The sequence below is a fragment of the Crocuta crocuta genome, unplaced genomic scaffold (genome assembly GCF_008692635.1).
Source record: "Crocuta crocuta isolate KB4526 unplaced genomic scaffold, BGI_CrCroc_1.0 scaffold28, whole genome shotgun sequence".
Taxonomy (NCBI): Eukaryota; Metazoa; Chordata; class Mammalia; order Carnivora; family Hyaenidae; genus Crocuta; species Crocuta crocuta.
The window spans coordinates 8,741,003-8,862,934 of NW_027533256.1; the positions used below are offsets into that span (position 1 = coordinate 8,741,003).

Below are 121,932 nucleotides of genomic sequence, written 5' to 3' on the forward strand. Positions count from 1 at the left end.
TTAGCTCTGGAGGCAGCAATCAGTGCCAGCAGGCACAAGCGTTGCCTCCCCCAAGAGGTCACTGGAACTCTGCTGCTCCCATAAGTGTGCCAGCCCAGACATCCGAGGCTGGCCCCAACATGCCCCCATTCTAACTGGCAATCCAGCTTGGACAGTCACTAAGAGACCCACACACTTTTCCATTTTGTAGCTCCAGTAATGCTCAGACCCTGAAGTGCTGTTGACCCTTTGTTGCAAATGACTTGAATGTTGCACTTTGTTTTCTGCTTCATACAAGCAGAAATGAGCACTCTAGCACTAGGATACTGTGCTGTGGGGATGTAGTTTCCTGGAGAATAAAATACTGCTAACACATGCATTTCTGTTGGGCCTGTGAAGTACTTTTTATGCATAGGGCTTTTAAAAGGATTGGTACTGCATTGCCAACATCTTCACGGTGATCCTGAGCAGAAAGGATACTGGAAGAGAATTTGAGAGGTGCTCTATGGGGTATAATTAATCCAAATCCACTCTCTTCGTACTCTGGTTTCTCTTCGGATCGCAGAAATCTTTCGCCTTTTACAAATCCGCTCTCTTCATATCTGAGGCAGAACTTTAAGAAGCATCACCGGTGAGGAAGACACGATCTTTAGCATGAAAAGACTTTGTCGTTTCTTTAGGGTTATTATCCAAGCCTGGCTGTGTGGTGGACTCAGTTTCCCCAGTTCCGCTCCCCCTTCCCCACACTTTTCAGAAGACAAGTCCAAGACAATACTTGACTTATAGGCGGGGAACAATATTTGCTATTGAATATCTGCTCTAAATGTGCTGTAGCTATCTGCTGACAGATTAAAGCAAAATTCTAGTCCTACTTTGTTAAGTATTTTCTTTTCTTTTTCAAAATCAAGAATGGATATCAAATTTCATCAGAATTTTTCTTCTGCATCTATTGAACTATCTATAGGATTTTCTTTAATCCATGAGTGTGATGAATTATATTCACTGGTTTTTACAATGTTAAACCAATATAGTATCCCTAGAATAAGCCCAACATGATCATGACATATTATCCTTTGTATATTGCCAGGAAAAATGTGAAGGGCCCTGAAATGAATCAAACGGGTTCCTTGACATTCTCAAAGGAAAACTAGAAATTTTCTGATTTTAGGCTTTCTGATTTTATGGGAACCATACTTTGTATAATTGATATTTTATAACTCTGTAAATTGTACATAATTAACCGTCATGCAAATGATTCTTACCCATAGACATGCAAGTTAATTCTGCTCAGTGGAGGAATAATTGATCCTTCTTCCTATCCACTATAGTAAAAGCCAATTTGTCATCTATTTGTAAATTTCAGCATTCATGTGTGGTTTTTGAGTTTTCCTGCGAAACAGCTTATGGGCGCCCTCATTAATTGATGAGTTAAATAAAATCTTTCACTTGTGTATATTTAATATTAAATGAGAGGAATAAATACATTTTCTTCAAAAATTATCTTCTAACAGTTTATTTCTAGATCCAATTTGTTACTGCTTTAAGATACATGCATTTATGCTCATAAGTGAAATTGACCTGTCATGTCTGACAGTTCCTTTTTTGGGGTTTTGGTATGGCTGTTATGCTAACCTAATTCTTTTCTCCCATATAATTATATAAGATCGGAATAATTTCTAATTCATTATCTTGGAAAGCTTGCCAGTGAAGCCACCTAGGCATTAACTTTTTATTGTGGAATGTTTTTAATTATGAATTTGATTCCTTGAAATTTTAGACCTATTACAGTTTTCCATTTGGATGGTTTTGGTTTTAATACTGCGCTAGGAATATGTTCATTTCATATTTATTGGCATAACCTTATTCATAATATTCTCTCATTTTATTTTTTCAGTTTTTAAAAATTGAGCTATATAGCTGACATAAAACAGTACATTTGTTTCAAATATACAACATAATGATTCTATATTTATATATAATGCAGAACGATCACCACAATAAGGTCAGCTAATGTCCATCATCACACATGGTTCCAAAAAATTTTTTTTGGTTGTGACTAGGACTTTTAAGATCTACTCTTCTAGCAATTTCCAAGTATGTAACTTAACATTATTAACTCATCACCATGCTGCACACTACACCCCCATGACTTATAACTCAAAGTTTGTACTTTTTGACCCCCTTACATATTTTGCCTATTCCCTGAACCACCCTCTAACAGCCAGTAATCTGTTGTCTATGTCTGTGAGCTTGGTTTTTTTGGCTTGTTTAAATCCCACATGTAAATGAGATCATATGGTATTTATCTTTCCCTGTCTGACTTATTTCACTTAGCATAATGCCCTGAAGGTCCCTTCATGTTGTCACTAATAGCAAGATTTCACTTTTTGTGGCTGTATAGTATTGGGGTGTGTGTGTGTGTGTGTGTGTGTGTGTGTGTGTATCATTCATCCCCTGATGAACATGTAGGGTGCTTTCATATCTTGGCTATCACAAATAATTATTTCTTTTTTATATACGTATTAAGGCTACAAATTCCCCTTTAAATACTGCTTTAGCTGTTTCATAAAAGTCATTATCAGTTTGAAAGTTATTTTAATATTTACTATGATTATTCTTTTGTTCTATTATTTGAAAATACATTTTTTTCTTAAATAGTTTATTGTCAAGGTGGTTTCCGTACAACACCCAGTGCTCATCCCAACAAGTGCCCTCCTCCATGCCCATCACCCCCCTTCCCCTCTCCCCCACTCCCATCAGGCCTCAATTTGTTCTCAGCACTCAAGAGTCTCTCATGGTTTGCCTCCCTCCCTCTCCAATTCATTTCTTAAGTTTCAGGTATATGGGGTTTTCCAGTTATCATTTTGTTACTTTCTAGCATAATTGCATTTGGTTTAGAAAATGCATATGATTTCAATATGGATATTGGAAGAAATTGGAACTTAATGTTCCAGGGTATGGTCATTTATGGTGGGAACATATTATATGTGTCACAGGGCTTGAAAAAAAATCTATATTCTGCAGTGTTCTATATATATGTTCTTTGGTCAGCTGGTTACTTCACGTCCTTCCATAATCCCACTGACTTTTTTCCTTTCCTTTTTTTTTTTTTTGGCTTAAATACCAGAAATCTATTTTTTTCACAATTCTTATTGTTTTAGAGGCTAAAAGTCCAAGAACAAGGTACTAGTAGGGTTGATTTCTTCTGAGGCCTCTTTCTTAGGCTTTTGGAGGGCTATCTTCTCTCTGGAGTGTAAATGATTTTTGTCCACTTGTTCTATTAATTACTAAGAGAGATTGGTTAAAATTCCCAACTATTATTTGTACCCTTTATAATTTTCATGTTTTATATACATGTTTTGTTTTATATATGCTTTATATTTTTAAGGTCCTGTTATTAGGTGTATGCAAATTTAGAATGTTCAGTATACTTCCAGTGAACCTTGCTAGTAATAACTTTTGCCTGGATTCCATGTTGTCTAAAAGCAGCATACTACACCAACTTTCTTTTGGCTAGTGTTTGCATCCTTTTTTTACACCCTTTTATATTCAACCACTTTGCATCCTTGTGTTTTAGATTTGTCTCTTGATATTTTTCATTTACCTTAAGCATTTGACCCACTTCTCACTTATTGTAATAACTGATATCTTTGGGCTTCAAGCTATTTTCTTATGTGGTTTTTATTTGCACCATCCTCTAGGTTCCTTTCCTTTTCTCCCACCTCCTTTCCTTCCTTCCTTCTTCTCTCCCTCCCTCCTTCCTTCCTTTCTTTTTTTCTGTTTTGCCCATTGTTACTTTCTCTTAGTTTGGAGATTATATACTGTTTTCCTATTCTTTTAGTAGCTATAATAGAAATTATAGAAAGCATTTTAAAGTTACCAAAATCTAACATTAACTTGTAAATGTACCCTTCTTGTGAATAATGCAATGACATTAGAACACATTAAAATTTATTTACATCACTTCTGAACAACATGGTAGTGTTATAATGTATTTTAATTAATTGTGTGTATTCTAAATCCAACAAAATATTTAACCCATTCTCTGCTCTTATTCCATCATTGAGATTTTTTTTTAATTTTAGAGAGACAGAGAGAGAGAGAGCACATGAATGGAGGAGAGGGGCAGAGAGAGAGAGAAAGAATCTTAATAAGGGTCTATGGTCAATGCAGAGCTTGATGCAGGACTTGATTTTATGACCCTGGAATCATGACCTGAGCCAAAATTAAGAATCAGACGCCCAACCAACTGAGCCACCCAGGTGCTCTTAATTTCTTTTAGGAAATTCTGCTTGAGGCCAACTCTCAGTTTTGTTGCATCTGGAAATGTCTTTATGTCATTTTCATTCCCGTAAGATTTAGAAACCAAAATCTGGGCACTAGTGATGCTCATTTTTACTGGTTGGTCACTGTTTCCAGGCCATTCAAGTTGACAGAGCATTTCTCTATCATCTCTATCAGCAATTATCTATTTATCTACCTATCTGTCTGTCTATCATCTATCTATCTATCATCTATCTATCTATGTGCCAATCATCTAAATACTTTCTTAGTTCATATTGTCATTTCTAAGTGTGAACTATAGGGTTTTTACTTAACTTCTGTATTATGCCTGTATCTTTTTTCTTTCACATTGAGAGTCCTCATTCACAAGGACACAAAGGATGAATGAATTCAGATATTCTATAATTACTCATTTGCTTTACCCAATATTGCAATAGTCTCAAGATAGCAATTCAAAACTACTCCACCAATTATTACCAAAAACACTTCAACATTTTTTGCCTATACTATATCTACACTATTCTATTCTTTCCCATTTTTAAAAGATTAAAATCTATCTTGTTAATTATATAGCCATTTGCACACTATAATTTCTCCCTTTTAACTCTTTTATATTTTAAAAAGCATATATCCATACATTTATAAGCATTAAATATATATAAAGTATTACATATATAATTAAAATACATACATAATGTCATTAAGTCAATGACTAAGTATTTTGGTGATTTATTATTTTTTTAAAATGTTTTAGTGTTTATTTATTTTTTAGAGAGAGAGACACACACAGAGTGCAAGTGGGGGACAGAGAGAGAGGGAGACACAGAGTCTGAAGCAGGCTCCAGGCTCTGAGCTGTCAGCACAGAGCATAACACAGGGCTCAAGCCCACGACCCATGAGATCATGACCTGAGCTGAAGTCGGAAACTTAACTGACTGAGCCACCCAGATGCTCCTATTTTGGTGATTTAAAGTGTATTCTTTAGTAGATTCCCCAGGAAAATTCTTGGAAACAATTTTTCTCCCATGTTGACATCAACATGCACCTTTTATAAATCAAGACATAGTTTTTCCTTGAAAATCTTAAATATATTATTCTATCTTTCCTGTCATAAAATGTTATTGTCAAAAAGACTGATAGTAATCTAATTTTATTTTCCTCGTATTCTTTGGCACAGATGCCCAAAGGCATCTTTTTTTCCTTCACTAATTTTCAAACCACTAATTTTACGAAAACATTTCTTGGTATTGGTCAAGCTCATTTGATATTCTCAGGTATATACTGTGGTATTCAAGTATGCATTTTGAAATGATTTTTACTTCAGGAATATTTTCTTAAATTATAGTTTATTGTGTTGCCCTGTATCCTTTCTTTGGTTTTCTTCTTTAAAAGTTCCAGGGGCGCCTGGGTGGCTCAGTCCTTTAAGAGTCCAACTTCAGCTCAGGTCATTATCTCAGGGTTCGTGAGTCTGAGCCCTGCATTGAGCTCTGTGCTGACAACTCAGAGCCTGGAGCCTGCTTCAGATTCTGTGTCACCCTCTCTCTGCCCCTCCCCCGCTCATGCTTGCTCTCTGTCTCTCACAAAAATAAACATTAAAAAAAAATAAAAGTTCTATTATCTATATGGTAGTCTTCTTTGCCTGTCATTGATAACTCATGCCCTCAAGCTGTTTCCTTCCTTCACTTTGTTTTGAAAATGTTCCTCCTTGGAAACCTATTTCTCTCAAGGCATCAGTTATTGTGTGTGTGCTCTAATTTAGTCTTCATTTTTTTCCATTTTTGTTTCTAATTCTCGATTTGTCATACCACTTTGAATTTTTCTCATTCTGATTTTTGTTATTTGTGTGTCCTATATAATTTTCCTAATGTCTTTAAGCTCATTGGGTTAATATTAGGTTATAGTTTTGATCTGTTTTTTGACTGTGTCTTTCTGGTATATCTTCATTGTCTTTAGGTAAGTCCTCTAGCATTGTTTTTCCCCTTATATTAACTTGTACAGTATTTAATCATGACACTTTCCTATTGCTCATTTTCATGTGAATTTAATTTTCCTGAACTTTAAGGTGATTTGTTCATATAGCTCTGCTAAATTCTTTGAGCTCACCTTCTGAAGTTTTCTGCCCCTGTTCCCTTCATTCACTTTTATATAGACCTTCTCTTATTTTCATTTCCATTATCCCTGTTTGGCTAAAAGTTTATTCTACAGTTTCTCCTCAATGTGGGACTCAGTTCTGGAAAGGAGTCTTAGCTGATTAGCTCTTATGGTAGATAAAAGCTAGATTGTTCCAACTCCTTTAGGTTTTACCAACTGCTCCTCACACCTACTCACTTTTGAAGCAGACAATCACCCAATTTCAGCTACTGTCCTCAAATTAGCTCACCACACTTTCCACTAAATATCTGATGGGTATTTTGGCTGTTTTAGCGTCCATCTGTTTGTAAATGAAATGGATTCTTCACTACAGAGTTTGAGAAGTAACTGCTGAAGGAGAGAGGAATATTAGGAGACTTCATAAAAGAGGTGGCTTTTAGGCTGGGCCATGAAGGCAGTCAAGATAGGAATGAAAACACTGACATTCCCTGTGGGGAAATAGGTTCTACTTACATAAGTGGGTTAGAGAAAAGCTTAGGATGGGAAGGTGCCACCAGGAGCGAAGGCACCCAAGGTTAGCTAGCGAGATATTGTAATGGGATCATGAGTTACTTGTTGTATCACTTGCAGGAAATTGCTTTCCATTTGACACCAATATACTATTGTACTTTGATCACAAACACCACTTGTCCCCCAGACCCTTTGCTTCCTACACACACAAGTTAATGATTACCCTTTGATTACTTTCTCCACATTCATATGTGCAAGATCTTGCTTTCTTCACGTGCACCACGTGGGTAATATCTTGTAAGCTCAAAAAATATGGAGACGAAACCCCTGTTTGGGACTCTTGTCTCCTCCTGAACACTAGCCTCTCTCGTATTCATTTCTGTATCCACTCTCTTGATGGACAAGAGAGTACTCCAGACTCATAGTCTGCTGCAGTTCCCCAGGACTCTTCCCTTGGCCTCCATCTCACTTTCTTTGGGGGAGCCATTCCCATGCCTTCAAGCATCATCTTCAAGGCAAACATCCCTCCAGATCTAGGCCTTCATCCCAGGCTTGTAGAGCCACTAGGTGGTTCCATAAGGATAATAAATTCAACACTGTACAAACTAAGCATATGGATTTCTCCAAAACTTTGGTCACTGCTCCCACATGTTGTTTTTATTTTCACTTCAAAATATTTTGTAATTTCTCTTGAGATTTTTTTTCTTTGACCCATATGTTATTTAGAAGTACATTGTTGGGGTGCCTGCACAGCCTAGCTGGTTAAGCGTCTGTCTCTTGATTTCAGCTCAGGTCATGATCTCACAATTTGTGGGATCAAACCCTGCTCTATGCTGACAGCATGGAGCCTGCTTGGCTCCATGGGAGAATTCTCTCTCTCTCTCTCTCTCTGCCCTTCCACACTCATGCCCTCTCTCTCTCTTAAAATAAATACATAAAAGAAGAAGTACATTGTTCAATTTTCAAGTATTTTGGAGATTTTGAAATATCTTTATGTTACTGATTTCTAGTTAATTCCATAAATATACCTATAAAGTTCCTTTCATGTGAATTATATTGAGGCTTATTTTATGAATCAAAATATAATCACTCTTGGTGAACGTCCCACATGCACTTGAAAAAAAATGTGTATTCTACTGTATTTTGGTGCAGTGTTATACAAATACCAGTGAGGTCAAACTGGTTTATAACATTATTCAAATCTTTTATATTCTTACTCATTTGTCTATTTATTCTATCAAAGAGAGGAATGGTAGAATCTCCAAATACAATTGCAGACTCATCTATCTTTTCAGTTTTATCACTTCTATTAGTTTTTGCTTCATAAATGCTGATGCCCTGGATTTGAAATGCTACCTTTAGTATATAATAAATTCACAAATATATGAATCTATTGAGTCTCTTTCTTGACTGTGTTGTTCCACTGATCCATGTGTGTATCCCTGAGTCAGAATCACATTGTGTTAACTGTGACTTTAGATGATATGTTGATTGTTACTAAGGCAAATGCTTTCTCTTCCCCAAAATTAACTCTTCTTTTTCAAAAATATCTTCATCCTTTTCATGTATTTACTGTTCATTGAGAATCAGAGCATCCACTGGTCAAGTTCTTGGTAAATTAAATCTTACGTATTTTATACATTTTACATATCCTTGTTGCTCAGAGGTATTTTTCCTATGGAAGATATAGAACAGAGGGTGGCACATTTTTCATTTAAAGGGCCAGACGGTAATAATTTTTGGGCTTTACGGGCCATAGGATCTCTGCCACTACTAACTTGGTCATTGTCACTATAGCACAAAAGCAGCCATAGACAATACGTAAACAAATGGGCATAAAATTTTATTTACAAAAACAGGCAACATGTCAGATTTGGCCTGCAAGCCACAATCTGATGACCCCTGGTGTAGAAAAAGAATAATTTTTACACAGTTATCTTGTATCGAGACTTCATAATGATTTTTTCTGATACTGTATTTTAGTTGAGTCTTTTTATTTCTATGTGAGCAAATATACAAACAAAAGATAATTTTGTTCTAACTTTTCAGTATTCATATATCACTTATGCCTTGTTGTAGTCTTTCTGTATTGGCTAGATAACTCTAGAGCAACACTATAGTGCTACAGGAGTTACTGATTTTCTGATGGGAAGGCTCTATTTTTCCACCTCCCAATATGATGTGGCCATTAGTTTCTAAAAAATCTTCTTTCACACAGTCATGTTTCAGATATGATAGTTACATTAGGCATGTTTTAAGATCCCTTCTAATTCAAATTGTTACATGATGAGGTCATTACTTACAGCTTTTTGATTATAGCTGTAGACAAATTGAGTACTCCATTGACCTATCCATCAATCCCACTGAAAACCACTAACCTGTTTTTACTTAATGGATACTTTCCAAATCTTCTGGTTCTATTACTTAAACCACAAGGCAACATATAAGAAAATTAATTCTTCCCAGGTAGTAAGAGAAAATATGTAGGAAATGAAACTTTTTTGTTTTAAAGTGTTTTCATTTAATATTTTTCAGTAAGAATAAATCACTGAAATGACCTCTGAGTAGTAAATGTAAAGTTAATTGAAAATTCCATCATGTTCTAGAGAGTTTAGGGGTGAAAAGCCCAAGGAAAAAAAATTGCCAAGACTTTATATGAGAATAAAACCTACAATGTTTATTTCTAAAATGCTTTGGTCCAACATGTAAGTCCATCAAGCACATGCAACTTTAAAAATATGTATTTAAAGTTGAAAGTTAGTAAATGCATATATGCTTTTATTTAAATATTTTAAACGTTCCTCTACACATTCATACACTCACAAAGGTGTCAATGGGAGTTTTGTATTCATAGGTCTAGGCAAAGATTGATTTATCATTGGTAGGAAAATTAGTAGTTCAATCAGTTAAACATTTTCAATTTGGATTCACTTTCCAAAAATGAAATAAAACAAGTGCAATCAGTATTTCCATATTTACTTATTTAATTTCCCTGAAAAACTAAAAATTAGTCCAGCTATAAAAATATGAGACACACAGCAAAGAAGAAATACGTTTACCATCAAGAATTGTGGCACTTTTCTTTATAAGAACATTGCAAGGCCTAGATAATAAAAATACTTCTGGCAATACATAGTAAGTCTTTTCATTTAAGTAACACCATAGAATCCTTCTTAGGAATACTGTTGTACATTATATCTATTATTTTACAATAACAGAAAATAAAATGAGGGATACAAATATTAAAGGCCAATCATCAGAAAGAAATTAATGTTTAGCATAGATTATTATTTATATGAACAAAGTAAATAGGTAGATTCATCAATTTGATTTAATATAAAATATATTTCTGGCATATAATTATTTTAAAATGAAATTTACTAAGATAATTCAGCAAATTCAAGTATTCATTCAGCCAAGGGAACAAACTAAGCCTCTTAAAAATTCAAGATTTACAGATTAATATTAGAAATTTTCTCAATATAATACATGGAATATTCTGATCTCCGTTGAATTACACTGTACAAAGACATGTATCATTTGCTTATAATCAGGTAAAACTGGTCACTAAGATTCCTTGACCAAAATATCACCCTAATTATATGAGGCAAAGTCCTATAATAATATGGATGTAATAATGGCCACATCTTTTCAAAAAGAGAACATGGAAGTTTTCATTTTCACAACTGTGAGTTTGGTTTCCCAAAATCTGGTTCCCAAAGCCAACTTCTAAATGTTAAAGCAGAGGTGGGGCAGTAATGGAAAGAAATGATTTAATGGAACTCCAAAAAAAAAAAAAAAAAACTGTCATCGATCTTAGTTTAAGCAATAGATCTGGCATAAGAGATACACAGAATTATGTAATAATGCTTATATCAAAGGTTATTGGTTAGCTAAAGGGCAAAGAGTATGAGGCAAGTAAGATATAATATGTACTTTTAACAAAGAAGACTGAGTAATATGTTAAGTGTTAGGGTGGGATAGGAAAGAACTCAAGCTGGGCAAAAATTTCCTCTTGGACTTTCTATATAAACATCTATTTTAGTTTTGGATGGTTCACCAGCGTGCTCATGTGATGGAGTAGAGGAACTCTGCCCACCCATGAAATACTTCCCAGACCAACAGGTCCTTGTGCAGCTGCTCTAGAAAGGCAGCTTGTCCTCTGAGGTCCCTGGGCCACCTCTCCCCACCAAGAGTGTGGAACTATAGGAAAATGGAATCCAGATTGTTTAAAAAGTTAATCCACCCTCATTAGCGAACTGAGTTATTCAAATACCAGCTAAAAGTACATACTTCAGCTAAAAGACACGGGTAAGTATCTGTCTTGAAAATGCCTCCAAGAGGTCATGATGTGATCTTGCCTTTACTGGCCATATGTTCTCCCAGAAGAGGGGCTTTATAAGGTCCTGGAAATCCTCAGCTCCCTTTAGCTGACTGTCCAAATAAAATCTTAAGGAATATAGTTTAAGTCCTTTATTGGGCTCTGTAATCCCTTCAACCAATTAGGCTGCAATTGCTTTATGCAACTTTTGTTTCATTGGAAAATGTGGGGAGATATTTTTATATTATATAAGTAAGATTAATGGGTAAACACTGTTCACTGCAAACCAAATGATGCTGCCTTCAGAGAGTTGTCAGCAAGCAAGTCAAATGATACACCAAGAAAGCACCCCGTACGCCTGAGCAAAGCCCTTCAGGACAGCTGGAACGCGTTCTTTATGAGGAAACTCCAAGCCACTTGGTAATTTCAAGTGTGAAGCAACAGAAGTCTTTCTTAATCGAAAGTCAGAAGCTTCTGAAGAACTTCAAGCACAACTTTATAACAAAAGCAATACTGCTCCTATATACATAAATATGAAAAACAACAGAATGTTAAGTCATTGAATACCAATATCCACTTTCAGAGAACACAGTTGTAATTTTCCACCATAAAGGAAAAGAGCAAACATTTAACCAAGAACTTCTTTACATATATATATACTTAAATATCAGGAAGAAAAATGATCATAGTATAGTGCCTGGTCTAGAATTAGTTAACTCAAGGCTTCACTGAACGCAAGGGAAGTTGATCCTTTATCTCAGTCTCCTTAGAATGACCTGGATAAATCATGCTTAAAAAATTTTTTTGGGTACAGCCTCAGGTCTCTCAGGCAACCTTAGTTCAAATAAAATGCTTCATGTATCATTCATCATTGGCCTAAAAACAGGTCAACCTAAAGATTCAGGTATACCTGTTTGTTCTCATTATCCATGCTTTTTCTAGATTCTCATTCTCAATGATTAATAACTAATCTGTAACACAAATGCTATCTTTTTATGACATACCAATGACTTTGATAATTTAGTGACAAGTAAATATCCCCAAACTGCTATCCAGTAACTTGCAAATCACTTTAGATATGTTACTTAAATAGAATGGCATTATGGACAAATCATGAGTTTGGCCATCAGGAGACTTCTGTTTCCTTCTTGGCTCCACCATGTGCTATATGACTGACCTCACAGAACAAACTTCATTACTCTGAATGTGAAGTACTTACTTCACCAGTAATATCAGAGAAAAGTTAATGTCTACCTCCAACAGTGAGAATTCAATGCCATCACGTAAGTAAAAGAGATTTACAAATTGTAACATGTTAAACGTGTTAATCGTTATATTCTCTTTTCTTTTCATTAGAATTTAGGTAGTGAGAGCTTACCTTCGTTTGAACCATGCCATAACGCTGTTCTCTCATTTGGGCCACTATATTCTTGATGTTGAACTGCAACAGGATGACAGTGATTTTGTATTATTCACATGGGGGAAAATACAAACCCACAGATTGCCAAATGAGTACTCCATAGTTCTTTCCAGTAAAAGAAAGATGTCAAGATACAACCAGAAAGGTCTCATTTTCAACTATAAGAAAAGGCACTGTTTTTAAACGAGCCTAATGGATAAAGAAGACTTTAGTTTAAAAGGGTTTCCAGGAAAAAGCAGGAAGCAGTCATTTATAATAAGAAATGTGCTCCAAAAGAAATAACAACAAATTTGCCCCTGTGTCTACTTTTCTGTTCTCCAATGGGAAATCTTAAAACAGGACTATAATTCTGGAAAAGTCTGAGCATAGACTACTTTTTCTGGCCCCATTAGTAACACAGCTGTTTCTCATCTAAAGAGCCCTCTCAACTCAAATGGAGACCCTAACAACAGCTGGCCCAAAACCAGATTCTGCACCTGTGCTTGGAGACCAGCCTACCCAGTGTGGCTGCTGAGCTGGTGCAGGTCTACAAGGGGCTGTTGCTAGTCTGCAATGAGATGAGTCCAGAAACTGGCAGCAAGTGTTTAGAAACTCGTATGGCAATCTGACAGTGGTGCAGCATCACGGAGCATCACCAGTGGAACAGGATATAGGCCAGCTCAAGTGTTGCTGAACTTGTCTGGAGAGTCACAAGTGGTTGCAAGCTGAGGACCAGTCATGTCCAGCAAGACCACATAGACACATGAAATTTTAAGGTTTGTTAACTATAACCCCAAAATATATAAAATCAGAGAAAATGTAACCATTCCTTGATTTTTATAGCTTTTCATTTTTATCATAATTTAAAATTTTAATTGAGCCTTTAAAATTTTTTATCTTGAAATAACTATAGATGTACAGTAAGTTGCAAAAATATGTACATGGAGATCTTATGTATCCGAAGCCTGATTTCCCCCAATTATGTCATCCTACATAATTATCGTAGAGTATCACAACCAGGAAGTTAACATTGGTATGATCCATGGATGACATTTTGATCATTATTCAGATTTTGCCAGTTTTACATGCAATCGCTTGTGAATTTGGGTATGCATGTGTGTGTGATTTTGTGCAATGTTATCACAGGTAAGACTCAGGTAACTGCAACCACAATCCATATATAATACTGCTCCACCACAAAACTTTCTCATGTTATCCATTAGAACTACTCACCCAACCCAGTCCCTAACCCTTCTGTTATCCATCTCTACTGTTTTGTTATTTCAAAAGGATTGTATGAATGGAATCATGTGATATATAACTTTTTGAGGCTTTTTTTCATTCATTATAATTGCCTTGAGATCCATCTAAATTGTTGTGTATAGTAAAACCTGGGTTTGAGAGAGTAATTCATTCCAGAAACATGCTTCCAACTCAAAAGCACTTGTATATCAAAGTGAATTTCCCCATAATAAAATGAAAAATTATTACAGTGCTGTATTATCACATAAAATAATAAAGGAAATACAAAATAAAAAGAAAAATAAACAAATTAACTTGCACTTACCTTTGAAAACATTTGTGGCTGGTGTAAGGAGACAAGAAAGAGGAGGATTATTGTGTAGGATGATTTTCACTATCAGTAATGGATGGTGACTACAGTATAGTATTAATAAACTCTTGTCATATACTATATTTAATGTAACTGGCAGTAACACAGCAGAGAAAAGGGTCTATATCTGCAGGCAGCCTGACTTAAAATGAAGCAAAGCATTCCTAAGCTTACTCTTGTATGGAAAAGCAAAGGACTTTCACTTTAAGTGACAAAAAATACACTAGTGCCAGTTGTGGGTACCTTCCAACATTCTGATAAATCAGATTTCTGTCAAACATTGCAGCCTGAGACCAAGCATCTGAGCAGGGGAGATAATCACCCACAATCCCATAGAGAGAGAGAGAGAGAGAGAGGGGAACAACTGGCTCAGTTGTGAGCATGTAGCATTCAGTGTCACATATTATTCTTATTGGAAGATATCGCTTGTTTATTAAGTTAAAATTAATTAGAAATGTTTGCTTATCTTGCAGAACACTTGCAGAACAAGTTACTTGCAATCCAAGGTTTTACTGTACATAAACAGTTCACTCCTTTTTATTGCTTAGTAGTATTCCATTAAAAAATAAATGGAATGGATATATACCAGTTTGTTTAATCATCAACTTACTGAAAGACATCTAGGTTGATTCCAGTTTTGGGCTATTATGAATAAATCTGCTATGAACAGTTACATGTAGGCTTTTGTATAACTGTTACATTTTCATCTCTCTGGGATAAACACCCAAGAGTCCTACTGCTGATGTTACATGGTAAGTTTAATTCAGTTTTGCTTTTGTTTGTTTTAAAGAAAGTGTAGAACTATTTTTTAGAATGGGTATACTATTTTACATTCCCACAAGCAACAAATAATTAACCCAGTATCTTCAACTCTTCACCAGCATTTGGAGGTATCACTATTTTTTAATATTAGTCTTTCTGATACATGTCTAGTGATATTTCATCATAGTTTTAATTTTATTTCCCTAAAAGCTAATGAAGCCCAACATATTTTTACATGCTAATTTGTCATCTTTTTGTCCTCTTTGGTGAAATGTTTGTTCGTGCCTTTTACCCATTTTCTAACCCATTTTTTGTTTTTTTTGTTCTTTATTTACTATTAAAGTTTTGAGGATGCTTTATATATTCTAAATGTAAGACCTTTGTTGGATGTGGAATTTGCAAACAGTTTCTCTAAGTCTGTAGCTTAACATTCTCTTCAAAGGGTCTTTCACAAAATGAATTATTTTAATTTACTTTGCCCTTAAGAATGTTTGTTCTCACCACCTGTATTCAACCCAATACTTAAAGTTCTAGGTAGCTCAATAAGGCCATAGAAAGAAATAAAAGGCATACAGACTGGAAAAGAAGAGATAAATGTATCCTTATTTGCAACTACAATGATTGTCTATGTAGAAAATCCCAAGGAATCTAAAAACAGAACAAAATAGAAGAAAAAAAAACCTCTTAGAAATAGTGAGTTCAATAAAATCAGAGCATACAAGATCAACACACAAAAATCAATCACATTTCTATATACAAACTATGAACATGTAGAAGCTTATCATAAAAACACAATACCATTTACAGTTACTCCAAAGATAATGAAATAGGATAAATCTAATAAATCACATATAGGATCTATACACTGAAAATGACAAAATGCTGATGAAAGAAATCAAAGAAGACCTAAATAAATGGGGAGGCATATTGTGTTCATGGATTGAAGGATTCGATAGCAAAGATGTCAGTTCTTTCCAAATTGATCTACAGATTTAAAGCAATTCCTATCAAAACCCCTGTAAGCTTTTTTTGTAGATATAGACAAGCTAGTTCTAAAATTTATATAGGAAAGCACAGACCCTATAAAAGTTAAAACAATTTTGAAAAAGAACAAAGGAATCACTCTATCTTATTTTATAGCTACAGGAATAGTATGATATTGGCAAGAGAATAGAGAGCTGGATCATTGGAACAGAATACAGAACCAGAAATAGGCCCATACAAACATGTCCAATGGTTTTGACAAAGGTACAGAAGCAATTTGGTGGAGGAAGAATAGCTTTTTCAACAAATAGTCCTAGAATATTGGACATCTATAGGTGAAAAGAAAGGAAAGGAAAGGAAAGGAAAGGAAAGGAAAGGAAAGGAAAGGAAAGGAAAGGAAAGGAAAGGAAGGAAAGGAAAAGATAAGAAAAGAAAAAAGAAAAGAGAAGAAAAGAAAAGAAGAAAGGAAGAAAGGAAGGAAGGAAGAAAAGAAGGAAGGAAGAAAACTTAAGTAAACCTTGACTTAAATCTCACATTTATACAAACTTAACTCAAGATGGATTATGGACTTTAGGGTGCCTGGGTGGCTCAGTTGGTTGAGCATGCAGCTCTTGGTTTAGGCTAAGGTCATGGTCTCACGGTTCATAAGTTTGAACCCAGTGTAGGGCTCCACACTGAAAGTGCAGAGCCTGCTTGGGATTCTCTCTCTCTCTCCCTCTCTCTTGAGGGCCCTTTCCCACCTCAAAATAAATAAACTTTACAAAAATGGATTATGGACTTAAATATAAAACATAAAACACAGAACATTTAGAAAACAGTATAGAAAAAATTATTTAGGACCTAGGCTAGGTGACGAGTTCTTAGACTTGAAACCAAAAGCATGATTCATAAGAAGAAATATTGACATGAAATCTTATTGAATTTAAAAACTGTTGCTTCTTTGAAAACCTGCTTTATAATTTAGAAGATTAAGATTAGGCAAATTATGGAAATGAATTTATATTATTTGTATTAATTTACTGATGGCAAAACAAGTGTCACTGGATTGTCTTGTCAAAAAAAGACACAGCTTTCTGAATGTAGTTGTAGCTGTTAACCAAATGATGATCATGGAAGTGACTGCAAAGAAATGAAGGCAAAAAGAGTTCATGTTCATTTTACTTGGAACTATAATTCCTTATGTATGGAATCTTACAGCCATTATTGACTGTGAGTTGCTAAAAGCACTCTTGTTTTAAATGCAAAGATGTACTGGCTAACAAAGTAAAGGAACTATTAAAATTTACTTGCCATTTACATAAAAAAAGAAATAAGTTTGAAGACAAAAGAATTATTTAAAAGAATATTAAATTTGGGGCACCTGGGTGACTCACTCAGTTAGGCGGCTGACTTCAGCTCAGGTCATGAACTCACAATCTGAGTTCAAGCCCAGGATCAGGCTCTGTGCTGACAGCCCAGAGCCTGGAGATTACTTTGGATTCTGCATCTCCTTCTCTCTCTGCCTCTCCCCGGCTTGTGCTCCATTTCTCTCTCAAAATTAAATAAATGTTTAAAAAGTGAAATATTAAAAAAATAAAAGAATATTAAATTAAAAAGTCAACAGAAGCTGATGTTCATTATTTTTCACATGTAACATAATGCTCTGCAGACTTAGAAAATAGCACTTTGAATTGCTAAGGCTAAAAACCCACATACTATTGCCAGGACAATGGTCAAAAAGTACTCAAGATGTTTACATGGAAATTTGGGGTAAATATGTGGAATAAAAGACAGAGTACTATTTTCTTTTCTTTTTCCTTTCACACTGTATAACCCCTTTCAATGCTCATGTCCCACCAGTGAAGAGGCTGGACAACAGTTCAGGGCTGCACACTCCTCTGGCACAGGTACACTATAGAAGCCCACAGAAAGTTTTATTTCCTGACGACATTCCAGCTTGACAAATTCACGGGCTGGCTAATGATATGAAGTGGTAACAGCTTTTTTATTTTATTTCTATTCTATTCTATTCTATTCTATTCTATTCTATTCTATTCTATTCTATTCTTTCTATTTTATTTTATTTTATGTTAAGTAAGCTTCATGCTTAGCATGGAGTCCAGTGCAGGGCTTGAACTCACCACCCCGGGATCAAGACCTGAGCTGAGATCAAGAGTTGGATGCTCAACCAACTGAGCCACCCACGCACCTCTGAAGTGGTACCAACTTCTGAAGCAAATACAAGTATCACAGTATTTTCCATTGCAACTTAATGAATAAAGAGATACTGGAACCAGTGATTCTTCCAGGATATGTGTTCTTTGAATGTGATGTGACAAGAAGGAAGAGTTCTTCCTTTTTGCTCTTTGATTACTGACAAACTAGCTCAATGTGATTTGAAGCTTGAGTTTTGTGTAGGGTCATGTTCTGGTAGCAGAGCCACAATACAAGAAAGCAGTCTGAAGTATTCAGATCAAGGAATTTGTACCAGGAGATAAATCACACTGCTTCAGCAAGAGAGTCTTGTTACAAACAAACAAACAAACAAAGCCAATTCTGGCAGATAAACTTGACAATGTGCATAGGGGTGTAGTAAGAGTTTTTAATTATGTAAAGGCCAATGTGCTAAATTTTGGATTATTCACTTCATTGTGTGAAAATATGGTAACCGGTAATGAACTACCAATACTGCACCCTAATGATGGTGAGAGGGGAAAGGTCCATCGAGACTGTTCAAACTACGGAGCAGTCTCTGTTTCTGCAAGATAAGAGCTAGTGTGTGCCCAACGTTTTAAGAATTTTGAAGCGGGCATGATTAAAAGTGAAAATGGCTATAAAAATAACAAATAAAAAGAAAGAAATGGTTACATATTCTCAGATTTTCATAACCTTTAGAGTTATAATTGAGCAACTAATCTTGAAACGTCATCTTACTATAGATAACAACCCCTCCCTCTGGACCCCCCCAGACTGGTGCTGGTCCGAGACCACACTCTGAGGAGGTTTTGTGGACAAAATTTCTGAAAAGAGTGGAAAGGGAATCAGTAGGAACATCTGACATTTCCAGGTTCTATGGAAAGCCAGTAAGGAAACGATGGATATATTTTCTTTTTTTGAATTACTCCATCAAATTTAGCGTCCTTAATTGTAAAATGGACCATTATTTATGCACCACTAAGAAAAACACTGTCAATTAAAGCAACAGATGACTTATTATAAAACACACTCCACAAGGTGGGAGAAAACAGTGCTCCTTAGGAACATAAAATATAATATTTATAGCTTTAATCGTTTCTACAAGGAATAAGGACAAATATAAACAAATTATTTAAGAAGCTATGATGGGGAATATATAAAAGAAAATTATGCTAACATTTTCTGCTAAAAGGCTCAAACAACATTAGTTATGGGAATGGGCAATATCAGACTTATACTGTGAAAATTTCCAGCAGTTTTGAGCACACTGCGGGGACTCTCTAGTTTATATTCATTCTCTGAGTTTGCTTTGGAAAACCGTTCTCTTCTTACTCTCAGTCTTATGGCCTACAAATTCCTGACTGGCCTAAATAGCCCAGCATCTCCCACAGTGATTACGTCAGGGAAGGGGCTACAACTCAGAAACGGTAAAATGCTGGGAGATACTGGTTCAAGTTTCTGACAAAAAGTAATTTCCTGTGTCCTCCAAGAGCTGCTGGGAAAGACCATTTTCCCACCCTCCCACATAATAGAACCTGAGGATAATGAGTTCTGAAACCAAAAGAGCCATTCTACTGCCACAGGACAGAGTCTAGCACTGGCAGGGTTTAACTACAGAAGGCCCAAGAGAGCAGAGACTTGATTTTTGCGACGATACCCTAACTGCAGAATTTGCCTAGCAGGGCAAATGCCTGGTCACCCGTTTTCTCAGGACTGAGGTGTGGCTTTTCGCATTCCTTGTGCCCCTGGTAAGGGCCGCTCTTGCCCCAGTGCCTGCTAATAAACGGATGTCTTCCCCTTCGCACTCCTGCAGGGCAGGAAAACAGTTCAGTGAGTCAGTCTTTCTGGCCACAAATCTAAGATCATATTCCCTAATCAGTTTAATCAACAGTAACAATAATAGTATAATCAATAAGTGTCTAATTCTTGTGTCTATCTCTCAGCTGGTTCCAAATTTAGGAGGAAAGCAATGAATTGTGAATGCCTGATCAAATACAGCAATATTATTATCATTATTTTATGTATGAAAACACTGGGTTTTGGAGAGGGTGAGCAATTTGCACAGTCACCAAAACCTGAAGTATAAGGCAAAACTGGCAGTCAAAGCTGGAGACCTCTCATTAAAACTCTGGAGTCTACATTTTTTCCGGTGTGCTTATGTGCACGTAATTTCTGTTCATTAAAAACAGGCATACTTCATCAACATTCTTTAACAGGATTTTAAAAGCTGTACATGTGGGTAGAGGGAAAGCAAAGGGACATGAACCCGCAATCGCTGTGCACCTACTGTGTTCCCAACAAGGGTCCACGCCACTTGTTTGTATTATGTATTTTAACCATCACAACCCCCTCCCAGAACCTGCACCGCTTGATTGAGAAGCAGGTGCCTAAAGTTCATGTGCTTCCTCTTGAAACTTTCTCTTGAAGGCCAAATCTTCAGGTCCTAGGAGGCTGTCAAAAGTAGAGGGCTTACTAACAGCATCAAGTTATCTGTTGAATTTTACTTACTGGAAAGTTCTTTTCGATGGCACAGAACACAACATCCACACACAGGAACACCCCCGTCCGACCCACGCCAGCACTGCAGTGAACAAGGACAGGTCCTGTAAGGTGGCTCTTCCTCACATAACGCACGTACTTTATGAAGCCATCTACAGGGGCAGGAGTGCCATGGTCTGGCCAGTTGATGAACTGTAAGTGTTTTATAAAGTGACTAGTTCCTGTCTGTTGAGAGAGGAGACAGGGAGGAGAGAGGAGGGGAAGAGAGAGATTTATCTTTTTGTGTTAAGGATCTCAACTCAATTTCCAATACAATAATTATGATAATAATAATAATAATAATAATAATAATAATAATAATAATAGNGGGGTACCTGGGTGGCTCCACTGGTTGAGTGCCTGACTCTTGATCTCTTGATTTCATATCAGGTCATGATCTCACGATTCTTGAATTTGGGCCCCACCTCAGGCTCCCTGCTTGCAATGTGGAGTCTGCTTGAAATTCTCTCTGCCCCTCCCCCACTTTGCATGAGCACACTCTCTCTTTCTCTCAAAATAAATAGATAAAACTTAAAAAAAAAATTAAGCACTGATGATGTGCCAGGTACTATCTGGAGACTTCACACGTACTCTCTCATTTAATCCTCACATCAACTCTGGGAGGTAGGCATGGTTTTATTCCCATTTTACAGGTGAAACAGTAAGGATCAGGGTCATTGAGAGGTGTATGCTAGGTCAGAAGTCTCACATGTCTAGAGCTCGGACTATAATGTAGGCCTCCTGAATTCAAACCTACCGTCTTTCTTCTGGACCATGTTGCTGCAGAGAAACCAAGAATCCCAAACACTTCAGAGTGAAAGATGAGCTAACACATTAAGAAAAGCATTCTATCTTAGCTTAAAGATTATGATACAAAATTTTATTAAAACAGGTAGGTGCTGCCAAGTTGCTTGACCAGGGGCACACCGACCTCTTCTGGTGATGAGGACAGTGTAGGCGGTGACCAGGTAAGTGGGCTGTGCCCCCACTCTCGTGCTGAGCCCCCTTGAAGCACAGTCATGAAACTCTTCTCAGCTAAGAAAGAACTTCGAGTTGGCCCATTACCCCTTCCTAAAGGATGGCACTTTCCCAGTGTGAAGCCCTCATTTTACTGCTCTGGGCACCCCTGCAAGGAAATTTGGAATGAGTTTCTCACTCCTCCCTTGCTTTTCCCTAATGCAGCGCTTTCTTCATTGGTATGTGAAATTGAATGATGAAAATGATACTGAAAATCTTGTGAAGGCACCAAAGTGAGGATAGCTTTACCACATATTTCAGGGGTTAAATCTCTCCTGCCACTGTTGACCCCTAAGAATCTGCACAAAGGTGGACTTCACCACTTTTCTGATCGAATCAATCACTTAGAAACCTGGATGCAGATTCTTTAAGCACGAACCCCACGGTTCTGGACCCTGTGGGCCTCAGCTCAAAGGTCACGACTGCTTTGCCGAGCCTCCACAGGTAGACTCAAGCATTTGAGTTCTTGCAGACTAATCATTCCTCTGTGCCCTTCACCTGCCTGTACTCTCTAAGCATACTGTCTTCCTCCCGAGGTAACATGTACCTCACACATCATTTGGAACTTCCTTCCCCACTAGACTGTTAAGTGCTCTAAGAGCTGATGTGTGTGCGTGTGTGTATGTGTATGTGTGTGTGTGTGTGTGTGTGTGTTTTCTGTCTCCAGCACCTGGCACAATGCCTGGTGTTAATGCAGGAGGGAATCCACAAGTATCAGGGGAGTGAGGGTTGAAGCGAATCCCCTCAACCTTAGCGCACAGACCAAGCACAGCGCCTAGCACACGGCTAGCAAGTTATCCATCAGCGTCAGCCATCATTCTTGGCCTCCCTGGTCACACCTATGCTCCAACCCTCCTCACTTTTCAGTTCCATCTTTCCCTCTCACCCTACTCCTGTATTTCATCAACTTCTCCCTTTGCACTCAGGTGCCCCATCCGAGAGTAAATTTTTTGAAACCCTCATCATTTCCCTAAATGCTTTGTCCACTTCCTTCCTTGCCTCCCACAACCCTTCTCCCATTCCCCACACCCCACAGAGCATGGAGGTCATGCCACATGCTCCTTGCTGCCCACTCCTGTTTGTGTAAATACCCCTCTTCCTTTGGAGTTTCATACCTCTTAGCTTCACCTTCTCATTGCAATTACCTAGTGGCTTTAGCCTCTAGTCAATCGACTGCGTTCACCAAAGATCCTGACCTCTCTTTGCCACAGGCTCTGACATCATCCAGGGCAAATCCAGGGTCTCAACAGCCCAACAGACACTCTAACCTCATAGCATTTGTATTTCTCCCTTGTAAAGGAGACCACTTGTTTCTTCTGGTCCTCACAGTGATGGTCACCCCTTGAACTTACCATCACCTATAATGACCAGTATCAAAGATCTTCCCTCCAACTACAGTGTGATCAAATGGAGCTTTCCTGTCCTTTCTGCCCTCCATTTACTCCTAGTTGACCAGCCCCAGATTCCATTTGTCTCCCTAAGTTTAGACATCATGGTTGATTATCTGAATCATTCTCTCACCAAACTGTTAACTCCTTTCATCCTTTGAATTTTACCACACATAGTGGACAACCTCTCTCCCTGGGTCAGCCCCTTAACCTGTGTTCAGGAATCCCATAGTTAGGCTGCTGGGAAGGAAATAATCACATAGATGCATATTTTATTGTTACCACAAATTTATTGGTTCCAGTATGTATCACCTACCTGCTAATCAAATCCACATATAGCAATGATCCTACAAACCATTCCTTTTGTAGTTTTTATTATATTAAAGCAAGAAATCTCTGAGTTATTCTAGATCAACACTTCCCACTAGAACTTTCTACAAGGATGCAAATATTCTAAATCTGTGCATCCCAGTATGATAGCCATTAGTAACAAGTGACTAAACATTAGAAATGCAGCTGCTGCAAGTGAAACATTGAATTTGTTGTTTCATATAATTTCAAATAATTTAAATTTAAGCTTAAATGGTCACATGTGGCTACTGTAGAGGGCAGCTTAATTTTTGACCATTCCTTCTGTCACTTATAAGTCACAAGTCCTAAGTCACATATAAGTCTGCCAATTTTGTATGAAAAACACTAAATTCTCTGGTTTCCACTGGTTTCCATCTCAATGCCAACTGCCCTGCTTGAGATTATGATACCTTCTGACTAAAATTCTTCAATGTCTCCCAATTATCTTCGTAAAAATGCTTGTGCTTCTTAGCCAAACTCCAAGATACTTCATGTTCTGACTGGTCCCTGCTTACATCTAGAGCCTCATCTCACCTCTCACTTTCTCCTGAGTTAAAATTTTACATTCCCCAAACACTTAACTACTTATTTCTCCATACACACCCCATGCTATTTTATATCTCCATCACCTACTTCTTATTTCTAACTTTCTTATTGGGTAGTTCTCAATCCAGACATATCCTCCTCCAGTACACCTTCCCCTGAACCCTAAGTAAAGCTAAGTATGTCCCTTCCAGGCCCCCAAAGTATTCCATACAGATCTCAGTATTACCACAGACCACAGTAACCATTCCCAAATCTCCACTACTTGGTAAGGTAGTGATAGTGCCTGGCACAGTGGTTCACAATGTACCTGAAAGACTCAATACATATGTCACACTAGGCAGAAGCAGCCAAAGTGCATCCCAGGATCAGGCAACTTCCAATACTGACGCTCCCTGCCCCATCTCCCCGCTTAGGTTTTTCATCTCTCTGCAGAGTTTGGTTAAGCAAAAGCAGACATGGTGGTATCTTGGTTTCTAGTACCAAGGAGAAGTAAAACCAAGTTACTCAAAAAAGTACCCACAGTCTGTAACACAGCCTAATCCTTACTTCTTATCCTGATATGGGGCTTATCTAATGAAATATATGTCTAATACTGATTTTTTAAAAACTTACAGACTTCCTCACAACTTGAAATATTCGGATGATGAAATATTGAAGTATCTGGTAGTTCTCCAGGAAGATACGACAGTTTTTCAATTCCAAAGGCTTCTTCATAGAAACGGGCCAGTAATGGTGGCATTTGACAACTCCACCTTCTATCTCTCTGGTTATCATGACAATAACATTAGAGTTATTTTCTAAGACCATTTGCCAAAAGTCATCTGTGGTACTTGGCAGTGGTCCTTGAGCAGCAATATAAAAATACTCTTCTCCAGAATTGATTATTCTAATATAACTAGCATTGATGTAGTCTTTGTTTTCTCCAAGAGGAACACGTGTTGAATCATCTATCATAAAAACAGAAATATCTGGTAGATAAAGGAAAAGTAGGAGACACAATTCACCCTGGATTCATGAAAGTATTTCATACTGGTAAATTCATTCATCTCTTTGACCAGTAGAGAAGATGGCATAGAGTGTCATTTCAAGAGTTATCGGAGCCCGTGAATTTAAATTCTTCCCTTCCCCAGGTCATATTGGCATCACCTACAAAATATACAATGAGGTGTGTTTTTTGTTTTCATCTGTTTCTACAAAACAGAGAAGGTTGCCATTGGTATCTAGATACTTTGAGAGATTTCTGTTACATATGGCACAGATTATGATTAGGCCAAGGGAGTTACATAACATTACCCAACTCCCTTGAACTGAACACGGCAAAGAAGGAGCTCTCTGAGGGAGCAAGGGAATGCCATTCTCTATAAATCCAGAGAATCTGGTCTCACCAATAGGCCCTCCCTACTACTCAGAGTCCTGTGGGCCACTCATCTGGCAAAGAAGGTATGACTGAGATAACTAAACAGGGCCTTACACAATTTCTGACAGAACCCTTCTCAAATTCCAACAGAGCAAACATAAACCTCCCCTTGTAAATATGAATAAATAGGAAAAACAATTGCTAGATATATGAAGACGGTCAGTACTTCACAAAAGGAGACAATTTTTAAAAATCATAGCAAATGTTTTCCTTTCTATAAGAAGGAAAAATACTTTAAAAACTCTGATTTTTATTTAAAATGAAATATAACATTATTTTATTATTTAAAAAGAATAACCTATATTTAGTGATGTTACATTATTAAATTATCAAGTAACAAAAGCATTATAGTAAGATCTTCTTCATATATGAACATATATACAAATACATCATATTACTTTATGTAAACACATAATAATTAATAATAATAATAATAAATCTGGCAAGTATTTACCAAAATACTAGGAGTGGCTATTTTATTATCTAATTTTTTATGGTGAATATATACTACTTTATAGTAGAAGAGTATTTATTTTTAAAAGGGAGATTAAATGTGTGAAAATTAAACAATCTAAACTAATAAACACTTGCTTTCAGATAAAAACCACAATTTCTCAATTAAAACCTGTAAAGTGAGAAGCAAATAGAAAAACAAATTAGTGATTTAGAGAACTGGCTTAAAGATTTTTCCCCCAAACTCAGAAAAAAAGATGAAAACAATGATAATAATGAGTAAAATATTAGGGAGTACAGAGCATATAAAGAAAATACATAAAAGGAAGTTCAGAAGCAAAACTATGGAATACACAGTAGTAAAGAAATAGCTCAAGTGATCACAGGAGAAATATTCCCCTGAGAGATGAGATAGTTGTAGAATTTAGGGCTAACATGCGCCCCAGGCCCAAGCAGCATGTATGTACCCTACATGCATCACCTCATCTGGACCTCAGAACAATCCTTTGAATGAGGTATAATATGCGTGCTTTTCAGACGAGACACTTTTACTCAAAGGGGCTAAGTAATTTGTTCCATGGCATGCAGCAATTCTTCTAGATTCCACAGTCCACAAGTAAGTCCATGATCTGCTGGCCCTCAAGGAAGACTCAAGTTTGCAGATGGAAAGACCACATCAAATGCCAGACAACATTACTGAAGACAGCCACTAAGACCTCAAGACTAGCGGAGCGTAAGGTCACAGAGATAGGAAGCAAAGCTTTGCTGCTGGATCACTAGAGGTCTTAGTGAGCTGTGCCACTCCCGTTTCCAGTCCTCAATTCCCGAATCCTGGCTGCGGCAGAAAAAGCAACATATACCGGATGCTAATTTGCAGCACATATGACCTCCGAGAGAACACTGCCCTGGCCAGCCCTTGCAGGTACTGCCACCTAGCAGGTACCGTAAACTGAGTCTTCAAAAAGCCATTCCACTGTTCTATCAAGCCAGTCGCTGTAGGAGGATGAGGAATATGTCTAAGACCAGTGAATTCCATGAACACGAGCCCATTGCCACAAATCATTTGCCTCAAGGTGAGCTCCTTGGTCAGAGGCAATGCTGTGCAGACTACCATGATGTTAGCTAAGGCATTCTGTGGGTCCATGGAGGGTAGATTTGGCAGAAGTACTGCATGCAGGGAAGGCAAATCCATATACAATGTCTATTCTGCAAAAACAAACAAACAAAAAAAGGCACTGAAAAAAGCACTGCTCCTTCTGTGATAGAAGTAGCTTAATGTAATCAACCTGTTGTCAGGTATCTGGCTTAACACCCTGGGAAACAGTGCCATATTGGGGCCTCACTGTTCATCTCTGCGCTGGCAGACTGGGCACTCAGTACCGGCCACAGCAAGGTCGACCTTGGTGATGAGAAGTTCATGTTGCTGAGCCTATTCGTAACTTCTATTCTTGCTAGCACAGCCACTTTGTTGATGAATCCACTGTCTAATGCAAGGATGGCTGGGAACGTGACTGGCATGCACAGAACGAGTCATCCTATCCACCTGATTATTAAAATCCTCTCAGTCACCCTTCAATGAACATTCACATACAACACAAATATCTTCATGAGTTTTGCCCATCCTGAGAGGTCTAGCCACATACCTCTTCCTCAGAATTCCTTGTAACCAATTTTCTAATCATGTTCCTTCCAAGTCCCTGACCATCCAGCTAAGCCATTGACACAGCTCCTGAATTGGTACAGATTTGTACCTCTGGCCATTGTTCCTTCTAAGCAAAATGGACAACCAAGAATACTGCTCAAAGTTCTACCGACTGGGAAGATTGCTCTTCGCCACTGTCCTTCAGTGATGTCCCCTCAAAAAAGGTTGTAGTGTTCCTGCTGCCTACTTCTAGGTGGTACCTGCATATTGTGCAGAACCATCTGTAAACAACATCTCAGTTTTCTCCTCCTCAGTCAGCTAACCACAGGGAACTCCTCAGGAGGCCACAGATGCAGGCTGGAAGACAGGAGGTAAAGGAAAGAGGATCATGGACATTTTGGTCCCTTCATCTAACTTACACGTGCCTTCAAGGCCTCCTCAAACCCAACCTTGTATCTACCCCTTCCATTTGATGATGGAATGCTGCTTTGCATGCTCTACTTTCTGGTTTGACGGCTTATAGTTACGTGTCCTGTCTCTACTAATACCCCATCACAGGCAAAAACTGCTCCTTAAGAGGTGAGTGGTTATACACAGAGATTGGCAGGGCTTTTCTAAAAGCCTGAGCTCTGATTCAGCTGTAGGGGTCCACCAAAGGCTCCAAACAGTATCCCTAGCTGCCACTGACATTCCATCTACTGGATCATATGGCCCAAAGGGCAGAGCAACATGCACAGCAGCCTGGACTTGAAGAGCTTGCTCTTGTTCTGGGCCCTACTCAAAACCCATCTTAGTAAATGATCCAGGGTAGCACCCATAAATGAGGAATATTGCTGGAGACCGGCTCCGGGGTCCAGGGGTCCCTGAAGGATGGACGGTGGTCGGCGAGGGAGGGATGAGAGAGCCGTGAGATTCTTTCTGGTCACCAGGCAGGCATCTCTGCTCTGACTGGGGCTCCACTTTATTGCCTCCAAAGTCCAAAGAGGCTCATTAGGCATTCTACCTCTTTGGGCTGTCAGAGAGGCCAGATGCAACATATTGCATATTGCACCCCTCTCCTTAGAAGGGAATGTTTTTATATTCTCCATACCACTAGATCTCTAGAAATTTCAATGAGGTAGAATTTTCATTGGATTCATTTTCCACCCTGTGACACACAAATGCTTCATTGGTAAGTCTGGAGTGGCTAATTGCTACTTCTTATTCCCTAGATTCTATCGGCATAACGTCAGTGTGATGTCTTAAGTAAGGGAAAGGTAATCAAGATCCCTGGGAACTATGACATAGCGCTGGAGAATTCATCTATTCCTGAGTTAGAGCAGTGGATGTGTATTGCTGGCCATGCCAGCTGAAAGCAAACTGCTTCTGGTGGTCTTTACTAACAGGTATGGAGAAAAAGTATTTGCCAGATCAATAGGTATACAGTAGGTACCAGGGGATGTATTCATTTTCCAAAGCGATCAAATCACACCTGGTACAATGGTTGCAGTTACAGTCACCACTTGCTTAAGCTTATAATAATCCACTGTCATTCCCCAAGATCCACTTGTTTTCTGTGCAGGTCATATAAGTAAGATGAATGGGGATGTTGTGGGAATCACCACCCCTGTACCTTTTAAATTCTTAATGGTGGTATTAATCTCTCTGTATTCTCTCAGGAATGCAGTATTGCTTTTAGCTTACTGTTTTCTAGACAGAAACAGATATACAGGCTTCCCCTTGGCCTTTTCCACCATAACTGGCCTCACTCCACAGGTCAGAGAAGCAGTGCAAGGATTAGGCCAGATGCTGAGCATGTCTATTCCAATTATGCGCTCCAGAACTGCAGAAATAACTACAGTGGTTCGGAACCCAGTGAACCCATTAGGAAAGGGACCCAAGCTTAAACTTCATTGCTTATCTGTCCTCCTTAAGCACTACTCTTCCTGGTGAGCCAGGGTGACACTTTTGGTCTTCTGGAATTAGTGTCAGATTAGTGCCAGTGTCAGTAGTATTGGCAAAGAAGACTCTTCAGCATTTAGGGGTTTGATGTGCCCATCTCTACCAGGACCTTCCCATATGTTTTCATTCAAATTTTCAGAATCCCATTCTTTCTCAAATTCTATGCTCTCACTGTAATGGCAAACACCCTGCAAAGTATGGAATTCAAATTGAAAAGTCAGTCACCCATTTATAGGATGAGACTCTGGGTTTGATTTTCAACAGTCTCAGCTTCTTGGCTATAGAAGATAAGGGTTTCTTTCAGGGGAAACATGAATACTTTTAGGTTATTTATGTGATGCTTGAGATGGAAATTCAAATCCCTAAGATCATCCTTTTTCCCCCTACTTTGCCCAGCACAATTAGAAACAACCAGCCAATTTCACTATATTTGTTAGTTGACAAAAATGTTCTCAGGTATAAAATACACAGTCATCCAGACCTTGCTTCTTGTAAGTATTTGTAAAGGAATAGCCAATGGTGAGATTTTATTTGTCTCTATTACCATTATTACGCCATGGATTATCTCTGCTCTCTTTACCACTACAAATAGAGTCATTAGTGCCTTTAAATTTTATCAGAGGAGGAAACCAATTCATAAAACTCATCCTTAAGATTCTGTTCCTCTAGAATCATTCTTGGTACCAAAATTTTTATTAGTCAGTGTTCTCCAGAGAAACAGAATTGATAGGCTATATATACATACATATGTGTGTATATATATATATATATATATACACATACAGCAGAAAGATTTATTTTAAGGAACTAGCTCACACAACTGTGCAGCCAGTCTGAAATTTGCAGGGCAGGCTGTCAAGCTGGAGATCCAAAGAAGAACTGATGTTACAGTCTTGAGTCCAGAGGCAATCTGGAGGCAAAATGGCTTCTTCCTTGGGGAACTTCAATCATTTTTTTTTTCTTAAGGCTTTCAACTGATTGGACGAAGTTCATCCATATTAGAGAGGGTGGTCTGAATTACTGAAATTCCACTGATCTAAGTGTTAATTACATCTAAAAATACTTTTACACCAACATCTAGACTTGTGTTTGGACAAATATCTGGGTAGTGTGGCCTAGCCAAGTTGACATATAAGATTATGCATCACACAAGCTAAAAATTTTTAATAGATGACTAGTGGAGGACGGTCTTCTTGAAACTTAAATTAGTTTCCAGAATACCAAGTGAAAGAAAGCAAGAACTAAATCTAGAGAGAGAGGGGGAAGTACGTGCAAAATTACCAAGAGGCAAAAGTAAAGAAGTAATTAGGGAAAAGTTGAAAGCCTTAGAAGAAAGATCCAAGAGACCAACCCTACAGATCACAGGAGCTCCAGAAGAAGAAAAACAGAGTAGAGATAGGAGGAGCAATTACTAAATAACTGAAGAAACTCTCCTAGAGCTAAAGACTGAGTCTACAGATTAAAAAGTTCTATGAATTCTAAGACCAATGAAATGAGACATACATGACAACATTTCTGAATTCCAACAAAAAATTAAAGTGCCATAAGGTTCTTGAATGAAAAAATATGTTTCTTACAGAATAAAGTCAGGGCACCTGGGTGACTCAGTCAGTTAAGCATCCAACTTCAGCTCAGGTCATGATCTCACCATTCATGAGTTCCAACCCTGTGTCAGGCTCTGTGCTGACAGCTCAGAGCCTGGAGCCTGCTTCAGATTCTGTGTCTCCCTCCCCCTCTGTCCCTCCCCCACTCATGCTCTGTCTCTCTCTGTCTCTCTCTCAAAAATAAATATTAACAAATTTTAGAATAAGGTCACATTACCATTGTATTTCTCACCTGAAACACTGGAAGCTAGAGGACAATAAAGTAACACTCAGAAAAACTTAGAAAAAAGAATGAATCCCACAATTCTAAAATCAACAAAGATATTCATTATCAGGGTAAAAATAAAAAAGGAGAGAGAGCTGCAGACAGGCAGAGTTTGAGACAACTATATCTGCTACATAGCCTATCTGTAACCAAATAACTAATGAATCAGAACAGAGAACTCAAATTAAGGGAAGATGGAGAGAAAGGGAAGCAGAAGCAAGCAACAAGCTTTGCAAAATAGTTTTATTTCTATATAAAGAATGGCTGAGAATCTGTCATTTAGGTGCTAAAAAAATGATTCTTGAAATAGAAAATAACATAGAGAACAAGAAAATCTTTAAGTCGTCTGGAAAAGAATTAATACAGAGAAGCACACTGCATGGTGGATAAACCTAGGTTTGAAACCCAGAGCTGCCTCCTATTTGCAATGCGACTGTGGGGAAGGTAATGAATTTATTTCAGGCTTTCTTTAAAGTAAAGATACTAAGAGTACCAACATCATCGGGTTGTGGTGAGGATTAAATGAATTACCATCTGAGAAGGACTTACAACAGCACTGAGTACATTCAACAACAACAACAACAACTACTACTGCTACTACTACTATATTACTATTAGTGGTTGTGGTAACAGAAACATACAGTGACTTCATTAAAGTATTGAGTATTGATGCTTATTGAATCTCTCCTTTAAAGACCTTGTATTTTTCTACCTATATATTTTAAGGGTAAATGGTACAAAGTATAAAAAATGTGATTATCTTTTGCATTTCTCATTAGCCATCTTTTTAAAGCATATTGAGGTATAATTGTCATACATGGACACCCATGAACCAACACTAAAGGAGGGATAACACCTCCATCGCTGCTAAAATGTTCTCATGCCCTTTCATAATCTATTCTGCCTGCTTCCCTCCTGCCCTCATGGCAACCACTGATAAACTTTATGAATTAGTTTGAATTTTCTAGAATTTTATGTAAATGAAGCGACACAGTGTATCAGTCTGTTCAGGCTGCCGTAACAAAATACCACAGACTCGGGGGCTTACACAAAACATTCATTACCACATTTGTGAAGGCTAGAAGTTTAAGATCCAGGTGTCAGATCCAAATCCAGGGCTTTCCCTTGAGCTTGAAGAGGCTCACCGTTTGCCATGTCTTCATGTGGCCTCATGTGGCCTCTGTCATACATATATCCCTGGCCTTTTGAGTGTCCTAATTCCTCTTCTTACAAAATACCAGTCAGACTGGATTAGGGTATACCTGAAGGCCCTGTTTTTATTTTAATTACCTCTTTAAAGGCACTACCTCCAAGAACAATCCAGAGGTATGCAGCAAAACAGTTTACTATTTTGTATAGCTGAGTGGTACCCACTGAATGGGCATACCATATTTGTTTATCCACTCTGTTATTGATGGACACTAAGTTGTTTTCATATTTTTGCTTTTGCAAATAAAACTGGAATGAATATTTATTTACATGTCCTTATGCAGATACATGCTTCAATTTTTTGTAGGAATAGAAACGCTGAGTCATGTAGTAGATTCATGCTTAACTTTATAAGAAACTGTTAAACTCGCTTCCATCGTACCGAGTGTAAAATGTATCTTATTATAGTTTTAATTTGCATATTCTTTCTGACTAATGATATGAACATCTTTTCACATATTTGTCATCCATACATCTTTTTTTGAAGTCACCATGTAAATCTTTTGCTCACCTATTGTTGGGTTATTTGTCCTCTTATCAAGTCATAGAAATTCTTTACATATTATTTTTTTTAATTAATAAATTTTTTTAATGTTTATTTATTTTTGAGAGAGAGGGAATGAGAGCAGGCAGTGGAGGGGAAGAGAGAGAGGGAGGCACAGAACTGGAAGCCCGCTTCAGGCTCTGAGCTGTCAGCACAGAGCCCGATGCAAGGCTCAAACTCATGGACTACAAGATCATGACCCAAACCAAAGTCAGACGCTTAACTCACTGAGCCACTCAGGCACCCCAATTTCTTTACATATTCTTAACATAAGCCTTTTGTCAGACAAATGTTTTGAATGTGTTTTCTCCCAGTCTGTTGCTTGCCTTTTCATTTTCCTAACAGTACATTGAAAAACTATCTTTTTAATCAAAGAAGTATAATTTGGTTTTTTCTTTTGTGGTTTGGGGTTTTTGTGTCCTATTAAGAAAAACTCTGCCAAACCCAAGGACACTAAATTTTTCCCAAGTAGTCTTCTGAAGTTTTATGGTTTTAATTCATATTAGGCTTATGATCTATTTTGAGTTAATTTTTATCTCAGGTATGACATAAGGGTATAGTTCATTTTTAAATATAAGAATATGCAACTGTCCAGAACCACTAGTTGAAATCACCCTCTCCTCATTGCTTGCATCCTTAAATTCAGATATTATCTGCTCTGAGCTTCCTTGCATAACTATAGACAGCACTCCATGACATATATGTAAACGTGCTCTGTAAGTGGAAAAGTAATAGAAATCTAAGTCACTATCATTATTAGTTAGTTCTGAGTAGATCCTGATCCAAAAATAAGTGGCAGAAAAAGTATTAGGCCAGCAGTCAGAGAACATGAGGTATGGCCCCACTCCTTTATTAGCCTTCAAAACACGTTTTAACTTCAGAGCTTACTCCCTCTTCTGTGAAGCATAGAAATGGTGATATCCAATGGTCTACCTCAGGAGGATTCCATGAAGATTATATAAGATATATACATAACATATATTATGCATTTTAAAATGCTTTGCAAATTGTAAAGTGCTATAAAAATGCAAGATATTTTCTTTATACGTAAAAATCTCTGGACAACCTAGTAAGACCCATTCCTGCCTTGCACAGTAGTATAGGGTCATAAATATGACTGTGCAAGCACTACAACTTTGCAAAAGATCTTAATAATCAACAGGACAAATTATGACTGTTCTATAACCTCTTCCAGGACACTGTTTCTTCTTAACTCTACTCAGTGTTACTACTTTTTCCTCTTTTGCTTCAATTCATCTTTGTTGACCAAGCAACTTTTGACAACCCATTTTTATAAAATGATATGTGGGCTTATCACAAAAAAATAAAGAGGCAATACAACTATAATATGCTTTGCTATCTGTGCATGAGCTGAATAACAGACACACAGTGACCAACTGAAGCCATATTTTAAAAGAAGTAAAAGAAAAAAATAAGTGACATGAATAGTCACTGATCATGATGCACATTTGTTATTTACATAGTAATCTGCAGACGAGCTAGAAGTGAGGCTTATACTTTATGCGATTACTAATAGCTAATATATTGTGATTACTGAAATTTGAATTGTGTTGTTGGGGGAATAGTGTTCTTAACTGAACACACTAACTAAAATCTGTACATACTGGAGCTATGCAAAGTGAGGACTGCATAAACTTGCAGTGTGTCCAGGTATGTGAATCTCCCAGCTAGTCTTCTCAGCGTTTGGAGAGAGGAAGAAATTAATTATTCCCCTGGCTTTCTTGATGTGATTCTTTTTGAATCTTCTATGTTACCTCAAGAAGTGTGTGGTGAAGAAATCAAAAAACCCCTTGAGGAACCTGGGTGGCCAAGAAAGGTGGTCAGGCCTGGGGTACCAATAGTGACAGATGTCTCAGGCTACTAGACTTCATATTTTGGATAGTTCATGGCCTGAGAAGTAGCTTATGAATAAGAAGAAGGTTGAAAGACTTCTGTAAGTAACCCTATGTTAGTTGCTGAAAGAAGTACCTGAACTAGAACACTTGAACTTGACCATATTCTAGCATATTCAAGAATATGTCCAGGCCACCCACTGCTAGCTACTGGAGCTCTTCATCATGGTCACAGGTCAAAATGCCTCATATTGAAAGCCACACAACCCACTTTTTATCTTTTCCCAAGCATAAACAGGAAAATAAAACCATTTTTAGCTTACATGGAAGAATATCTCGATATCTGTTTTTGTCTCTGTTGCGTAGGTCATTCCCCGAGTTGAACTCACCAGGTAGGTTCTTATAATCTAAAGTCTTTAAAAGGTAAAAAATATAAGTCACGCATTTACTACAACAAAATGTAAAAGAAAAAAAAATCTGCCTTTGCTTAGTGTTCATGCCTCTATATGGCATGACCCAATGTTAAATGTGTTGTATGATAAGTGAAGTCAAAATCCCATTAAAAAATACTATAGAAGGGGGACCTTGGTGGCTCAGTTGGTTAAGCGTCCAACTTCAGTTCAGGTCATGATCTCGCAGTTCGTGGGTTCGAGCCTGCGTCGGGCTCTGTGCTGACAGCTCAGAGCCTGGAGCCTGCTTTGGATTCTGTGTCTCCCTCTCTCTGTCCCTCCCCCACTTGTGCTCTGTCTCCCACTCTCAAAAATAAACATTAAAAAAAATCTCAAATTTGAGATATCGCTTGATAAGAAAATGCTAGTCTCTCTAAAGATATTTTTTCCCTTAAACTTCAATATTTTTCCTTCTTCATAAAAAAAAAAGCAAATACAGGACATTTCCTTCTTAGGACCTACTCATAAATCTATCATTTTATAAACAAACAAACAAATGAACAAATATAACTGTAAAAAATATATGTAAATAGATAAACCAAAAAATATAAACAGACTCATAATTTACTCCTTGGCTCGTGAAGGAATTACAGCTAGGATATCAATTAAGGAATTCTTCCTTTCAAAAAAATTTCATTATCAATGGTTAATTCAGGAAACACTGACTGAACACTTAGTACGTACTCAGCACTTTTCTAGACACTGGAATGCAAAGATGAACCTGAAAATGGCCCCATCCTTAAGGAGCTATGAGAGTAGTCAGATGGACACCTATGAAATCAATGTACAGAGATGCTAGTATAATGGAAACACCAATTACTGCCATTAAAGTTAGTCATATGAAAGTGTGTGTGTGTGTGTGGAAGGAAACGAGAGCAGAGGTGGGCAGGTATCACTCCAGTTAGAAGGACAGGAATAAAAGCACAGGGGCATACATCTCCTCTTGGGGAAACAGTAAATAGTATGAGAACTAGAGCACAGAGAACATGATCTAGTCCAGAAGGTAAACTAAAACTACCCAGGAAGGCCTTGTTTCATACACAAAAGAGGCAGAGATGTATCCAGTCCTATTCTATTAGAATATTTGTGGATAAAGCCACACTTTATTTGTGGATAAAGTGAGGCTATACTTTTCAAAAGCTCTTCAGTAACTCTTGGGTAGCCAACTTGGCACCACCAATCTTTAAATAAGCTCTGGCAACTACTGGCGTGGCTCATGAGAAGCTAGTGAAGGTGTTACGCAGTAAGATGATATGATCAGATTTTTACACTTTTAATTTTTATGCAAACAAATCCTAAAATTAACTTGGGAAAAAAATATCTGTAGGAAGAACTAGAACAGTTCTGTAAAAGAAGAGTAATGAGGAAAGTAATGTTAGTCTTAACAAACAGTAAAAGATCCCATACAGCTACACTAATTAAGAGAGTTTGGTAACTGCATATGAATAAACAAATCAATGGAAGAAGTCCTAGAATACATTAACATTTATGTATCACTTCAGTATGTAATAAAAGTGGCCTTTTACATCACTGAAGAGAAGTTTCAAGAGATCTCGGGACAACAGGATAGCTATATAATGTGGGGTCCCTAACAAATACCTTACAAAAAAGTAAAATCTAGTTGGATCAAGGATTTATACATTTTTTAAAAATTATACATGTTAAAAGATAGTCAGTCAGTTAGGTGTCCGACTTCAGCTCAGGTCATGATCTTGTGGTCTGTAGGTTCAAGCCCCGCTTTGGGCTCTCTGCTCACAGCTCAGAACCTGGAGCCTGCTTCAGATTCTGTGTCTCCTTCTCTCCCTGCCCCTCTTCCCCTTGCTCTCTCTCTCTCTTTCCTGCTCTCTATCTCTCAAAAAATAAATACATATTTAAAAATTAAAAGAAAAAAAACAAACGAAAACCAAAGAAAGATACACTTGTGATGGAGTCTTTCATTAAAAAAAAAAAAAAAAAGGATACGCATACATATGTACAGGCATATGAAGAGGGCTAATTGCTGTTCATAATAGCCTAGAACAATCTAAATGGGCATCGTAGGGGAATACTTAAAGAAAAGAGGGTCTTTGGATCTATACAATTAACTATCCTATGCAACTCTTAAAAAGAATGAGAGTTTTAAAAAAAGAGTGAGATAGAACTATATGTACTGATAATATATTTGGAAATTATTTCATAGGTGAAACTTTTTTTTTAAGAAGGAAAGGGTAATCATGAATAAAGTACATGCTAATGCTTTTCTGGATGCTTATATGACAAACTTAATAGTGGAAAGGGAGCCTAGGAAGTCAAGAGAGAAAAAGAAAGAGACTTTATCCATTTTATAACCTTTTATGCTATTTAACATTTTTTTTTACTATACACACCTATTACTTTAAAAACAAACTTAATATTTAAAAACAAAAACAAAGTACTCAATCTAAAACACAAAGAATAAAACGGAAAAGAAAAAACCCTCTAGTAGTAATGTGGAAAATCACATGTGCACTTTTGTTAAAGCCAAAATATTTACCATAAATTCCTGGAGGATTTCATATTCTGCTACTTTTTTCTCAAGCACTTTAAAACAATCCTTGATGGTTGATCGCTCATGAAAGCTGAACAGTAATGGCCGAACGTGAGCTAACTGAGCTAGCTCCCTTTCAGAAACAATTTGTATACCTAAGAAAAAGAAAAATTCACATTTGTAAGTCATTTGTATGTATGTGAAGGGAGATTTTCTTTCTGTTGTTGCTTTCTCATAAGTAAAGGCACAGCCACCTATGGATTACTGGAAATTTGTTTTTCCAGAAATGAAGAATCTATTACTTTGAAAGAAAGTATCCTTGGTTCAGAAAAATCATGATTATGCACTTTGAAATTACACAAAATCTACTATTCTTGGAAAATACTGTTAAGTGCTATATAAATAAAGGATGCTATAGACTGAGAAGTGTTCTGTTTAACAATGTGAATTGAGTATAGGTATTGACAATCGAATGACTATAGTGGACACTGTTGTTGACACTGATTCTACCCTGATGGTTAGTTAAAGCCATAGGTGATCATTCCACAATGATTCCCTTGCCAGTGAATAATTCAGCAATATGTAGTGATTTGAGCCAATGGGAAGCAAGAACTTTATTCAGGGCTTATGGGCAAGGAAGAGAAGCAAGCCTCTCTCCCATCTCCATCCCCTGCCCAGATGTAAATACAGAACTATAAGACCCCAATTTTTATAAGCAGCCCTACTGTGACATGAAAGGAAAGAGCTGAAAACAGCAAATATGAAAAATACATACATAAGGAACCTACGGTCTTAATGACATCACTGAGCAACAGATCAAATTGAACTTGGAACACTACCTACCTCTGCGTTTCCGTTATGGGAGAAAACCTACTTTTTTATTGTTAACATCATTTTGAATCCGGTTTCTTTTTATTGCAGCCTGGTCCGAGAATTCCAATCAAGGCAAACAGGTCAGGCTTCAGCTACAATAATGGCAATCATCACAGGAAGGGATTTGTGCAGAAGGGCAGTTCTTATCTAGCTATTTGGTGCTGACATCATTGGACAGGTTTGAAGAACAGACGCTTCCCCCCAACATGGTCCAAAAATAACACTGCAGAATGGTCTGCCACAAAAAGGGCTAGCTTTGCCATAAGGAGGAATCTGAGGGAGCAGGACATCGCTGCTCTAACCACTAGCTCCCGGATGACACTACTTTAGCAATCATGGAGAATTAGTAAGGTCAGCACCACAACTGTTGGTGCCTGTGGTGTGCTGCTTTAGTTACGGTGAGACATTGGGAATACCATGAGTGTTCAGGTGTGTACTAGCAACTTGAGTGCTTCTCCACAGACTTAAGTCTTGGCTAAGTGCATACGATTGGTCAAACCCACGTAACTGCCAGGGTTTCTGGGAATTGTAGTTTTTAGTTTTCTTGCCTGGGCCATACGGAAAAACATGTTAGGAGGAGGATGTGATCGATGCTGAGTAAGCCACACAGCAATTCATCCACACCCTGTGAGCTTTCTGTTCCTTTTCCCCAACCCTTCTGCACATTTGTAATTATCTTCTCAGGCAAAATGCAGTCCTTGAAGTGTAGTTTATAATGGAAGATGACTAATCAAATCAAGTCAAATGGAATGAGAATCAATAAGAATTTATTTGTGCTCAAACTGCAAAATCAGAGATGCAGAACTATATGTGTTAGTGAGCAAAATGGAAATGAAATACAAGATGAAGAAAAAAAATGAGTAATGCAATATGGTATGCAAAAAATTTTAATCCATTCTGAATGGAACATAACCTATATTATAGATCTATTACCTGTAGGAAGAAGTAATAGAATATAAATTATTATAAATGATTTTAAAAATGAGGTTTTCAAAAACAGAATGGCCTCTTTTTAAATGTTTATTTACTCATTTTGAGAGACAGAGACATGAGCGGGGAGGGACAGAGAGAGGAGGAGAGAGAGAATCTCAAGCAGGCTCAGCTGTTCTCAGCACAGAGCCAGATGTGGGGCTCAATCTCACAAACTGTGAAATCATGACCTGAGCCAAAATCAAGAGTCCAATACTTAGCCACCCAGGCACCCCCAAAAAACAGAATGGCCTCTTATATTAAGTTCCTAGAGTAGTCAAATTCACAGGCAGAGAGAGAGGGAGACACAGAATCTGAAGCAGACTCCAGGCTCTGAGTTGTCAGCCCCATCACCCAATGCGAAGCTTGAACTCATGAACCGCGAGATCATGCCCTGAGCCAAAGTTGGACGCTTAACTGACTGAGCCACTCAGGTGCCCCACTTACAACCTATTTCTTAAATGCAAGGCCAAAGTTTCCCAAAAGCATCCAAGAAACCTTTACTTGAATTTACAGGCAGGTCAAGTGTCTGAAACATAACTGGCAAAAGAGATAGATTTATCCTTAGACCAATCAGGTTCGCATCCTGAGTTGAAAGCAATTTCTCAGCCTGCCTTGCCACAGCTCAATGGAAAAGAGATGAAATAAATGAATGCTGAAAAATCAGCCACAGTGCCACAGATCACTAGTGCCACCATACAACGTTTGCAGCAACTTCAACCCAAGTGCACACACAAGGGTGCAAAAAAACCTTTGTGCAAAATTCAAGGCACGCTTCCAATTCTTCCCTAGCTGTCCCCTACTGGTGCTGGCAAAACTCCCCTATATCTCAGTTCTGATACCTCCCCACCATGTCTTACCCTACAGCCAGAGGGGAGGTTACACCTCTGGGGGACAGAGGCTTAGATGAAGAAAGCATCAGAAAAGAGGCCAGATTTACATTTGTCTCTTTAAAAAAATTTTTAATGTTTATTTATTTCTGAGAGAGAGACAGACAGAGCACAATTGAGGGTCAGGAAGAGAGAAAGGGAGACACAGAACCTGAAGCAGGCTCCAGGCTCTGAGCTGACACAGAGCCCAACACAGGGCTTGAACCCACAAACTATAAGGTCATAACCTGAGCTGAAGTCAGACTATTAAGCAATGGAGTCACCCAGGTGCCCTGCCACATTTACATTTGTATCAACATCACCTGGGAAGTGCCTTGAAGTTCTGGATTCAACCCAACAAATGCTGAATCATAACCTTAAATAAAAATTAAATTTAAAAAAAGAATGAGGTAAAAATAAGTTTATAGACCTAAGAAAATAAAGGTCAAAACTACATGATTACAGGGGCACCCAGGTGGCTCAGTCGGTTGAGCATTCGACTCTTGATCTCGGCTCAGGTCATGATCTCACGGTTTGTGAGTTCGAGCCCTATGAGGGGCTCTGCCACTTGGGACTGTCTCTCCCTCTCTCTCTCTCAAAATAAATAAACTTTAAAAGGTACATGATTTTATAGAATTAATAATTAAACAACACACTATAAGAAACAAAGTAGACAGTTGATAATGAACTTACTCACAGGACAGAGACATGTGTATGTAAATTAAAGAAGAAGAGACAAAAGAAATCAAAAGATAGCACATGTATGGACATCATCAAAAGTTCAGGAAAAAACTTAAGATAACAATGAGGAACTCAAGAAATCTTCCCTTGTGGTTCAAGCTCAGAGAGGGAAGCAACAGCTTCTGTGAGCAAGGTATGATCCCCATCCAGTTCCTTTCCCCTATCTTCCCTAAGGGTCAGAAGCAGAAGAAGTTGGGAAAAGGGCAGCAAACTCTATTATCCACAAAGCACAAGTTAAGACACAATAACATTGGGAATTGGGAGAGAAGGAAAGCATTCTATGCTCAGACCATAACATGTTCTCTACCCCTAAAGAAAAGACAGGTAACTGAGAAGGCACCAGATCCAGAAGACAGGTAACCAGAAGGCACCCCTAAGAACCAGGGACACTGCACTTGTCTACAACTAATGCTGAGCAAAGACAACAGGGAATGCACTTCCACCCTCAACTAGGTTAGCAAGTAACAGAAGTACAAATAAGAGTACTCTGTTGCTACAAAATGAACAAGGTCATGGACAGAAACCTCTGAGGTTCAAGTGCAATGGGGAGATCTAAGGCAGAGGGTAGGCATTGAAATAAACCCTCTGGCATTTTCCATTCTAAGCACAAGGTAGTCATACAGGAATTTGAAGCTGGTGATGCACTAGGAGTAACCATGGCAACATCAAAACTCAAACCCTGCTCAATTCCTGACTAAGTTGACTCAACTCACCAGACTGAAGGCCTACAAAAAGAAGAGGTATGCCTATTCCTATTTACCTCAGTCTCTAGAACACAAGATATCCAGATTTCAACAAAGAAATTAAACGCACACAAAGAAGCAAGTAAAAGAAAAAAATAAAACTGTCAAGAAATAAAACAATCAAAGGGACAAGGCAGAGATAGGACATAAATGTTAAAACGATCAGACAATGAGTTATAAATAAGTAAGATTGAAGTTAAAGGCTTCAGTGGAAAAATTTACAACGTGCATAAACAAATGGGGAATTTCATCAGAGATATGGAAACCATAAAAAAATCAAGCAGAAATTCTAAAAACGAAAATTACAATAATAGAAATAAAGAATGCTGGGGCACCTGGGTGGCTTAGTCGGTTAAGCGTCCGACTTTCGCTTAGGTCATGATCTTGCGGTTCGTGGGTTTGAGCCCCACGTCGGACTCTGTGCTGACTGCCAGCTCAGAGCCTGGAGCCTATTTCAGAGTCTGTATATCCCTCTCTCTCTGACCCTTCCCTGCTCACGCTGTCTCTCTCTCTCTCTCCTAGAAATAAATAAAAATATATATAAAAAAAAGAATGCTATCAGTGGGTTTATCTATAGGCTTGATACATACAAGAATCAGCAACCTTAAAAATAGGTCAATAGGCATTACTCAAACTGAAAGAGAAAAAAGAGTTAGTGAAGCCACAGAAGACAGCATCCAAGAGCTACAGCCCATGGATATCACACAGATTAATATTCCTATAATTAGAAACCCAAAATAGAACAGAGAGTGGGAGTGGAATTGGGCAGAAGAAATATTTGAAATGGCAGTTGTTGGGAATTTTCCAAAATGAGTGAAACACAACAAGCCTCAGATACAAAAGCTCATCATCACACAATAAGTCTTACGACACCCGGAATTCTACAACCAACATAAATGTCTTTCAGAACAAATGAAGGAGAAATAAACACTTTTACAGACAAATACTGAGAGTTCATTAGCAGCACACCTGCACTGTAAGAAATGTTCAAGGGATATTTTCAGGCAGAAGGAATATACTACAGAATAGAAAGCCGACTCTACACAAATGAAGAATTCTAAAAATTCCTCATGAAAGTAGCTAAGTATAAAATTCTTTTTTCCCTTAATTTTCCTGGACAGTAGCTGGCTATCTAAAACAAAAGCAGTGAATACGTATTTTTCATAATTATTGTTACATAAAATTAAAACACCTGACAACAACTGTACAAAAGATCATGAGGAGAAATTAGGAAGACACTAGGAAAGTCCTTATGCCACAGGTAAAGTGCTTTAATGTTATTTGAAGATAGAAAACACAGACTGTGAGAAATTAAAGATGTATATATATTATAAATCTTAGGGCAACCAAGAGAACATTTTTAAAGAGGTATAACTAAAAAGCAATTGGGAAAATAAAATGCTATTACAAAATAATCCAAGAGAAATCTGCAAAAAAAAAAAAAAAAAGATGAAGAATAGAAAGAATAAATAGAAAACAATTAGCAAGATGGTAGAGTTAAAAGATGGTAGATAGATGGGGGGCCCCTGGGTGGCTCAGTTGGCTAAGCATCCAATTTTGGCTCAGGGCATGATCCCACTGTTTGTGAGTTTGAGCCCCGCATGGGGCTCTGTGCTGATAGCTCAGAGCCTGAAGCCTGCTTCAGATTCTGTGTCTCCCTCTCTCGATGCCCATCCCCCATTCATGTTCTGTCTCTTTCTTGAAAATAAACATTAAAAACATTTTTTAAAAAGACTGTAGATTTAAATGCAAACAGTGTAAACATACCAATTAAATAACAGAAATCAGGAGACTGGGTGAAAAAGGAATACCCAACCATACAATGCCCATAAGAAACCACTTTAAGTACAAAAATGTTGGCAAGTTAAAAGTAAAGGGATAGAGGGGCCCCTGGGTGGCTCAGTCAGTTGAGTGTCTGATTTTGGCTCAGGTCATGTTCCCGCAGTTCATGGGTTCGAGCCCCGCGTCGGGCTCTGTGCTCACTGCTAGTTCAGAGCCTGGAGCTTGCTTCAGATTCTGTGTCTCCCTCTCTATCTGACCCTCCCTTGCTCATGCTGTGTCTCTCTCTCTCTCAGAAATAAATAAAACATTTTTTAAAAAGTAAAGAGATAGAAAAATACATATGATGGAAACACTAATCAAAGGAAAGTGGACTGGCTGTATTAGTAGCAGAGAATATCAACAACAAAGTAGACTTCAGACCAAGAACATTACCAGGGCTAAAAAGTCATTACTGGGGGAAAGAAGGATGAATAAGAGGAGCAAAGAGAGTTTTTAGAGCAGTGTAACTATTCTGTTTGATGCTAAAATGCTGAAAACATGTCTTTACACATCTGCCCTAACTCATAGAATGTATACCACCACCAGTGAACTCGAATCTTAATTATGGATTCAGAGTGATAATACGTCAATGAAGATTCATCTGTCACAAATGCACCACGCTGGTGAGGAATACTGATAGTGGGGGAGGCTATGCATATGGAAAGGCAGCGAGGACATGGGAAATCTCTGTACCTTCTGCTCAATTTTGCTATGAACTTAAAACTGCTCTAAAAATTAAAACAAAATTTTAAAGAGATAATTACTAGTGATAAAGAGGTCAAATCACAGAGAAGACAGAACAATGCTAAATGTTTGTGCGCCTAACAGAATTTCAAAAAAATGAAAAGCTGATAGTGCAAAAACAAAGAAAGAAAATTCACAAATATAACTGAAGACTTCAAAACTCTTCATTCAGGAATCAACGGAACACGTACACAGAAATTCAGCAAGGACAGAAAAGAACTAAACGACAACTTGATCTAACTGGCCTATATAAAACACTCTATCCAACAACATTGTAAAAATTCTTCTCAAGTGTACATGGTACCTTTACCAGATAGACCATATTCTAGGTCAAAAATCAAACCTTAACAAATTAAAAAGAATTAATATAAATTATGCCCTTGGGCCATAATGAGATTAAGTACAAGTCAATAACATATCTGGAAATTTTTCAAATATTAAAAAAGTTAAAAGCATATTTTTAAATAACCCATGGGTCAAAGAAGAAGTGACAACAGAAATTAGAGAACACTTTAAAAAAACAGACTTTAGAACAGATCTATGTTTACCAAAAAAAATTAGTAGGTAGTACAGAGAGTTCCCATATATCCTCTGCTATAGTTTCCTCTATTATTAACAATTAAATTAGGACAGTATATTTGTTAGATTTTGGGGTGCCTGGGTGGTTAATCAGTTAAGTGTCTGACTCTTGATTTCACCTTAGGTCCTGATCTCATGCTTCATGAGTTTGAGCCCCACGTCAAGCTCTATGCAAAAGCACAGAACCTGCTTCAAATTGTATCTCTCCCTCTCTTTCTCCCTCTGTGTGCATGCATACTCTCTCTCTCTCTGTCTCAAAATTTTAAAAAAGAATTTAATTAACCAATATAAATATATTATTATTAATATGTTAACTGAAGTCAATAGTTCATTCAGAGTTCCTTAGTTTTCCTTCATATCCTTCTACTGTTCCAGGATCCCATCCCGGAGTCCACAGGACATTTAGTTCTCATGTCTCCTTAGGCTCCTCTTAGCTGGAATGCTTTCTCAGACTTTCCAAGCATTTGATGTCTTTGGTAGTTTGAGGAGTAAGTATCAGATATATTCTAGGATGCCCCTCTATTGGAATTTGTCTGATGTTTTTCTCATAATTAGCTTAGGGTTTCAGTGTGGGGGAAGATCAGCGAGGTAAAGTGCCATATTCATCACAACATATCATGGGGACCTGCTGACCACATGACTGGTGTTGACCTTGTTCACCTGCTGCAGCTGTGTATCATGTTTCTTTACTACAGAGTTCCTCTTTTTACCCTCCTTTCCATACGGTACTCTTTAGAAGAAAACCACTATGTACAACACACACGAAAGGGATGGGGTGTTATGCTCCATCTACTCTAGAGTGGAATCTCAACATAATTTATTTGGAATTCTTTTACACGGGAGGTTTGTTTGTTCTCCCCATTTATTTATATGTTCAATTATTTGTTTGCATTCGTTATAATATAACTAATCTAATGCTCCATTGTATTGGTGCTCAAACTGTTTGAGCTGTAGTGGATGGGAATGAAAAAGCATTCTGAATTGAATAAATAAAAACACATCAAGAATTTGGGGATATTGCTAAAGCAGTATTCACAGGGAAATCTGTTGTATTCAATGCTTATGTTAGGTCAGAAGAAATAACTCTTACCAAGGAAGAAGTCAATAAAATAGAAAACAATAGGAGAAATAATAACTGAAACTAAAAAAGCCAGTTCATGGAAAAGATCAATAAAAAGACAAATACCATATGGTTTTCCTTTTACGTGGAATTTGAGAAACAAAATGGAAAAAAAAGAGATAAAATAACAGAACCTTAAGTAGAAAGCACAAACTGGTGGTTGCCAGGGTGGAGGTGGGTGGAAGGATGGGTGAAATAGATAAAGGGGCTTAAGGGGTACAAACTTCCAGTTACCAAAAAAATAAATTATGAAGATGAAAAGTATAGCATAAGGAATATAGTCCAAACATTGTTTGGTGACAGATGATGACTATACTTATTGTGGTGAGCACTGAGTAATGTACAGAATTGTTGAATCACTATCATACATCTGACACTAATATAACACTGTGCTAATTGTACTTCAATTAAAATAATAAAAATAAATAAAATTACACTGAATTTTAAAAAATTGAATATCTCTAACCAAACTGATCACAAAATAAAGAGAAAAAACACACTTCACCAAATCAAGAATAAAAGAGAGGGTATCAATTCAGATATTACAGACATTACAAAGTTAATAAGTCAATATTATAAACAATTCTAATTCCATAAATTAGACAACTTATATGGATGAGACAGCTGCCAAAGCTCATTAAAGAAGAGAAAGATGATCCAATAGTCCTTTATCAATTAAAACATTCAATATTGTTATAGGATCAATTATGTCTCTCTGCCCCAGAATTTTATATGTTTAAGTCCTAACCTCTCACAATTCAGAATACGACTGTATTTGAAGATAAGATCTTTAAAGAGGTAATTAGGTTAATGAGATTTTGGGGCGCCTGGGTGGCTTAGTCGGTTAAGCGTCCGACTTTCGCTTAGGTCATGATCTCGCGGTTTGTGGGTTCGAGCCCCGCGTCGGGCTCTGTGCTGACTGCCAGCTCGGAGCCGGGAGCCTATTTCAGAGTCTGTATCTCTTTCTCTCTCTGACCCTCCCCTGCTCACGCTGTCTCTCTCTCTCTTTCCTAGAAATAAATAAAAATATTTAAAAAAAAAGTTAATGAGATTTTTAGGGTGCACCCTCAAATATGACTAGTGTCCTTATGGAAAAAAAAAATAGTGCCCAGATACTGTACAGGGAGAAGACAGCCATCTGCAAGTCAAGAAAAGAGGGCTCAGAAAAAATCAAAACTGCCAACACCTTGATCTTGGACATCTAGCCTCCAGAACTGTGAGAAAATACATTTCTGTTATGTTAGCCACTCAGTCACTAGTAATTTGTTATGAAAGCCCTAGAAAATGAATACAAATATGTATTTTAAAACCCTACAAACAAACACATTCCAAGACCAGATGGTTTCACTGAATTCTACCAAACATTTAAGAGAGCAATAATAATTTTGTGCAAACTCTTCCAGAATATAAAATAGGAGGGAATACATCCAAACTAATTTTATGAGGGCAGCTTTACTCTGATACTCAAACCAGAAAAGGGCACTCCAAAAAAGAAAACCACATATCAGTATCTATTATGAATGTAAACACAAAAACCTCAACCAAATACCAGCAAATTCAACCAAGCCACATATAAAAAGGAAAAAATCACAAAGTTGGGCTTATCCCAGGAATACAAGCCAAATTCAACGTTTGAAAATCAACCCTATCAATAGGTAATAAGTCACCGTATTAACAGACAAAAGAAGAAAAACTATGTGATCATCTCCGTAGATAAAGAAAAAGCATTGAAAAAAAATTCAGCATGCACTCATGATGACAACTCTTAGGAAACTAAAATTGGAAAGAACTTCCTTAATACGATAAAAGAGATCCACAAAAGTCCTAACTAACATTATACCTAATGATGAAAAACAGCATGTTTTCCCTCTAAAATGGCGCACGCTCTCTCTACTCTTATTCAACGTTGCACCAGAGGTCCCAGCTAGTGCAATAAGAAAAAGAAATGAAAAGGGGTGCCTGGGTGGCTCAGTCGGTTAAGCGTCTGACTTCAGCTCAGGTCATGATCTCACAGTTCATGGGTTCAAGCTCCATGTCGGGCTCTGTGCTGACAGCTAGCTCAGAGCCTGGAGCCTGTTTCAGATTCTGTATCTCCCTCACTCTCTGACCCTCCCTTGCTCATGCTGTCTCTCTCTCTCAGAAATAAATAAAAAACATTTAAAAGAAAAAGAAATGAAAAGCATATACATTAGAAAGGATGAAAAATAAAACTGTGTCTATTCGGGGCACCTGAGTGGCTTAGTCGGTTAAGCGTCTGACTTTCGCTTAGGTCATGATCTCACGGTTCGTGGGTTCGAGCTCTGCGTCAGGCTCTGTGCTGACTGCCAGCTCAGAGCCTGGAGCCTGTTTCAGTCTGTGACTCCCTCTCTCTCTGACCCTCCCCTGCTCACACTGTCTCTCTCTCTCCTAGAAATAAATTTTAAAAAACATTTAAAAAAATAACTGTGTCTATTCAAAAATAACATGAGTGCCTACATAGGCAAATCCCAAAAACAATATACAAAAACACTCCTAGAATTAAGAGTGCATTTAATAAGGTAAAAGGATATAAAAGGCAATATAAAAAAATCAATCATATTTCTATATACCAGCAGTGAACTATGGAAGGTAAAATATTTAATAATAGCACCAAAACATATAAGATACTGAGATAAAAATCAAACAAAATATGTACAAGATCTGTGTGTTTAAAACTGTAACACACTAACTAATGATGAAAGAAATCAAAGCAGACCTAAACGAGTGAGAAACACTTCCAGCAGAGAACACAACAAGGATCCCATTGAGTTGGAAGTTGAGAATGCCACCAGGCCATTTTTGGCTCCTCATTGCTACCAAATTGACAGAAAAAGAGGGGTTACTATAGTGCTTGATATGACTAATTCTAATTATCAAGGGGGAAATTGGGTTCCTACTAAACAGTAGAGGTAAGAAGGAGTATGTCTAGAGTGTAGGTGATCTCCTAGAGAGCCTTTACAGTGATTAAAGTGAAAGGAAAATGATAACAATTAAATTTAGACATGATTGCCACTAGCTTCAACATTTCAGGGATGAAGGTTTGTGTCACCCTACCAGACAAGGAACCACAACCAACTGAGGTGCTTGCTGGGGTCAAAGAGAACATCAGGTGAGTAGAAGAAAGCAGTTCTACCAGATACAACCTTGTGACCAGTTGCACAAATGAGGACATAATACTATAAGTAAATCTTCCTTTTTCAGCATAAATGTCTGATACAATATATCAAGTATTCATTTACATTCAAACATGTAAATTAACCACAAATTTTTGTTTTCTTTTATAGGGTATTGAAGGTGAGTGTTAATCAGCTCAACAAGGAAGACATCACTCAAAGACAAAAGGGGAGTGGTACCTAGGTGGCTCAGTCAGTTAAAGGTCCAACTTTGGCTCAGGTCATGATCTTGTGGTCTTGTGAGTTCAAGCCCTGCACCAGGCTCTGTGCTGACAGCTCAGAGCCTGGAGCCTGCTTCAGATTCTGTGTCTCCCTCTCTCCCTGCCTCTCCCCCGCTCACGCTCAGTCTCTCTCTCTCTCTTTCTCTCTCTCAAAAGTAAATAAACATTAAAAAGAGAAAAAAGGGGAGATTTTTATATTCTCTTTTGAGGATGGGGTAAGAATGTGTTTTCAGTCACACATAGGATTACTGTATCATCACAGATGGACACATAATGTTTTCATTTGGAGATTAGGTATAGTTTAAAGAGATGTGTGTGGGTGCCAAGTTGACAAAAGACGGACTCTGGTTATTTTGCAATATGTCAATATGGCTAGGCTGAACTACTTCTCCCAGAATTCTACTTCCCAAATGTTTCCAATTGAGATGATGACAAGTGTGATTCTTATGTGAGACTTTGGAAGGCAAACTTGAAACAATCTCCATTTTGCAGCTTACACACACTACAGCTCATCTCCCGACACACCTCATTCTTTCCATAGAGGGAAAAACTTGATATCACAAAAATGACAATACTTTCCCAATGAATACCATGCCACTCAAATCTGAATTTCAAAGTGTACATGGGGATATATGTATCCCGATATTTACAGGAGCAAAATCAACAACAGCCAAATTATGGAAAGCGCCCAAATGTTCATCAACTGATGAATGGATAAAGAAGATGTGGTTTATATACACAATGGAATATTATTCAGCCACAAAAAAGAATGAAATCTTGCCATTTGCAATAACATGGATGGAGCTAGAGAGTATGATGCTAAGCAAAGTATGTCAGTCAGACAAATACCATATGACTTCACCCATATGTGGAATTTAAAATACAAAGCAGATGAACATGGGGTGGGAAGAGAGGCAAACGAAGAAACAGACTCTTAACTATGGAGAACAAACTGAGGGTTGATGGAAGGAGATGGGCAGAGAGTGAGTTAAATAGGTGGTGAGCACTGGGTATTGTATGTAAGTGATGAATCATTAAATTCTACAACTGAAACTAACACTACACTGTATGTTTACTAACTGGAATTTAAATAAAAACTTGGAGAAAGAACAAAAAGGGTTTTGTGGGAACGAACAAAATAATTTAAAATACTGTATGTAGCAACAGCCCAACTAGCCTACAAATTTTTTTTATTAATGTACTATTGACATACAATATCTATTCCTTTAAGCTGTAGAGTGATTTGTTATCTTTATACATTATGAGATAATCCCCACAATAAGTCTAGTTTACCACCTGTCACCAAAGTCATTACAATATTATTGACTACACTCCCTATGCTTTATATTACACCCCCAGGACTTACTTATTTCATTACTGGAAGTTTGTACCTCTTACTCCCCTTTACATTTGGTTTTCAAAAATTAAGGGAAGGATTTGCCTTTCTAGATAGCACTTAGAGCTGCTGTCACATTTTTAAATTTCTTTAATTTATTTAAAAAATAAATTTCATTGTAAATTGTTGCTTCACTGTGGCTTGATTTTCACTTCCCTGATTAAAAATTAGGTTGAGCGCCTTTTTCAGATTTCCTCTTCTGCGAAGAGCCTAGTGACACCTGTCTGGTCCCTGTGGGATGCTACAAGTGATAGATTCAGGGGCTTGAACAACAATTTGTTGTTGTTTCTTTCTCACAATACTGGAAGTTAAAAGTCTGAGCTCAGAGTGCCAGCTAGTTGAATTCTCTGTGAATGCCCTCTTTCCGGTTTAGAGATGGCTACTTTCTTCCTGCATCCCGTTATAGAAAGAGAGCTCTAGTTCCTCAATCCTTTCTAAAGGCACCAATCCCATCATGGGGCTCCACCCCCATAACCTCAGTTATGAGTTCAGTTACCTTCCCAAGGCCCCATCTCCGAATGCCATCACATTGGAGATTCCACATAAATTTGGGGGGCTATGGGGTGGGTAAAAAAAAATAGTCCATAGCAGGGGCGCCTGGACGCTCCGTCGGTTAAGCGTCCAACTTCGGCTCAGGTCATGATCTCACGGTTTGTGGGTTCGAGCCCCGCATCAGGCTCTGTGCTGACAGCTCAGAGCCTGGAGCCTGCTTTGGATTCTGTATCTCCTTCTCTCTCTGAACCTCCCCTGCTCACACTGTCTCTTCTGCCCAGTTTTTCTAGCCTTTTACTTATTAATTTGTAGTTCTTTATGTTTTCTGGCCTTAATCCTTTATTAGTACAGACCTCAGTCTCAGTAACAGAACCCAGGAGAGACCTAGCCCTAAAGTGAAAATGAAAAGGAGGGGAAAAGAAGGGGACTGGGGAAGAAAAAGCAGCATCTGTCTGCCGTCCCTGGGGAACCGGCCTTGCTTCTGAGAGCCGGGCCATGCCACTCTCCTATTGAGCAGAAATGAATGTCATATAGCATTGATATTACTTGTCACTGCAAGACTGTAATAAAGCAAAACAAAATCATCTAATCATCATGTCCAAACACAGACAGAACTCAAAAGAATGACCCTTGATGTAGCAACTGCAAGTTTCCTGTTGCTCCATCGCTCTGAATCTCAGATGTCAAAACCACCTGCTTGGTTAGAAACTGATCTTAGATCATAGGAGTCCTGCTGTTGCTGCAGCAGTAGCTGTATGAATAAAGCTTGCCTTCTTTTATCCAACCCGATCTAAGAATTGTCCCAAGATTCAGTTGCATGGATGCTTATCATATTACTTTATATTATAATAATATTTAATATTTATATTAAACAATAATATTTAATATTTATATTAAACAATAATATTTAATATAAAAGAACTACCGTAAATGACCAACAAGAAGAGACTGACTATACAGATAATTGTGCACTCATACAATGGAGTATCATTGCGCTTCCAAAAAATGTTGGGTAACTATGTGTTTACTAAAAAGACTTGTTTACAGAGGGATGTGATCATTTTTCTTTTAAAACTGTATTTGTATTAAAAATTCTGCTTCTACCTAAAATGCAGAAAGCTGGTAAGAGCATCACCCATTCACTAACCACATATAAAAGTTGAAAATCACAAAATAAAAACATTTGAATCCATTGGAGACAGACTCCTCCAAAGAGAGACTGGTCATCACCACGAGATCACTTGCAGCAGCTAATCCATGTGAGAAAGAGATGCCAGACCCCATACAAATACGAAAGAAGTAGTCAGATAAAACACTTAATATACTGCTGAAGGCTGAATGTGGCCTCGCGTGACAATTTAGAATTCTGGGAAGCCACAGATAAAAGAGAAAACTCTCTTGCAGAGGCCTCCAATAGGTGCTCATAAAAAAATAAATAAATAAAAAGATAGAAACAGAGTAGGAAATGGAAGGACTCTTTCCCTCAGTGGTACAAGCCCGGAGGAAAAGAGTTGCTACCACTATGGAAAATGTATAAAGCCCTTACTTCTTCCCCATTGAAGAAAAGTCTTCAATTGCAGGAGGAACAGCAGCAAACTCCATTGTGCACAGGTGAAAAGCCGATGCAGTTAGAACAGGCAAAAGAAAAACACTCCTGGAGGAAGGGCAGGAAACAGTCTGAAGCTCAGGATCCTATACCAATGCTGTTACAAGTCTCCTACCACTAAGCAAGGAACAGGAAACCTCCTCCCACCGTAAACCTGACAAAAATATAAAGCAGGGGTGCCTGGGTGGCTTAGTCGGTTAAGCGTCTGACTTTCGCTTGGGTCATGATCTCGTGGTTCGTGGGTTCGAGCCCCGCATCGGGCTCTGTGCTGACTGCCAGCTCAGAGCCTGGAGCCTGTTTCAGTCTGTGACTCCCTCTCTCTCTGACCCTCCCCTGCTCATGCTGTCTCTCTCTCTCTCCTAGAAATAAATTTTAAAAAAACATTAAAAAATATATATATATATAAAGCAGAGTTTGAATGCCATAATGAGAAGAGGCAGCATCACTGACAAAGTCCCTCCCGTGACAACCAGGGACAGAGCGCTTGCCTCAGGCTGAGACTGGACTATGACCACAAAGAACTACTCTGCCCTCCTGTGCAGACCAGCTGGCACCAGGCTACTACCTAGAGCGAGGCATGAGTGTGGGGAAGAGCCCTTCTGAAGCACAGGTACACAGGGAAGGCCTAAAGCTAACGATGGAACAGGAAGGAGAAGGGGACCTCTCACATTGCAGTTCCCACGCTAAGTACAATTCAAATCTTGAGAAATTTTGAGTTAATAGTTCACGGTAGGTAACGACAGCAACACAAAACTAAAATCCAGTTCATGTCCCAAACACACTAAATCAAAAGCCTATGCTAATGGCCTACCAGGGGAACAGGCATGACTACTTCCAGGCATAAATTCCATTTACCTCAATCGCTACTTTTCTACACCCACCATCAACACTCTGTCAAAATTTACAAGACATACAAGAAGCAGAAGCAATGATAAAATCACTGTCAAAAAAACAAGGCAATCGATAGAAAAAAAAAAAACTTAGAAATGACCCATGTGTTAGAATCATAAGAGAGGGAATTCTAAATAACTATGATTAATATATTAAAGCTCTATGGAAAAGGTAGACAAAATACATGAGCAGATAGGGAATTTGAACAGAGAAGGAAACTGAGATAAAGTCAAATGAAAGTTTTACCAATAAAAAACTTTGTAAGAAAGCTAAAGAATGTTTTCAAATGGGGTCCTTAGTAGTAGACTAACGCAGCTGAGGAAGGAGTCAATTAACCTGAAGATGAGTTGATAAACTTTACCTTAACTGAAACACAAACACAAAGAGGAAAAATAGGAGGAAAGAAGGTACAAAGCATATTTGTACAGCCCCTTTGGAAAACAGTTTGTCAGTTATATACACTTATGACTTAGAAATCCCAATCATAGATACATTTACTTTAAAGAAATGAAAATGTAGGTTTTACACAAAACCAGTATGTAAAAGTTTGTAGTGTTTTTTATCCATAATTGTTAAAATGTGGAAACACCCAAATGTACCTCAACTGGTGAATGGATAAACAAACTGGTGTAGCCATATAATGAAATACTATTCAGGAAAAAAATAAATGCTAATAAAAGCAATGGTCCACCTGAGTATCAACAGCATTACAAAAAAAAAAAACAACAAACCCTCCACTTTAAAGGCAACATATTAATGATTCTATTTATTCAACACTTTGGAAAAGAAAACTAACAAGAACAGAAAACAGTACAAGAGAAATTTAAAGGGTGAAGGAAACGCACTATACGTTGTTGGCAGTGGTCGACCTTTGTCTAACGTCACAGAACTATATGCTAATTTTCTTATAAACTATTTTTGTGTCAGATCTGTATTTTAATAATTTACATAAGTGTGAGAAGGCCTTCACACTTAGATTTGACATTTTCCAAATTTAAAAGTCATTAGAGAAGATGATTCTGGAACTTGATCTAAGGTTGAAATGGGTGACCTCTATAATCCTCTCTAGCTCCAAGGTTTTTGAGGTATGGGATTTCCCGACCTCACACACAGAAATTTATATATGTATAAATTTATATATTTTATATTTATAATTTTTATAAATTTATATATAAATCTATATATGTTCATGGCTATATTCATGTTTACATTACATACAAATGCAAATACATATACACAAAACTTGTGACTATTTTCAGTATTATGATTAATTTTTTATACATACTTGTATTTTATTTTTTCCTTACAACATACAATTATGTATAATGCAAAAAAGTTGCTATTTTACTTACAAAGTATATATACTGTGCAACAAATTAAAATTTTAAAAATGAGCAAGCAGGTCATGTGCAAGTCTATACAAATCTATAATTCCTAGTATAAGAAAATATAAATAGGGGCTCCTAGGTGGCTCAGTCGGTTAAGCATCCGACTTCAACTCAAGTCATGATCTTGCTGTTTGTGAGTTTGAGCCCCGCATCGGGTTCCGTGCTGACAGTTCTGAGACTGGAGCCTATTTCAGATTCTGTGTCTCCCTCTCTCCCTCTGCCCCTCCCCAGCTCGTGTTCTGTATCTCTCTGTCTCAAAAATAAACAAAAAAAATTTTAAAGAAAATATAGAGAGTTCATTTTATTAAATTGATATGTTTGGTTTGCAGGCATAATTCATTCCGCAAACATGCTTGTAATCCAAAGCACTCATATATCAGAATTTCAAGAACCATTAGCTCCGTTGTGAGCATGTGACATTCGGCATCACACATTACTTGTATTGCAAAACATTGCTCGCTTACCAAGTTAAAATTTATTAGAAATATTTGTCCATCTTGCTGAGGACTCGCAGAACAAGTTATTTGCAATCCAAGATTTTACTGTAAATTAAAATATTTAAGGAAAGGGAGAGATTTGCTCTTATGAAGGTGAGGTGTGGAGCATTTTCTTCACTCTTAACAATATCCAGGAAATCATGCTTTCTACATATAAGAAAGTTTTTCCTAGCTCTTTTCCACATTTATATTAGAAATTTCTTTGTTCATACCTCTGAAATATAGCCTCTTCAAGAATGTGATAATAAAAGTAGGATGAAATCATACCATGGATCTGATGAGGGACAGTCTGGGATGGCCCTGCAAGTTCTTCATCCTCACTGCTCCACTTGTCTTTTAGAAAGGAGCCACTGGTGGCCGATATGCTGGGGTCACTCTCACTAGAAAAGAAATACATATAGCTGTTCATGGTTTCAAAGAGTGTATACATTTTTTAAAGAATCTCTGATAATCTATTCAGTTGACATTCATCTTGATTTGGGTTTAGCCATGTACTTCTGCTGTCAGCACCCAGAACTGGCCCACTTCAAAGAGATCACTCTGTAGCCCCAATGTCTGATCACAAACTCCATCTCTTCCCACACTTATCTGCCTTGCAAACTAGCCATCTTGGATCAATCTACCCATGCCCCTTCTTTCCTCCTTTACCCAGGCTGTGGGAGAAAAGTACTGAAGGCACTGAGGTTTCTAATATCAGCAGAGAGCCAGGTAGAAAATACTGTTATATATGTTCCTGTTGAGTCTCCTCTACTTTTCTTCCATGACAGCTAATTCAGAACCACCACCCTCATTAGCCCCTATCTTCACCTCTGCCTTAGTAAAAACGTAGCCCCTTCTGGAAAATGCAACCCAGAAAGCAAGAATTCATTCAACTTAATCTCTTTTAAAATTTGTACTTATGGGGTCACCTGGGTGGTCACTCAGTTAAGTGTCTGACTTTGGCTCAGGTCATGGTCTTGTGGTTCATAAGTTCAAGCCCCACATAAAAACTCTGCACTACCAGCACAAAGCCTGCTTCTGATCCTCTGTGTCCCTCTCTCTGCCCCTCCCCTGCACTCTCTCTCTCCCTCTCAAAAAATAAACATTCAAAAAAATAAAATGGATACTTAGATACATCAACATGTTTCATTATTCTTTACTTTCTCCCTGATCAAAATTAATCCCTCCACATACAACCCCACACCTTCTGTTTCCTAAGTCTTTTCTTCAAAAATCCTAATTTCATATATATATATGAATATATATATAGTAACATATATATAGTTATATATAATTATTGTCTTCCTATGTACAAATTCTGCCATAACATAAGAATACTCAATTCTCCCTGATCTTAAAATAGAATCTCTCTTCGTCCACAGCTAATATCATCCTCAATAGGGAAAACTTGATAGCTTTACCCATAAGGTCAGGAACATGACAGGGATGTCCATTCTCGCCACTGTTACTCAACATATTGTTGGAAGTCTTAGCTTCAGCAATCAGGTAACAAAAAGAAATAAAAGGCATCCAAATCAGCAAGAAAGAAGTCAAATTTTCATTCTTCACAAATGACATGATACTCTATGTGGAAAACTCAGAAGACTCCACTAAAAAGCTGCTAAAGCTGATATATGAATTTGTAAGGACACAAGTCTAAACCAAACTGATTCCATAACAGGCTTTAAGTTTCCCCTCTAAACTAGAAGGCCTAAGTTTCAGTTTCCCCGAAACTATCAGGCAGTTACACATTGCCCAAGGCTGAAGAAACTGCCCACCACATCACTCCACCACACTACCTTGGTAACGCCCAATCAAGAAAGGCCAGCAACTATAGATAAAACTCTGTTACCTAATGTTAAAGCGCCGAACAAGACCCTAGGCTTGCTCTGTAATTGGTTAAATTTAAAAGTACTCTAAATGTTGTAATTGGGTCTCGCCAAAAGTAACATATACTCTAGACAATGTGTATGGTTAAACCCGCTGTCAATGATATTGTATAATTATGATTGGATCACTGTTTCCATGCCACAACTTCTGTAACTCCCCCGTCACAAACCCCATAAAAACCCTACTCTGTCTTTGTTTGGGGCTCACAGCACGGATCCACTGCACTGGTAAAGTCTGTGAGCCTGAGCTCGAGCCCGTAATAAAGCCCTTTGCCTTTGCGTGCGTGACTCGGTTTCCCCGGTGGTCTCTGGTCGTTGAGGATACTGCAATCTGGGTATAACATTTGGTGCATTGGCTGGGAATCCTCCTCCTCAGTGGGGGAATCCTCCTCCCCAGAACCCCTGGGACCCCGACACGCTGGGCCTGATCGCCGGCTGGTGAGTGCACGCGTCTCCTTGTTCTTCTATGTCTAAGTCTTTTTGTATGACTACTGTTTGGTCTGTTCGGTGCTTGGTCTCTAAGGGCCTCAAAGGAGCCAGGTGGACGCGCTGCGAAAGCTCAAGGCCGTGGGATCCAAGAGACATCTTGGACCCACAGGAAGGAGAGACTGCGGACAGGGGTTTTCACGGCACTACAGCTGGAATTTGGGCAGGGGTACCCCGCGGACAGGGGTTTCCGTGGCAGTGTAGCTGGAATTCAGGCAGAGGTCCCCCGTGGTCAGAAATTCCCGTGGCAGTGAAGCTGGAATTCAATAGATCCTGTTGGTGGCAGCAATAGGATCTCATTTGTCTTCTCGGTCGTACTTTCGTTTTCTTCTCAATCACTTGTGTCCGGTCTGTTTGTTTACGTGCAGTTCCCATTGTGACCTTGACTGATGAGGACGCTTAAGGAAAGTTTTTTCTCTCTCTTCTTTTCCCTTCATCTTTCTATGGGACTTTGGGGTCGCCACCCCACATATTTTTCTTTTTCTTTGGAAAGTGTGCAAAGAACATCATCTCACTTTCGTTCTCTCCTCCGCTGGCCAGGAGGACTAATTCTTATATCTGTCTTAATTTGTTCTCTGTGATACTTTATCTTGTTTGGACTAATGTCATGGGACAATCCACTTCAAAACCTCTAGATTTAGTCCTGCTTCACTTCAAGGAAGTTAGGATTCGAGCTCACAATCTGTCAGTGATTGTCAGGAAGGGTCCATTCTAAAGTTACTGCAGCACAGAATGGCCCACTTTCAATGTGAGATGGCCACCGGACATCATGGTTTGGGCCAATCTGGTTGATAACCCACCCCCTTGGATTAAAAATTTCTTGCCTCCACAGAAACCTGACGTCCTGGTGGTAGCTGAAAAGCACCCACCCTCCCGGGCTTCAGAGCCACCGAAAAAGAAACTAAACTTTCTGCTCTGCTCTACCCTATCTTACAGGGCAGAACGGAGGAAAAATTAACTTCTCCCCCTCCTCAGGCAATCTCCTCCACAGGACCCAGCAGGAGGGGCAAAGGCGCCACCCAAACCATCAGCGCCCTCTGCCCCAGCGGCCCTGGGATCAACAAAAAATGGGCCCTGCCCAAGGGACTCAAAGCCGCCATGGAATGACACCTGAGGGACCGGACTCTACTGTCCTGCCCCTGAGGGCCACGGGCCCCCCTAATGATCAGGGCAACCAGCCCCACCATTAATGGCCCTTCACCACAAATAATCTGTACAATTAGAGTTCTCAAAATGCTCCATTCTCAGAGAATCCCCGCACCCTTATTAACCTAATAGGAACTGTTCTGTTTACTCATCAGCCCACCTAGGATGATTGCCAGTAATTGTTGCAGGTTCTGTTCACTACTGAGAAGTGTAAAAAAAAATCCAGTCAGAAGCCACGAAATTAGTTCCTGGACCCACTGGAGTTCCCACTACTGACCAGGCTCAGACTGACCCTGGGTTTCTCGTGGCACGGCCAGATTGGAACTACAACTCGGCTAAAGGTAGGGAGAGTCTCTTAGTCTACCGCCAGACTCTATTGACAGGTCTCAAGGCTGCGGCTCACAAGCCTACAATGTCAGTCAGGGACCAAAGGAAAGCCCTGCAGCATTCCTTGAGAGAATAATAAAGGCATTCTGCCAGTACACTCCTGTGGATCCAGAGGCCCCAGCAAATTCAGCTGCTGTGGCCATGACTTTTATTAATCAGTCCACTCCCAACATTTGGAGAAAACTTCAGAAACTAGAATGTCTAGAAAAAAAGAGTCTCCAAGATCTCGTGGTCATGGCAGAGAGGGTATACAGCAACAGGGAAAGCGCAGAGGACAAGCAGGTAAAAGCTGAAAGGAGATAAAACCAGGGTCTAGCCAAGATCCTACTCGCTGCAACTGTGGAACCGGAGGACCGAAAAAGATGCTTCAGGCAGTTGGCTTCAGGGAAAGAAGGTAAGGAGAACTCCCAGCGGCTCGAGGGGCGCCCCCACTTAAGCAAAAATCAATGCGCCTACTACAAAGAAAAAGAACATTGGGCCAAAGAATGCCCCCAAAATAAATCTAAAACTCCCATTCTAGTAATGGGAGATGACAGTGACTAGAGGAAACAGGGTTTGGCACCCCTCCCCAAACCCAAGGTAACCCTAGAAGTAAAAGGGAAATCCACCGAGTTCCTAATGGACACTGGGCTCAACATTCTAAGGAGCGCGCAGTAGTGACGTCAGGGCGTGAGGGCCGACGGCCACGGCCCCAAGCCAGCCGCCCGCACCCCAGTGGCTCCCACATCCCCGGAGCCATACGCCCAGCCCGGGAGCGTCCCCGCCCAACCCGTGGCCTCCGCACAGCACACTCACCCATCGCCGACCACCACGCACTTGATGGTCTGCCTGAAACGCCGCTGACACCAGATGCGGAATTTAACCTTGGGTCCAGCAGCTTGTTAAGCTCCTCATCATTGCGGATGGCTAGCTCCGGGATCTCCAGGGTAAAGTAATGGCCCTTAATAAAGAAGAACGCCTACCAAGGGGCTGAGGAACCACCGCCCGCCGAGCACTCCCAACCAAACATGAGACTGCCCAGATAGTGGCCAAAAAAATTCCTAAAAGACATCTTCATAGGTATGGCTTTCCTCAAATGATAGGGTCAGACAACGGACCTGCATTTGTGTCCAAAGTAAGCCAGAATTTAGCCACGGCCCTGGGGATTAATTTGAAATTACATTGTGCACACAGACCCCAGAGTTCAGAACAGATAAAAAAAATAAATAAATAGAACTCTAAAAGAGACCTTAATTAAATTGACCTTGGAGACTGGTGGAGACTGGGTAGCTCTCCTCCCCTTTGCACTCTATAGAGTGTGCAACTCCCCCTACCAGATGGGGTTAACTCCTTTTGAAAACATGTCTGGCCTGAATTGTGTGCCCTCTATCTAAACAGAATACATGATTAAGGGTAAAAGAAAGTAATTTTGTCCTAGAAAAATGGTTTTTTTTTTTTTTTACAAATAGTTTATTGTCAAANAGGAAAATCTTTGAAAAGATATTCTATATGTGCTCAGGATAAACTAAGATTGAGATAAATGGAATTTAAAAAGTACACTGGTATAAAGTTAAAACTCTGCTTTTCTCTCTGGTCAAAACACAAAGTTTCCTTGGATTGTAAATCTGCTCTTGATAAGACAATGTAAACAAAGATTTTCTCCTTTTGCTGCCAAGAAAACCAAAGCTTTAGGTTTCATCTTTATCAGGTCTTTAATTGCATAGTTAAAACTTCTCAATGTTAAAGGAGCTAGGTTTTTCTACATTAGCCTTTAAGATCTTTTATTGTCACTTTGGTTTGATAAAAAAAGAGGTTTTAAGATTTTTAATAATCTGTAATCCTATTTAGGATACACTTTATAACTTCCTAAGGTTTTAACAAACTTCCCAGGATTTAAATAATAAAAAAGGGTCTTTTGGCCAATTAGGCCCTTCTATTTAAGATGCTCAGTTACTTGGAAAAACACTATGCACAACAGTAAACCTTAGGTTGTATTGCATGGGTAAATGCTTTAACTGCCCAAATATATATGTAAATCCTAAAGTTTTAATGTTTTGTTATAGAGTTATTATATGTCACAAAAATAACTGAATTTCTATGTCAATTGCATCATACTGAACTCTTGTCAAATCTTTAACAATGTCCATCTGAGATTTTATCATTTAAATAGATTGCTTGCCTTCATGCAAGAATGTCTGGGGGCAATACAACCCATAATACTTAGGTTGCAGTATTGCCACCCTAAAGATTGGGACCCGACCGAAGACCCATGATTGGGCCTTCAAATACACAAGGGAAGGGAAAAATGAAGAGCCAAAAATTAAGTCCTCCATTAAGAGCAACCTCGGGCTGCACGTAGCCCCAATCCCAGTTCCAGGAAAAGCCTCAGACTTTTCAAGGCTAAAGCCATCCTCCGACCGCCCTCAGTTCAGCTAATCAAAAAGTAATAAAGATACGACTAACCCAAGATTGGGTCAGTTACAAGACAGAGGGGGGAAATGTAAGGACACAAGTCTAAACCAGACTGACTCCATAACAGGCTTTAAGTTTCCCCTCTAAACTAGAAGGCCTAAGTTTCAGTTTCCCCGAAACTATCAGGCAGTTACACATTGCCCAAGGCTGAAGAAACTGCCCACCACATCACTCCACACACTACCTTGGCAACGCCCAATCAAGAAAGGCCAGCAACTATAGATAAAACTCTGTTACCTAATGTTAAAGTTAACCCATTAGGCACCAAACAAGACCCTAGGCTCGCTCTGTAATTGGTTAAATTTAAAAGTACTCTAAATGTTGTAATTGGGTCTCGCCAAAAGTAACATATACTCTAGACAATGTGTATGGTTAAACCCGCTGTCAATGATATTGTATAATTATGATTGGATCACTGTTTCCATGCCACAACTTCTGTAACTCCCCGGTCACAAACCCTATAAAAACCCTACTCTGCCTTTGTTCGGGGCTCACAGCATGGATCCACTGCGCTGGTAAAGTCTGTGAGCCCGAGCTCGAGCCCGTAATAAAGCCCTTTGCCTTTGCATGCATGACTCGGTCTCCCCGGTGGTCTCTGGTCATTGAGGATACTGCAATCTGGGTATAACAAATTCAGCAAAGTCGCAGGATATAAAATCAACATTCAGAAATCAGTTGCATTTCTATACACCAATAATGGAGCAGCAGAAAGAGAAATCAAGGAATTCATCCTATTTACAATTGCACCGAAATCCATAAAATACCTAGGAATGAACCTAACCAAAGCAGTAAAAGAGCTATATGCTGAAAACTATAGAAAGCTCATGAAAGAAACTGAAGATGACACAAAGAAATGTAAAAACATTCCATGCTCATGGATTGGACGAACAAATATTGTTAAAATGCCAATACTACACATTCAATGCAATCCCTATCAAAATTACACTAGCATTCTTCTCAGAGCTACAACAATTCTAAAATGTGTATGGAACCAGAAAAAACCCCAAATAGCTAAAGTAATGTTGAAAAAGAAAACCAAAGCTGGAGGCATCACAATTCCAGACTTAAAACTGGAATCTTCAAACTTACAAAGCTGTAATCATCGAGAGAGTATGGTACTGGCACAGAAACAGACACACAGATCAATGGAACAGAATAGAGAACCCAGAAATGGACCCACAAACATATGGCCAAATCATCTCTGAAAAAGCAGGAAAGAATAGCCAATGGAAAAGAGTCTCTTCAGCAAATGGTGTTGGGAAATTGGACAGCAACATGAGGAAGAATGAACTTGGACCACTTTCTTACACCATACACAAAAATAAACTCATAATGGATGAAAGACCTAAACGTAAGACAGGAAAGCATCAAAATCCTAGAAGAGAAAACAGGCAACAACCTCTCTGATCTTGGCCACAGCAATTTACTACTAGACATGTCTTGAGAGGCAAGGGAAACAATAGCAAAAATGAACTATTGGGACCTCATCAAAATAAAAAAGCTTCCACACAGCAAAGGAAACAGTCAACAAAACTAAAAGGCAGCCAACAGAATGGGAGAAGATATTTGCAAATGACATATCGGATAAAGGGTTAGTATCCAAAATCTATAAAGAACTTATCAAACTCAACACTCATGGGGTGCCTGGGTGGCTCAGTCAGTTAAGCATCCAAATTTGGCTGAGGTCATGATCTCATGGTTCATGAGTTCAGACCCCACATCGGGCTCTGTGCTGACAACTCAGAGCCTGGAGCTTACTTCAGATTCTGTGTCTCCCTCTTTCTTCCCCTTCCCTGCTCATGCTCTTTCTCTGTCTCTCAAAACTAAATAATTAAAAAAATTTTTAAGTTAAAAAATTAAAAAAAAACAACAACCTCAACACCCAAAAACAAATAATCCAGTGAAGAAATGGGCAGAAAATATGAACAGACACTTTCCCAGAGAAGACATCCAGATGGCTAAGAGACACATGAAAAGATGCTCAACATCATTCGTCATCGGGGAAACACAAATCAAAACAATGATGAGATACCACCTCACACCAGTCAGAATTCCTAAAATTAACAACTCAGGAAATAATAGATGTTGATGAGGATGTGGAGGAAGGGGAACACTTTTGTACTGTTGGTGGGAATGCAAACTGGTGCAGCCACTCTGAAAACCAATATGAATGTTCTTCAAAATTTTAAAAACAGAGCTACCCTATGACCCAGCAATTGCACTACTAGGTATTTATCCATAGGATACCAAAACACAGACTCAAAGGTGCACGTACACCCCCGTGTTTAAAACAGCACTATCAACAACAACCAAATCATGGAATGAGCCCAAATGTCCACTGACTGACAAATGGATAAAGAAAATATTACACACACACACACACACACACACACACACACACACACACACTGGAATATTACTCAGCAATCAAAAAGAATGAAATCTTGCCACCTGTAATGACCTGGATGCAGGTGCAGTGTGTTTGTTATGTTAAGCAAAATAAACCATCCAGGGAAAGACAAATACAAAGTAATTCCACTCATATTGTAGAATTTAAGAAGCAAAACAGATGAACATATTGGATGGGGGAAAAAGAGGGAAACATATCCTAAGTGTATCATTATGAAAGAAAACAAACTGAGGGTTGATGGAGGGAAGTGGGTGGGGGATGGGCTAAACAGATGATGGGTATTAAAGAGGGCACTTGTCATTATATGTATGTTGTATGTTGACGTCTTTTTGAGCACTGTGTGTTATATGTAAGTGATGAATCACTGAAGTCTACTGCTAAAAACAATATCACACTATTTAAATAAAAATTGGAAAAAAATAGAAACCCTTTTCAACCTCCTATCTCAAACAGATTTTTCTAATACTAGCCATACCCATTTTCTGTTCCTTTCCAACATCTCACTACTTACTCTATTTACTTGTGCTTTCATTCATAACCCCATTTAACAAAAGCCTCCTAATTTGACTCCTTGCTCTAATCTCTGATGTTTAGAGACAACTGTTCCTAAATTCAAATTTAATTATGCCTACCCATCACCTTCAAGATAAACCCAGGCTCCTTACATAAGTTTAAGACACTGGCAATCTGGCCCTGGCCAATTTGTTCATTATCATCCTAATCTCCTAAGGTTAACCTTAACAACGACAACAAAAAAAATGCCTCTTTTTTTGCTTCTGGGAGTGATTTCAAGTTTCTTACTCTTTCTCCTTCTCATCTTTTTTAAGGATTACTATAAATATCTAATTGCTCCCCATTTCTTGCCAGCTATCATCCACTTGGTGACCAGCACTCCTCTTTCTAGATAGATAGACAGACAGACAGACATATTCATGGATACAGCAAAAAAAGTCCCTGTACTTTCTTCTCATTCCAACAAATGGACTGAAATACACAGTCATTGGTCTCACATATATCAACTTCCTTCACATGCTGGCCTACATTGTGTTTCGCTGGACTGCTTACCTTCTCAAGCTTCCTGGCATTCCAATTCACATGTACCTACAACTCTTGACACATAACATTTTTCACCATTAATAAGATATTTTCACAACTTCTTACCTTTGCTCAAACCTCTTCCCCCTGCTTGAAATTTTCTTTACTCTCTTTTCTTTTTTTAAAAAAAATTTTTTAACTTTTATTTATTTTTGAGAGACAGAGACAGAGCACAAGTTGGGGAGGGGCAGAGAGAGAGGGAAACACAGGATCTGAAGCAGGCTCCAGGCTCTGAGCTGTCAGCACAGAGCCCGATGCAGGGCTTGAACCCACAAACTGTGAGATCATGACCTCAGTTGAAGTCAGACACTTAACTGACTGATGCACCCAGGTGCCCCATCTTCCCTTCCTTTTCATCTACTAGATTTCTACTTATTTAAGGTCATATCTTTACTTCAAAGAAGCTGGTGAAGCCCCCTGTATGGGGGGCTTATTTTTCTCTGTCTTTTATATTCATAATCCTTGGACTTTGACTCTATAGTAATATTTACTACATTGTATTTAAATTTGTCTTTTACATATCTGTTTCTTTAATTAAACTATAAACTAGGGGCACCTGAGTGGCTCAGTCGGTTAAGCCTTTGACTTTGGCTCAGGTCATGATCTCACGGTTTGTGAGCTCCAGCCCCACATCAGGCTCTGTGCTGACAGCTCAGAGCCTAGAGCCTGCTTTGGATTCTGTGTCTCCCTCTCTCTCTGCCCCTCCCCTGCTCATGCTCTGTATCTCTCTCAAAAATAAATAAACATTAAAAACAATTTTTAAAAACCTATAAAGGGCAAGAGCTGTGTAATATTTTGCAGTTGTATACAGTGCTTAGTATATAATCAGTTATCTAAATTAGTATATACTATTAGATTATAATAATATCTCAGCATGCCTTTTGAATTATTATTTGTTCACCTAATGCACTTTTGAAAGTTGTATATAGAAGTTATATATTGTACACATTATTATGCAGTGCTATTCCACTAATATTACTTATAAATCTCTAAGGAAATATGGCTCAATAAAATGTTCTTATTTGACATGATTTTGCATATAACACCTAAATTTGACAGTTTATAAGGGTAAATGCTATTGTTTCTTTTGTTTTTCTAATGGAAATTTACTTTTCTCTTGGTCCCTTAAATTCTTTCATCTATAGAACCAAAATTTCACTGTGCTAACAATTCTATTGTTTCCAGCACATTATTTTCTTCTGAAACCAAATATCATTTCTTGTAAAACTTAGTCATATACTGAGCTTTACCTCACCTCAAGTACACTGTCCTCTCCAGAGTTCCAAACACCATGACTATGGAACTGTACAATTGTTGAGATGACAGAGAAGTTACATTCTTTGGGGATATCTTTTTCTTCTGTTAATACTATATTTATGAGATCATAAATACATCCTATCTCTAGCCAAATCAGGTTGTACTTACTACAAAGAGCTGTATCTTGAAAAACTAACCAAACACTTGAAGGCCATTATTCACTGTCTCCACTGAGAGAGCTAGTTATGAATATGAATAAATAGAGAGCTAAGTAAGCATATTATACCTTTCTGTAGCATCTTTTAAAATATCCTCATAATCATTTTGGAAACTCTTAAGAGAGAGTTTTAGCTTCTCTGAGCTATCTTCCTTTGTCAAAGCCTACAGGAATAAGAAAGGAAAGAAAATTATGGCTATGATTTTAGGAATTTATAGTTTAAAAGAAATATGATTTCTCTAGCTTCTTTTTAAAAAATGTTTTAATGTTTATTATTTTGGGGGGGGAGAGAGAGAGAGAGAGAGCGCATTGGAGGGGCAGAGAGAGAGGGAAACAGAATCTGAAGTAGGCTCCACACTATCAGTGCAAAGCCCAGCATGGGGCTCAGACTCACAAACCATGAGATTATGACTGAGCCGAAGTCAGACACTCAACCAACTGAGCCACCCAGGTGCCCCTGATTTCTATAGTTTCTTAGGAAGAGTAATAAGGTCTTTAATAACATAATTAAAACCACAATCACCATCAGTTTGATTTCTATTCCTACAAAATCACTTGAAATGTATTTCTCCCTATTAAATATTATCCAACTGTCAAAACAGAGTATAAAGTACTATGTACACACAATTTTTATTGAATCATCCGTTATTTTACAAAAGTTAATAAAAATAAGCTTCATTTGTGATTAAAAAAAAAAAAAGACTATCATCGAATTCAGTAATTAATTCTAAGTATGTCTCTGCCATGAGATTTTGTTCTGCCCCATAGACTTTTGTCCACTTTGTTGCATTCATAGGGTCCTGTATAGTTTTAAAAAAATGAGAGTAATTAGAGGGGGAAAATCACATTAAAATAAAAATTCAGTGATCAATATTTTAGTCTTCAATTTTGTTTCAATTAATCCATTCATTTGACAATTATTTTCTGAGGACCCAGTATGCACAGATACTGCTCTAAGTGCTATGGATAAAACAATGAACAAGAAAGTTGTGTGTTCCACCCTTGCATGAGTATATTCTCATGGGGGGAAAGAAAATACACAAGCAAACATATACAAATTACAACTGGCGGTGGTGATATGTAACTGCCATGTACCTAAAAGGCAAAAGTAAGGGCTGAGCAAAGAAGACAGGGAAGCATCGTGAGCAAAAGAAACAGCAGATCCGAAGTCCAGGCAGAGCTTTCTGGGCTCTGCCTAACTGACCACCCTCATCTCATGCCTACTTCTCATGCAGCATCTGAGGCCACAGCCTATATACCATGTCTTTTCACCTCTTCTGAAGTATCTTGGATGACTCTGATTTTGTAAAACTTATTAATCTTTCCCCACTTGTGTGTGTGTGTGTGTGTGTGTGTGTGTTGCTTACTCCATGAAACTTTGTAGACCTGGAATACCTCTTATGGGTATATATACAGCCATCATTTCAGAACGTGGTCTCAAATACAATCAATTTTGGAAACAAGCATGTTAATTGCAAGATGTAAATAATTACCCAAAGTTCTTCTTATCAAGCATATTCATTTGGCTTGAACAAGTCAAAACAGGTAACTTATTAGGTTTTTAATCTAATATGAATAAGGATTACTTGAAATGCAAGGTTAACTCATATTTTAGCAGTAGTTTTCTAAATATATTAAGTTCTGGTGGATTAGCTAATTGCCATTTTGAATAATATATAAAACATAAAAAGTCTTTCCTTGTGGTGACACAAGTATAGCACAACGTACAGAGGTGTTGAATCACTGTGTTGGAGACCAGAAACTGATGTAATATTGTGTGTCAACTATACTCAAATGAAAATAGGTAGATAAATAAATAAAAATTAAAGTAAAAAATAAAAGTCTTTCCCTACGTGAGTAAGAAAAATATCAACTCTCAAATACTTTTCCAAAACTATTTAACATTTGCTTTTAATATTTGGGGACTCAATTCACCTAGAAACAATTTTAGTGTAAAGGGTACCTCACCCACTCTGCTCAACCACAAACAAGAATCTTGCATTCAAATGGACATTCACAAGATCCAGTAAGCCACACCTGCTACCAGATGAGCTTTGCAGAAGAATAAGGTGGAAACCACAGCATGTGAGCAGGACAGCCTTAGGCTTGCCCTCATTAGGAGTCCTAACAGCATTGTACTGTAAGCTCGGGTGTGAAGAAATGAGACCACATGGGTGGGTACCTATGTCCCCCTCCTTAGAAACCTCAAGCTGCACAGGAACCTGTATCTCTTGTAATAATGCATGAACCTAACCTTGGACTCACTGCAAAGGGATTCCCACATTCACCCCATTTGTACTCTTAACAAGACATTTATTGTCCTAGTCATAATCCTTCCAGTCCGGAGGTCATTTTTATCATAGCCAATGCCACCTGGTAATACAGCTGACACTCTGCTTCTACCAAGTATCCAGAGAAACAGGGTGCTATTAGGCTAACACAAGATCATTTTCTCATCATGATGAAGAAAACGTTCTGTTCATCTTTACTCACAGGCAATAATACCATTTTATTTTTCCTGTTGGAATAACCAATGGTACCAGCACTACTAATTGAGCACACCATTCTAGAAATCTACAATGTCACCTGTCACATAAAAAGTTCTCTTACATGTATATGTCTTTTCTAGAATTTCTATGCAGTTTCACTGGTCTTATTCACCACTTTCTATACTATTTTCACATTTCCTTAATTCCTACAGTGCTATGATAGGCCTTGACACTTTGCAAGGCTAGTGGCCCCTCCACCACATATATACTCTTGCTCCCTTTCCTAATACTGTCTTGCCTATTCTTGACCTTCTGTTTTCCCCAAAGTTTTGTAATCAGTTAATCAAATCTCACATATAGACTAACAAAACAAAACTTTGGAAATTTTACTGAAATTAAGTTAAATTCATTTTGTAGTTTAAATTAGGGATGTTTTCTTTATTATATTAACTCCACTTATCCATTAATAATGTAGAGCTATACATCAAAATATTTTTAAATATTCTCAAGAAAGGCAATTCATACCATTCTTAAACTGACTCATATACTTTATAGCTGGTACCATTGTAAACATAACGGTATAATCTATTATGGTAGTTAATTTATATTTTGTATTTGGTATATATTTGCTAACTACTGAATAATAAAGAGAAAACCACATGTTTTTATATACTGTAATTTTATATTTATTCTATTAAAAACATTTTACATTTCCATTATGATTTCTTCTTTGACCCACAAGGTATGAGTACGTCTTTAAATTCCAGATGCGTGTTTTATCTATTTGTGGTTGATTTCTAAGTGAATTTCTTTATGTCAGAGACTACAGTCAGCACTATAAATTTAAATATATAGTATTATTTGAAATTTGTTGAAATATATTTTTATTTTGTACATGGAAAATTTTTATAAATGGTCCATGTATACTTGAAAAGAATATGGGTTCTCTAACTTCTGGATGCAAGGTCTATATATATGCTCATTATATATATCTTGTTAAATTTTTTTGTAAGTTTCTACTCTTTACTATTATCTATTAAAAATAAAAGATATTTTTTAAAAGGTCCACTCTCATAGTGAATTTATCAATTCCTACTTGTAATTCTGTCCAATACTGATTTACATACTCTGGTGCTTATTATATAGTGACCTCTAAAGTCTAATGTTTTTTGCTTTTATTTGTCTGATATTACTATAGCTACATTAGCTCTCTGTTATTAGTGTTGTTCTGTTTATCTTCTTCCAACAAGACATGTTTTAAAAGCCATTTTCTTAGCACTTGCTCACTGAGAAAAAAATGACATCACCTGAGTGATAATTCCTACCGTAATTTAAACCTGAGCCATATTTCAAGTCACACTTCAAAATCAACTTGATTACATTTATCCAAGAAGCAAACTGTTTTAGATGGCTGCAATTCAAATTAAAGGCTCACTTAGGGCTCTAGTATGTCTTTGATCGAATGAAACGTGATTTGGCCAGCAACGCCAAGAAGGTACAAGGAGAAATATAATAAATTACCAAGATGTCAGGTCTTTTTGGAGATTGCTCACTGAATCAAATATGTGTCAAATTAAAGAAAGGGCTAGATACTTTTTTATGAGGAGCCTAAGTTAGGTTTTTTGCACTGCGTATGCCAAGGACATATGAGGACAAAGTGAAAGCAGTGATACTAGGAGACAGAAGCCTGGTTTCTAGTCTTTTCTCCGTGGTTGAAGAGCTGTATGATCACAGACAAATCATTTCAGCTCCCTAGGACTTAAGTTCTTCATGTCTGTAATGAGTGTTGGAATAAAAGTGATTTGACCTAGCCTCAAAATCTAACGATCTACCAGTCTATGAGTCTAGATAATTCCTACAGACAGCATCATAACTCAAGGGACACCAAGTGGTTGTAACATCAAATTAATTCATGAAATGTTAAAAGCAAATTCTGGTAAAATTGGCTGGTTTTCCCAACATACACTAAAAACCATCCAGAAATGTTCTCTAAGATACTCTTTTCTAAAATGAAACTTTTAAAGCATATCAAAACTTTATCCTAGATAGGTCAAGCCATAAAATATAGGAGCAAAAAAAAAAAAACCCCAATAAAATGTATTTAGTTCTAGAAGGGAGTCAGTATGATTATAAAAAGGATCTACTCGGGAGATTCTATGAAGGTGCTCATTTTGAAATTATCTGTCCTTCAAGCAGAAAATCATTCTGATCAGAGAGAAGTATCAACAGTGGAACTGAGAGCCCAGCAGTACACTAAGAATTAGAGACTGCCAGCCAGATATGTGACCATGGGTGGCCCTGATGCAGCCACCTTACGTGTCACAGAGGAAGGCACAGATTCGCCCACAAGAGAACAACCAAACCATTGCACTGTTCTTTCCAAGCAGCAGTATGACTGTCAGCCCTTGGGTTCGGATGGCAGCCAAACTGGAAAGTGAAGAAAGCAGTGTCTGTTCTTGGCACTTATTTTTATCTCTAATAATGCTGGAACTTACAGAATGTGAGTTTGAGGACAGCAACATGATGGAAATCCCAAAGTTCCAGTAGATAAAAGAAAAAGACGCAAACCACCCACACGATGACAAAGTATTTCACTTTTTGTGCTTTAATCCTGGCAGTTATCTCCACAAGGAAGGAGACACATGCCAAGGTGAGAGTTTTTGCCCCAGATTTTCCCCAATCCTCTACCTTTCCACAGTTTGGAGACACCATACCATGTCTCCATCAATTAAAAATTCATCATCGATATACCTAAAACTGCCTCAAATTTTATGTGAAATTTATTTTGTATCTCTATCAGTAGCACAGAATGAAATAGATGCCCAAATAAGTAAACTTTCCAGAATAATATCAAAAGGTTTTCTTTTCTCATTAGACTTACAAAGAGTTCCACTCTTTCAAATAGCTGTTTTGTTTATCTTCAACATCAGAGTAAAACAGAATGAGAATTATTATGCTGAGAACAAAATAGACACCTATTCCTTACAGAGCTTACTCAGGTATTAGGTATTAGTCACAATCGATTAGCAGAGATTCCCTCCTCTAGTTTTACCTCACGAGTCACTGATCTAGATGTCCTTTTCTGACTTGATGAAGGCAAACTCTCCCAGGAAATCTTGTCTTTCATATCAGAGTCCGTTCCCTCCATATCTTTTCCTGAACAAAGAGAAGGGAAGAATGCATCAAATGCAAAGGGCTACATGGAGAAAGGGTGTGCCTTAATGAGAAAAGGCAAGCTACATATGGGGGATTTGCATCTACTTTCCTGTCGTAGAGTTATCTCATCTTTGTCTCCTATGTTAATCACTTTTCTCCCTGTGTTAAAAAAATAACAGAGTAAACATGATCCTTCTTCTAGGATCATTCTCAGGACGTTAATTTTTGAACAGTCCTTTTGTTCCTACTTCCGTATTATTTAAGAAAGTGCTCTTCAGATAGATCCTAAATATACACAACGCACAGAATATATGCGCTAGGTATTACAGAATATAATTCGTTTTGCAAGGTCTACTTCTGGGATAAAGAGCAGTGTGTTCCATACATCTCACTTTGACTTCTTGAATTATTAGTCATAAATAAATGAGCAAAATGTTAATGTATATAGAAAATCATTTCAGGCTTTATTGAAGAATATAATATTAATCCTCCCTAGGAAACTCATTGCTGGTTTTACTATAGGAGCATTGCTAATTACTCTGTTATTTTCACTGCACAGAGTATTTCAGATAGAAACCAGTGGAAATATTTTTCTCTGATCTTAGAACTAAGCTTTCAGAGTACTGTCCCCCATATCATGGCAGCCTTAAATATTATGATTTAGAAATGTTGTGACATGGCATATTACAAAGTCGGTAGTGTAAAAAATACTAAAAAATATAGTAAACAAATACTTTGGAAACTAAAAGTGCATTTGTGAATATGTTAAAAAATCAAATAGGAATTGTGAACTATTAGAACACATGAGTTGATTTTATATATATATATAAAGAGACATCGATGAAAAAACAACATATCAAAACTAATGTGAAAGTTAGCTAAAGTAGCGTTTAAAGGGAAAATGTAAAATTTCAAATGCATTTATGACAAAAACAGAAAAACTGACAAAAGTGAGGTTTATATTCAATCATAAAGGCTAAGAAAAACTGAGGAAATCTCCAAAAAAGTAGAAAGTAAGATATCATCAAGAAATACAACAAAGAGAAAATAATTGAAAATAGAACAATCAACAAAATCAAAGACTTGGGAAAAAAAGACTTAAAATTATGCAAACTTCTTTCACTACTCAATTTAATTCACATTAAGAAGGAAAAAGAGCACAGCCACAGACCCAACTATCACTTTTTTTAATTAATTAATTAATTAATTTTAGTGTTTATTTTTGAGAGAGACAGAGTGTGAGCTGGGTAGAGGCAGAGAGAGAGGGAGACAGAATCCAAAGCAGCCTCCAGGCTCTGAGCTGTCAGCAGAGCCAGAGTTGGGACTTGAACCCACAAACTGCAAGATCATGACTTGAGCTAAAGTTAGGTGCTTAACTGACTGAGCCACCCAGATGCCCCCCAACTATCACTTTTAGAAGTAAATATCTTTAGGGGTGTTTGGATGGCTCAGTCAGTTAAGTGGTTAAGAGTCAACTCTTGATTTCTGCTCAGGTCATGATCTTGCAGTTCCTGGATGGAGCCTGGCATGGACTCTGTCCTGACAGACAGCATGGAGCCTGCTTGGGATCCTCTCTCTCCTTTGCTCTCTACCCCTTCCCTGCTCACAAGCATATTCTCTCTCTCTCTCTCTTTCTCAGAATAAATAAATGAACTTTAAAAAACTTAAAAAGGCAAATTTGATGAAATGGAAACTTTTATAAACCATTAAAATCTACTGAAGAATATGTAGAAAGCATGAATAATATAGTAGCCGTTTAAAAAATTAAATAAATAAAATTTCATCCCCAGGAGGTAAAAGGCATCTGGACCCAAAGAGGCTTCCAGATGAAATTTTATCAAACATTCAATGAACAAAATATCTTTTTAATTATTTTAGAGAATTTTTTAATGTAAAGTTACCTAATTTATACTAAAAGGTTAGCAAGATTCTCACATAAAAACAAAATATGTAAAATACAAGTAAGAAAGATTATAAGGCAAATTCAAAAATGGACATAGATGTAAAAATCCTAAGTAAAATATTACTAAAAGGTGCAATGAAAGAAATGTGTAGATTTAAGTTAGATTTATCAAAAGAATTCAAAGTAAGTTCAGTATCATACAAATCTAGCAATGTAAACAGTATATAACAAATGTTAACTGAAAGACAGAAATTATACTATCATTTGAACATATAAAGAAAAATCATTTGAAAAATTCAGTAGTCTTTCAAGGGAGAAATAGAAGGAAACTTCTTTAACTGATAGAAAAAGTTATCTATTCAAAATATTGAGCCAACATTATACTTAATGGTAAAACTTTAGACATATTCTCATTGTTCAAGGAAAACATAAAAATGCCTGCTACCACTACTCTTATTTAACATTGAATAATATATGAGGCCCAAGCAATAAAACAAAAGAAGAACAAAAAAAACCCTTAAGGATTGGAAACAAAGCAAGTAAATCATATATATAAATACTGTAATTGTCTTACACAGAAAGTTAAAGAGACTATAGTCAAACACTAGAAAATAATAAGAACGTTTGATAGGATAGTTGATGATAAATTAGAAACATTCCATAAACCAACAATAATGAACTAGACATTGCAACAAAAGAAAATGTATCATTCACAATAGAAATAAAAATATAAGGTAACTAGAAATAACCAAAAATATATAGTAAAAATTGCAAAATCTTACTGAAGTGTAAAAAAATAGAATTACTAAAGAACCCATATTCTTACAGGAGAAAACTCAGTATCAGAATAATGGTAAGTATCCTCTAAATTAATTCACAGATTCAATGCAAACCCAATCAAAATTCAAGCAGGGTGTGTGTGTGTGTGTGTGTGTGTGTGCTGCATGTGTAGAGAAATTAGAGAATACAAGTCTAAGAACAGCAAAGACAACTTGGACAAGGAGAACAGATGGGGGGCATTTGCCCTATCAGATATCAATACTCATTACAAGCTAAAGTAATCAACTGTGTGAATTAATATAAGAATAGAAAAGTAGATGAAGAAAAGAGAAGAGGGATTCAAAAACAGACACAGGCACATGAGAGCCTTTGCCATTTGATAGTGGTGACATTGCCAGTTAGTAGGGAAAACACTAAAATAAATGAGGTTGGGGAACTGGCTTTCCCACCAGAAAAAAAAAAAAGATTATATCTCTATCTCAGAGAATGATACGACCAAAGATCAAAATATACAAGAAAAAATAAGAGGTGATTTTTATGATCTCAGCGTAGGAACAGATTTTTGAATTGCAAAAACACAACTTATAGAAGAAAATAATGATATGGGGCGCCTGGGTGGCTTAGTCGGTTAAGCGTCCGACTTTCACTTAGGTCATGATCTCGAGGTTCGTGGGTTCGAGCCCCGCGTCGGGCTCTGTGCTGACTGCCAGCTCAGAGCCTGGAGCCTGTTTCAGAGTCTGTATCTTCCTCTCTCTCTGACCCTCCCCTGCTCACACTGTCTCTCTCTCTCTCTCTCTCTCTCCTAGAAATAAATAAAAATATTAAAAAAAAGAAGAATAAGAAAATAATGATAAATTTGAATATTCAATTAAAAGATTCTGTCAACAGGGGCCTACCTAGCTGGCTCAGTCAGAAGAGCATCTGACTCTTGACCTCAAGGCTGTGTATTTAAGCCCCATCTTAGGTGTAGACATTACTTAAACATGAAATCTTAAAAAAAATAAACACAGGGCAGTTGGGTGGCTCAGTTGGTTAAACGACCCACTTCAGCTCAGGTCATGATCTCACCGCTCGTGGGTTTGAGCCCAGCTTCAGGCTCTGTGCTGATAGCTCAGAGCCTGGAGCCTATTTCAGACTCCTGGGTCTCCCTCTCTCTCTGCCCCTCCCCCACTCACACTCTATCTCTATCAAAAATGAACAAATGTTAAAAACATTTTTAATTAAAAAAGAAAAAAGAAAAAGAAAATATGCTATCAACAAAGCTTTAAAAATGCATTCACCAGGAAGAAGTGATACAAAGAATATATATCTAGGATACATACAGAATTCTCCCAATTCAATAGGAAGACAAGCCAATAGAAAGCAATGAGTAAAGTATATGAAATCAGCTGATACTCTTAGTTGGAAGTAACAACAACCAACTATTGCTGATTTGAGAATAAATAAAATTTATTTATGTCCTCTGGACAGCTCCTCTAACCACCAAAAAAGCTGAGCAAAAAGATACGGGACCCCTGCATGCTGAGCATGCACATTTAACACTCCTGATGCTGACTGCTAAAACTGCACCATATCCTCCCATAATCCTTGGCCTTAAATGTCACTGCCACTATTGCTTCACACCAAGATTCAAAGAACAGGGCATTCTGTAAACTTAAAAAGGAGCTTCATATGCGAGGGAGGCAAAAACACACACACACACACACACACACACACACACCACACACCAAGCTCACAGAAGAAGAAACTTATAGGTCATAAATGTATAAAAAATATCCAATGTCACCTAATAAAGAAATGAAAATTAAAATAACCTACCCTTGACTTTCACATCTGCCTATGATGAATTTACCATTGCAGGACTTAATGACAACCAGGAAATACAACAAAATACACGAAACAACAATTTTCAGACATTGCACAACAGATTATGATCTCAGAGAGAGGGAAAACAAATAAGGTGAGCCTTATGATTACCCCAGATTAAGACCTCAAGGAGTTTCCAGGCCACAACTCAGGGAGAGAAACAAAAGACAACTCTCACTGAGTTCTAGATAAAGATCTTGATCAAGGTTCAGTCAGAGAGCCTGCGGCAGGTAGAATTTGCAGCTGAATTTGTGGGGCAGACTATCAAAAGAGGAGGGACCTGTACAGAACAACAGAAGTCTGAATGTCTGCAAAGAAATCCTCTCATGTCTTTTACAAAATATGGATCTGCTTATATGTAGGAGAACAATCCCTGACATCCAGGAAAATCTTTGGAAAATAAGGCCAGACAATTCCTAGAGATTAGTAAGGGCTAGGAATGGTTTGTGTTCTTATAAACCAGAATGAGGAGATCTTACTATACACGGGGCCCTAGGGAGAGTTCCCAGAATAGACACCTCTCAGTAGCAAAACTAAATAATCCCCAGAATAAAGGCTACCTTGGACCACCTTTAAAAAGCTTAACAGCAAGCCTCAAAAAGAATCAAGCTCAATTTGAACTTCAAGTGTTATCACTGCAAGGCAGAAAATACCATTTTTTAAAGGAATATAAAAAAAAATTTTGGCACCCCAAAATCATATAATTTGCAATATCCAGCATCTAGTCAATAATTAACAGTCATATGCAGAAGCAGGAAAATATGTCCTATGACCAGAAAAGTCACTCAATAGAAATATACTTAGAAATAACAGAAGATGAAATTTGTATACAAGAAAATTTAACAAGCTATTATAAATTTTATAAAGGTCTTCAAGGAAATAAAACACAGTGAGTAGAGAAATAGAAACTGTAAAAATGAGACCTAAATGGAACTTCCAGAGATGAAATACACAATATATGAACTGGATAGGACTGACAGCAAATAAGACAATAGAAAAAAGATTTTAAAAATGAAAGAAAGAAAATATCAGTGTATGTCAACATATAGCAATAGAAATTATCCAAAATGAAGCACAGAGTGGGGGAAAAAGATACTAAACAGAAATTCAGCAAACTTTAAAAGAAAAAAGAGGGAAAGAGATACTATAGTCATAAAATAGTTAGAGTGGTTAGATTAATATTAGACAAAGTAGACTTCAAAAAAGATAGCATTACCAAGGATAAGGAGGACATTACATAAGGATAAAGAGGTTAATTTATTAGAAAAATCACAATTCAAAATATGGATTCAACTAATAGCAAATTACATGAAATAAAAATTAACAGAATTGAAAGGAGAAAGGCATATATCCATAAAACTTTCAGCAATCAACACAACAGGAAAAAAATATCAGTAAAGACATGGAAGACTTACTTGAAACACTATAATTCACATTGTCCTAATTCACCTAAAAACGACAAAATAAACATTGAATTGTGCACAGAACATTTTCAAAGGTCAAACACTGGGCCACAAAACAATTCTCAATGAATTTACAAGCTATGAAATCATATAGAGTTTATCATACAGATTATAAAATATATCCTATAAATATTGTCAGATCACAATGGAATTAAGTCAGAAGTCAATAATAATAAGATATATGAGAAATCTCCAAATATCTGGAAACTAACCAACAATTTTTTTTCAACCTGTGAATCAAAAAAAGGTCACAAAAGAATCTAGAAAGCAACTTAAACCTCACAAAGGTAGATAAAACCTCACATTGAAGTTTTAAGGATGAAGCCAAAGTAACGTTTTATAGAAGTGTACAGCATTGGATACTTGTTATGAGGAAAAGTAGAAAGGCCTGAAATCCAATTAACTAAACTACCTCAAGAAATTAAAAACGAAGAGAAAATTAAATTCAAAGAAGCAGAAGAGTGGAACTGGCAATAAAAACACAAATCAATGAAGGAGAAAAACAGAAAAATGCAACCAGCATCTGGCTCATTAAAAATATCACTAAAATTGGTGAATTCTCAGAGGAATGAAAAAATAAAAGAGAGAAGAAACAAACTAACAGTCTCAGGAATGAAAGGGAGGACCCCACCATATTTTCTATAAAAATGTAAAGTGTGTTAAAGGAATAATATGAATAATTTTGTCAGTGAGTTTGACAACTTACATAAAATGAACAAATAATTTGAAAGACAAGAGTGTACCATAATTCATCCAAGAAGAATTACAGGATATGAGTAACTCTATATTTATTAAAGAAATTGAATTCATAATTTAAAATCCTTCCCTCAAAATAAATACCACGTTCAAATACCTTCCCTGGCAAATTCTACAGAACATTTAAGGAAAAACACCAGTTCACCATGAAAGTGAAGAGGACACATTTGCCACCTCATTTTATGAGGTAAACACTACTATATCAGTCTACTAGAGCTGCCACAACAAAATGCCACAGACTGAGTGGTCAAACAACAGTAGTTTATTTTCTCAAAGTTCTGGAGACTGGAAGTCCAAGATCCAGTGGGTCTGGTTTCTCCTGAGGCATCTCTCCTTGACCATCTTCTTGCTGTCTCCTCACATGGCCTTTTTCTGTGCATGCATATCCATGGTATCTCTTCCTCTTCCTACAAGGACATCTGCCCTATTGAATTAGGCACACCCCTCCTTATGGTATTATTTAACCTTAATGACCTCTTTAAAGGTCCCATCTCCAAATGTAATCACACTGGGAATTATGGGAGAACACAGTTCAGTTTCTAACAACTATCTTGATACCAATATCAAAGATATTAGAAGAGAACTACTGATCAACATCTCTCTCATAAACAGAGATGCAAAATTCCTTAACAAAATTTGCCATATCAAATCCAGAAATACATAAAACGATAGTCTTATTGTGATCATGTGGAGTTCATCCAAGAACGTAAAGTGGGTTAACACTTGAAGAATAATCAGTGTAATTTACTATATAACAATACTTAAAATGAAGAAAAGTATATATTCGTTTCAATAGATGCAGAAAAAATGCTAACAAAATTCAATTCCTATTTACTGAAAAACCCTCAATAGGCTTAATCAAAGGAGTACCTCTCAACCTGATAAAGGATATCTACAAAAACAAAACAAAACAAAACAAAAAAACCTATGGCTAACAACATTCTTAAGAGTGAAAGACTGAAATCTTTCCCCTTTAGATTAGGAACAAGTGAAAGCTCTTAGCTTTCTGCTCTTAGCACATCTTTTTCAACAACATATTAGAAGTATTAGCCAGTGCTGTTAGGCAAGAAAAAGAAGACAAAAAGATTGCTACAGAAAATGTACAAAACTCTTATTCAAAGATTATATAATCATCTATATAGAAAGATGAGGAATCTATTTTTTAAAAAAGCTATTAGATGGGGCGTCTGGCNTATTAAAAATAAAAAAAAGCTATTAGAAATTCTAAATAAATTTAGCAAGATTGTTCCTCCGTCAAGTTCCTCCTAATCCTCCTATAAGGGGGAGAAGAAGGGCAGAAATGGTGGGGGAAAGGGAGAGAAGCAAACCATGAGAGACTCTTGAATGCTGACAAAAACTGAGGACTGATGGATGTGGGGGGAGGGGGGATAGGCATGGAGGAGGACACTTGTGGGGATGAGCACTGAGTGTTATGTGGAAACTAATTTGACAATAAACTATTAAAAAAAAATAAAAAAATAAAAATAAAAATTGAGAACATGGCTATAAAAAAAAATTTAGCAAGATTGTGAGACATGCAGTCAGAATACAAAATCAGGTGTATTTCTATACATTAGCAAGGAACAATCAAAAATTAAAATTAAATAATTTAAGAAATCTGAAATACTTAAAAATAAACTTAAAACATGATTAAGACCTGTACACTGAAAACTACAATGTATTGCTAAAAGAAATTAAAGAATACCTGGATAAATGGAGAACTACATGTTACCCTTGGGTTGGAATACTTGACATTGTTAAGATGTCAAATCCCCCCAGTGATCTAGAGATTCGATGACATCTCAATCAAAATCCCACCAGGAGTTTTTTGTAAAAACTGATAAGATAATTCTAAAATGTATATGGCATGCAATGGGCCTTAAGAATAGCAACAATTTTGGGGGCACCTAGGTGGCTCAGTCGGTTAGGCATCCACCTCTTGGTTTCGACTCAGGTCATGATCTCATGGTTTGCAGGTTCGAGTCCTGCATCGGGCTCTCGGCTGGTAGCACGGAACCTGCTTGGGATTCTCTCACTCCCCCCTCCCTTTGCCCCTCCACCATTCTAACTGTTTCTGTCTCTCTCAAAATAAAAATAAACTTTAAAAAAATGCTTTAAGAATAGCAAAAATTTTGAAAAAGAACACTATTGAAAGACACCACTTGATTTCTAGACTTATTACAGAGCTGTAATAATTAAGATACTATGACACTAGAATAATAACAGATGTATAAATCAATGGAACCAAATAAAAAAGTCCAGATATAATTCAACACATATATATTCAGTGATTTTTGACAAAGATGCTTGGGTAATTTAATGGAAAAGGGACAGATGTTTCAAAAAGTAATTCTGAAATAACATGGAAAGAAAAAGAAACTCAATCCTTCTGTTATGTCATCTAAAAAAAGAAACAAAATAAATCAGAGATCTAAATCTAAAAACTAAACTATAAAATGTTAGAAATAAACAGGAGAAAAATGTGATTTACAATTATGCAAATGTCTTAGTACACAAAAACATAAAATAAGGATAAAAGAAAAACTGATAAATTGGATTTCGTCAAAATTCACTGTGCAATAATTTCTCAGAAGGTTTCTCTTGGTTTTATACAATCAGTAAACTTCCAAGTGTCATATATCATACCTTAACTTCACCTCTCTGATCCCAGTTCACTTACGTGGTTCATGATTTTGCTCAAGTTCCTTAATCTATCTATGCTTCAGGCTCATCATCTATAGAATAAAATAGGAACAGTGCCTGTGTCATAAGGATGTTATAATGATGGAGGGAGTTAAGATGGCAGAAAAGTAGGGGGACTAGGATTTTCCTCCTCCCTCACAAACAGTTGTATTGAGGTCAGATCACTTGGAACATCCAAGAAATCAATCTGCAGAGTGGTAGAAGGATCTACAGGTGGAGGGAAACAGCTGGCAGGATCGAGGTGTGTGTATGTGAACTGGGGGACATAAAATAGGGTAGTCACGAAGGAGAGGGAATCCTTTCTGGGGAGAGACAAAGGGGAGAGAAAGAGAGAGAAGTTGTAGAAGTGCAGCATCAAGTTAGCACAAGAGGAAAACCTCTCTGGACCACGGACCGGGGGGTGAGAAAGACAGAGAGCGCCAGTTTCTTTTTTGCAAATAGCCTTAGGAGCTAAAACTTGGGAGGTTCGCAAGTGCACAACTTTCTCCGGAGTGAAGCCAAGAGCCTTGGCACGCGCTCCTGGGGAGGAGTAAGCAGGCCCCGGATGCACAGCCTGGTGTAGCAATCTCAGAGGTGCACTAAAAGAGAACAGTCCCCTTCCAAGAGGACTCTGGGAAGAGGGTTTATTGCTTACCCAAGGACAAAAGAACCTGCAGGTGCCAGCCAAAGGCCTTGTATCAGCAGGGTGGAGAGGCTCCACTCTGGAACAGGGGAGAGGAGGCACACCAAAATGGGTCCTTTAATACTTTGGGTTTTGAATCCCAGCTGAGCACCTAGAAGGCACGTAGAACCAAGGAGCAGGGCAAGTTGACCGTCCTTGCTATGCTGTGAGGACTGCCTGAACAGCGTGGGTTGACATACCTGGTCACAGGAGGAGAGATTGGGGTCTTACCACTTTTCCCCCAACACCAACACGATGGGACAGCACAGCGGTGCCCAGTGGAGGTGGGACCCACTTATACCAAATCCTGCCCCTCTGCCTGACAACTGCTTATTGACTGGAGTAAGACTGACTGACCTACTGCAGCCCCTTTTCCTTCCGAGCAGCACAGCCGCTGGCCCCAGGCACCAACAGTCAACTGTTTTCTCTTTTCTTTTCTCTTTTTGTTTTTCTTTTCTCTTCTCTTTTCTTTCTTTTCTTTTCTTTTTCTTTCTTCCCTCTTCTTTTTTTGTTTTGGAATCAGGATCAGAGTCTTTGATTTGTTTTTGATCAATTCTTATTACATATATATATCTTATATTACATTATTTTATATACACACATATATATACACATATGTATACGTATATATGTATACATACATACATATATACATATATATACATATATATATAATTAGCTTGACGAGGCATTTTTTAGTCTATTCTTTTTCCACCTTTTCTCTCTTCTTCTTTACTTTCTTTTCTCTTTCTCTGGATTTAGCCTTATAGTTTTTTGATTCTCTGGTTTTCTTTTCTTCCCTTTAATTTTCCTCTTTTTATGGGATCAGGTTTCCCTCCCCCTTTCCTTTTTATTGCAGAGTTATTTCAACAAAAAATCAAAACACATCTAGTTGAAGGTTCAAACACTACACCACTATAAGCGAGGAGGAGCTCTGCAGAGGACTGACCAGGGGTATAGAACAGCCAAAACCCAACAACAGAGTACACACAACATATACCAAAAAAACTTCCCTAAGTGCCAGGCCCTAGACAGTGTATGACCCCTTTTTAATACAGCAGTACTCTCAGGTGCAGGACACAAGCTTTGAAAACATGCAAAAGACAGAAACTTAGTCAAAATGATAAAATGGAAGAATTCTCCCCACAGACATAGAATTGCTCAAAACAGATATAAACAATATATCTGAATGTACAACAGTCATAAGACTAATAGCTGAGCTTGAAAAAAAAAAAAATAGAAGACACCAAAGAAACTCTTGCTGCAGAGAACCACGACCTAAGAACTAGTCAGGATGCATTTTAAAAATGCTATAACAGAGGTGCAAAATAAATTAGATACAGTGATAGAGAGAAGAGGTGAAATAGAAGATAAGATTATGGAAAATAATGAAGCTGAAAAAAAGTGGGAAAGGAAATTACTGGATCATAAGAAGAGAATTAGAGAATTAAGTGATTCCATGAAATGAAACAATATCCATATTATAGGAGTCCCACAAGAAGAAGGGTGAGAGAAAGGGCAGAAGGTTAATTTGAACAAATTTTTTCTGAGAACTTCCCTAATCTGAGGAAGGAAACAGGCATCCAAGTCCAAGAGGAACAGAGAACTTCCTTCAAAATCAACAATAATGGGTCAAAACCATGACATATCATAGTGAAACTGGCAAAATACAAAGATAAAGAGGGAATTCTGAAAGCAGCTAGAGACAAATGGTCCTTAACCTACAAGGACAAATATATAAGGTTAGTAGCCGACCTGTCCACTTGGCAGGCCAGAAGGGAATGGCAGGAAATATTCAATGTCCTGAATGAAAAAATACGCAGCCAAGAATGCTTTATTCAGCAGGGCTATCATTCACAATAGAAGGAGCGATAACAACTTTCCCAGACAAAAAACAAAGGAGTTTGTGATCACTATATCAGCCCTGCAAGGGGTCGCAAGGGGTACTCTGTGAGTAGAAAGCAGCAAAGATTACAAAGGACCAAGGACATCACAACAAACACGAAATCTGCAGATAACACAATGGCGCTAAATCCATACCTTTCAATAATCACTCTGAATATAAATAAACTAAATGTCCAAATCAAAAGATACAAGGTATCAGAATGGATTAAAAAACAAGATCTATCTATATACTGTCTGCAAGAGACTCATTTTAGACAAGTGGACACCTGCAAATTGGAAGTGAGGGAATGGAGAAGCATCTATCATGCTAATGGACATCAAAAGAAAGCCAGAGTAGCCATACTTATATCAGACAAATTAGCTTAAAACAAAGACTGTTACAAGAGATGAAGAAGGACATAATATCATAATTAGGGGTCTATATATCAAGAAGAGCTAACAATTGTAAATATTTATGTCCCAACATGAAAGCACCCAAATATATCAATCAATTAATCATAAACATAAGCAAACTTATTGATAATAAATTATCTGTTAGGGTACTTTACCCATCTAATTGTTACATGGATGAACTATATTTTGTGTAATTTTTAAAATTTATTTACTTTGAAAGAGAGTGTGAGCAGGAGAGGGAGAGAGAGAGGGCGAGAAAATCCCAAGCAGGCTCCATACTCAGCACGGAGCCCAACACAGGGCTTGATCTCACAAACTGTGAGATTGTGACCTGAGCCAAAATCAAGAGTCAGATGCTTAACTGAATGAGCCACCCAGGCACCCTTCACTTTATTTATATTTATTTGTATTTCCATGTGGTCATTTTTCAGATTTTTTGGTTTCGTGGGTTTTAGTGTTATTATGTGTGGGTTTTTTTTTTTTTTTTTTACCTAAAACAAGTTCACTACCTTGCTTTACATTACCTACTTGACCAAATTCAGCATTGAATGAATACATCAACCCACTTTCCCTGTACCTTGCACCCAAGCAGAAAGTCACAAGGCAAAGTGAATTCATTAAAAATTCGTGATCACTTTGGCAGACACAAATAATTGTCCCAATATATCACTGTCCTAGAGTTTTAGCTGAACATGTGGTCACCTAGGATAAGGAACATATTAGTAGCCTTCCTTGTACTTAAGAATGGTTATGTGACTAATTTCTGGCCAATGGGATAGAAGTAAAAATATCCTATGACAGTTTCCTGGAATGTTCCTTAAAAGACAGTTTGGGGGCGCCTGGGTGGCTTAGTCGGTTAAGCGTCCGACTTTCGCTTAGGTCATGATCTCGCGGTTCGTGGGTTCGGGCCCCGCGTCGGGCTCTGTGCTGACTGCCAGCTCAGAGCCTGGAGCCTGTTTCAGTCTGTGACTCCCTCTCTCTCTGACCCTCCCCTGCTCACGCTGTCTCTCTCTCTCTCTCCTAGAAATAAAAAAAAAAAAAAAAGACAGTTTGGATGTCCCCTTTACTCCTTGGCTTCTGCTTCTATCATACTGTTCAGAATTACAGATATGATGGCTACAGCCTCATCTGGACCATGAAGATACAGGCAACACCCTAAGTAAGGGTGGTTAAGTGGAAAGCTGGAAGCAGCCTGGGTCCTAAAACTTCTTCAGGGGATAAGTAAGATGCTGTTTAAAGGCACAAAGTTGCAGTAGTAGTAAATAAGCTATAGGGATATAATGCACAGTGTAATGAATATAGACAACAATATTGTACCATAATGATCAAACTTGTTAAGAGACCAGAACTTAACTATTCTAATGACTAAAAAGAAAGAGTAATTCTATAATGATGGAAGTGTTAAATCTGCCTATAATAGCAATTCTATTATAATATATGTGCATCAAATTTACATGTTGTACACATTAAATTGACATGATATTTTATGTCAAATATGTTTCTTTTTAGAAAACTCCTTGGAGTAGTGCCAAATCCTGGTCCTGGGCTGTCTATCTCAGACCTTTATATGAGAGATAAATTACCTTACAGCTCTTTAAAGCCGTAAGTGTTTCAGTTTTTCTACTATTCACAACTGTATCTAATCCTGGTATTCAACAGGTCTGCCTAGTAGATTTGGGAGATTGACTTACTTTCTTATTCATCTCAAAAGTTGTTTCAAATCTTTCCTATTCTCCTAAACCCCTAACATCTCCATATCTCCCCCTCACTCCCAGCAGTGATCAACTTGCACTTAACAGACAAAATAAATCCATCTGTTGGAATTCTCTTGCATTCTTGCTGCATAACACACCAATCCTCCACCTCTGCACATCTGACATTTTCCTAGGGTGGTAGGTAACACAGGAGCCATACCTTCCATTTAAGCATTGGATCCCTATCCCTACTCTGCTTTTCCTCTTTCTTGACAATTCAACTTCTCCCTCTTACACAGATCTCACTCAGGTTTGAGAAGACACTCCTCATCCTCCAGATGCTAGCCCAGTTCTATCTCTTCATAGAAACATTTCTTGAAAGAGATGTCGCAACTATTCACTGCTTTCATCTCTTAACCTCCCACCCACTCTTTACCTCACTCCAATCTGGATTCTGGCCCTAACATGACAATAAAACGGTCTCTCCAAAGTTACCAGTGGCCTCAGTGTCACTAAACCCAACTGTTTATTTTTAATTCCTTATTTTGCTTTATCTCTCAGAAGCATATCACACTGGTGATCTTCACCTCCATATGTAAACAGTCTCATCTTGGCTTCCATGGGACACTAATCCTGGTTTTTCTCTTATCATCCCATCACACATTCTCTATCACTTTTGCCAGATTTTCTTCTTCTATCTAGATATTAAATGCTGCAATTCTAAAAACACTTCTCTTCTCAAAAGGTATAATATCTCCCTGAGTGATCTCATCCATACCCAAGTCTTCAACAATATTTGTACACAAATGAGCCACAAACGTTTATCCCTGGCACAGGCATGGCAACTACCCCACGCAGAGAAACCTTCTTACCACATAGCTCCACTTGGACGGTGTCTCACAATCATTTCAACTGTAATACAACCTATTTCAAATTCATAATTTCCCTGATATCCCCCACACAATAACCATCACTACCAATAACTGATCCTTTTCCACTGTTCTTTCCTCAGCAAGAGGTAATGACAACCAATGTGCAGCTATAACATCAGAGAATTTACTAATTTTTTTATGTATATCTCTCACTTATCACATTGTCCAAGGAGCCACCATTTGTCTTGATGACTACCAAAGTCTCTTAATAAGCCTCTCTATTTCCACTCTTACTATCCATCCAACATATTCTCAAAATTGAAGCTAGAGAAATAACAGACAAGAGAAAAAAGACAGATAAGAATTCCAGATATTGGCATTAACAGATACTTTAAAAGTCATATATTTAAGTATAAAAAACAAATCAAACCTTTTACAAAGGAACTGGACAAAAGACTTCTGTCATTGAAAAGGAACTCAATAGAAAAACAACTACTGAAACATGTAACAGCTGAAACTAAGACATCATTGGTGAGTTTAACAGAAGAATACATAAGCTAAACAGAAAATTAGTTAACTGGAAAAAACGTTGTAAGAAATATGAGTGACAAAAAATGGAAAATACCATAAGAGAAGGGAAGAAACACAGGATACAGTAAGAAAGCCAAACATAGGTAAAATTGGAATCTCAGAAGGAGTGGAGATGATACAGAAATAACAAGTGGGCAGATAAAGACAGAATTTTCCCCCAAAAAGAAGACAAATTACCTTTAAAGAAACAACAGTGAGACTTTAATTGACTTCTCAAAAGCAACAGTGTAAAGCAGAAGACACTGTTGAAATAAAGCAACTGCCAAACTGGATTCTATGCCCACAGAAAATATCCTACAAATACAAAGGTGAAAATATATATTTGAAGAGATATCAAAACTGAGAGACTTCATGAGCAGTGATCCACACTTACAGAAATAGTAAAGGATATTTTCAAACAGAAAGGAAAAAACTCACATGAAAGGTCATAGATGTTAAAAGGCAAATAGAAAAACAAAAATGGTAAATACATGAGCCAAGCTAATTAAATACTGACAGCCTAAAGTAACAACAATAACAACATATATATGAAATTAAAACTATATATAGTTTTATACACAGACACACACACACACACCAGGAAAGTTGGAAGAATTTGGTGAAGAAAATGTGGAGTTAAAAGGTACTAAAATTTGCAGTATCTGCAAGAAAGGTAAAAGAGGTAACATCACTATAGGAAATATTATTTACAACTTTTTGCGAACAAAACTTACAAGTTAGAAAATAAATGTCTTCAAAGACACAAATTCCTCTTTAAAGTTTTGGATATGGGCATTTTACTAGACTATGGTCCCTCTGTTCCACTGTTTGTGTTTTCAATAGAATGCTCTTTATTTCAGTTTTATTTGAGGTGTCCTTATGATAAATCCAGAAGATTCATTCTCAACTGGAATGAGCCCACAAAGGTGGGCTCCTTCCTCAGCATTTCACATCCAAAAGGTTACACTGTCCATCTTTCCCTTGGTTAATTTGGGTTAATAATGGTTAATTTTGACCACTCATTTAACTACAGCTTTTCTCCTATAAAATGTTTTTATTTTACTCTATCTTGCAATTAATGCACAACCTATAGGGACACAGTTTCCAACCACACATACATCCTGCTCTTCATCAAAATTTTCACCTTGTTTTACATCCATTGTTGCTTTTTGTCTGATTCGGTCTTTTATAATGGGTACAAAATAATAATTTTCCAACCCTAGCCCTACCCTCACTTACTTTTATTGTGATACAAAACATATAACAAAAAATGTACCATCGTAACGGTTCTTAAGTTTACAGCTCACTAGTGTTGACCATATGCATATCATTACGAAGCAGATCTCCAGAACTTTTTATCTTGCAAATATGAAACTTAATACCCATTAAACAACAACTCCACTTTTCCCACTCCATCCCAGCTCCTGGGAACCACTATGCTACTTTCTGTGTCTATTAATTTGACCATTCACAATACTTCATACAAGTAGAATCGAACAGTACTTGTCCTTTTGTGACTGGCCTATTTTACTTAGCATAATACCCTCAAGATTCATCCATGTTGTACCATGTGACAGGATTTTCTGCCTTTTTAAGGTTGAATGTTATTACATTGTATGAATATATCACATATCGTTTATCCATTCACCCGTTAATTCCCAGTTCTATCAGATATAACTGACATGCAGCATTGTATATGTGTGAGGTGTACAGTACAATGATCTGACTTATATATGCCCAGAAATGATTACCAAATCAGTTTAGTTACCATTCAGCATCTCATACAGATCCTCTTAACAACTTTCACATATAACATACAGCACTGTTAACCAGACAGACACCAAGTTGTATATGACATCCCTAGCACTCTTACCTTATACGTGTAAGTTTTACCTTTAGACTATCTCCATCCAATTCTCCCCCTCAACCCACTGCCTCCACTCCTGGTGACCACAAATCTGATCTCTTTTTGTATGACTTTGTGTTCCTTTTCATATTTTCAAATTCCACCATAAGTGAGACCATACAGTATTTGTCTCTCTCTCTCTGTTTTATTTCACTTAGCATAATGCCCTCAGGGGTCATCCACATAACTGCAAATAGAGGGTTTTCTTTCTTTGTTATGGCTGAATAATATTTCTGTGTGTGTGTAGAGTTCCATTTTTTACATGTGAGTATTTAATTTTCCCAGTACCATTTATTGAAGAGACTATCTTTTTTTCATTGAATATTATTCTTAGCTTCCATGTCAAATAGAAGTTGACCATATATGTGTGAGTTTATTTCTGGGCTCTCAGTTCTGTTTCATTGGTCTATGTATCTGTTTTTATGTCAGTACCATACTGTTTTGATCACTATAGCTTTATAATATAGCTTGAAATGCGAAGTGTGATGGCCTTTTGTGGTACTGTATAAATTTTAGAATTGTTTTTTCTACTTCTGTATGAAATTCCATTGGAATATCAGTAGGGATTGCACTGAATCTGTAAACAACTTTGGGTAGTATGCACAGTTTTAACAATTTTGATTCTTCCAGTCCATGAACATGGTATAACTTTCCATTCATTTTTGTCTCCTTCCTTTTCTTTCATCAATGTAAAGACACAAATTTTAAACACAAACAGAATAAGAAATAGAAAATCCAAATAAAGAAGTTGAATTTGGGTCAAAAAATCTTGGAAAAGACATGCAAACAATCTCTAGGCTCTATGACTTCGCTTATACCAAAGATTTCAGAATTAAACAATATCAGTTCTACACAAAGTATTTCAGAAAATAAAAAAGACAGAATACTTCTCAAAAACATTTGATGACACCAGACTTCTCCTGCTATCAAAAACAGACAAGAATGTTAAAGGAAAACACCAATATCTCTCATGAACATATTGTTAAAAAATAAACCTTTCAATACTTGCTGCTGATTCAATTAAATATCCATATTCAAACATTTCAGAAGGATCACAGATCTAAATTTGAGAAGTTAAACAATAAGCTTTTAGAAGAAAATATAAGAAAATATCTTCACGACCTTCAGAAAGTGATTGTTTCTAAAACAAACACCAGTGATGAAGGAAAACATTGAAAAACCAGACTTGCTTAAAATTAAAAATTTCTGTTCACTAAATGATACTATTAAGAAAATAAAAGTCTGGCTCAGTCAGAAGAGCATACAACTCTTAATCTTGGGGTTATAAGTTTGAGCTTAACATAAGATGTAGAAAGAACTTAAAAAAAAAGAAAGTAAAAGGCAGATGACGGAGTGGGAAAAGATATTTGCAATACATATAGTCTATAATAAACTCATTTAAATGATACATAAAGAACTTGTACAAATGGGGGCATATGGGTGGCTCAGTCAATTAAGCATCCAACACTTGATTTTGGCTCGGGTCATGATCTCATGGTTTGTGAGTTCAAGCCCTGCATCAAGCTCTGTGCTGCTTGGGATTCTCTCTTTCTCCCTCTCTCTCTCTGTCCATCCCCAGCATGCACGCACACACACACACGTGCTCTAGCTCTCTCAAAATAAATAAACATTAAACACACACACACACACACACACACACACTTCAGGGCACCTGGATGGCTCAGTCGGTTAAGTGTCAGACTCTGGCTCAGGTCATGATCTCCCAGTTCGTGGGTTCGAGCCCTATATTGGGCTCTGTGCTGACAGCTACCTCAGAGCCTGGGGCCTCTTTCAGACTCTGTGTCTCCTTCTCTGTCTAACCCTTCCCTACTCACACTGTATCTCACTCTCTCTCTCTCTCTCAGAAAATAACATTAACTTAAAAAAAAAAAAAGAACTTCTACAAATGAATAAGAAGAGAATCAGACTACTTAATAGAAAAATGGGAAAGTGAACAGTTAACACAGATAAAAGAATAGATAAGGGAGGATATCCATGTGGCCAATATTCATGAAAAAGTACTTAACTTCACTAATCAACAGGGAAAATAAAAATTAAAATCAAAATGTAATGTCACTACACAGACAGCCACTAGGTTGACAAAATGAAAAACACAAATTATACAAATAAGTTTTGATGAGGACGTGGAGCAACTGAAACTTTCAAACACTGCTGTTGGATTAACCACTTTGGAAAATTGGTAGGCACCAGCTACTACACCTTAACAGATGCATACTTTATGAACCAGCAATTTCATTCCTATGTATATATCCCCAACATAAATAAGTATATATATTCACCAAAAGACATTTACAGGGATATTCATAGCAGTACCATTTGTAACAAAGACTACTAACCCTGTGTTTATTTAAAATAGAATGAATAAACTGTAGTATATCCATTGAATAGAATATTACTCAGCAATAAGAATGAACAAGTCACAACTACATACAGTAACATGCTTGAACCTCACAAATAAAACACTAAGTAAATGAAGTTAGACTCAAAAAAGTACATAAAATGTGATTCCATTTACATAAAGTTCAAAAGCAAGCAAAATTAAACTACGGTATTAGAAGTAAGGGCAGTAGTTATCCTTTGAGAAAGGGACTCAAAAGATAGACTAGGATTCTGGTAACATCTTGCTTCTTGGTTTGAGCATTCATTACACAATGTGCAGTTTCTTTGTGAACATTCATTGAGCTTGTACACATATGAGTACTTTACCATATGTATATAAACTAAACTATATTGGGATAGTATTTTATTGTATTTCAATAAAAATACAAGGAAAAAAGATAAGCTAGAAGCTGGGAGAGGATCTTTGACTTATGTTTTAAAGATAAGCTTATTAGCTATAAAATACAGAACATATGAATTTTTTTTAAAAAGCAAAGAAAAAGAACAGAAAATTCATATGAAATGGAAATAGCCTAATAAATAGAAAAGATGACAACCTCGCCAGCATTCAGGAAAATGTACATTAAAATACTGTGTTATCACTTTAACTCATCAGTTGGAAAAAATTATTAAAATGGATAAAATTCACTATTAATGAGGGTTTAGGGAAATAGACTAAAGGGAAAGTAAATTGAAATAGTATCAATCCCCTTACATGTACATAAAATTTAATCAGAAATCCTTCCTCTATATATCTCTCATAAAGAAATAGAAATACACATGTAAATATTGATCAAAGAACAAGGATGTTTGCTGTAGTATTGTTTGGGGCAATAAAAATTGGGGGAAAAAACAAAATGTCCTTCAGTTATGGGACAATTAATAAGTTAAGACATTCACAAAATGGAAATCGAATAGACTATCTTAAATTTCCCTGATTTCTATCCCACTGTACTTTCAAAGGCTTTCACACTTGATAAAGCTCTACTGAGTCAGAAGTTTGTGAGGTATAGCACAATAAATTATAAGTAATAATTAAATAACTAAAATTGCAGGTCAAATGTTTATATCAGAAGTTAAGTTATGAATTTTGGGGTGCTTGGGTGGCTCAGTCGGTTAAGCGTCCAACTTCGGTTCAGGTCATGATCTCACGATTCTTGGGTTCGAGCCCTGCGTCAGGCTCTGTGCTGACAGCCAGCTCAGAGCCTGAAGGCTGTTTCAGATTCCGTGTCTCCTTCTCTCTCTGACCCTCCCCTGCTCACACTGTCTCTCTCTCAGAAATAAATAAAACATTTTTAAAAAAAGAAGTTAAGTTATGAATTTAATAATATTTTGTTAACAGCTGCCTGACAGAAAAGGTTGTGGTTTCGATGCCCTGCAGAACATTAATCTGTTTTATTTCTAATTCAGCAAACTTATTTTGAAATGCCTAATAGACAATACAGACCCTATTCCTCAAAATGGTCTTTCAACCGGCGCTACTCCCTGATTATTTAATGAGTGGAATAAATTACTTGAGACAGCTTTTATTCTATATTTGTGAAGATTTGCCTCTAATACCATGTAGCTAAATGAAGTGACACTTGAATGCAGAGTGATTTTTCAAGCATATATGATTTTAACCTTTAGAAAAAAAGGGATTGTGTCTCCTTGTCTACAAGGCTTTTGAGAATTCTGTCAAATCTGAAGCTTTCAAAATTTGATCTGAATAAATGAAAAACCTTCAAGTTTACTAGACTTTGTACTTTTTAAATAACCTACCTTCTTTTTTTTGTCTACGAAGGTAAAAGCATAACTTTAATACACATTACAATGTCATACAGAGATATTAAAATTGTGTCTCTGCCATGCGTCCTTACAGAGCGCAATTCTAGTAGTTTCACATTGAAATGTGTATTGTGTGCCGTATATTGTACTGTAGAGGTATATAACACTGAGAGGTCAAGTCTATTCACAAAATTGTTCCAGGACCTTACTAACCTACCTTCTTTAAAGGAATGCAGGGCTCTGTTAAGAATTTTTTTAAACTAGGGGCGCCTGGGTGGCTTAGTCGGTTAAGCGTCCGACTTTCGCTAGGTCATGATCTCGCGGTTCGTGGGTTCGAGCCCCGCGTCGGGCTCTGTGCTGACTGCCAGCTCAGAGCCTGGAGCCTGTTTCAGTCTGTGACTCCCTTTCTCTCTGACCCTCCCCTGCTCACTCTGTCTTCTCTCTCTCTCTCCTAGAAATAAATAAAACATTAAAAAAAAATTTAAAAAAAAAAGAATTTTTTTAAACTAAAAAACCTGCTAGATTTACTGACCTACTTTTTGTGCCTATAACAGACAGCTTCCTCTCTACTAATTTATATACATACTGGCATTTATTGTTACAATAGCATCTCACTGTCTAGTTAGATTTTATATTTAATAGTCTAGCAGTCTCCCAAGAGATTCCCTTATATGATTCTATTCAAACTTACATAGGCTTGTATCAGACAGTCATGATTTCATAACTGAAAACCACAGGCCATTAACAAGTTCAGCCAGAGTCTCCCTCTGTAATCTCGGATTCCACGCGGGCACTCTGGAGCACCACAGAATGCGCCCTTTCGTAACAGCTCTCGGCACATTTGCACACTGGTATAACATCTACTGTTATGTTCTCTTCCCAGGGTTAACATCCTACTTCCTTATTCCAATCCCTCCAATTCCTTTCTTGCCCTACACTGGAAATAAATGTGGTAACACTTACTTCATGTCTGAGAAATCCTTTACTGTAGCTTCCAGTGAGATAATTTGATAAGCTAATATGATGCTTTCCTTTTTTTTTAAGTTTATTTATTTATTTTGAGGGAGAGAGAGAGAGAGAGAGAGGCAGTGACAGAGGGAAAGAGAGACTCCCAAGCAGGCTCCATCAGCATGGAGCCCAACTTGGGGCTCGATCCCATGAACCAAACTGTGAGATTATGACCTGAGCCAAAGTCAAGAGTCGGATGCTTAACCACCTGAACTACCCAAGTGTCCCCCTATTATGTTATTCTGACTCTAATGCACAACCTGGGACCTGTTTTATCCACTCTTGTTGGAAGCTTTTGGGATTTTCCCGTGTTTAGAAATTTTACAATAATGTTCCTCTATGTGGTGTCTCTTTTTCCTTTTGTTTTGCTAGAACTGGAACTCACTCTCATATCTAGAAACTCATGTCCTTCAGTCTGGGAATTTTTCTTTAGTAAGTAGCTCCTTAAATATTTTTTTTCTGAATTCCTACTAATTACATGCAGGCTCTCGGATTCATCTCTAATTTTATCTTTTCTATCTTTTTATCCTATTTTCTGAAAGATATATCCAATTTTATACTCACCTCTGGTATTTATTTCTGTTAACAGTTGCTAAATTTCTAACAATTCTTTTTGTTTATTGATTGGTCTTTGTTTTGAGGATCCTGTTCATGTTTCTTGGTGCAGTATTGCTTCTTAGCTCTCTGGGCATATTAATTACAGTATTTACTTATTTGTTTTCTACCTGCATTGTCTCTGAATTCATTCTTTTCCCACTTGTTTATTTTACTTGACAGCTTTCCTTAGATATCTATCTCGTGACCTTTGGCCATTCGTTCATGCATAACACTAAGATACTAAGAAGGTGATTAGGAGCTGTGTGTGTGTGTGTATGTGTGTGTGTGTGTGTGTGTGTCTTTGACTAGTAGTAAGTAGTCCTTGTTATATGAAAATTCGAAGAGAGAGGGAGACACACATACATTGTCCTTTAATTGAGAACTTCCCAAAGTCTGTAGACCTTTTCGCAGAAAAGCCAATTTCCCCAGAGATAAATCCTCTGACTTCCTAGGGTGTGTAAAACTGGCTGCTAGCATTGTTGAGAGTTGAGTGGAGGAAAAAAGGACAGTTGATGGGAAGGAAGGAGGGAGAGTCTTAACCTTGTGCTAGGCACAAACTTTCTACTACTTCTCCATTTTCAGTCTAACACCCCACTCCCCTCCCGGTCCAGCCAACCTCCAAACCAAACAACTCCTCCACCTCCACCTCTACAGAGCAAGCCTTCCTGTCCTTAGTCAAGGTAAGAAAAGAACAGCTATCTTGTGTCTAGAAAATCTAGTACTACAGACTTTCAATAATTTTCCTGTTTCACTCAGTACCTTCAATTCTTGAATACTTCTTAGTTCTAATGCAAAAATGTAGCTATTTCTTATTGGCAGCTTCTCCGACCCCATTCCTTTCTGGCAGTTGGGTTTCTTTTCCTCTGCTCTGCTAAAGGCATCGCCCATCTGCTTTCCATCTTCCAAGTCTATTCTCCAGAATAGATCACATACATAGTCACAAATCAGTCTTCAACAGGTATAAAAAGATTGAGAGCATACCATGCATATTTTCAGATGCACTATGAAATTTGAAGTCAATCACAGGATAAAATTTGGAAAGCTCTCAAATACATGGAAGTTAAGAACGCCCTATTAAAAAATGAAGATTAACCAGAAAATTAAAGAAGAAATTTTTAAAAAACACATGGAAACCAATGAAAATGAAAACACAACAGTCCAAACCCTTTAAGATGCAGCAAAGGCGGTCCTAAGAAGAAAGTATATTGCAATCCAGACTTATCTCAACAAGTAAGAAAGTCCTACCTTACACCCAAACAAGCTAGGAATAAAACCAAATAAAGCTGAAAGCCAGCAGAAAAAGAGATATAATAAAGATTAGAGAAGAAATAAACAATATAGAAACAAAAAAAAGCAGTAGAGCAGATCAACAAAACTAAGAGCTGGTTCTTTGAAAGAATAAACAAAACTGATAAACTAGCCAGACTCGTCAGAAAGAAAAGAGAAAGGACNAACAGCACTATGAAATTTGAAGTCAATCACAGGATAAAATTTGGAAAGCCCTCAAATACATGGAAGTTAAGAACGCCCTATTAAAAAATGAAGATTAACCAGAAAATTAAAGAAGAAATTTTTAAAAAACACATGGAAACCAATGAAAATGAAAACACAACAGTCCAAACCCTTTAAGATGCAGCAAAGGCGGTCCTAAGAAGAAAGTATATTGCAATCCAGACTTATCTCAACAAGTAAGAAAGTCCTACCTTACACCCAAACAAGCTAGGAATAAAACCAAATAAAGCTGAAAGCCAGCAGAAAAAGAGATATAATAAAGATTAGAGAAGAAATAAACAATATAGAAACAAAAAAAAGCAGTAGAGCAGATCAACAAAACTAAGAGCTGGTTCTTTGAAAGAATAAACAAAACTGATAAACTAGCCAGACTCGTCAGAAAGAAAAGAGAAAGGACTCAAATAGATGAAATCACATTTTTTATCACAACCACCACCACAGAAATACAAACAATAATAATAAGTTTTTCCAAAACTGAAAAAGGAAAAGTGGAACATTTGAACAGATCCATAACCATCAAAGAAATTGAATTAGTAATTAAAAATCTCCCAACAAGGGGCACCTGGGTGGTTGAGTTGGGTTAAGTGTCCGACTCTTGGTTTCAGCTCAGTTCATGATTTCATGGTTCATTGGTTCAGGCCCCATGCTGGGCTCTGTGCTGACAGAGCAGACCTTACTTGGGATTCTTTTGAGATTCTCTCTCTCCCTCTCTCTCCGCCCTACTCACACTCTCTTTCTCAAAACAAATAAACTTAAAAAATAATCCCCCAACAAACAAGAGTCCTGGGCCAGATGGTTTCCCAGAAGAATTCTACCAGACATTTAAGGAAGAGTTAATACCTATTCTTTTCAAACTGTTGAAAGAAAAGAAAGAAAGAAAGAAAGAAAGAAAGAAAGAAAGAAAGAAAGAAAGAAAGAAAGAAAGAAAGAAAGAAAGAAAGAAAGAAAGAAATGGAACAAAAGTTTCCAAACTCATCCTATGAGGCCAGCATTACGTTGATTCCAAAAACAGACGAAGACCCCACTAAAAAGGAGAATTAAAGGCCAGTATCCCTGATGAAACTGGATGTAAAAATTCTCAGCAAGATACTAGTAAATTGATTTCAATAGTACACTAAAAGAATTATTTTCCATGATCAAGTGGAATTTATTCCTGGGCTGCAGGGCTGGTTCAATATTCACAAATCAATCAATGTGATACACTACATTGACAAAAGAAAGGACAAGAACCATATGATCCTGTCAATAGATGCAGAAAAATATTTGACAAAATATAGCATCCATTCTTTATAAAAACCTTCAACAAAGTAGGATAGATGGAACATACCTCAACATCATAAAGGCCATATACAGGGGCGCCTGGGTGGCTTAGTCGGTTAAGCGTCCGACTTTCACTTAGGTCATGATCTTGCGGTTTGTGGGTTCGAGCCCCGCGTCGGGCTCTGTGCTGACTGCCAGCTTGGAGCCTGGAGCCTGTTTCAGTCTGTGACTCCCTCTCTCTCTGACCCTCCCCTGCTCACGCTGTCTCTCTCTCTCTCCTAGAAATAAATAAAAATAAAATAAAATAAAATAAAAAGACCAACAACTAATATCATCCTCAGTGGGGAAAAATTGAAAGCCTTCCCTCTACGGTCAGTAACAAGACAAGGATCCCAGTCTTACCATTACTATTTAACATAGCACTGGAAGTCTTAGCCTCAGTAGTCAGACAACAAAAAGTAATAAAGGGCATACAAATCAGCAAGGAAGAAGTCAAATTTTCAGTATTTGCAGATAACATGATATTCTATGTAGAGAACCTGAAAGAATCCACAAGAAAAATTGCTAGAACTGATACATGAATTCAGCAAAGTCGTAGGATATAAAATCAACATGCAGAAATCTGTTGTATTTCTATAACAAGCAGCAGAAAAAGAAATCAAGGAATCAGTCCCATTTACAACTGCACCAGAAACAATAAGAACTGAAGAGGACACACAGAAATGGAAAAGCATTCCACGCTCACAGATTGGAAGAACAAACAATGTGAAAACATCTATAATATCCCTGCAGCCAACTAAGCCGACTGTGCCTTTTCCCCATGGGGCCCAGTGTGCAATGGCTGCGCACAGCAGCTTCCTTGGTAGTGTATGCAGCCTGTTGATTGTACGGGTTGCCCTAAGGGACCTTGGAGACAGCTTTTTCTGGTGGACATTGAGGTTTGGCCTCGTGCTTTCTCCAATCTAGACTCCAGACAGGCATGAGGGGTGCCTTTGGAAAGCCCCAGGGCACAGTGGCCAGGGTCCACGTTGGCCAGGTCATCATGTCCATCTGTACCAAATTGCAGAACAAGGAGCATGTGATTGAGGCCCTGCGTAGGGCTAAGTTCAAGTTCCCTGGCCACCAGAAAATCCACATTTCCAAGAAGTGGGGCTTTACTAAATTTAATGCTGACGAGTTTGAAGACATGGTGGCTGAAAAGTGGCTCATCCCAGATGGCTGTGGGGTCAAATACATCCCTAATCGTGGCCCCTTGGACAAATGGCGGGCTCTGCACTCATGAGAGCCTCAGCAGTGCCCTCCCCATTCGTGCCCACCAATAAATCCTGCTTCCTGTAAAAAAAAAAACAAAAAAAAACAAAAAAAAAAACCACATCTATAATATCCAAAGCAATCTACATGTTTAATGCAATCCCTATCAAAATACCACCAGTATTCTTCACAGAGCTAGATCAAATAATCTTAAAATTTGTATGAAACCACAAAAGACCCCTAATAGCCAAGGCAATCCTGAAAGAGAAAAGCAAAGCCAGAGGCATCACGATTCCACACTTCAAGCTGTATTACAAAGCTGTAGTCATCAGGAGAGTATGGTACTGGCATAAAAACAGACACATAGATCAATGGAACAGAATAGAGAACCCAGAAACCTATGGGCAACCCAGAATGGACCCACAAACCTATGAGCAACTAATTTTCAACAAAGCAGGAAAGAATATCCAAAGGAAAAAAGACTGTCTCTTCAACAAATGATGTTGGGAAAACTGGACCGCGATATGCAGAAAAATGAAAACAGATCACTTATTTACACCATATACAAAAATAAATTCAAACTGGGTGAAAGACCTAACCATGAGACAGGAAACCATAAAAATATGAGAGGAGAACACAGCCAGCAACGTCTTTGACTTTGCCATAGCAACTTTCTACTAGACATGTCTCCAGAGGCAAAAGGAACAAAAGCAAAAATGAACTACTGGGACTTCATCAAGGTAAAAAGCTTCTGCACAGTGAAGGAAACAGTCAATAAAATTAAAAGGCAGCCTATGGAAAAGGAGAAGATATTTGCAAATAACATATCTAAAAAAGGGTTAATATCCAAACTCTAAAAAGAACTCATTAAACTCAACATCGAAAAAATACACCCAGTTAAGAAATGAAGACATGAATAGACACTCTTCTAAAAATGACATCCAGATGGCTAATAGACACATGAAAAGATGTTCAACATCACTCATTATAAGGGAAATACAAATCAAAACCACAATAAGACACCACCTCACACCCATCAGAATGGCTAAAATTAGTAACACAAGAAACAACAGGTATTGGCAAGGAGGCAGAGAAAGGGGAACACTCTTGCACTGCTGGTGGGAATGCAAACTGGTGCAGCCACTCTGGAAAACTGTATGGAGGTTCCTCAAAAGACTAAAAATAGGACTACCCTACGATCCAACAATTGTGCTATTAGGTATTTACCCAAACAATACAAAATACATATTCAAAGGGGTACATGCTTCCCAATGTTCACAGCAGCATTATCAACAATAGCCAAACTATGGAGAGGGTCCAAGTGTCCATTGACTGATGAATGGATAAAGAAGATGTGGTATATACAAACAGTGGAACATTACTCAGCCACCAGAAAGAATGAAATCTTGCCATTTGTAAGGACATGGATGGAGCTAGAATATATTACACTAAGCAAAATTAGTCAATCAGAGAAAGTCAAATATATGATTTCACTCATATGTGGAATTTAAGAAACAAAACAGATGGACATATATATGGGAAGAGGGGGGAAGAGAAGAGAGGAAAACAAGCCACCACAAGAGACTCTTAATGATAGAGAATAAACTGAGAGTTAATGGAGGGAAGTGGGTGGAAGATGAGCTAGATGCGTGATGGGTATTAAGGAAGGCACTTGTGATGGAAGTGATGAATCACTGAATTCTATTTCTGAAACCGATATTGTACTTTATATTAACTAACTAAAATTTAAACAAATAAAATTTTAAAAAATAAAATAACTTGGTTCTTGCTCTCTTACTGTGGACTTTATTTTTTTTTTTTTTACTTTTTAAACTTTACTTTTTTATTTTGAGTGAGAGAGAGCAGGAGAGGCAGAGAGAGGGAGAGAGAGAGAGAGAGAGAGAACCCCAAGCAGGCTCCACACAGGGCTCAAACTCACACACCAAGAGATCATGACCTGAGCCAAAACCAATAGTTGGATGCTTAACTCACTGAGTCACCTGGATGTCCATTACTGTGGGCTTTAAATCCATCTTTATGTTTAACTTTTCAATTTTGCAAAGCATACTCTTTCCTTGAGAAAAGAGAGCATTCACTAGGTGGCAATAAAGAACAAAACTATAAGTTACCATATATATTTAGAATCTAAAAAGTTCTGCTGATAAAATATATCAATTGCTACTTTCACTGTAAGTTCTTGTAAGAAAACCCACGCAGTTTGGTCACGTGCATAGTAATTGTAAAGGTCTTAGGTAAATGGGCGCCTCAAGTATCTTTTTGTGTGCTGTTTTTGTCCTTGTCACAAAACCTAAAATAAAGAAACGGGGTGTTCAGGACATAAAATAGGAAAGAAACTGATTCAAAATTATATTTTAAAAGACCTCAGTAAAATTTATAATCTGATCAGATTATTTAGTAGAAAGTCAGAAGATAATTGATAGAACTGTTAGTGCATAGTTATCTCAAAAAGGAAAAATCACGCAGATTTTTAAACAATCAAGGCACACAAAATGAAATAAATAATCCTCGACAGTAATCCTAGAAATGGAAGAGGAAAGGAAACTCAAGATATCATTTCATAACAACTAAATTACCTTTCTTCCTGCTGTGATAACATCAAATATGGTGATTTTACAGTAGAACTGGTATAATCCTGTAATATGATCAACCTTTTCCAGAAAATAATTTGGCAATAGATAATAAAAGCAGTACAAAATTCTTGGGATGCCTGGGTGGCTCAATCGGTTGAGCATCTGACTCTTGATTTCAACTCACGTCATGATCTCACGGCTTCATGAGTTCGAGCCCCACGTCGGGCTCTGCACTATCAGTACACAGCCTGCTAGGGATTCTCTCTCACCCTCTCTCTCTGTCCCTCCCCACTTGCACTGTCTCTCTCAACAAAAAGCAATAAAATATTCAGACCCATTAGCTCAAGGAGCCCAATCCTGGGACTTTATCCTAAGGAAGGAATTCAACCAAAGAATAAAACCTATAAATACTAACATGTTGTCAACAGTAATATCCATGATGGAAGAAAAGAAACTGGAAACAACATATCACTTGGATAAGTAATATCACAATGAGAAGGAAAGCTGCCTCCGCGTCTTTCAGAACGTAGACAGGACCAGAAGGACTTCTGGAGTCAGAGGTGCAACAGCAGAGAAGCAGCCCAGCAGGGACAGCCCGATGTAGGCAAGGGAGTAGCACTGGTGACAAGGAGGACAGTCTAGGAAAGGGACGAGCAGCAGAGCCGAACATGGAAAGAGTGACGAAAGAAATGGTGAAAAATGACGGCAGGCTGCTAAATGTCTGAGACAAGACAATGACAACATGGACCACCTGAGACAGAGGCATCTCATTTAACCACTGTGTTAGTCTTATGTGCCAAAAGCCTTCCCTGTGTTTCTGTGCTTGTTTGTACTTCCCAAATTCTCTGCGATCAATCTATATATTTACTATTATATATGATTATACATTACATACGGTGTATATTTAACATATTATTTACAGAATTAGAAAATGTTCTGTGGAAAGAGTAAAATAAAACAACAAGAATCTATTCCTTGCTACTCTGAGTGTGACAGCTTGTTAGAAATGCAGAGCCTTGTGCTCGCTTCGGCAGCACATATACTAAAATTGGAACGATACGGAGAAGATCAGCATGGCTGCTGTGCAAGGATGACACGCAAACTCATGAAGCATTCCATATTTTTTGACAATAAATTATATTTAAAAAAAAAAGAAACACAGAGTCTTGGACTTCTGGTTCAGGAGGAGACTGTCCAGGTTCACCAGGACAGACCTGGTGAGTCAGAATCTGCAGGTTACCGAACCCACAGTGGTTCCCACATGTATTTATAGTCTGAGAAGCACTGCTCTGGCCCCTTCTGTTCGACATCCCCCAAAGAGTGCAAGGCATGAGAACCTACCAGACTGTGCTGTGGCCTTCCTAGGTGAAGACATGTTGTCCCCATGCCCGGATTAGATGGGTAAAAGGCTTCTGCAGGTACTGAGCCTTGTGCCTTGAGAGTCAGGCAGAAGTTCTGATTAGTATCCTGGGGCCAGCACACAATTGTTGTTCACCTGGTCAAACACACAATGCAAAGGAGTTTCTATTAGATTATTACTGATATTTATTCAGTCAACGTCACTCAATGACTTAATTCTTTGAATGCCACATTTATGCTAAAGTAGGTGTTGGAGATTCAATATTGAATGGATAAGAATTAACTACAGAGCCTGTCTTCAAGTAGTTCATGTTCAATCTATAAAAAGTCCTCAGATAGAATAAGCATGTTTTCTTTTCTAATCTTTGCCTGTAAAAGAAAGAACTGTAAAATCATGTTTAATTACTCCCTCTGGTTAAAACCTAGAGTACATTTTGTTTGGCAACTTCTCCATTAGCTACCTGCAAATGATATGGGATTACTGTAACCTGAATCTAAAAGTTAATGTTTTGAAACATACATATTTCTTTTTTTTAATGTTTATTTCTGAGAGAGAGGAGGGGGGAGGGGCATAAAGAGAGGGAGACACCAAAACCTAAGCAGGCTTCAAGTTCTGAGCTGTCAGCACAGAGCCCAGTGCGGGGCTCAAACTCACAACCTGCGAGAACATGACCTGAGCCGAAGCTGGACGCTTAACCAACTGAGCCACCCAGGCACCCCCGAAGCATACATATTTTAGAATTCTGAGATATAGAATGTTAAGAAAGATTATTTAAAACATGTATATAAGGCAAAAAGGTAGGCGACATGTCCTTTTAATATTATGAGGTTAATATTTAATAGGTCCTTCCAAGGATCATTCAATTATGTAGAGAATTGTAACTACAACCCATTGTTTAAATCCTAGACTTAGTATAATTACATGTTAACCTATAGATTTTTCTACAACATCAGAGACAACATCAGAGATTATCATCTATTGCCCTGTCAGACATTAAACTAAGCTTTCTAATCTAACCTAGAGTTCTCATTCTAATATTCATTCCAAATGCCTATAAAAATATCATCAAATCTTCTCTGAACTCCTTTCATCGTCTTCCTGGTTCCTTCCTCAATCAATACATTGAATAAAATCTCTAATATAGTCATTTCAAATTTTAATGCATCACACTTTTAATTTTTTTTAATGCTATTTTGATGAAGGGAAAAAAATCTCTTCTTTTTACAAGAACAGCAGTGGCCTCATGACTGGTACTGCAGTAATGGACTTGAGTGGTGAGCCTTCCCTGGAAGCAGACTTGAGAAGTTAATGACCTCACTGGTAACTAAGAACCACTGAGAATAATGCCCAAGCTTCTGCCTCTGAAATACATGACTGAAAATATTTAAAATGATACAATCTTAAGACAAATAAAATGAATTTTCTTTAGAAATTCTCAATTTCAAGATGCTCCTTGGTAATTGGAGATACTCTTAATTAAATGTCAGGGTTTAGGGGCTCCTGGGTGGCTTAGTCGGTTAAGCGTCCGACTTTCACTTCGGTCATGATCTCGCGGTTCATGGGTTCAAGCCCCGCGTCGGGCTCTGTGCTGACGCCAGTTCAGAGCCTGGAGCCTGTTTCAGAGTCTGTGTCTCCCCCTCTCTCTGACCCTTCCCTGCTCATGCTGTCTCTCTCTCTCTCGCCTAGAAATAAATAAAACATTAAAAAAGTTTAAAATAAATAAATAAATAAATGTCAGGGTTTAAATATGCTATATGCTGCATTCCATCAGATGAAACATCTGAATGGTCCCGCACTCCAACAGCTCATGGTCTTTGTATGAATACACTCCCCACACACCTAGGATCTCTCTAATGCACAGGCGAATAGACTAAAATCCATATTAATCCATACCAACAGTCACCTGTTTCAAATCTTTCATGTAAGTCAGTACTGCTCCCAGAGCAAACAACTCCGATCAGAAACACATACCCATTTCTAGTGTTTATTGGTGCAGTGAGTTTGAGACAGCCCTATAGAAATATAAAAATCAAACTGGAAGAATTTCTCTTCTCTTACACTTGGTCTAGTATGTCTTAGGACAAATAGACAAAAGAATATCTTCATTAAGCTGATTAACATTTAATTCAGTTTGTGAGTTGCAGCTGCTATAGTAAATCAGCAATAGCATGAGATTATAAAATTCAGCATGTGTGTCATTAAAGCCTAGATGGTCTATAAAGCATGTAAAAGTAAATTATATAATAAAAAACAGAATCTTCATTTATTATAATGCAAAAGAAAACTTTTAAGGGAATATAGTGAAAGCTTTTACCATATTATCTACCTCTTCCAATGCTTGATTAAGTAATACCCCATCAGGGCTTCCCCTATAATTTCTGTTTTTTATAATGATTTCTACACTCATCTCCCCAAGTTGAACCATAAACACCTTGAAGGCAGGAGTTTTAACTTTTTCATTTTTGTATCTTCAGTGACCAGCACATTCTAGACATTTTAGCACATTCTAAATGTTTGATGGGTTAACTAATTATTTAATTCCATGAAAAATCTGTATGCATCACTGGGCAATCTGCATAACCATGTCAAGAACCCTAGGAAGTCACAGAGGTCAGATCCCTAAATTAAAAGTTTTCCTCCCAACTCCTAAAGAAGATTGCTATAAGGTAGAAAATCAAGGAATTAACCCTGAGAAGGGGGAAAATATTAAAAATCTGTTACCTGCTTTGGGATACAGCACTGAGGATAGACAAATAAAGCTCCAATATGGCATAAAGTGGTCCCATGTGACCATAAGAGGAAGAAAACACAAGAATTTGGTTCCCCCAAGAAACTAATGCAGGACATTTTTCTTCAGGAGTTAGAGCGATAGAGAAGAACCAACGAATATTGTACGTATTCTCAATGCTTAGTTAAGGTGCGATTGTCAGTCTGTCTCAAATACTCTCAAAACCAAAGCAGATGCCAGCGAAGACCATTCTGCATATTGGACTTTATGTTGGAAGCAAGATGCCAAAATATAGTTTGAAATGACATGCTCAGCACCTTGTCCTAGCAATTCTAACCTCTAGGGCTGAGTACTTCCAATTCTTTTGAAAATTCTACTCTGAGACCTGTGTTGGCCTGGAAGGAAGAAAATGAAAGAAACCCAAATGCCTGTACTGAGTAACTACTACCCGACCTGAAGTCACCTTAGGAATAAGAGTTCTTTCCTGTGAAATCTATATATCTGGTGACCAAATTCTCAGGGCAAGCTTCTGGAACTATTATTATTTAACATGTTTTATGCCACTTAAGAACTGCTTTTAGTTTAGTATATTTTTTTAAAAGAATAGTGTTTTGCTTTTTCCAATTAAACAGATCACCAATATTCACGTAGAAAGTGAAGTTGCCATTAGGAAATCTCACTTTTGGCTTATTAGTTACTTTCTGCAATATGTGTGTGTGAGGGTTGGGGGGTAGGAAGCAGGGAGGGATGAGGTGCTGAAGCACAATCTCAAAGGCTATTTGCAGTTCTGGCCAGCACAACGAGGCGAAAAAGAAACAAATGTATTCAAATACAGAAGGAAAAAACAAAGCTGTCTTTATTCCCAAGATTAAGATAGGTGTGCATAATTATACTTCAACAAAACTGATTTTTTAAAGCCATAAAAAGATAAATAATCTACTTCAGTAAGTGTAAAATAAAACGCAGAGGTCATTGTGTAAAAATTATTTAAAAAATCAAGCTATTAATGGAAGTTTAAACATTAAAGAGCTGTTAGCCACCGATTATAGAAATGAGAGAACTGTTACCCCTTCACGGGTCCTTTTACCATCTTGTTTGTATTATAAAGCACTGGAATTCACTTGCTCAGTCACTTGCAACTCAGGGACTGACATAGTTACCATGAGCCACACTCTGAGCAAATACTTTTTCAATTATTAGAATGGCATTAGTAAAAATAACGACTTACTAAATACATTTGAAAATGACTTCTTTACCTAGATGCTTCTGCTATTTAGGTATCAAGATAAACAGTCTTCTATTATTTGTTTCACCCACGACATAACTTGCTTTGGCATCTTCCCTCAACCCTCCTGAACATCAGGTCCATCTGTCTGTCCATCGGTCTGTTCCTCCTTTTTATCTTCCCTCTTCCCTTCCTCTTGCTCTTTGGGAAATATACCAGTAATTACATGAGTGTGCCTGGCTATTCCAAAGTATATAATTCCTGTACCTTTAATCAATAGACTTTGGCTTGTGTATCTCAAGGAACTATTTATTTATAGGGTACAGCTAAGCCTTTCCATAACTGAGATTATGTCAAGCACAAACATATATGCATTACATACGTGTGCAGACAAGAGTTGATATAGCAGGCCTTAGGCTGCTACACTTAGAAAAACCTACCTGCAAGGCTGGCTCGTGGTTTTCATCTGGGAACTTGCCAGGCAAAATTTTCCCTAAATGATAAGAGTGACTCACTGTGCCTGCTGTATGTGCTGTAACTATGTGGTGTAAATAATTATGTGGTGTACGCTGACCATCTGCTTGCTTTCTGGACATCTGGAATCTCAGTGACCACCATCAGTCACACAAATACTGTGTGCCTTCATGACTGACCCCCCAGAAAACCCTCAATTCCTAGCCTCAGGTGAGCATCCTGGGTAGACAACACTTACCACAAGGTATCACAATTTGTTGCTGGGGGAATTAAATACATTCTGTGTGACCTCGCTAAGTGTGGACTCTGGAAAGCTTGCACTTGGTTTTCTCCTGCAAAGAACTGAATGTTCATGTCCTTCCAAAGTTCATATATTGAAACCCTAATCCCAAGGGGATGGTATTTGGAGGTGGAGTCTTTGGGAGGTAATTAGGTCATGAAAGTGGAGACCTCATGAATCGGATTAGGGACCTTATAGGAAGCAGAGAGCTCTCTTTCCACCAGTGAGGACACAACAGGAAGACGGCAGTCTGCAACCTGGAAGAAAGTCCTCATCAAAACCCAACCATTCTGGCACCCTGAGCTTGGACTTTTAGTGCCCAAAACTGTGAGAAAGAAATGTTTGTTGTTTAAGCTACTCAGTTTATGGTATTTTGTTGCAGCAGCCTGAAGTTACTCTCACAAAAATTGGTACTGAGAAGTGGGGATGCTGCTGTAACGAATACTTGATGCAGGAGCACTTTGGAACCAGGTAAGAATAGAGGCCAGAAGAGGTTCAAGGTGCACGCTAGACAAAACCCAGACTGCCATGAAAGGACATTTAAAGGCAATTCTAGTGAGAGCTCAGGAAGAAAAGAAGAGTGCTACAAAATTTCCATTTTCTTAGAGGATACATAAGTAACCACAAACAGAATTTTGGTAGAAATATGGATGGTATAGGTGATTCTAATGAGGTCTCAAACTAAAATGAGGAGCATGTCACTGCACAATGTTAAAGGGTTGAGGGGACAAGGTGGACAACATATATGAACAGTTAGAGAATTTAAGTAGAGTGACAAAGTACTTTAAATAATCAAATGGAAATGCTAGAAATAGAAAATGATATCAGAGATAAAGGATTTCTTAGGTAGATCTATTACAAGACTGAACACAGCTGAAGAGAAAAACTGTTAAGCTTGAAGACAGTTAAATAGAAATGATCCAAAATGAAACAAGCAGATGAGTGAAAATCGGAAGATCACTCAAAAGTTGTGGGTCATTATTGAATGTCCTAATTTCTGTATAAGTGGAGTCACCAAAAGAGAAAATACTTAGAAATTTCTGTGATTAATAGATGACAAGAAATCACAAATCAAAGAAATGTTCAGAACCTGAATTGGGGGGCAGGGGGGATGTATGGATTACAAACATCATAGTCCAAATGCTGACAAAGATATTGTAGAAATCTGGGAGGTACCTAGAAAAAACTGACAGAATTCAGTGTCAGCATGTTTGCACTAAAAGGTGTTAAGAGAAGTTCTTCGAGAAGAAAAAGTAGGACAGATGTGGAAATTTGAAGTTACACACACACACACACACACACACACACAAAGTAGAAAATACCAAAAATAGTAAAAATACCAGAAATGGTAAGAATACCAAAAATGGTAAAAATATGAAGGATTTTTTAATCTCTTTAAAAGATCACTGTGACTACTGGTTTAGCTTTGACAAGCAAAGAGCTAGGAAGTCATCACTCTCATCTTCACAAGAAAAACGATGAAAGTAAAAATCAATGAGTTTTCTTAGATCCACCAGAGAACTGAGGTGACAGAGCAAATTGCCACCCCAAATCCAGAGAGGTAGGCAGACACAGAGAAGTACTGCTGATATCAGCTTACCTCCAACAGAAGGTATCAGAGCCAGTGGGGAGTAGGAAGAATTAAGCAGTAAGTTTTACAAAGCACTGTAGGCTGAGCGTAGACTACCTTGAAAGTGAAAAACCCCTGAGGTGAAGGAGGTAAAAAGGTACAGACTTCCAATTATAAAATAAACAAGCCCTGGAGATGTCACATACAGCAGGTGACTAGGGTCAATATTACTGTACTGTATATTTGAAAGTTGCTCAGAGCATATGTCTTGAAAGTTCTTCCCACAAGAAAAAAATTATAATTGTATGATGATGGGTGTTATTTAGTCTTGTTGTGCTGACTTCTCTATATATACAAATATCGAATCATTATGTTGTTTGCCTGAAATTAATATAATGTTCCATGCCAATTATATCAATTCTTTAAAAAATGGGCAAAGGACTGACATTTGTACAAAGGAGGTAAAGAAATTGACAACAAGCACTTGAAAATATCCCAACATGATTAGGTAACAGGAAAATGCAAAATAAAATTGCAGTAAGGTACCACTAAACTCCCCCAACTAGAAATCCCAAAATTACAGAGGCTAAAAATTGGAAGCGTTGACAATGATTTGGAAAAATTACAAGTGTTGGCAATGATTTGGACAAATTATATATTCTCACGTATAGTGGGAGAATGTAAAATGATACAAATGCTTATAAGTAAAGTGTGGCAGTTTTTTTTTACATTAAACACGTACTTACCACATAAGCAGCATATTCACTCTTAGATATTTACTAAGAGAAATTTATTAAGTGAAATGAAAAGTTACACGCACATAAAGACTTGTTCACCATTGTTCATAGCAATGCTTTTCATAATAATTCCACCCCTAAAACAGTCCAAATGTCCCTCACTGGATGATGTATAATCATAGAATGGAATGAAATACTGTTCCAAAATAAAAAGGGGTGGAGTGGAAAAAAAAAAACAAACCCTGAGGGTCCAGACTTGGAAGAGTCCCAATACTTTTATGAATTTTAGCTCTAAGAACTCCACCAGGTTCCCATGAGAAAAAAAAAAATTTTTAATTGCCCTTGTGTTTTAAATGGGGGAGGGAAGAACAACATAACCATTTTGCATTGTCCCTAAAGCATTCTCCCTATAATAAAGGCCTGCACTCCAAGGAAGAGTGCTTGACTAGAGCTTTATCTGACCTGGAAGAAGTGCAATTGGCAACTCTAGCTTCCTCTAGCCATCTCTCTTATGTAAAGAGATAAGAAAAGATAGTAATAAACAATTCACAAAATCAATCCCAAGGACTCAGGCCCACAAAAAATACAAGATCTAATCCTAAAATTACGCAATACTTTCCTCCTCAAAACCCTACCATATCAACTAGGCTTCAGCATGTTAGCATACGTTAGCGGTGGATTATAATTGAAAAAGTTGCAAGTTGCAAGTCACAAACTCCATGTAAGGAGGAGTTCTTAGGAAGACCTAAAGACAACAGAGCTATGGAAAGATTTTTTTAAAAAGAAAGAAAGAATAAAAAAGAAAGAAAGTAGAAGAAACTGTGACCTCTGACACCCACCGTTATAGGAAACATTAGATAGAACCCAGCTTCCAGCCAGATTGACAGAAAAGCTCACTCTAAAAGCCTAAGGACATCAGTTCCTATTACTCAAATACTATGTCTGACTTTCAAGAAAAATTACAAAACATTCTAAACAGTCAAAAGAAAAACCTTACCATCTAAGGAGACAAAGCAAGTATCAGAACTAGATTCCAATATGACACATATATCAGGTAGGGATTTAAAATAACTAAGAGCTCTAGCAAAAACAAAAAAGTAAATAATATGTTAGGAACATATGGGTCATGTACACAAACAGATGGAAACTGTAAAAAGAAATAAATAAAAAGGAAATGATCAAAGGCAAACACTGTAACATAAATGAAGAATGCTTTTGATGAACTCATTAGTAGATTGGACATGGCTGCAGAAAGAATCATTGAGCCTGAAGACATGTCAACAGAAACTTCACAAACTAAAAAGAAAGAGAAAAAAGAAGGGGGAGTGGAGGACAGAAAAATATATAAGAACTACTGGACAATTTTAAACAGTGTAACATATGTGTAATGGGAATACCAGAAGGAGCATAAAGGGAGGGAGGGAGGGAAAAAGAGAGGGAGGGAAGAAAGTGGGGAAGGAAGGAACAGAAATATCTGAAGTAAAATTAATCAAGAACTTCCCCAAATTAATAACAGACATGAGACCACAGAACCAAGATGCTCAGAAAACACCAAAGCACATTATATTCAAACTGAAGAAAACCAAAGACAAAAAGAAAATCTTGAAAGAAGTGAGAAGGGGGGAAAATATATCTACAGAGAAACAAAGACAAGATTTACCTGAGATTTTTTTGTAAGAACCACACAAACAGGACCATAGAGCACTTTGGGGTACTTTAAATGATGAAAGAAAAAAAAAAGCAATTTAGAATTCTGTATACAGTGAAATTATCCTTCCAATGTGAAGGAGAAATAAAAACTTTCTCAAACCAACAGAAACTGGGGGACTCTGCCCCTAGCAGACCTCCTTGCAGGAAATTTTAATGCAGTTCTTCAGAGAAAAGGAAAAGGTCAGAAACTAAGAATATCACAGAAAAAATAAATGAAGGTCAAATAGAATCTTTTGTTTTTCCTATTCGTAATTGATCTAATAATTTTTCAAAGTAATAATGTCAACAATGTCCTGGGTGATTATAGCATATGAATAAATGAAATGAAAGACAGCAATGTCATAAGGGATAGGAGGGAAAAATTGGGACTTTTGCTTAATAAAATAAATATGTGAGGCAAAATGGGGAGTACCCATGAAACAGCATAATGTTATTTGAATGTAGACTTACATTTATTATAAATGTACACTGCAAACACTAACGTAACCACTAAAAATTAATTTTTTTAATCAAGAGGACAGAAAATGATTTTTATAATTTTTTAATTAAAAGGACAGAAATGACTTCAATAAATGATCGATTAAAATCAAGGAAGGCAGAAAAATGGAGGAAGATAAAGAAACAAAGAACAGTAGAAAACAGTTACAAATACAGTAGACATTAACCCCACTACATTATTATCACCTTAAATGTGAATAGTCTATAAATACATTCATATGTCAGAGTAGACTTTTTAAAAGACTCTAATATAATTTGTCTCCCAGAACCCCACTTTAAATATAACAACAAAGATAGAATTTTTAAATAGGGAAAGAAATAGATATAGCATGCTAACACTAATCAAAAGGAAGCTAGAGTATCTATATTAATCTCAGGCAAAGCAGACGCCAGAACAAGGAAAATTATCAGAGACAAGGAGTGACACTACAGAATGATAACTCGGTCATTCTCCAAGAGGCCATAACAATCCTTAACATGTATGCACCTAACAAAGCGTCAAAATACGTGAGGCAGAAAGTAATAAAACTACAAAGAGAAACAAATCCACTATTTTAGTTCTAGAACTCAGCACCCTTCTATCAGTAGTGGACAGATTCAGCAAGCAAGAACTCAGAAAGGATACAGTTAAACTGATCAACACAAGCAATCAACTGTATCTAATTGACATTTTATCAACTACTTCCTTCAACAACAGAGAGTAAGCCCTCTTTTCTAGCTTACATGGAACATTCACAAAGACAGACCACATATCAAGCCATAAAACACACTTTAAAACAAATCTGAAGAAGTATAAATCATACAAAATATGCTCTCAGACCACTGTGAAATTAAACTAGAAATAAATAACAGAAGGATAGCTGGAGACTAATCAACATGTGATAAGATAACACAGAAGTCAAAGAAGTCTCAAGAGAAATTTTAAAATATTTTGAACTATCCTTCTCTGCCTGACTTATTTGCACTTATAGGAGGATTAGGAGGAACTTAACGGAGGACCATGGGGGAGAAGAAGTGGGGGAAATAGTGGGGGAGAGGGAGGGAGGCAAACCATGAGAGACTCCTGAATGCTGAGAAACAAACTGAGGACTGATGGATGTGGGGGGAAGGGGCAGATGGGCATGGAGGAGGGCACTTGTGGGGATGAGCACTGGGTGTTATATGGAAACCAACTTGACAATAAACTAAAAAAAAAAAGTACAAAGAGAAAAAATATTTTGAACTAAATTAAATGGAAATACAACTCATCAAAATTTGTGAGATACAGCAAAAGTGGTACTTAGGAATAAATTTAAAATACTAAATGCATACATTATAAAAAGAAAGATAAAATCAATAACTAAGCTTCTACCTCAGGAAATTAGAGAAAAAGGACCAAAGCAAATCTGAAACAAGCAAAGAAATAATGAAAATTAGAGAAGAAATAAATGAAGTTGATAACAGCAAATCAAGAGAAAAATTAATAAAACCATTAATTCTGTGTCTCCCTCTGTCTCTCTGCCCCCTTCCCCACTCACACTCTGTCTCTGTCTCTCAAAAATGAATAAACTTTTAAAATGAAATAAAATGAAACATAAACTACCAATATTCACAAAAGGAAAAGCTGATCATCTGAATCAGCCTATGTCTATAAAAGAAATTAAACCAATAAAAGTTATACCAATTCCCTCCAATCTCCTCCATAAAACAGAATCATAGGAAACAATTTCTAACTCATTCTATAAAGCCAACATTGCCCTAACATCAAAACCAGATAAAGACATTAAAAGAAAAGAACAACTATAGGGCAAAATCACTCATGAACACAGATACAAAAATCAACAAAAATATCAGCAGCTGAATCCAAAAATAGATAAAAATAATTGTACACCATGACCAGCAAAACTTCTGCCAGGTATCCAAGGTTGGTTCAATATGTGAAAACCAACTGATGGAATGCAAAACAGGCTGAAGAAGGAAAATTGTATTATCACATCAATATACACAGAAAAAAAACATTTAACAAAACCCAAATACATTCATGATAAAAACTCTCAGGAAACTAGGATTAGAGGAGGGGAACTTCCCCAGCTTGATAAAGAACATCGACAACAACATCTACAGGTAACTTAATGATGGTAAACTAGACGCTTTCTTCTAAGATAGGGAACAAGGCAAGGATGTCCTCTGTCACCACTCCTATTCAAGATCAAATTATAGAAGTCCCACCTAATGCATAAAACAAGGGAAATAAAAGATCCACAGACTGGCATCAGGCTCTGTGCTGACAGCGTGGAGCCTGGAGCCTGTTTCGGATTTTGTGTCTCCCTCTCTCCTTGCACCTCCACTGCTTGTGCTCCACCTCTCTCTCAAAAACAAACATTTTTTTAAAAATTTTTAAAGGAAATAATGAATACATTATTGGATACTGGAAGAAAAGCAATCATTACAAAGTGGCAGAAAGTGGCTGAATTGTGTTCTAACTGTTGGGTCACAAGTAAAACTTGTAACTATAGTTGATCCTTAAACAAACTGGCAGTTAGGGGCTCTGACTCTCCACATAGTTAAAATCCACCTATAACTTTTGACTCCCCAAAAGTGTAACTACTAATAGTCTACTATTGACTGGAAGCCTTACCAATAACACGAGTGGACTGACACATCTGAATGTTATGTGTATCATATACTGTATTCTTAAAGTAAGCTGGAGAAAAGAAAATGTTATTTAAAAAATCCTAAGGAAGAGAAAATACACTTATTTACTCTGTTCTGTTCTACATTTATCGAACAAAATCCACATATAAGTGGACCCACGCAGTTCAAACCCATGTTATTCAAGGGTCAACTGTAATGAATTTAGATATTTAGCTGAGGATATTCCTAAGCAAAGTATAGAACTTGTGATCATGAGTTCTCCTTGTTGCCTATATAACAAAATGCAAGGGGAAAGAGACAAACTGAGGAAGGAATTGTTAAGCAAAATGGAACCCACATTCCACGGTGATTTGGAACATCCTCAACCTACCTAATACATCGCGCTCTGGAAATAAGTCTAAGGGTATGGTTGGATAAACATCGATGAGAGCATGGTTCTGCTCACAACTTGACTTCAGACTTCTAGCTTCCAGAACTATGAAAGAATACATATTTTAGGACACTAAGAGCCCAAACCACAAAAGAAAAAACTGACACTCTTAACAAAAAATTTAAATCCCACTCTTCAAAAGATAACATTAAGAAAGTACAAAGATAAGCTGCACACTGGAAGAAACACCTATATGGAAAAGGACTTGTATTCCAAACACATGCAGACCCTTATAACTCAAGAAGAAGACAAACAACCCAAGTTTTGTTTTTTGAGCAAAATATTTGAATAGACACTTTGCCGAAGAAAAACTACAGATGGTAAATTAAACATAGGAAAAAACGCCCAACACCATATGTCAACAGAAAAACGCAAAAGGAAACAATGAGATGCCACTACATACTTATTAGGATGGCTAAAACGAAACACGTGCAATCACACAACCAGGACGAAGCAGTTCTGGCAACAGCGTAGAACAACCGGAACTCTCCTGCACCACTGTCAGGATCACTGTACTCACTACCTTGCTTTACTTTTCTAAAAAGCACTTTTCATTACTTTAAAGTTTACTTCTGTATGTCAGCCCATGTGTATCTGCTCACATGTGTACTGTCTATCTCCCTCAGTGTAAGTACCATGAGGCTGGTGACCTGGTCTGTCTTGTCATCACGGTGTCACCTCAGCGCCAAGATGAATGGTAGAAACTGGGCACTCAATACATATATATTAAAAGCAGGAAGAAGCAGAAAGAAATGACATGAAGAAAAGTAAATTTGCTAAAGCAAGGAACCCAGTCATAGCAGTCCAAAGATGGGCAGCCTGCTGATGTAAAAGAAAATAAATTCAGACCACCAGGATTGTGCACATTCGAATTATCTGGAGAACTCTGCAAACTACCGATGGCAGGCCACATCAAATGAACGAAATCAGAGAATGGGGTCCAAGTGTTGATCATTAAAGTTCTCCAGTGTGCAGTCAAGATTAAAAACTACGGTGGAAATGGAACCTGGCTTTGGAGCTGTACACACTTGGGTGAAAACCTCTCTCTCCCTCAAAAATCTCATCTACATAATGGCAATAATATATACCTCACAAAGACTGAGATTATATATAAAGCTCTTAGTAAATGTTAATTTGCTTCTCCAGGACAGCTTATTGAAATCTTCATTGCTTAGTATGACTAGTGCTAATTCAATCATCAATTCATATCTTCCATTTTTACCCGATTGTTGAATTGAACACCTGCATTGGAGAAGTTTAGAAATGCTAACTTTTTCAGTGTTCTGATGATAAGATGCTGCCTGAAGTTATGTCCATTTTAAATGAGTAACTAAACGTTGAAGAGAGATCTAGCTGATTATATCAGTGATTCTCAAACCTGGATGCAAGTTAGAATCAACTTAGCTTTTTAAAAAATAACCAATACCAAATGTCCAGACCATGTGAAAGCCCACTAAATCAAAATCCTTGGGGTAGGTCCAGAGCATCAGGATTCTTTAAAAGGCTAATTGATCTGTAATTCTAAAACACAGGGCTGAAAAACACTGATTTGCACTAATGGCATCCCATGCTAACTACGTATCTGTGTCATTTGTGGAGCTCTCAAAAAAACTGATGGATTCCAAAACGCTGCCATAACTTAGTGATTCTGAATCCGTGGACATGGAGCTTGTCATTTTGCAAAGCATCATAAAACTTCCTCCTGGTGATTCTGGCAGAAACCCACAGGGAACCGCTACTTTATACCATTAATTTACTCTCCCTATTGTGTACCAGCAAAGGTCATTTAGAACTTTCACTTCCATGCCAAGCCTTCCCAGTTGCTTTTAATCAGTAACGAATGTAACACATCACAGTAAATCTAAATTCTACAGACCTTTTCAAAGCCTTTTCACATGCAGACTACTGACCCACATCATTTACTACACACTATGCCCAGCACCAGCTGTACAGCCTGCTGGCCTTTCTTACCAAATCCCACCAGGCTGCCAATTTGGGAATGGCAAAATGGAATACCCATGCCTTGTTTCCCTTCAAGTGAGATGTGATACCAGGACTAATGAAATTAACCTCACTGGTCAGATGAGTCTGAATGAAATCCAAGCTGAAGAGGTAAATTGTGAATTGTTAAATTTGTTTCCCTCAGAGAGATAAGAAAGTCTAAGGAAAGGTGATCCCTGAATTAGGAGCATTAAGAGAGTGCCTCGTAATTTTCAAACTCTACTAAAATCAGTTGGACAGGACCCTGCGTGAATGATTTCAATCAGTATACACACCACCCTGGTTGCATTACCAGGCAGATGGTAATAGCATTTAAACAACCAGGCATTATTTTTAGGCTTATTACATACATTAATTCATGTAATCCTCACAATAACCCTATTGAGCATGTACTGTACTGTTATTATTCCCATTACATAGGTTAAAAAAACAATCAAACAAATGCACACAGAAGTCGAATGAGTTGCCCAAAGACACAGAACTAGTAAGTGGCAGCTTTTGAACCCAGGCAATTTGCTTCAGTCCATTACCTTAACTACCACACTCCAGTGTAGGTGAGTGATGGCCAACCAATCTTTAACCAAAAAAAATTTTTTTATAGTTAGTCTGCAGCAAAAACTGGAGATCAAGACTATGTGTACTGTGGGTAAGTTATTTAACCTCTCTGCACCATCTCAGCACATGAAAAATAGAGATAATGACAGTGCCTGCCTCACTGAGTTGGGGTGAGGATTACACAAGACACTGCATGTGATGTGCTTAGAACACTACTTGGCGTTTTTAAGAGCCGTCAATGTCATCCATTGTTGTTATATGTACCATAATACAGCTAAAGTGGTCAGGGAGAAATGACAACCAATTAAGCTGAAAATCCCCTCCGGTGATCTTAGATCTGTAGATTCTGTAAAGTCCCAGTATATCAGATCCAATATGATATGCAAAATAGATTTTCACAAGAACTTTATGACTGTTAACTGTGACAGAGTTCCAGCCCTTCCAGGCCAAGACTGAATTAGTCTGCCAGTGACAGGCCCATTTGCTATAGTTTGGCTTTTTTTTGCCAACGTCCCCAATTATCAAGCTGTATAAATATAACACACTAGGAGAAAGACTTCGAAATAGCTGCAAACAGTGGACACAGGTTTGAATGGAGAAGACCCCGTCACTTAATAAACGTCAGCCCACCCCCCAGTTATATTTGCACAAACCAAAAGAAAAACAATGAGAGCTCAAGAATAGGTAACACTCATCATGTGCTTGCCAACTTATTCAATGCTTTCCATATATTATTTCATTTAATCATCAAAATACCTTTCTGGGGTCTACCATTCCCAGAAGACCACACAACCTCACTGGTTGATCTCACTCTAAATTCATGACTACACACCTCAAACAGGTATTCAACATTGCCTGACAGTCCAATCCCACTTCCTTAGTTAGGTCACTTCTCCACTCTCCGGAAGGACTACAGAGGAGAATGTGTCTCCTCCATGTTCTAACACCTCTTCTCTTCTCCCCTACTGTCCTTTCAGCCAATGACTCCATCACAGATGGTGCCGCTACCACCTGTCTGCATCTGCACCTGTTTGTCTCAGTTTCCCCTCTCGTTATACTGGAATATGTTTTCCTGCTCAAGTCAAAGCCAACCACCCACCTGCTCTGGATCTCCTCCCCTCTCAGATGGTCAAGGACTTACCCCTGCAATGCTCCCTTCTCTCATCTGCATCATTTTTCCCTTTCTAGGAGTTCAATCCTACTGGCATATAAACATAAACATATTCTAGCTTCTTCTATCTTGGGGGAAAAAAAAACCTTGACCTAAAGGCCCCTCTACTCCAAAAAGTTATTCTTATTAAACTAATTAAAATCCTAATTCCAAATCCATCTTACATAGTAGCATTCACCACAGTTAACCACCACCTCCTCCTTTTTTGGCTTCCCTTTTTCTTTTCTGTGTACACTCTCAACCTATGTGGTTTCAACCAGCCCCTTAGTTTAAATACCATCTATCTAGTAGTGATTCCAAAGCCCTGACATCACCAAGGATTTCAGACTCAAATTTCCAATGACCTATCTGACATCTCAAAGTAAAAATCTACTAGATTTTTATCCTGTATATTTCACCATAATAAAAAAAAATAATAAATCTACAAGATAGGCAGGTGGAGAGAGGGATGGAGAGATAAATCAATATGTAAAACAAGTGTGGCTAAATGTTAGTGATAGGACCTAGGTGGCAAGCATACAGAGTTCACTGGAAAATTCTTTCCAACTATGCTGTGTGCATATTGCACGTTGGGGGAAAACCTAGTAGGCATCTCAAACCTAACATATTCAAAACATTAATTCTTGGTTCCACCCCTTCCAAAAATGAAACCTTACCCCCACCCCTTACTGTTTTGGCCATCTCATTAAACAGCAAGGCAAAAGTAGGCAAGGCAAAAACCAAGGACTCGGCCTTGACTGGCTATCTTTCCCCCGGAATATAATTCCATCAAGGCAGGAGCCCTGCCTCTCCTGTTCATGTATATTCCCAACTTCGAGAACAGTGCCTGGCACACAGGAGGTGTTCAAAACTGGCTGTTGAATTAACTGATGAATTAATGCTGTTTCTTGCTAGGCCCCTCAATCCTCATTGGTCCTTGAGTGAGAACAAAGTTCTTGGCCTCGAAACCTCCCCAGCCCAGGCCAGCGAGGACCATACACGTCTTAGTGCCTGATTATGGCTTCTTACCAATCATATCGGCTCCATGCTCCTCAACGAGAGTTCAAGGCCTTTCTTTACCACAGAGCCAAAGTGTTTCCTGCCCCAAACCTGTCACACACGGGAACCACAACACATGTCACAGTACAGCTGGACATCACACTACCCAGGCTGAGTCTCCCCGTCTAGGCTTCTCTCTGCCCAGGGCCTGCCCAAAACAAGCATATGCAGGCCTCCTGGTGTCTGTGGGTCACAATCCACCCGTTCGGCCCCTGGGCATCAAAGGCATCTTCCTCTCGGGGCCACGGAGTGAGCCCAAGTCCGCCCTCTCACGCTGCTGCGCGGCAGCTTCCCCCACCCTCCCCCGGTGCCACCTGGCCGCCAGCTACCTTTCCTCACCTGGCCTGCCCCGCCCTGCCTGGCCTCAACCGCCCCCGGCCCGCCCCCAGGCCACCTTGCCAGTTGGGTTCTCGTGGGAGCCCGCCGACCCAATCCCAGCGACGCCTGCGAGCCTGCGCACTAGAGCGTCATCCTGCGCCACCGCCCTCTGCTGGCCTGGCTGGAGGCTGCAGCATCTTCCCTGCTGGCCTTTAAAGGTCCTTCAGCGCGCACCGCGGACCCAGCTGGATTTTCCCTGTGGTCGCTGGTCCACCACCCTGCTGTGCATACCCCTTTCCGAAGCTAAGCCCTGATGCCAGCAGCTCTCTGAGCCATGCCCACATCTTGAACCACTGACGACTGTGTTTCCTAGGGACGGTCACTTGGTTCATACATTTTTCT

At 37.8% G+C, this 121,932-nt stretch overlaps 1 protein-coding gene and 2 non-coding genes across 7 annotated transcripts; 2 read left to right on the forward strand and 1 right to left on the reverse strand.

The window, feature by feature from the left end:
* Positions 1-9,625: 9,625 nt before the first annotated feature.
* PTPN20 (protein tyrosine phosphatase non-receptor type 20) lies at positions 9,626-121,593 on the reverse strand. 5 transcript variants are annotated; one of them, XM_077746467.1, is made up of 12 exons: positions 121,552-121,593; positions 104,143-104,296; positions 72,840-72,943; positions 67,368-67,462; positions 56,249-56,361; positions 37,847-37,995; positions 35,209-35,299; positions 24,570-24,904; positions 20,626-20,841; positions 14,152-14,169; positions 12,564-12,626; positions 9,626-11,704 (listed from the first exon to the last, which is right to left on the reverse strand). In XM_077746467.1, exons 2-12 carry the CDS (start codon positions 104,174-104,176, stop codon positions 11,639-11,641), a joined length of 1,284 nt encoding a protein of 427 aa, XP_077602593.1. In that variant the 5' UTR covers positions 104,177-104,296; positions 121,552-121,593; the 3' UTR covers positions 9,626-11,638. The 5 variants fall into 5 exon arrangements, with proteins under 5 accessions (XP_077602593.1, XP_077602591.1, XP_077602594.1 ...); XM_077746465.1 differs by lacking the exon at positions 121,552-121,593 and adding an exon at positions 121,183-121,246; XM_077746468.1 differs by lacking the exons at positions 14,152-14,169; positions 121,552-121,593 and adding an exon at positions 121,183-121,246.
* On the forward strand, positions 99,746-99,878 carry LOC144217042 (small nucleolar RNA SNORA70). The gene has a single exon (XR_013330826.1). It is a non-coding gene; the product is annotated as a small nucleolar RNA SNORA70 (small nucleolar RNA).
* On the forward strand, positions 103,820-103,926 carry LOC144217038 (U6 spliceosomal RNA). Its single transcript, XR_013330823.1, has one exon. It is a non-coding gene; the product is annotated as a U6 spliceosomal RNA (small nuclear RNA).
* Positions 121,594-121,932: the final 339 nt, after the last annotated feature.

What these genes read in the sequence shown, in the direction of transcription:
- PTPN20 (XM_077746467.1), bottom strand. Translation starts at nt 104,176, where the DNA reads ATGTCTTCACCTAGGAAGGCCACAGCACAGTCTG. An exon ending in GAAGGCCACAGCACAGTCTG is followed by an intron (nt 72,944 to 104,142) that starts GTAGGTTCTCAT and finishes CTCTTTGTTCAG; the next exon opens with GAAAAGATATGGAGGGAACG. An exon ending in TTCAAGTTGTGAGGAAGTCT is followed by an intron (nt 20,842 to 24,569) that starts GTAAGTTTTTAA and finishes CTCTCTCAACAG; the next exon opens with ACAGGAACTAGTCACTTTAT.